The 144,179-nt window shown below is 42.1% G+C and overlaps 2 protein-coding genes across 4 annotated transcripts in view; both read right to left on the bottom strand.

Annotated features, from left to right (window-relative positions):
• NRDC (nardilysin convertase) overlaps nt 1-12,554 on the bottom strand; it is a 108,674-nt gene extending 96,120 nt beyond the window's left edge. For all 3 annotated transcript variants that reach the window (XM_080802605.1, XM_080802604.1, XM_080802603.1), the window contains exon 1: nt 12,015-12,554. In XM_080802605.1, the coding sequence (XP_080658731.1) occupies nt 12,015-12,358 (344 nt within the window). In that variant the 5' untranslated portion in view covers nt 12,359-12,554. The remainder of the gene's footprint in view (nt 1-12,014) is intronic.
• Nucleotides 12,555-64,624: 52,070 nt separating this feature from the next.
• RAB3B (RAB3B, member RAS oncogene family) lies at nt 64,625-127,566 on the bottom strand (the record flags this gene model as incomplete). The annotated part of the gene is made up of 5 exons (XM_080801366.1): nt 127,534-127,566; nt 116,626-116,853; nt 81,389-81,507; nt 77,791-77,915; nt 64,625-64,812 (listed from the first exon to the last, which is right to left on the bottom strand). Exons 2-5 carry the CDS (start codon nt 116,851-116,853, stop codon nt 64,625-64,627), a joined length of 660 nt encoding a protein of 219 aa, XP_080657492.1. The 5' UTR covers nt 127,534-127,566.
• Nucleotides 127,567-144,179: the final 16,613 nt, after the last annotated feature.

Here is a 144,179-nt window from a genome sequence, read left to right as displayed (position 1 = left end):
TCCCTTTGCCCCTCCCACTCCACTCGTGCTCACACACCTGCTCTCTCTCTAAAAAAAAAAAAAGAAAGAAAGAAAAGAAAAATGTTTCCTACAGATCAGATTCTCAATAATTTTTAAATCTAACAATATCAAGAGTTGGTAGAAAGGTACAGGAGGAGGAACCCTAATGCTCTATTGGCATAAATGTAAAATAGTACAGCCAGTTAGAAGAGTACTTTGGCAACATCTAGTTAAAAATGAGTTGTTTCGGGGCGCCTGGGTGGCTCAGTGGGTTAAAGCCTCTGCCTTCAGCTCAGGTCATGATTTCAGGGTCCTGGGATCGAGCCCCGCATCGGGCTCTCTGCTCAGCAGGGAGCCTGCTTCCCCCCCACTCTCTGCCTGCCTCTCTGCCTACTTGTGATCTCTCTCTCTGTCAAATAAATAAATAAAATCTTTAAAAAAAATTAGTTGTTTCAATTATTAATATACACACTCTCAAATATGTACCCAAGGAGTCATGTATAAAATGTTCACTGAACACTGGGAACAAGTTAAATGTCCAACTATCAGAGAAAAGATAAATGGTGGCATAATCATTAAAAAAAAAAAAAAAACAGAAAACTGGGAATAAGCTAAACAACCAGTAATAGGAAAATAGAAAAATTATGATGTATTCATACAAGATAGTATTAAACAGCATTTAACATAGAGTATGATACTTATTAGCACTGACAAATCTCAAAAGCAATGTTATACCAAAAAAAAAAAAGCAGGTCATGAGACATTACTATGACAACTTCTTTTTATATGTCTTAAAACAATATATAGTGTTTACAGATAAATGTTTATTTGATAAAAAGTATAAAAATTTACATAGGAATGGTATATATATCTAATTTAGATAGTGATTAATACTGTGAAAAGAGGGTAGGCAGTGAAATGGGAGGAGCAATTATAAAGAATTTCAACTGTATTGCTATGGTTTTATTTCCTTAAAAAAAATTTTTTTTAGGGGTGCCTGGTGGCTTTGGCTCGGGTCATGATCCCAGGGTTCTGGAATCAAGCGCTGCTTGTCCCTCTGCCTCCACCTCTGGCTTGTGCGCTCTCTCTCAGACAAATAAATAAAATGTTAAAAAAAAATTTTTTTTTATCTGAAACAAAAATGAGAAATGATAAAAAAAAAAAGACTAAAAAACGTATCTTTATATAACAATCAGGCCAGAGGAGAAAAGGATGGAGTCAGAGATGTAAGCAAGACTATGAAACAGGCACGAATTATCTAGGCACTGGGGATACAGCAGTGAATAAAACAAACTCCTTATTCTCAAAAACCAGTAAATATACAGTATATCAAATGGCAATAAGTGTTATGAAGAAACATAGCCGTAAGAAAGGGTATAGGGATTGAAAACCTGAGTAGAATTGTTACTTTATATAGGGTGCTATTTAAAGCCAATGAAACTGAATGAGATAACACAGAGAGCAAAGGAAAACAGGGAAAAGAAGAGGTCTGAGGACTGAGGCCTCAGCACTCCAAAATTTAGAGGTCAAGGAAATAAGGAGGAATCCTCATATGGAGGAATCTTTGAATGAAGCAGAAAGAGTAGAACAGTACTGATTGACCTGGGAGCCATCTGAAAAAAGCATTTCAAGAAAAGAATGATAAACCATGTTATACGATACTGAAAGGCCAAGTAAGATAAGAACTTGAGAACTAACCAACTGTAAAGGATACCGGTGATCTTGAAAACAGCTATTTTGATACAGCAATAACGGCAAAAGACCACTCTGAGTTCAAGAAATAATGTGAGTGTTGGGGCACCTGGGTGGCTCAGTGGGTTAAGCCTCTGCCTTCGGCTCAGGTCATGATCTCAGGGTCCTGGGATCAAGCCCCGCATAGGGCTCAGCAGGGAGCCTGCTTCCCCTTCTCTCTCCGCCTGCCTCTCTGCCTACTTGTGATCTCTGTCTGTCAAATAAATAAATAAAATCTTTAAAAAAAAAAAAAAAAGGAGAAGAAGAAAAGAAATAATGTGAGTGTCAACTATACATCAATAAAAAAAATTTTTTTTTTAATAAAAAAATTTTTAATGATGCTGTGGACATTCTCAAAAAAAGATATAATGGAAATAAATAAACTGCAAATTTCAAGTATAGACCATTCTTTTTTTTTTTTTTAAGATTTATTTATGAGAGAGATAGAGCATACAGATGTACATGCATGAATAGGGGAAGGGCAGAGGAAGAAAATCTTCAAGCAGACTCCCTGCTGAGCATGAAGCTCCACTCGATCCCACAATCCATGAGATCATGACCTGAGCAGAAACCATGAGCTGGAGGCTCAATTGACTGAGCCACCCAGATGCCCCAAATACAGACAATTCTTATAACAAGCTTTAAAGCTATAAAGCTATAAAGAAAACCAAGAAACTTGAGTAGCTGGAAGGGTGTAACTCAGAGGGGATATGGAATAGTATCTCTTCTCTGAAGACAGGAACAATAAAACATATTTGTGTACTCAAAGAAATGATCCAGTGAAAGGGGAAAACAGATGATGCAAAACGAAAGGGGAAAAATTGTTAGAATAATTGATGGATAGTATCGATAAAGGGGATGGGTAGTGCAAAAATGGAGCAATGGGTCTTAAAGAGGTATAGACATGTGACTTACGAGTAACAGAAGAAAAGTCATGTAAGATTCCAAGAGACAAAAATTTCGGAATAAGGGGGAAAGATAAATTTAACTTATAAAAATATAAAACAGCTTGAAAAAAATTGCTACAGGGGTACATAAAGAAGTAAATAGCTCAAATGTGGGATGGTAGGACTGAAGAAAGAGTCAGAAAGGATTCACAAGGGGCATCTGGCTGGCTCAGTCAGGACAGCATGCAACTCTTGGTCACAGAGATTACATACATACATACATAAAAGGACTCACAAAGGAGGTAATGCTTCAACTCACAAGGCAAACTTGACCAAAGAGTACAGTGTGCCAAGAGAAAGAGTACAAAACAGCACAGCAGAAGACAGAGCTAGGAAGAAACCAAAAATTGAGGGGCTTGGAGCTTATCTGCCCCAGTAAGAAGTCTGCTTAGAAGGAACCAAATGAGAGAACACAATCCATTTATACTAATCAGTGTCCGTACCTGCTCAGAATGTGTTTTCACAGAACAAATTTTAGGCTATCATGTAATAAGAGCACTATCTAATAGGGTTACTGCAAAGATTAAATGAGGTAATCTACATAAACTCCTTAGAACAGGACCTAGTACATAGTAAGCAACAAATACAGTTATTATTTAGTAATAGTAAGCAACAAATACAGTTATTTACTAATAACTCAACAAATACAGTTATTAGTATTAGGAGAAGCAATATTACTGTTGGTTTCAGTAATAAAAATACTCTATAAACACCTCTCCAAAGGACCAAGTTAACTTTTCAAACTACGGTCTACTTCCAAACCTTTTTAAAACAGTTAAATTCTGGTCCAACCATGTAACTGAGCCCTTCCAGCCACCACCTCCCCACCCTAATACTAGAAAGGGCTATGATAAAGGGCCTTTAATCTACTCAACTTCCTGTGAGTTGCACTTACTTCATTCTGGGAAACAGTATGAATATGAGGTCTATGTCAGAGTGGAAGTCCCAGAATAAACCAATCTTCTTGCCTACAAGGTCTCCCTTTTAGAGAATATCCTTGAAACAGACCAGATCACCAGAGGTTACCCTACATACCTACCAAATTCATTATGATTGGGTTCACTCCCAAAAGACTCTGTAGGGAATAAACAGGCTTCTTAGGTAAAGAAAATCTGACAATCTATCTTTTAAAATAGTAATGATTAGATTACAGTATTATCGTATACCTACACAATGGACTGCTAGGTAGACAAAGTATATTGAGAAACAATAAGAAAATGTTCATGACCATTTTTTTAAATGTATATCAAAACAGTATGGAACTGGCACAAAACAGACATATAGATCAATGGAATAGAATTGAGAGCCCAGAAATAAACCAATACACACTTTTATGATTATGACAAAAAAGGCAAAAATATACAATGAGGAAAAGACAGTCTCTTCAATAAATGGTGGTAGAAAAACTGGACAGCTACATACAAAAGAATGGAACTGAACCACTTTCTTTCACCATACACAAAAATAAACTCAGAATAGATTAAAGACCTAAATGTAAGACCTAAAACCATAAAACTCCCAAAAGAAAACACAAGCAGTAACCTCTTGCACAGCAACCTTAGCAATACTTTTCTGGATAAGTTTACCCAGGTAAGGGATAACAAAAGCAAAAATAAATGGGGACTGTATCAAACTAAAAAGCTTTTGCAGAGAATGAAGCCATCAACAAAATGAAAAGGCAACCTCCTGAATGGGAGAACGTATTTGCAAATGATATATTGAATAAGGGGTTAACAGCCAAAATACAGAACTCATACAAGTCAACACCAAAATATAATCTGATTAAAAATGGGCAGATGACCTGAATAGACATGTTTCCAAAGAAAACATACACATGACCAATAGAAACATGAAAAGATGCTTACTAATCACAAATCAAAACCCAATGAGAAACCACCTCACACCAGTCAGAATAGCTAAAGACAAGAAGTAACGAGGCAAGGATGTGGAGAAAAGGGAGTTGTTGTGCACTATTAGTGAGTGTGTAAACTGGTGCAATCACTACGGAAAACAGTATAGAGGTTCCCCAAAAACTAAAAATGCAAGTACCATAGGATCCAGCAATTCCACTTCTGGGTATTTACCCAAGAAAAATGAAAACACTAATTCAAAAAGATATACACACCCCTATATTTACTGCAACATTACTTACAACAGCCAAGATATGGAAGGAACCTAAGTACCCACTGATAGATGAATGCATAAAGATGTGGTGTACATACACATGGAATATTAACTCAGTCATGAAAAAGAATGAAATCTTGCCATTTGTGAAAACATGGGTGGAACTACAGGAGTATACTAAGTGAAATAAGTCAGAGAAAGACAAATACCATATGACCTCACTTACATAAGGAATCTGTACAACAAAACAAACAACAACAAAGAAAAATATAAAGAACAACTAGTCATCACCAGACGGGAGATTGTAGAGGGACAGGTAAAATAGGTAAAGGAAATTAAGAGGTACAAACTTCTAGTTATAAAATAAATAAGTCACAGGGAAGAAGAGTACACCATTGGGAATATAGTCAATAATACTGTTAACAATTTTGTGTGGTGATTTATCATGATGAGCATATGACAACAGATAATTTGCAAATCATTATGCTGTACACCTGAAACTTATATGTCAAGTATACTTCAATTAAATATATATATACACACACATATATATACACACACACACAAATTATAAATGCATAGGAATAAAGGTTATAAAAATATAGTTACAAATGGTTAATGCTGAATGGAATGATTACAGGGATTTTTTTAAATTTTCTTTTCACTATCTAAATTTCCTACAATGACCATATAATAACTTTTATTTACTGACTGATCTTTTGTCATTATTAAAAAGTAAATAATACAAGTCAAATTCCTCTCAGCTTTCCCTAGACAAATAAGCTTACTATCATTCCTAACTATCTCCGTACATATCTAAACATAAAAAATTGTATTTTAGGTAAACATATAATGGGAGGTGTTATTTTTTCCATTTAAAAATGGAATTATACAATGTATTTTGGGTAGCAACCAGCTGTTTTCACTCAACAATAAGACACAGGACATCTTTCCATTTTAATATATAAAACCATCTCTTTTTTAATGGCTACATATTGTAGTCATTATATAGTAACCTAATCTTTAGCCAACTAATGGACAATAAAATTGCTGATTTTTTGCTATTACAGTGCTGCAAATATAATTGGGAACATAGTAAAATGATAACTAACATCTGATTGCTAACTAGCTGCCAAGCTCCGCAAGCTTCTACATGAATTAAATACACTACAATTATTACTATACACATTACTACTTATATAATTTATATTTTCTTCTGTAACGTACCCATTCATACTGTTTTCCTTGAATATCAGTTTTGTTTTAATCTAAAAATTTAATCTAAAAAATTTCTGGAGGGCACCTGGGTGGTTCAGTCGGCTAAGCATCTACCTTCAGCTCAGGTCATGATCCCAGGGTCCTGGGGCCAAGCCCCACGTTGGGGTCCCTGCTCAGCAATAAGCCTGCCTCTCCCTCTGCCTGCTGCTCCCCCTGCTTGTGCTCTCTGTCATATGAATAAATACAATCTTTAAATAAATAAATAAATTCTGGGGTGCCTGGGTGGCTCATTCAGTTGGGCATCTGCCTTTGGCTCAGATCATGATCCTGGGGTCCTGGTAACCAGCCCCAAGGCCAGCTCAGCTCCCTGCTCAGCAGGGAGTCGGCTTCTCCCTCTCCCTCTGCTTCTCCCCCCAACTAGCGTGCTCTCACTTTCTCTCTCAAATAAATCAATAAAATCTTAAAAATAAATAAATAAATAAATAATAAAAATAAAAAATTTCTGGCAGAATATCTCCAAGAGTTCCATGAAAACACCTAGCATACGACCACTCATGCAATTATACATTCTACAAATATTATTTGAGAACCTACTATGTGCTGGACACTAAGTGAACAAGAGGGCATGGTCTCATGGGTTGTTAGCCTAGCTAAAAACTGAGTTAATATGGGGAAAGAAAAAAAGTAAAAAAGGAATATGTCAATTAGAGAAAAAGTAGTATATATCAGTGTACACCATTCAATACACAATTGTAATTACCTTAAGATCTTAAGTTATTTATTTAACAGAGAGCACAAGCAAGGGGAGTGGCAGGCAAAGGCAGAGAGAGAAGCAGGCTCCCCACTAAGCAGAGAGCCCGATGTGGGACTTAATCCCAAGACCCTGGGATCGTGACCTGAGCCAAAGGCAGACGCTTAACCAACTGAGCCACCCAAGCAACCCTATAACTACCTCTTACACCAGTCTTGCCTCATCCTATGGATCTTAATTATCTTTAGATTAATCTAAAAACACCGGTTTACTTATGTCATTTTCATTATCAAGAACCCACAGTTTCTCTTAGTTATTTCCCAAATATACTTCACCTATTCTCTACATTAGCTATTTCAATCTTTATCACTGAAGGCTTCCTCTGTTTCCTACCACTTCCCCCACAACTTCTTAAAAAACCACTTAAGTAAACTCCAGTGCCTACTTTGCAGAGGGAAAAAAGTCTATAAAGCAATGCTTTCAACACCGAACTGCCTGCATCCATACTCTTCATTACACCTTTCTCCATTTTCAACAGAGATTTTCTATTTCTCTAAAACAAATCCCCTCATAAATACTCTTGACCCTGCCACTTCACAATCATCTTAAGGATCTTGTTCCCTCTATTGTCTTCTGTATCTTCAACCTCTTTCTCTACTGATTCCTTTTTTCCTCAGGCAATAAACGTGCTCATGTCTCTTCTGTCTTGAAAAAATTCTCCCTTGACCCCATATAATAATACTTCATCCTAAAACCTCCTCAGCCCCTCCCCTTTAAAACCAAACTTCTTGCAGAAATATCTATCTAAAATTTCTCATTTTGTAACTCACTGCAATCTAGCTTCTGCCTCCCTACCATTCCTTTGAAACTGTTTTCATAGGGGCCAAATAATTTCTTGGGTCTCCACAAGACTGTTCTCAGTTCTTACATTACCTGACTTGTCAGAATAATCTAATAATGTAATACTTAAAGCATTCTTCTTCCAATGGCTCCTCACTTTTGAAAAAAGGTTAGGGAAAGGACATTAGCATTTTCTCCTGCTCCCTGACTGCTCCTTTTCAACTTCAATGATTTATGAGTTGCTCCTCTTCTGTGTCCTTAAAGGTCCTCAGCCTTAGAGAGATTAATGTGCTCAAGGTCACATAACTAATGATGGAAAACTAGATACACAAAGGACTGACAATGCCATACTTTACACATTCTAGCACCTATTACATTTAATGCATTTGTGCTTCAGTATCTGTTCCCTAACTCTACTAGGAGTCTAAATGAACTAGAATTCTTTTTAATGGGCTAGAGATCTCTTTAATGCTAAATATTATTTCCAAAAGAAACATTTTAGTTAAAAATGTTCTTCCTCTTCTTACCAGCCCATCAGTCCACATTGAAGAAATCAGTCTAAGGAATTGTAACAAAGATACATTTATTAAAGTCATATTAGTATTCAGAAGATTTAATGTGTTTCAACCATAGACGCACTGACTTTGTTAATGGAGCTCGAATCTCACAAGGAATTTGTCTCTACAAAACTAAGAAGGTACAATCGACATCAAGTTTTAAGTTCAGGTATCAGAACAAGGGGTTGGACGGTGTCAAGTTTCTAGAATTTATATAAATGTAAGTACATGATTTCTTTTGTAGCTCTCAGATTCTATAATCTTACCAATAAGATGTATTGTAATTGCTGTCTCATATACGAAAAAAAAAGCAAAAAGCATCACTATTCCAGGCGGTTTTAGTTGAAAAGATCAAGAAATAAACCCACGTTCTTCCCATCCAATACAAAAGAAAATGTTATCTGATGTATATTCTGATTTCTGAGATTTGCCTAAAGCTTCTGCTCAGAAGTGTGTCACCCCACTCTTAACTTTGCGAAGCCAGCATATGTTCACTTGGATTGTGAACATCCTTCTATTCATCAGCATATAATAGTAAACAACATTCAGAAATAACCTGTACCTTATTCAGTACACATTCATTATTTTCTTTGGTATATTGAGAATTTATTAAGATAACCAACCTCTCACTTGTAACAGTCTGAACAAAATTTAAAAGAGCTTGCCCTTCAGAAACTTATAAGACTTTTCATATTGTTCTTCTCCCCTTCCCCACAGAAAAACACAGGACTTTTTACAAACTGGTTAAACATGGAAAATGTTTTATTTTATTTTATTTCATTTTGGGGAAGCTGGGTGGCTCAGTCAGTTAAGCGTCTGCCTTCGGCTCAGGTCAGGATCCCAGGGATCTGGGATCAGGTTTCTCTTGTCAGGCTCCTTGCTCAGTGGGGAGCCTGCTACTCCCCCTGTGCTCCCCTCTCTCTCTGACAAATAAATAAAAGCTTAAAAAAAATAAGATTTTTATTTTTAAACAATCTCTATACCCAACATGGGGTGCGAACTCACAATCCCAAGATCAAGAGTCACATGCTTCACAGACTGAGCCAGCCAGGTGCCCCAGTGTTTTATACTCATTTAAGTCAATCCAAACTTCCTAACTGCTCTTCCTTATTAAAATAATTTACTATTTAGACTGAAGTAAATAATTCTGTCCTTCTAGTTTCCACTTTATACCAATAAAGATTTGAACAGTAGTTTCCAACCTGAAGTCCCTTAACTCCTGCAGATGAGAAGGAAATCAACATTTACCACTTATACAGATCCCTAAAAAAACAGAATGGATGTCTTGCAGGTACGTTTAACATTTCAAAAAAGCTGAATACAAATTACACATATACGTAAGTAAAATTCCACAGGCTATTACTTAATAAATGCAGACTGGTATGCAAATCTTTCCAGTCTTTATTTCCCCCATAATATTCCTTTACTCAGGTCTGCCTCTGGGGCTTATTCACACACTCAAAACACACATAATCACAATATGATGGATATGTACTGTAATAGACCATGTACAAAATCCTACTGAAATACAGTGAAAGGAGGAATTGGTTCTACATGTAAAAACTTAACAGAGATAACATCTGAGAGGGTGCTGGAAGAATAATTCAGCTCTCTGGGCTATAAATGCCTCACGTCTGTTTCTGACTACAAAACTCACAGAATTTCTCTTTAGGTTAGGTAAGTCTTTAAAGATCGTCTAGTATGGAGGTTTTCCAACTTTATTCTACAGTCACAGAATCTTGGGGTGGCTCAGTTGGTTAAGGGTCCAATTCATGATCTCAACTCAGGTCTTGATCTCACAGTCATGAGTTCAAGCCCTGCATTGGGCTCCATGCTGGGCGTGAAGCCTACTTTAAAAAAAAAAAAAAAAAAAGAAACAAAACTTTTCTTTTTAAGTCTAATTGAAACTTGCAGTATGTAAGATAGATAGAAATGGACCTGCTATTTGAAAGGAGAAAGTTGCTGGAAAACACTGTTGTTCTAACCAACCCCATTCACTTTAAAATAAGAACTGACACTAAGAAGAACAATGATTTGATAAAAGACCACATCAAAATAGAAATGCAACAATATATTCAAAGAATACCCCTGAAGTATTACCTCTTCTTTTAAGTCTTTCTTAATTTTCCCCCTAGAGGTAGTCTGTAACTCCTTATATTACTCCCCAATATATCTAGTATGTACTTCCATTATGGTTTCTATAAAACGTTAGTGTCCTAATTTTACCTTTTTTTTTTTTAAAACGTGCGTGCCACTCTTCGAGATTGGAAGCTCCCTGAAGGCAGGGACTGTCTTACTCATTTTTGTATGCCCAGCACTGAGGGTAAGTTACAGTCAGTCAAGTTTTAGAAAAGATTTAAGATTGTGCAACACCTGACACACAGGAGAACTTAAGCATTTGTCAAATAAATTTACCAAAATGAGGTCATTAAATGAAATATCTAAAGCAGTTAGAACAGTATTTGACACAGAGTGTATATTCTATAAACATGAGCTATTATATATAATTTTATATAGGCAGAAAAAACTGAAGCTGTTACTCAACATTTCATCTGGAAAGTAAGCACCTTTCATCAAGGTTTCAATTTGCTCATTCACATATTACTAATGTAACCATCCTCATTTTTGACAAGAAAAAGAAAAAATTGATCCCACCACAAATATCTCTTGACCCTACAGCCTGCAAAAAATAGTACAAAGAGCTGTATACTGTTAATCTCTAGGCTCGGGCATGAAAGGAGAAATTAGGCCAGTCTTAAACTTGGGGCTAAATCACTTCTTTCTAGACCTCAGTTTCAGGCATTTGTCAAGTGGGAGTAATGCGGAGTGGAAAAGATTACCTCCAAGGTTCTTTCCCCCTCTAATACTATAGAGGCTTATAAGAAATTGGGATCTAGAATCCTTCACCTTCCAACCCAAATGAATAAGAACATTATAAAAATCAGTAAATGGTGCACTGGGTTTGGTGCCAAATCGACAGTTTTAATATCAGCTGCTACTCAGCTGTGTAATTCTAAGAAGCCAACTCTCTGGATCTCATTTCTTCAACCTGGAAAATGAAGCCATTGGACAATATGATCTCTCTTTACATCACAGTCACAACATTCTATGAAATAAGCTACCTCTGAAAGACATAATCAGGCGGGGAATTGAGCCACCAATTTAATTAAAGATGTTCAGAGGATTCCAGCATAAAAGTAGACAATTTCAGGATTAGAAGAAACCTCACAAGTCTTCTATGACTCACCCAACTGAGAGCCAAGTCCTCTCTAACAAGACCTTGGAAGAGATCCCCCATTCTAGTAAATGAAGAACAACCCATGGAAACAAGCCACTTCATCTTGGGCCAACTACGATGCCTAGGTTCTTTTACTGAGGCCATACCATCCTCTAGCAACTTCCACCCATTAGTTTTACCCCATTTTCAGCCATGGGCACCTAAAATATTTCTGGATAGTGATAATATGCCCCTTAAATATCCTCTCCAGAATTAAAATTGCCAACTCCTTCAACCTTTCCTCATAACATAATACCAAGACTCCCTCACCATCCAGCTTGCCTTCCTCAAAGAACCATCCATTCTTGCTTTGGTGAATGCCAAAATTACTCGAACAGCCCTTTCCATTCTGACATCCTGATTCCTCGTAGAACCCAAGATTTTGCACTTGTCCAGCTGAAACCACATGGAAGCCCCTAATTGCCCTTGCCACCTCCACCCAAGAAGCACTTGGGATGGGAAGTGTGCCCCTGTTGCTCCTTCGGGAAACAGAGACAAGAAGTGACGGCGTCAGCAACAGAGAGGCCCGCACCCCGGCTCTCCTCCCCGGTCCAAGCCTCCTCCCTCACCGGTATTGCTTGGGGTCGCTGGGAGACTTGACGATCTCAGGGTCTCCGGCATTATTAATAGGCCCCCTCCGTCCCTCCTCCTCAGATTCATCAGCTCCTAGACGGGCAACCCGGCCGCTCTCGCCCAAATCCTGTCCGTTGGGCTGCAGGTCAGGACAGCTGCAGCTAGACTTCGCCTTGTTCCTTCCAGGCATGATCGGAATAGCAAAGGGTCCGGCAGCAGCCGAGTCTTCACACTGACCCCGCGCTTGGATTCTCCACAGCGCCGCGAGCTCCCGCCCGGCCTCACACCACAACTTCCTCCCGGTGGCACAGACTGCAGCAACCGTGACTCTCCTCAGCATTCACCACCAAGCCGGAGCCATGAGCATCCCGCTCGCCAGGGACAACCTCTTCCTCCTCCTCCTCCAGCCGCTCCTCCTCCTCCGCGTTCCAGAGGCGGCGGCGGCCGGCGCTGGTGCTGCCGCAGCCGCTGGGGAGGACAGGCCCGAACCCCTCCCCCAACCCGGTGTGCCTCACGCCAGCTTCCCTCATACCCCCGCCCTCCCGGCCGCCGATGACGCTACTAGCCAATCAGGTGGCAAGAAGAGAGGTCACGCTCATGCAAACCACCAATGGGAACAGGGAATAAAAGGAACCAAAGCGACCGGGCCGGATTCTCGGAGCACCTGGAAACCTTGGGTGGGCGGGGCGAGGAAGAAGAGGCGGAGACAGTGGCGCGGAGGACGACGGGAAGAAAAGCGCTTGCGCCGCGTTTATGACGTACGAGTGGTGTTGGTGTGAGACAGGCGCTGAATAATGCTCCGCGGCTCTTAAAAAAAATATTCCCCTTGTGAGAAAACTGGGAAGCGAGTGGAGAAAATCAAATTCTAAGTTTCCCCCCCAATTGTATATTTTTTGTATTCTGCCTTCACACCTGGGGCGTAGCCTTCAGCCATGACTCAGCACGTAAAAAGCGGAACGCCGGAAGTATTTTTCGCGGCCGGATGGAAGCTGCGAGGCAGTGAAGCTGAGCTGTATGCCGGAGATAGTGGTTGTGCTTTTCCGTCTTATCGCCTGGAAAACGTTGGTGCTATTCCCGCTCAGAGCCTAAGAAAGTGCTTGAAAGACTAGTATAGATGTGCTCATTCTTCCATTCGAGAACATTAGCTGCTCCACAGCCTAGAGTTCACAGCGTGTCTGCTGCCCTCAAGTACCTTTTTCTCAAGTTTTTCCTGCTTCTAATGGTCTTTGGTGGGCCATCATTTACAATGTAACTGAGACAGACATACTTGAAAAATATAAGCAACTGACATGGTAATAAGATAGAATATACTAACACCGTGAAGCAAAAGATCCTCACACATAAAGGGAAAGAATATATATAAATGAATGGAGGAAGTCAAGCAGAAAGAGGTATTGATGGCTGTTAAAGGTGTTTAATTTTTTCTAGGCTTCCGGAGCTCCAGACACAGGAAATGCAATCATGATCAAACAAAAATCCTTGACTTTATGGGACTTGGATTTTTTTTTTCCTATTTCCAGTGTGGGGCTCCAACTCAGACTCTTGAGATCAAGATGGGCATGCACTGCATTAGAATGCAAGCCAGGCACCCCTGGGGCTTGCGTTCTAATGAGGATAAACAGACAATAAAATCGATATATTTTTTAAAACAATGAATGCTATGACGACAAATAATACATTATAAATGAATAAGGAGTTGGGAAGGCTAAGTGTATTGATTCAGACAGTTGATGAAAAACTGAACTAGGGCAGCACATGAAATAAATTAATTGAAAAATATTGTCCAAATAGCCCAGTTTATTATCATACATCTTTTCAGGAATTTGTCAGTTTTTAAGGTAAAAACTCGGGACTGCCCTCCTTCAAGGAAATGTTTTTTTCTTTGTATATCCAGTTCCTAGCGTAGTTTCCAAGTCAGTACAATGTAAAGCACTCAGTAATGTTAGTTGTTGAATAAATACCTGAAGTGACATGTCTATTTTGAGAGTGTTTTGTTTGTTTTTACTTATCAAAGCAATAATACTCTAAGGAAGGAATCTGTGGGTTCAGCCAGTCATTAGAATTTTATAAGGACAAACAAAGAGAGGCTGCATCTAAAGTGTGACCTGTTAGTTTTTCCCTTTAAGAAGAGGCCTCTGAATCTTACAATTCACCTGACTGTAGAGATATGGTAACACTCTACATAGCAGGACATGCATTTATTCCTTTAACCAACAAGTTGAGCTCCTAATATGTGCCAGGTACTTAGAATACAAGATACTGGGAATTACAAGAGAATCAATAAGAGAGACATTAAACAAGGCACAAACTTAAATTTATCATTGTGAAAAGGTCTAAGAGGAAAAATACAGAGGGACCTATTCTAGTCAGAAAGTTTCTTTAAACAATAGACGTTTAAACTTAAATTTGGTGACACCTGGGTGGCTCAGTCAGTTAAGCATCTGCCTTCGGCTCAGGTCATGGATTCCAGGGTTCCAGGACCCATGATTCCAGGGTCCTGGAATCAAGTCCTGCATTGGGCTCCTTTCTCAGCTCCTTCCTCTGCTTGCCTCTCCCCCTTCAAAAACTTAAATTTGAAAAGTGTATTGGAATTCGTGTATAATTTATAGGAATAAACTTGTTCAAAAGCTCTGAGAAAGCAAGTCAGTATGGCTAAACTGTAGTAATCTGGGAGTAAAGAAGAAGTGAGTCAGTGGCCAAGATCATACATAACCTTCATAAGAGTAAAAAGAAGTAATTGCCTTGTCTATTTTGTGTATCACTGGATTTCTAGCTTCTAGAATAGTGTCTGGCACATTAAAGATACTCACTGGGGTGCCTGACTGGCTCAGTCAGTAGAGCATGTGACTCTTGATCTCGGGGGTCAGGAGTCTGATCCCCACATTGGATGTAGAAATTACTTTTAAAAACAACTAAAGATACACACTAAATAATGGTTGAACAAATGAAACAGGAAGACAGGATCACAAGTGTTTTCCAAGCAGATCACTCTGGTTGATGTGTGAAAAGGATTTTAGTTGGTGGAGGTGAGGGCGGGACTAAAAGTAAGAAGAGAGAAATCAGGAGAGTATTAAATATAGGTAATGAAGGATAGTCAGAAGAAAAGCAGGCAGCAACAAGGGGCCCCTGCCCCAAGAGGAAACCACCCTTAAAAGGATTTTACACCACGCTGGAAGGGGCCCTCCACCCTTTCCCTGGTGATTGATAGATGATAAAAGCCTGATTGGGTGACAGGCACATGGAGGGTTAATCAGATTAAAACAGCCAGCAACAAGCCCATTAAACCCCTAGACTTAGAAACTACAGTAGCAACCCTCTTGGATCCCCTCATTTTGGGGATGTACTACCACTCAATAAACTGCTTTGCTGCCCACCACTCCTCCTCTGGTCTACCTCTTCATTCTTTGAAGCAGTGTGACCAAGAACCGTGAGCACTTAAAGAAAAGAAATCCTGTAACATTGGCACTAGAAAATGATAATTTGGATTTGAGGAGTGATAGTGGAGATGGAGAGATGTATACAGAAATGTCACATATTTAGGAGGTGGAATTGACTGGTTGGGTATAGTAATTGATTTAATGTGGAAGATGAAGAGAGAAGTGTCAAATATAACTCCATGGTGTCTTATTTTCTGGATGAGTATGAGACAGAGCAGGGAGTGGACTCAGGTCCTCCCCACCTTGACTGCAAAATCCAATGTTCTTTGGCTTCCTTCATAAGGAGGGAGGGAGGGGCTAAATCTCTATGCCTCTTCAGTAGCATATCTTGCAGGAATGCAGAGGGAAGATGCTTACCAAGATGAGGACGCTTACTACAAAAACTGGTGAAGACTGGACTAAACCAGTCTGTGCAAAGATGGCCCCCAGTGCTGAAATTTCACCAACTTTTTCCCTCATTATTACACTAGAAATCCTTCCGGGGGTGGAGATTTAATATGCCAGTTAGACATGGAACACATGAAAAAGCATGACCTTAAATGTACAGGTGCTAATAAATCCCAGCCTCTACATGCTTAGACATCACTCTTTTCCCACCTAAATTTCTTTAAAATAACTCTCCCTGACCTCTCCTCCTGGAGTCAAACTGAGAATTCTTCCCTTTGTGTTATCTACCTTATGTTCAAGCAAAAGCCCTAGTAATGCCTTGCCTAAAACTCCTAAAAACTCCTAAAACAATTTCTGTTGTTTAGAGAACCCAAGGTAGATCATGGTGACCTATCTCAGTAAACAAATTCTGAAATGGGGACAGGTTTTAGAGGAGAAAAGCATAAGCTCGGTTTTGGAATGTTTAGTTTGAGTCATTTGTGTGCCATGCAAAAGAAAGCTTAGGGTGGAGATCAGAAGAGAGACTTTAATTGGAGATGCCAATTTGGAATTTATCAGTTTATAGGTGGTAACAAAAGCATATTGAGATCACTTACATTGAGGCTGTAAAACAAAAAGGGAAAAGGGCTGAATGACCAAGCTTTGAGGAGCTTTTAGAAAATGAGCTCCCAAAAGACACTGAGAAGGAGCTACCAGAATGGTAAGAGGAAAACCGGAAGAATGTAATATTCCAGGAAAAATACCTCTTTGATGGTTAGCCTAATACAATTCTGACCCTACAGCAAATGTCAGAGTGTCAGATTAAATGTATAAAATATGAGAACTAGCAAAGGATCACAGAAACACTTTAATCTGGTCTCTTCAGATAGAGAAAATACCTACCCAGAGAGGTGAAGATCATAAGCAATCTGTGGCACAGCCAGGACTTCCAAATCGGAAGTATTGTTTTCCCATTTAAAATACAGTTAACCTGGGGCGCCTGGGTGGCTCATTTGGTTAAGTGTCTGACTCTTGATTTTGGCTCAGGTCATAATCTCAGGGTTGTAGGATCAAGTCCTGTGGTGGGCTCTGCACTGGGCATCAAGCCTGCTTAAGATTCTCTCTCTCCCTCTGCCCTTCCCCCTGTTCTCTCTGTCTCAAAAAAATAAAATAAAGTAAAATACAATTAAAAATACATTTAATAAATAATAATAAAATACAGTTGAACAATGCGAAGCTTAGGGACACTGACCTCCCATGCAAACAAAAATTTGCGTACAACTGATAGCCTACTGTTATTGACTAGAAGGCTCACCAATAACAAAAGCAGTCAATTAACACATATTTCGTATGCTACATGTGTTATAAACTATATTCTTACAATAAAGCTAGAGAAAATAGTTATTAGGAAAATCATAAGAAAATACATTTACAGTATAGAAAATACATTTATAGTGTACTGTATTTATTTTAAAAATCTGCATGTAAGTTATTGTACACAGTTCAAACCATATTGTTTAAGGGACAACTGTAGTTTGGAACTTTGTCAGTCTTCTTTTGAATATTCATAGTTATTGTTATGAATATTCCTCAGAGAAAACAAATAAATTAAGCTATTGCCATTTTATAGGAAATTGAGACATTAGAAAGTTAAAAATCTTGAGATCCATAGGAGCACCCAGGTGGCTCAGTTGGTGGAGCATGTGACTCTTGATCTCAGGCTTGTGAGTTCAAGCCCCACGTTGGGTACAGCGATACTTAAAAATAAGCCTTAAAAAGGAAAGAAAGAAAGAAAAAAAAGTTGAAGATCACATATTATGATTTTTAGCCTCATTTACCCAGGTCCTCTCAGAGTGTTTAAATGCTTTCTTCTATCTTCAGCCACCCTTTCCTTCCTATTTTTACCTCAAGGATTCCATCCCCCCCCCCACACCGTTAGGTTTGGTGACCCTTCTCTCCTATTTTTCTGAAGACAGGTCAGAAATCATAAAAATTAAATACATATAATTTCTATGTTTGATGCTTCCCTTTGAATGTTATTTTAGTCAATGCAATGGCTGTCTACATCCCAGAGGGACAAATCAAGCTCTAATCCTAAAAATTCAAAGGTGAATTATTTTATTAACCCCATTACCACCTTTATATTTGAGAGTCATGATAAGTCAGAAATATGAAATGTTGATTTTAGGTTGAAAAGATTGGGAGTGCTGTGAGCCCATTAAAAAGTCTCAAGCCCCCAAAGAACAAACAAACAAACAAACAAAAAAACAAAAACAAAAGTGTCAAGCCCAAAATTATCTTTTTTACTTTATGTCTGAACTTCCCCCATTAGTGAATCATTGTCCTCTTTAGAACTCTTTTTCAATGCCAATGATAACCCTGAAAGGAATGAAAAACTACCACCATTTTATGAGCAGATTTATTTTATTCTTCCATTTTTGAAACATACTGTGGGCATCTTGAGATCACCACGAACCTGGGATGATTGAATAGGTTGCTAAATGTGGGAAGAAAAGCACAAAAAGAGGAGGTAGGTAACAAGAGATGTATTATTTACTTTATTTACAATGTTATCCTGGGCCCACACTCTAAGCAATTATATCTTTAAGCTCTAGTTATTAAGTGTCCTACCCAATGATTGCTCTCCATATTTGGTAGCTTTGTATCTAGGTCAAGAAGTAAGTATGTTCTTATACAGTCTTCTCTTGGGAGACCAAATATGTGTACAACATTCCAAGGAATTTGTGTGATCAGAAAAATTGTTTTTTTCTGGGGCACCTGGGTGGCTCAGTGGGTTAAAGCCTCTGCCTCCGGCTCAGGTCATGATCTCAGGGTCCTGGGATCGAGCCCCGCATTGGGCTCTCTGCTCAGCGGGGAGCCTGCTTCCCTCCTCTCTCTCTCTGCCTAGTTGTGATCTCTGTCTGTCAAATAAATAAACAAAATCTTTGAAAAAAAAATGTTTTTTTCTGTACTATTAATATAGTGTTAGAGAGAATTTGGTATTCAAACTTCAAAAGAAATTAGGAGCAACTCTAAAAAAATCTTTATGTCAAATGAAAAGTTATTCTATCACAATCCAGCTAAGTGCTTTACTCTCTGATCTAAAGGTACATATTTTGAGAATCTGCCTGGAAAGGAGATGGTGAAGGCATAAAATGATATTTAAAATAAATAAATCATGGGGCTATTGGGTGGCTCGGTCATTAAGTATTGCCTTCAGCTCAGGTCATGATCCCAGGGTCCTGGGATCAAGCCCCACATTGGGCTCCCTTCTCAGTGGGGAGCCTGCTTCTCTCTCTCCTACTTCCCCCTGCTTGTGTTCCCTCTCTCTCTGTCGAATAAATAAATAAAATCTTTAAAAATAATAATAATAAAATAAAATAAATAAATCAGGTGCACCTGGGTGGTTAGGCTAAGATTTGACCCTTGATTTCAGCTCAGGTCATGAGATTGACCCAAGGGCTCTGCACTGGGCCTGGAGCCTGCTTAGGCTCCAGGATTCTCTCTCTCTCTCTCTCTCTCAGAGAGGAGTCAGTCCCATTTACTGACTCATTTACCCATTTACAATTGCACCCAAAATCACAAGATACCTAGGAATAAATCTAACCAAAGAGGCAAAGAATTCATACTCAGAAAACTATAAAGTACTCATGAAAGAAATTGAGGAAGACACAAAGAAATGGAAAAATATTCCATGCTCATGGATTGGAAGAACAAATATTGTGAAAATGTCTATTCCACCTAAAGCAATCTACACATTTAATGCAATCCCTATCAAAATCCTATCCATTTTTTTAAAGAAATAGAACAAATAATCCTAAAATTTATATGGAACCAGAAAAGACCTCGAATAGCCAAAGGAATATTGAAAAAGAAAGCCAAAGTCGGTGGCATCACAATTCCAGACTTCAAGCTCTATTACAAAGCTGTCATCATCAAGACAGTATGGTACTGGCACAAAAACAGACATATAGATCAATGGAACAGAATAGAGAGCCCAGAAATAGACCCTCAACTCTATGGTCAACTAATCTTCGACAAAGCAGGAAGGAATGTCCAATGGAAAAAAGACAGCCTCTTCAACAAATGGTGCTGGGAAAATTGGACAGCCACATGCAGAAAAATGAAATTGGACCATTTCCTTACACCACACACGAGAATAGGCTCAAAATGGATGAAGGACCTCAATGTAAGAAAGGAATCCATCAAAATCCTTGAGGAGAACACAAGCAGCAACCTCTTTGACCTCAGCCGCAGCAAATTATTCCTAGGAACATCGCTAAAGGCAACAGAAGCAAGGGCAAAAATGAACTATTGGGATTTCATCAAGATCAAAAGCTTTTGCACAGCAAAGGAAACAGTTAACAAAACCAAAAGACAACTGACAGAATGGGAGAAGATATTTGCAAATGACATATCAGATAAAGGGCTAGTATCCAAAATCTATAAAGAGCTTAGCAAACTCAACACCCAAAGAACAAATAATCCAATCAAGAAATGGGCAGAGGACATGAACAGACATTTCTGCAAAGAAGACATCCAGATGGCCAACAGACACATGAAAAAATGCTCCACATCACTCGGCATCAGGGAAATACAAATCAAAACCACAATGAGATACCACCTCACACCAGTCATAATGGCTAAAATTAACAAGTCAAGAAATGACAGATGCTGGCGAGGATGCGGAGAGAGGGGAACCCACCTACACTGCTGGTGGGAATGCAAGCTGGCGCAACCACTCTGGAAAACAGTGTGGAGGTTCCTCAAAAAACTGAAAATAGAGCTACCCTATGACCCAGCGATTGCACCACTGGGTATATATCCTAAAGATACAAACGTGGTGCTCCAAAGGGGCACGTGCACCCGAATGTTTATAGCAGCAATGTCCACAATAGCCAAACTGTGGAAAGAGCCTAGATGTCCATCAACAGATGAATGGATAAAGAAGATGTGGTATACATACACAATGGAATACTATGCAGCCATCAAAAGACATGAAATCTTGCCATTTGCGACGACATGGATGGAACTAGAGGGTATTATCCTTAGCGAAATAAGTCAATCGGAGAAAAACAACTATCATATGATATCTTTGATATGAGGAAGTGGAGATGCAATGTGGGGGGTTTGGGAGGAGGTAGGAAAAGAAAAAATGAAAAGATGGGATTGGGAGGGAGACAAACCATAAAAGACTCAATCTCAAAAAACAGACTGAGGGTTGCTGGGGGGAGGGGAGATGGGAGAGGGTGGTGGGGAAATGGACATTGGGGAGGGTATGTGCTATGATGAGTGCTGTGAAATGTGTAAACCTGGCGATTCACAGACCTGTACCCCTGGGGATAAAAATACATTATATGTTTATTAAAATAAATTTTTAAAAAATTCTCTCTCTCTCTGCCTCAACCCCATCTAAAAAAGTAATAAAAATAAAATTAAAAATAAAATAAATGGGCACCTGGGTGGCTCAGTTTGTTGAATATCTGACTCCTTGTTTCAGCTCAGGTCATGATCTTGGGGTCGTGGGCACAGAGTCTGCCTGAGATTCTCTCTCTCCTGCTCCCTCTGCCCCTCCCCCTGCTTGCACTCTCACTCTCTCAAATAAATAAATCATGAATAAATAAATAAAATATGTAAGTCAGAACATATTATTTCCCTTTTTAAAAACCTACTCATGGCTTCTCTTTGCACTTTGAATAAAATCTAGTTGCTTGCCATAGCCAATAAGGCTCACTTATGATTTCTAACCTTCCTCTATGTTTACAATCTCATCTACCTGTATGCCTTTGCTCCATTCACACTGTTTTGTTTTGTTTTTTTCGGGTTTGGTTTTTTTGTTTTTGTTTTTGTTTTTGTTTTTGTTTTTGTTTTGCAACAGAAGGAGAGAGCACATGCTTGCTTGCAGGGGTGGAGGAGGAGGCAGGCAAAGAGAGAGAGAATCCCAAACAGGCTCTGTGCCCAGCCTGGAGCCCAGGCATGGCTTGATCTCACCATCCAGAGAACACAACCCTGATACCACCACTGAGCCAAAATCAAGAGTTGGACGCTTAACTGACTGAGCCACCCAGGCGCCCCACACTGGTTTTCTTATTGTCTTTCAACACACTGGGGTAGTTCTTACCTTAGGGCCATTACATCTGTTCCTATGCCTGGACTGTTCTTCCTTTAGATTTTGCATCATGGCTTCTCTTCACCAGTCATATGTCATTTCAAATGTCACCTCTTAAAAGAGGCCTTCTCTTATCATTCTATCTAAAATAGCACATTAACTGAAAGTATGCTATTTTTGTCTATATATCCCCTCTATTTTATAAGGTCCATTGGAGAGTTGGTACTTTGTCTATCTTGTCCCCCACCATGTCCCCAGCATCAAAACTAGTGCCAGGCATATAGTGAGTACTCAATAAATATTTGTTGAATTAATGAATGATGATACAAGAAAAAGAGGGGACCATTGAAGTTACAAGGTCCCAAGGGAGGAAGAAAAGAAGGATTAGCCTTGAATTAGAAACAGACACCTTTATCATTGGGCATGGAGGGAAAGAGGCACAGATAGGTACAAAAGCAAGAAAGATTTTAAATGTTGTTAGGAGGAATGAAGGGGTAGAAATTTGAAAGCCTCCACCTTCCAGGGCACTTGAATGGCTCAGACAGTTTAGCATCGGTCTCTTAATTTGGGCTCTGGTCACGATCTCAGCATCCTGAGATCAAGCTCTGTGTGGGGCTCTGTGCTAAGCAAAGAGTCTTCTTTTCCCTCTCCCTCCTCCTTGGCTCCTCCCTGCACGCATGTGCATTCTCTCTCTCTTTCTCTCTCCCTCAAGTAAATAAATAAAAATCTTTAAAAAGTCCACCTTCTTTTTGAAATGTAATACAAAGTGAATGCTGGAATGGAGGGATAGAGAGTGATGGGTCCTGCTTCTGTGGGAATCAGTAAATAAGATATTTGCTTTTTTAGTTTGTTTAAATTTCATACATCTTGAAGCCAAGCCCATTTGGTAGTTTTCATTTCCTGATTAGCAATAGTTTGGGCCAAACATTTTATTTACATTAACCTTACATAACTCCTCATAACAACCTAAGTCTGCTATTCACCAGTTTATAGATGAAGAAACTGAGGTTCAGAGAGGTTAAATAACTTGCACAAAATCACACAACAGGAAAGTAGTAGTATCAAAATTCCAAAAATTTTATTTTTTTTATGTCTTACATGATGCCTTCTCATTCATTAATTTGATCGTTGATATTCCTTGTTGTGGTTAACACCCAGTCCAGTTTTTAAATGCAATATGCAAAATAACAAAATAATAAATGTCATAACTTACATATCCCAAAAGGACGGTTCATAAGTATCGTTAAGAAAAGCATCTGGCTCTTCATCAGCCTACCTTCCTTCCTTTCTGAGTCATTATATCTAAAAGTCATTTTCATAGGTGGGGCTAAGCAAACTAGGTCCTGTGCCCAGGGTGTGGAAGAGCAGCCTGATGAGAGGTGTTGGAGCATGAGCAATATGAGAAGGGTGAATATGTGGGTGGATGGTGCAGGATATCAGAGTCCAAGCAGAGTGAAGAGGGTGAGGGATGATGGCAGCAGTGGCAATGGCAATTGGTTACATACAGGGGTGATTTATCAAATAAATAAATATGTTGAGGATAATGGGAGTCAGGCTTCTTACTGAAGGGAGATGGGAGTAGGGAGTTATAAATATGGCAAAGCAGAAATTAGAGTGAACTCACTGGGTATTTACCCCCAAAGATACAAATGTAGTGACCTGAAGGGGCACCTCCTCCCCAATGTTTATAGCAACAATGTCCACAGTAGCCAAACTATGGAAAGAGCCCAGATGTCCATTGACAGATGAATGGATAAAGAAGATGTGGTTGGGACGCCTGGGTGGCTCGGTCGGTTAAGCCGCTGCCTTTGGGTCAGGTCATGATCCCGGGGTCCTGGGTTGGAGGCCCGCATCGGGCTCCTTGCTCACCAGGGAGACTGCTTCTCTCTCCACCTCTGCCTGCCTCTCTGCCTGCTTGGGCTCTCTCTTTCTCTCTCTCTCTGACAAATAAATAAATAAATAAATAAATATTTTTTTAAAAAAGAAGATGTGGTATATAGATACAATGGAATACTACTCAGCCATCAAAAAAAATGAAATCTTACCATTTGCAATGATGTGGGTGGAACTAGAGGGTGTCATGCTAAGCGAAATAAGCCAATCAGAGAAAGATAATGATCATATAATCTCATTGATATGTGGAATTTAAGAAACAAAACAGAGGATCATAGGGGAAGAGAGGAAAAAAATAAAACAAGATGAAATCAGAGAGGGAGACAAACCATAAGAGACTCTTAATCATAGGAAACAAACTGAGGGGTGCTAGAGGGGAGAGAGGTGGGGGGATGGGGCAACTGAATGAAGGACATTGAGGAGGGCATGTGATGTAAGGAGCACTGGGTATTATACAAGACTATGAATCACTGACCTCTACCTCTGAAACCAATAGTACATTATATGTTAACTGAGTTTAAATAAAAATGAAAACAAACAACAAACAAACAAAAACAAAAACAAAAAAGAAATTAGAGTGAACTTTGTGGTGTTGGATTAGAATTGTAGGTATCAGTATGAACTCAAAATTTTCAATACATAGACATAGAAATAAATCCAGATAAGTGTATATGCATATGCGAACATGTATATACATACATATATTCTCAAGCATTGCTCAATTGACAGGGCCTGGGAGCAGTAACACCCTAACAACAATAAGCATACCTAATATCTCCATCTTGGTTTCCAAATTCTGTTCTTCACTGAAAGGCCATTTTCCTCTAAAAGGAACTGCTTCTTAGAGAAATAGCTGATTCCAAGGCTAGGGCAGGGAAGGTACAAGATGAGTATCTTATATGCCAGAAAGTAAGGAAGTATTCAAAGAATGATGAGACCATGTCAAAAGGACACAGAGGAGAGCCTGAAGAGACCCCCATATGACCAGAATGGGACAATTTGGGAATCAAAATAAATAACAACAGCAACAGGTTATAACCCATTGTATTAAATTGGAATCCATGCATCTAAACTGATATAAATAAAGAAAGCTTTTTGTTGAAGTGTAATGTCAACATGAATGTAGAAGGAATTATGGAATTAGAAGTTTACCATTTGGCAACCATTGTAGTAATTAATTAAGCCAAGAAACATCCGTGTATGCCAAGCCACTTGGTGAAAATTTGATGAGGAATGGGTATTTATATAGCCTCAAAATACTTCCCTACAAAATACTTATAAATTAAGAAGGGTAAAAGAACAACTTTACTATGGAAAAAAAACAGGCAAATACCACTTAATCCGTGAACAGTTAATATCAGTAATAGGAAAATTGAAATTGTTACCACCTGATGGCATGCAATGAGGAAAAAGCAGCATCACTTCTGTACTATTCTTGTTAAAAATGCATAATCTGAATCCAATGAAGAGGAAACATGAGACTAACCCAAACTGAGAAACATTCTATAAAATATTCACCTATAAATCTTTAAAAGTAGCAAGGTCATGAAAATAAAAGAAAGGCTATGGAAGTGTTTTGATTAAAGACTCACAAAAGGGGACGCCTGGGTGGCTCAGTTGGTTAGGCAGCTGCCTTCGGCTCAGGTCATGATCCCGGCGTCCTTGGATCGAGTCCTGCATCGGGCTCCTTGCTCAGCGGGGAGCCTGCTTCGCCCTCTGCCTCTGCCTGCCTCTGCCTGCCTCTGCCTGCCTGTGCTTGCTTTCTCGTTCTCTCTCTTAAAAAAATAAAAAATAAAAAAAAATAAAGACTCACAAAAGGTGATAATTAAATGCATCACTATAAAGGCCATTGTTGGGATCAGTTGGCTAAACTTGAGTGGAGTCTGTGGACTAGATGAGAGTAATGCATCAATGCTAATGGCCTGATTTTTACAATTTGTGAATGATGAAAAATCATACAGGCAACCTACTCTCAAAGGTTTAGAAATTAAAATATCCTTTTTGTACTGTTCTTGTAAACTTCCTGTAAGTTTGAAATCTTTCAAAATAAATAGGAATAAAAAATAAATTAAAATAAAATAAATAGGAATAAATAAATATCTTTTAAAATAAGTAGGAATCTTTTAAAATAAATAGGAAAAAGGTATTAGCAAAGGGAGGTCCAATGTTCCAAACATTGGAACTGACTGACAATGTCTTAAATGGAAAATGTGATTCCTTGAATTGTGGGTAGAAAACCATTACTTTATGGGCTTAATAATAGCAATTATTCTCCATCTAACCACACCCTCCAAGATCCCGATAGAAATCTACCTCCTCCTGGAAGCCTTCTTTGACTCTTCCAGCCCACACTCATCATTCATTCCATACCAGCACTCAGGGTACATATTTTTTGCATCACCTCCTCAGCATTTAATCATATATAACCTTGTGACCTCTCTTGTCCTATTATCATACATAATTTGGGGGTTCTTGTTAAATCCTCTCATGAGTATATCGTCTCCATAATTATGTCACAATCAGCTTAGGAGCAGTCACCATATATGATCTTTTTCTTCCCAGGGGACCCAGCGTATCTTTGTTTGTTGTTGTTTTTTATTCAAGTATAGTTCATACACAACATCACATTATTGTCAGGTGTACAGCACAGTGATTTGACGACTCTGTGGTTATGGTACCCAGCAGGTTTTGTCATCACATTTCCACATTCCAAGGACTGTCAAAGGATAATTGATCTCAATTGACAATTGATACTACTTGCATTCCCACTGTGTATCAGGTACTGTAAATAATAATTCCTCACATGTATAGAATGCTTTACAGTTTATGCAGCACCTACAAATCCATTGTCTTGTTCTACATAACGAATGAGGTGGGTGCCACCACAAGATAAACACGCTCAGAGAACTGTGATTTACCAGAAGTCACACAGCCATTTAATAGCAGAATTGGGATGCCAAGCTTGGTCTTCAGATTCCAAGTCCAGCGCTTTTTCAACATCATCATAGGAAACAGGTAACAAGTCTGGACACAGCGATGGTCATAGATATTGTATTAATTTTCTACTGCTGCTGTAACCAGTTATCACAAATATAGTGGCTTACACAGCACAAATATCTTAGCTTGCAATTCTGTAAAATAGAAGTCTAACAAAGGTCTCAGTGGGGTAAAATTAAGGGGTCCACAGGGTTACATTCCTTTCTACAGACTTTACAAGAGAATCCATTTCCTTGACCTGCCTAGTTTATAGATGCTGATCATGTTCTTTGTCTCATGTCCTCCTTTCTCCATCTTCAAAGCAAGCAACAGTGCATCTCTTCATGCCTCTGTCTATAATCACATCTTCCTCTTTCTCTTCCATTTGTAAAAACTCTTGTGATTAAAGTTATCCAGATAATCCAAGATAATCACACTATATTAGGGTCAGTTGATTAGCAACCTTAATACCTTCTGCAACCTTAATTCCCTTTTGCTATGTATTCTAACGTATTAACAGATTCCAGAGATTAACACATGGACAACTTTGGGGGCTGCTATTCTATCATCTGTATGCTCTTCAAAGTTTCACTTCCCCAAAATTCCCTGAGCACTTTTATTTTATTTTTTTTAAGATTTTATTTATTTATTTGACAGACAGAGATCACAAGTAGGCAGAGAGGCAGGCAGAGAGAGAGAGAGAGGAGGAAGCAGGCTCTCCACCGAGCAGAGAGCCCGATGCGGGGCTCGATCCCAAGACCCTGAGATCATGACCTGAGCCGAAGGCAGAGGCTTTAACCCACTGAGCCACCCAGGCACCCCTCCCTGAGTGCTTTTAACATCTTAAATCATGACATGAACGGTTCTTCCATCTACTGAAAGTCAATCATCAGATTCTAATAGAACACTTTGTTTACTAATACATTTTTAATTTCTAGAAATTCGTTTTAATGAAAAATGAGCCAGAGTCTGATTTACAAAAATTAGTATTCTCTGAGTCCAGTGGTTCTTACTTAAACAAATAAGGGAGTTGAGGCCAGTGACATTAGGTAACTTCGTCAAGGACACACAGCTAGTAAGTGACAGAGTAGGCATTCAAATATAGGATGCTTTATACAGTTTATGCAGCACCTACAAATCCTATCGCAAGGATCAGGGCTTTTCCATTTATACCATTTCTTCATCAGGAGTAGCTCCTCCCAGGGCCTAATGCCCTAATTTAATGCCTGTGACTTAAATGCCAATCTGTTCCTTTGGATCATCCACTTTTTATGGACTGCCCTGCAAATGTAAATCCTTGCAGAAGATTAATACAAATCCTTCCAGTAGCAGATTAAATAAGATAAAGGCTGTACACATGTGTTGTAAAAAGGAGAGAAAAGCATATGTGATAGATGTCTGCCTTAGTATATAAGCAGACAGTTGCGAAAGAAAGGAAGGCTTAGAAGAGGCTTGATCCAATCCTGAGTCTGCCTCTTTTATGATCATGGACAAATCCCAAACTCTGGTAAACTCTCTTAACCTTAATTTTCTGATCAATATAACACATCATTCATAGGGTTGCTGTGAGAATTACATGTCATAATTCTTTTTTTTTTAAGATTTTATTTATTTACTTGACAGAGATCACAAGTAGGCAGAGAGGCAGGCAGAGAAAGAGGAAGGGAAGCAGGCTCGCTGTTTCGCAGAGAGCTGGATGCGGGGCTCGATCCCAGGACCCGGGGATCATGACCTGAGCCAACGGCAGAGGCTTTAACCCACTGAGCCACCCAGGCGCCCCACATGTCATAATTCTTAACGAGCACTTATGACAGAGCCTGGCTCAACATTTGTGTCTAAGAACTGTTGGCAAGTGTTAATAAAGATTCTGATGGCTACTTTACCTAATTCACGGAGAGATTCTGGAATGGGTGATTTGTTGATTAACCACAAGGTGGCGGTAGAGACACAGTAATGTATATCTTGACGCAGGAATTTTGAATTTAAGGGGTAAAAGTAGGCTTTCTATCTGGGTCTTGCCAGAATAGATCCTATCTGCCTTTAAGACACCCACACCCATTCCTCCATTATGAGAGCCTTTGTTTTTTGTCTTGTTTTTGTTTTTGTTTTTCAGAGACAGTCGAATAGGAGCTTTTAACAGCCATTCTTTAATAATGTGAATTTTACTTCCATTTGGAGAAAATATGGTATCTGCTACAGAAGAAATGACTGTACAACTGTTATGAGAGAAAATCTTTAATACACTTATTTTCTTCTGTTTCCTCAGTCCAGAGACAAGAGACAAGGTGGGTTTGTTGTTGTTTTTTGTTTTGTTTTGCTTTTTAAGATTTTTTGAAAATTTATTTCTTTTAAAACGTTTTTTTTTCTTTAAGATTACTTATTTATTTATTTGTCAGAGAGAGCAGAAGCACAGAGAGCAGCAGGCAGAACAGGCAGAGCAGGCAGAGGGAGAAACAAGCTCCCTGCTGAGCAAGGAGCCCAATGCGGGACTCGATCCCAGAAGTCTGGGATCGTGACCTGGGCTGAAGGCAGACACAACTGTCTGAGCCACCCAGGTGTCCCGAAAATTAATTTATTTTAGAGAGCGAGAGTGCATGTGGGGGGAGAGATAGAGGGAGAGGGAGAGAGAGCATCCCAATGTGCTGAATGTGGAACTCGACATAGTGCTCGATCTCATGACTCTGAGATCCTGACCTGAGCTGAAACAAGAGTCAGACGCTCGACCGACTGAGCCACCCCGGAGCCCCAAGACAGTTTTTGACTGCACTCTTTGGTCTAAAAGGCACTTACTTGCCCTTTCTCCCAAGAAGCCCATTCAATCCTCATGAGAAGAGGACTCCTAGAAGTCTATTTTAACATCTCAGGATTCTCAGGATACAGATTTGGCTTCAGTTCTCAGAGGATCGCTTTGTAGGTATATTTGGATAAGTTCATTAAAAGCTGAACTCTCATTACCTTCAAGCACGATCTTACAGGCTATGACCTATTATAATTATAATCTCAAAAATTTATATACATACTATATATATAATTAGATTAGAATCTCAATAAAATCATAAAGTCCACTTAGAAGATGAATGTACTATCAAATATCAACTTCAAAGGGCCACTACTTTTAGGGCTCAAGAAAATATGACCTGTAGAAGCAGAGCTTAGATTTCCCCCAAAATCTAATTAGATAAAAGAAACCCCTTCATCTCTATGTATAACTAAAGGATGAATAAGCATTAGCCCAGTGAAGAACGAAAGAGGAAAGATCATTTGAAGTTGAGTTCCAAGACTTGTAAAGAGTCAAAGAAGAAAAAGCAGTGTTCTTGTGGGTTTGAAAGTAATTACATATGGCTTAACAGTAAAGACTGAGAGGGGAATGGCAATAGTTAAAATTGGAGGGGTAAGCTGGAAATAAATCATTAGGCCCTATGTTTCATGTTGAGTATGGACTTCATCGGAGGACAATGCAGAGCCACCAAAGGACATCAAGTTTGGACAAGACAAGATCAGATTCATGCTTTAGAAGGATCATTCTGCCTGCAAGATAGAGACTAGAGGAAGGCAAGATTAGCTGGAAGGTGTACTCAATATTTTATCTGTCTCTCCAGATGGTCGTTCCACCCCACTTCACTTGTTTTGTGCCACAGAAGCCTGACCTATATGGGCTCCCTACAGGCTCCCTTGCCCTCTGGCTTCTGGTTGGGCCAGCACTGGGAAATAGCCTAGGAGATCAGAGGTCAGAAGGAAAGAAAGGTCTGAGTACTTATCCCCCAGCTCCCTCCCTGTTGAGTTACTTTGTAAGGATACTTCCCTCCACCAAAGTTCTTAGCTCATATCAAACAGCACCCTCCATTCAGCGGCCCTCTTCAGATTCTGGTGATCATTCTCTCTCTTATTTTTTCATGACTTTGGCTAGTAATGATGCCCACTGTTGCTAGCCCAGAGGGAGTTTGTATCCCTTGTTGTTTCCCCAAACCCTCACACATTTTGTAAATAGTTCCTTTTTTAAACACACTGGAAATTATCTAGTCTGAGTGTGCTCTCTATTTCCTGCCAGGACTCTAACTGACATAGAAAGAAGCAAGAAATTGTTTGACAGCAACGTTAGTATGTTCCAGGCATTCTCCTAAACGGTACATACATTAACTCATTTAATGCCCACAGCAACTCTATGAAGTAGCCCTCCATTACAGATATGGAATCTGAGGTATAGAGAGATTAAGTAATTTTCCCAAAGTCAGTAGTAAGCAGCTAAACCATAATTCAAGTCCATAGTCTATTTCCAGAGTCTGTGTTCTTAACCACTATACTCCTCTGATGAGGTAAGAGCTGATGTTGTAAGTTGAAGCAATGGCGGTGGAAAGGAGAAGAATTGAAGGGTTTAAGAGATATTATTGCTAATCTCAGCATAATGTGGAATCTTAGTTGGGATCAAAAGACAATATAAGTGCTTTGGTTTAAGAATGAAAGGAACCCTTGTTTATAATTTGTATCTTACTACCTGGGTGATCTTGAATAAGTCACTTTATCTTTCCAGGTTTCAGTTTCTTCACCTGTAAAATGGGACCAATAATACTCCATGGGGTGGCTTTAAGAATTAAACAAAGTATTGGAAGTCCCAGCCAGAACAGTTAGGCAAGAAAAAGAAACAAAAGGCATCTAAATCAAAAAGGGAAAAGTAGGGCGCTTGAGTGGCTCAGTGGGTTAAGTGTCTGCTTTTGGCTTTGGTCGTGATCTCGGGGTCCTGAAGCTGAGTCCCGCATAGGGCTCCCTGCTCGGCAGAAAGCCTGCTTCTCCCTCTGCCTCTGCCCGTCCCCCTGTTTGTGTGCATGCCCTCGCTCTGTTAAATAAATAAATAAAAGTACTTTTCTAAAAAAAAACCAAACAAACAAAAAGGAAAACTGTCTTCATTTGCAGAGAGAGAGGGACACTCCACCAAGAAACTGTGAGACTAATAAAACAAATTCAGTAAAGCTACAGGACACAAAATCAATTTGCATTTCTAAACACTAATAATGAGCTATGGGAAAGAGAAATCAAGAAAACAATCCCATTTATCATTGCAACAAAAAGAATAAGATACCAAGGAATAAATTTAACCAAGGAAGTGAAAGACCTGTACACTGAAAAAAAAGTATCGTATGTTGATAAAAGAAACTGAAGAAGACACAAATAAATGGAAAGATATTTCGTGCTCTTAGATTAGAAGAATTAATGTTGTTAAAATGTCCCTATGACCCAAAGTAGTTTATAGATGCAAGGCAATTCCTATCAAAATTCCAAAGGCATTTTTCACAGAAATAGTAACAAACTATAGAAATGATCCCTGAGAGTATAGTCTTCATTTTTCATAGAAATAGAACAAGTAATCCTAAAATTTGTTTGGCACCAGAGAAGACCCTAAATAGCCAAAGCAATCTTGGGAAAGAAGAGCAAATCTGAAGACATAACACCTTCTGACTTCAAACTATATTACATAGCCATAGTAATTAAAATAGTATTATACTGACATTAAAAAAAGACTCATAGATCAATAGAACAGAATAAAGAGTTCAGAAATAAACCAACGCATACATGGTCAGTTAATTTATAAAAGAGCAAGAATATACAATGGGGAAAGGATAGTCTCTTCAATAAATGATGCTGGAAAAACTAAACAACCACATGCAAAAGAATGAAACTGGACCTTATATTACACCATAAAAAAAAACCCTGAAAATATTTTTATTTTTTTTAAAGATTTTATTTATTTATTTATTTATTTATTTATTTATTTATTTGATAGAGAGAGAGAATAAAAGAGATCACAAGTAGGCAGAGCAGCTGCCAGAGAGAGAGGGGAAGCAGGCTCCTTGCTGAGCAGAGAGCCTGATCCCGGGACTCGATCCCAGGACCCTGAGACCATGATCCAAGCTGAAGGCAGAGGCTGAACCCACTGAGCCACCCAGGTGCCCCAAGAACCTGAAAATAAATTAAAGGCTTGAATGTAAGGCCTGAAACTAAAACTCCTAGAAGAAAATATAGGGGGTAATTTCCTTGACATTGGTCTTGGCAATGATGTTTTGGATTTGACACCAAAAGCCAAGTCAACAAAATAAGAAATAAACAAGTGGGTCCACATCAAACTAAAAAGCTTTTGCTCAGCAAAGGAAACCATCAACCAAATGAAAAGGCAACCCATGGAATGAGAGAAAATATTTGCAAATCATATATCTGATAATGGGTTAATATCTAAAACATCAAGAATTCAACAGCAGCAAATAAACAAGCAAATAATTCAATTTAAAATTTGGTAGAGGAGGGGCACGTGGGTGGCTCAGTCTGTTGGGCATCTGCCTTCAGATCAGGTCATGATCCCAGGGTCCTGGGATCAAGCCCTGCATCAGGCTCCTTGCTCTGCTTCTCCCTCTTCCTCTGCCCCTCCCCCCACTTGTGCACCTGCATGTACATGCTCTCTCTCTCTCTCTAATATCTCTAATAAAATCTCTAAAAAAGAAAGAAAGAAAGAAAGAAATGGGTACATGTTTTGAAGGTCTGAATAGACATTTTTCCAAAGAAACCATGCACATAACCAACAGGTATTTGGAAAGATGCTCAAATCACTAATCATCCAGGAAATACAAATCAAAACTACAATGAGATATCCCCTCACACCTATTAGAATGGCTATTATAAGCAAAAAATATGAAATAAGAAGCGTTGGTGAGGATGTGGGGAAAAGGGAACCCTTGTGCACTGTTGGTGGGAATGTAAATTGGTGTAGCCACTGTGGAAAACAACAGAAGAGATGATCCAGCAACTCCCCTTCTGGATATTGATCTGAAGGAAACAAACACTAACTTGAAAAGATATTTGCACCCCACATTCACTGCAACAGTATTTACAATAGCTAAGACATGGAAACATTAAAATGCCCACTGATGGAGGAAGGAATAAAGAAAATGTGGCACACACACACACACACACACACACACACACACACACAGTTGGACAGTATTCAACCATAAAAAATAAGGAAATCCTGCTATTTGCAACATAAAAGTTGGGCATTTCTTTCCTTTGGATGTCCACAGTACTTTGGTCATCAATGACATCTTTATAGCACGTCTTTAACTCTGTCTGCTGTTAGATTTAGTGGTTTATATGTCTCTCCCCTGTGAAGCTCCATTAGTTAAGGTCAGAGTCCTAGAATCCTGATTGATATCCTTAGCTTTAAACTACCATAATTTTTAGCACAAAATAAGTGCTTGGTAATACTTACTGAATGGACAAATAACTCAACACTCCTAGGAAATTATTTCCTGAGTTTTATCTCAATTTGCCTTTCCTGCTGTCATGAAGATGAGAAAACAATTCTGCTACTTTATTGATTACTTTTCTTATTTATTCATAAAGGCTGGGACATACTAGGTGCTTAGTAAATATTTGTTAAATGAAGAAACTAACATCTAGCAGTTACAGGTAACTGGCAGCTTAGCACAGTGGAGATGGTGGAGTCAGATTAGCTGGATTCAAATCCAGGCTCTAAGGCTGTGAGATTTTTTTTTTTAATTTTTATTTATTTATTTATTTGTTAGAGAGAGAGAGTGAGCACAGGCAGACAGAGTGGTAGGCACAGGCAGAGGGAGAAGCAGCCTCCCTGCAGAGCAAGAAGTCCGATGTGGGACTTGATCCCAGGACGCTGGGATCATGCCCTGAGCCGAAGGCAGCCGCTTAACCAACTGAGCCACCCAGGCATCCCAAGGCTGTGAGATATTGAGCAAGTTACATAGTCTCAATGTGCCTCAATTTCCCCATGTGTCATGAGGATGATAGAACGTATCTCACAGACACTAAAGAATTGTGAGAGCTGAAAATGCTGGCTGGCTCATAGTAAGGGCTTAACAAATGTTATCCACATCGTGCTGAGGGTAGAGAGATGCTTTGGAGCCACACCCTTTCTTTTTTAACTCAGTATGTGAAGCCTAGTACCCAGGGCATTACTCTGAGTCTGGCCTTCTCAACACTAGGCAAATGTGTAAGTCCCAAACTTTAGAGAACTTAAAAAAATAACTAGGGAGATAGTTTAAATGTCAGAAATCCAGATTCCTAGGCCCACATTTTGAGGAACACTGCACTGGGCCCTTCACAGATCAACTTGGTCACTGAAATTGGCTTGATACTGCTACCGTGTCCTTGGCCCAGGGGCTGAAGTTTTCCTGCTTCTGAAGAATTGATCCCTGTTAGCCCTAAATTTCAGTCTCTCATGATCTGCTGCACAGCCAATGTATAAACTTGTCTGTGCTTGCCAGATGTTTCCTCAATGCTCACTCCCCCAACAACATGCTAATTTCCACCCCCTTACTTTGGCTAGTTCTTCAGCCTGAAATACTTTTGAGAGAGACAGAGAGAGTGTGAGGGAGTAAGGTGGGGAAGGGGCAGAGAGAATCTTAAGCAGGCTCCACTGCCATCATGGATCTCACCACCCTGGGATCATGACCTGAGCTGCAATCAAGAATCAGACACTTAACCCACTGAGCCACCCAGGTGCCCCTGAAATGCTTTCTTTTCAGCCTTTTCTATTCTAATGTTTCCCATTCACCAGGATTTGGCTCAAACTACTCCTGATTCTGGCCACATTACATGCACCTTCTCAGAAGCCCTCTTTGGCTAGCTTACCTGTACCTCTCCATTCTCCCCATTCTGAGAAAAATAACCTCCTTTATTCCTTGCTTGTCCATCTGTGCTTCCTTCAAGTGTTGCTTTAAGATTAAATGGAATGATTCCTGTGAAAAATAAGGTCTTTCCAAGTTTATTTTCCATCTTATAATAGTAAACCAAGAAGGTTGAGCTCACAAAACTCATAACTTATTCCAAAGCTGTATCATGTTGTTAGCATCTAGTCTCCATGAAACTAAGGAGCCTATGTGATATTTAGACGAAAAACTAATACAATAATCTAACTTTTTTGACTCAGAGTTTCTGTTAAAGAATAGGGAAAGTATGGTGGTAGACAGAATAATCTATTTTAGGGATAGTCTTGATGAAGGTCCTAGTTTCTGAAAGTCAGATCTGGCCTTTATCACCAGCATCTTTGTATCCCCCTGCCATACCTAGCAAAGTACTTTGCACCACATAGGTCAATATGTATATAATTAAATCATGGCTTGCTAATTCAAGTTCTTGATTTTGTTGCTTCACGGGATAAACATGAGGGCTCAGGGAGTATGATTTACTTGTGTGATGAATTGTTTAAATGCGGGATGAAAGAGAAGGCATAAAGGTACGGCCCTATTAGGTACCAAATTGTGTCAACCCAAAATTCACACGTTAAAGCCAAAAATTGCTGTCTTTAGAGATAGGACATTTAAGGAAGCAGTTAAGGTTAAATGGGGTCATAAGGTGGAGTCCTAATGACTAGTCTTTGTAAGGAAAGATAGACATCAAGGGACACACCTAAGAGAGAAAAGGCGGTGTGGGGACACAATGAGAAGTTGGCCTTCTGCAAGCCACAGAGAGAGGCCTTAGGGAAAACTAAATGTGCTCACACTTGATCTTGAACCTACAGTCTCCAGAAAATAAGAAAATAAATTTCTGTATAAGCCACCCAGTGTGCCATAGTTTGTTATAACAGCCCTAGTGGACTAAAGGAGACCTTGTTCTACTTTCTTTTTTTTTTTCCTGCATTTTTTTCATTTTATTTTATTTCTTTTCAGTGTTCCAGAATTCATTGTTTATGCACTACACCCAGTGCTCCATGCAATACGTGCCCTCCATAATACCTACCACCAGGATCACCCAACCCCCCACTCTCTTCCCCTCAGAGTCTTATTTCTCCGAGTCCACAGTCTCTCATGGTTCGTCTCCCCCTCCAATTTTCCCCAACTCACTTCTCCTCTCCATCTCCCAGTGTCCTCCGTGTTATTCCTTATGCTCCACAAGTAAGTGAAACCTTATGATAATTGACTCTCTCTGCTTGACTTATTTCACTCAGCACAATCTCTTCCAGTCCCGTCCATGTTGATACAAAAGTTGGGTATTCAGCCTTTCTGATGGAGGCATAATACTCCATTGTATATTTGGACCATATCTTCTTTATCCATTCGTCCGTTGAAGGGCATCTTGGTTCTTTCCACAGTTTGGCAACTGTGGCCATTACTGCTATGAACATTGGGGTACAGATGGCCCTTCTTTTCACTACATCTGTATCTTTGGGTAAATCCCAGTAGTGCAATTGCAGGGTCATAGGGAAGCTCTATTTTTAATTTCTTAGGGAATCTCCACAGTTTTCCAAAGTGGCTGCACCAACTTGCATTCTCACCATCTTATTCTACTTTCTAATGAGAGCAGATCTTCCCCAAAGTGTGTTCAACAGAACTTCAGCAGAATATTGATAGACATCCAGAAAAGTGGTTCTGTGGTCAACAAACTTGAGAAACATGGGTTGAAGAAATTAGAGCTGATTCTCGGGGTCTTTAATTTGCTAACATATATTCTGATTCTCCAAGAGGACAAAATAGTGTGTAGCATTTCCCAAAATGGCCTGACCATGGAAACATCCTCTTTTTTTGGAGGATAGGGGCAATGCATAGTCTTACAAGACCAGTATTTTGTGGGAAACAGTTTGGAAAATACTTCTCATTCTGGGATGCCTGGCTGGCTTGGTCAGTAAAGCATGCAACTCTTGTTATCAGGGTTGTGAGTTTAAGCCCCGCTTTGGGTGTACAGATTACTTAAAAACAAAATCATTTTAAAAAGGAAAATACTTATTGTTTTGTTTTTCTTATCCTGATCAGCCTGTTCTTAACTATCCCACTATTCACCATCACTATCTTGACAGATGTTGAAGAACCTTGTACCAATGAAAATTATTCCTGGAATGGGCAATGACCCTCCCTGGAGGTCTGCCAAGCTTTTTTCTTCAATGACCAACCCAGAGTAAGAAGTGGTAATGACCAAACCCAAAAGAAGAATAGTTAAAAGGAAAGGACTAAAATCTAACCTGATTTCCTACAGGGAAGTCAAACTACACTAGCAACCAAGACCTTTGCAAATACTTCTTTCTTTTTTTTTTATTCCTTTTGTATTTCCCTAAAATTGTTGGTAATAGAATGCTTTTTTAAAAATGACTCTTTGAGTTTGTGGAATAAGGAAGAAGAAAGATGAAGAGAGAGTGTATCTAATTCTGTAGCTGGATTGAAAGAGGGATGAGGTGGAGAGTGTGTGTGGTGGTAACCATGAGGAAGAGGGAAAAGGAGACAGAGTCTGTGGTGCTTGTAGCAAGGAAGACAATAAAAGAAGCTCTTCCTGGCTTGTACAATGGGATTTTGAGTTTTAAAAAAACATGTTAGGGGTGCCTGGGTGGCTCAGTGGGTTAAAGCCTCTGCCTTCAGCTCGGGTCATGGTCCCGGGGTCCTGGGATCGAGCCCCACGTCGGGCTCTCTGCTCGGTGGGGAGCCTGCTTCCTCCTCTCTCTCTGCCTGCCTCTCTGCCTATCTCTATCTGTCAAATAAATTTTAAAAATAAATAAATAAATAAATAAATAAAATAAAAAATAAAAAATAAAAAAACATGTTAGGGGTGCCTGGGTGGCTCAGTTGGTTAAGCGTCTGGCTCTTGACTTTGGCTCAGGTCATGATCTCAGGGTGATGAGTTTGAGCCCCACGTCGGGCTCCCCTCTCAGCGGGGAGTCTACATAAGATTCTCTCTCTTCCTCAGTTGTATAAGTGCATTGTTGTAGAGATGAGAGAGATCATAGTTCAGAAACAGCCTTCTAGAGGTTCTAACAGTGCAGAGAGCTGATATTAGCCAGGTGCAAGGAACAGGGAGAGTAAGGGAAATCCAAGCTCTGAGAAAAACATGTGTCGCGTGGCCCATCTTTATCTTTTTTTTTTCTAGACATTGATGTTATTCATTGTCTGAGCTATTCATTTTGGGATCAAATTATAATGCATCTTTTATAGCCTTATTTTGTTTAGAATGACTATGTTAATTTTGTCTTCCTAGTGAAAATGTAATGAGACATGATGTCACATGGTTTTCTCCAGCACAATAGTAAGCAGCATTGGATAGGAAATAAATTATTTACTGCATTTAAAAAAAAAAAGATTCTCTCTCTTCCTCTCCCTCTGCCCACCCACCCTCCACGTGCACATGAGTGCATGCTCTCTCTCTCTCTCTCTTAAATAAATAAGTAATTATTTTTTTAAAAAAAAGTCTGAGAGAAGATTTCTTGACTCTGTATCACGGATAAGGAGGTCCTCTGCCAAAGTTAGATATCCATTAGGTCAATATTCAACACATATTTATTTAATACTTAATGTATCCATACCATTCTAGCAAAGTGAACAAGACAAAAATCTACCCTTCCAACCTTTCATTCTTGTGGGAGCTTATTATATTTTATCTTTGTTGGAAGTTGTACATACAAAAGGTTATCCACAACCTATGGGACCATATTAAAGAATAATCATCATAAAGCAAATACATCTACAAACAGCCCAGCTTAAGAAATAGAATACTTCCAGTGCATAATGAGTCCCCCATCTGGCTTTTTTACATCATGTTTACACACATACAAGTAATTACCATCCTGAATTTTGTGTTACTAATTTCTTTTCTTTACTCTTTTTTTTTTTTTTAAGAATTTATTTATTTATTTGAGAGAGAGCAAGGGGTGCCTGGGTAGCCCAGTTGGTTAAGCGACTGCCTTCGGCTTAGGTCATGATCCCAACGTCCTGGGATCGAGGAGCGCCTGGGTGGCTCAGTTGTTAGGTGCCTGCCTTCTGCTCAGTCATGATCTCAGGGTCCTGAGATGGAGCCCTGGGTTGGGCTCCCTGCTTGGCAGGAGGCCTCCTTCTCTCTCTCTCTCTCCCACTCCCCCTGCTTGTGTTCCCTCTCTTGCTGTCTCTCTCTGTGAAATAAATAAATAAAATCTTAAAAAAAAAAAAAAGGAGAGAGAGAGAGAATGAGAACAAGAGCACAAAGCAGGGGGAGTGGCAGAGGGACAGGAAGAAGCAAGTTTCCCACTGAGCAAAGAGCAGGATACAGGACGCATGACCTGAGCTGAACGCTTAACCGACTGAGCCACCCAGGTGCCCCTTCACTTTTCTTTATAAGGTTTTCCATATTGTCTGCATATCCCTAAACATTACTGTATCAGTCAGGGTCCTGGCAGAAAACTGGTAGCACACTGAGACTATAAAGAGGCAGGGTATTGTAAGAATGCTAAAGGATAATGGTGTGCCTGGGTGGCCCAGTCATTAGGCATTCACCTTTGGCTCAGGTCATGAGACCAGGGTGCTGGGATTGAGCCCTGCATCAGGCTCTCTGCTTAGTGGGAGGCCTGCTTCTCCGTCTCCAACTCTCCCTGCTTGTGTTCCCTCTCTTGCTGTCTCTCTCTCTCTCTCTCTGTCAAATAAATGAATAAAATCTTAGGGGGAAAAAAAGGAATACTATAGGATACTATTTTGAAGCTTGTAACAGTGCTCTTTTCCACCATAGGATTGAAGTGGGGGAGGAGAGAGTAGTTACCAAAAGTAAGAAATCGTGGGCTGTGTAGAGAGAGAAATGGTGGGCTGTGTGTGAGACCTTGAGTGGAAGGAATCCAACCAGCTCATAGCAACCCACAGTGAGAGTACTAGAGAATAAATACCTGACCCCACTCTCCCCTAGTTCTCCAATCTTCTGCCAGTGCCTACCACCAACCAAACCTAACCAGAAGCTAGAAGTTAAAAGAGCCCTTCAAGTGAGTCCATGCAACTTAGTCTCCTGGCAGTAGAAATGTGGAGAGTGAATCTAGAGGGGTAAATTGAAGATATTCGGCCTAAATACATTGCTTATTTTGTCTTTTTACATTTATATAATTGGAGTCATATATTATGTATTCTTCTGTGACTTGCCATTTTTGTTTATTCATTAGAGAGTTCAAGTGTGTAGAGGTAGTTCATTCATATTCAGTTCTGTGTAAATCCCATTGCATGACTCTACTACAACACATTCATCCATTCTACAGTTGATGGGCATTGGATTGTTTCTGGCTTTTTGTTAATAGATAATACCAAACCATTTTCCAAAGTCATATGAATTGATACTAGCATTAAATGAAGCTTCCTGCCATTCCATCATCTCACCAATACCTGTTATTATCAGACTTCCTAATTTTTGTCAATTTGATAGGTGGGAAATAGTATTTTGTTGTGGTTCTAATGTTCATTTCCTTGTTTCTAACAAAGTTAGATGCCTATTGGCCATCTATATGATTATTTTTTTCTTTTGCTCATTTGTCAGTTATATGTGTTATAAATACCATCTCCCCCTTAATGCCTTGTTTTTTCATTCATAATATTGTATCTTTTGGGGCACAGAAGTTGTTAATTTTAACATAATCTAATTTATACTTTTTTCCCTTCATGGTTTGCATTTTTGATTCTCCTTTAAAATATCCTTCGCTATGCTGTCATAAAGTTTTTTTTAATTAATTTATTTTTTTTAATTTTTTAATTTTTTAATAAACATATAAAGTATTTTTATCCCCAAGGGTACAGGTCTGTGAATTGCCAGGTTTACACCCTTCATAGCACTCACCATAGCACATACCCTCCCCAATGTCCATAACCCACCCCCCCCTCCCGACCCCCTCCCCCCAGCAACCCTCTGTTTCTTTTGTGAGATTAAGAGTCACTTATGGTTTGTCTCCCTCCCAATCCCATCTTGTTTCACTTATTCTTTTCCTGTCCCCCAAACCCCCCATGTTGCTTCTCTACTTCCTCATATCAGGGAGATCATATGATAGCTGTCTTTCTCCAATTGACTTATTTTGCTAAGCATAATACCCTCTAGTTCCATCCACGTTGTTGCAAATGGCAAGATTTCATTTCTTTTGATGGCTGCATGGTATTCCATTGTATATATATACCACATCTTTATCCATTCATCTGTTGATGGACATCTAGGTTCTTTCCATAGTTTGGCTATTGTGGACATTGCTGCTATAAACATTCGGGTGCATGTGCCCCTTTGGATCATTACGTTTGTATCTTTAGGATAAATACCCAGTAGTGCAATTGTTGGGTCATAGGGTAGCTCTATTTTCAACTTTTTGAGGAACCTCCACACTGTTTTCCAGAGTGGCTGCGCCAGCTTGCATTCCCACCAACAGTGTAGGAGGGTTCCCCTTTCTCTGCATCCTCGCCAGCATCTGTCATTTCCTGACTTGTTAATTTTAGCCATTCTGACTGGTGTGAGGTGGTATCTCATTGTGGTTTTGATTTGTATTTCCCTGATGCCAGAGTGATGTGGAGCACTTTTTCATGTGTCTGTTGGCCATCTGGATGTCTTCTTTGCAGAAATGTCTGTTCATGTCTTCTGCCCATTTCTTGATTGGATTATTTGTTCTTTCGGTGTTGAGTTGTTAAGCTCTTTATAGATTTTGGATACTAGCCCTTTATCTGATATGCGGTTTGCAAATATCTTCTCCCATTCTGTCAGTTGTCTTTGGTTTTGTTAACTGTTTCCTTCGCTGTGCAAAAGCTTTTGATCTTGATGAAATCTCAATAGTTCATTTTTGCCCTTGCTTCCCTTGCCTTTGGTGATGTTCCCAGGAAGAAGTTGCTGCGGCTGAGGTCAAAAAGGTTGCTGCCTGGGACGCCTGGGTGGCTCAGTTGGTTAAGCGGCTGCCTTCGGCTCAGGTCATGATCCCAGCGGCCTGGGATCGAGTCCCACATCGGGCTCCTTGCTAGGCGGGGAGCCTGCTTCTCCCTCTGCCTCTGCCTGCCACTCTGTCTGCCTGTGCTTGCTCGCTCTCTCTCCCTCTCTCTCTTTTAAAAAAAAAAAAAAAGGTTGCTGCCTGTGTTCTCCTCAAGGATTTTGATGGATTCCTTTCTCACATTGAGGTCCTTCATCCATTTTGAGTCTATTTTCGTGTGTGGTGTAAGGAAATGGTCCAATTTCATTTTTCTGCATGTGGCTGTCCAATTTTCCCAACACCATTTGTTGAACAGACTTTTTTCCATTGGACATTCTTTCCTGCTTTGTCAAATATTAGTTGACCATAGAGTTGAGGGTCCATTTCTGGGCTCTCTGTTCTGTTCCATTGATCTATGTGTCTGTTTTTGTGCCAGTACCATACTGTCTTTGTAATAGAGCTTAAAGTCCAGAACTGTGATGCCACCAACCTTGGCTTTCTTTTTCAATATTCCTTTGGCTATTCGAGGTCTTTTCTGGTTCCATATAAATTTTAGGATTGTTTGTTCCAATTCTTTGAAAAAAATGGATGGGATTTTGATAGGGATTGCATTAAATGTGTAGATTGCTTTAGGTAGCATAGACATTTTCACAATATTTATTCTTCCAATTCAGGAGCATGGAAAACTTTTCCATTTCCTTGTGTCTTCCTCAGTTTCTTTCATGAGTACTTTATAGTTTTATGAGTATAGATTCTTTGCCTCTTTGGTTGGGTTTATTCCTAGGTATCTTATGGTTTTGGGTGCAACTGTAAATGGGATTGACTCCTTAATTTCTCTTTCTTCTGTCTTGTTGTTGGTGTAGAGAAATGCAACTGATTTATGTGCATTGATTTTATATCCTGACACTTTACTGAATTCCTGTACAAGTTCTAGCAGTTTTGGAGTGGAGCCTTTTGGGTTTTCCACATATAGTATCATATCATCTGCAAAAAGTGATAGTTTGACTTCTTCTTTGTCAATTTGGATGCCTTTAATTTCTTTTTGTTGTCTGATTGCTGAGGCTAGGACTTCTAGTACTATGTTGAACAGCAGTGGTTCATCCTTGCCGTGTTCCTGACCTTAGCGGAAAAGCTTTCAGTTTTTCTCCATTGAGAATGATATTTGCAGTGGGTTTTTCATAGATGGATTTGATAATATTGAGGTATGTGCCCTCTATCCCTACACTTTGAAGAGTTTTAATCAGGAAGGGATGCTGTACTTTGTCAAATGCTTTTTCAGCATCTATTGAGAGTATCATATGGTTCTTGTTCTTTCTTTTATTAATGTATTGTATCACATTGATGGATTTGCGGATGTTGAACCAACCTTGCAGCCCTGGAATGAATCCCACTTGGTCGTGGTGAATAATCCTTTTAATGTACTGTTGGATCCTATTGGCCAGTATTTTGGTGAGAATTTTCGCATCTGTGTTCATCAAGGATATTGGTCTGTAATTCTCTTTTTTGATGGGATCCTTGTCTGGTTTTGGGATCAGGGTGATGCTGGCCTCATAAAATGAGTTTGGAAGTTTTCCTTCCATTTCTATTTTTTGGAACAGTTTCAGGAGAATAGGTATTATTTCTTCTTTAAATGTTTGGTAGCGGGGCGCCTGGGTGGCTCAGTGGGTTGGGCCTCTGCCTTCAGCTCAGGTCATGATCCCGAGGTTCTGGGATCGAGCCCCGCATCGGGTCTCTGCTCAACAGGGAGCCTGCTTCCCTTCCTCTCTCTCTGCCTGCCTCTCTGCCTACCTGTGATCTCTGTCTGTCAAATAAATAAATAAACTCTTTAAAAAATAAAAATAAAAATAAATAAAAAATAAATAAATGTTTGGTAGAATTCCCCTGGGAAGCAGTCTGGCCCTGGGCTCTTGTTTGTTGGGAGATTTTTGATGACTGTTTCAATCTCCTTACTGGTTATAGGTATGTTCAGGTTTTCTATTTCTTCCTGGTTCAGTTGTGGTAGTTTATATGTCTCTAGGAATGCATCCATTTCTTCCAGATTGTCAAATTTGTTGGCATAGAGTTGTTCATAATATGTTCTTATAATTGTTTGTATTTCTTGGTGTTGGTTGTGATCTCTCCTCTTTCATTCATAATTTTATTTATTTGGGTTCTTTCTCTTTTCTTTTTGATAAGTCTGGCCAGGGGTTTATCAATCTTATTAATTCTTTCAAAGAACCAGCTCCTAGTTTTGTTGATTTGTTCTATTGTTTTCTTGGTTTCTGTTTCATTGATTTATGCTCTGATCTTTATTATTTCTCTTCTCCTGCTGGGTTTAGGCTTTCTTTGTTGTTCTTTCTCTAGCTCCTTTAGGTGTAGGGTTAGGTTGTGTATTTGAGACCTTTCTTGTTTCTTGAGAAAGGCTTGTACTGCTATATATTTTCCTCTCAGGACTGCCTTTGCTGTGTCCCACAGATTTTGAACCGTTGTGTTTTCATTATCATTTGTTTCCATGAATTTTTTCAATTCTTCTTTAATTTCCTGGTTGACCCATCATTTTTTAGAAGGATGCTGTTTAGTCTCCATGTATTTGCCTTCTTTCCAAATTTCCTCTTGCAATTGAGTTCTAGCTTCAGAGCATTGTGGTCTGAAAATATGCAGGGAATGATCCCAATCTTTTGATACCAGTTGAGCCCTCAGTTATGACCCAGGATGTGATCTATTCTGGAGAATGTTCCATGTGCACTAGAGAAGAATGTGTATTCTGTTGCTTTGGGATGGAATGTTCTGAATATATCTGTGATGTCCACCTGGTCCAGTGTGTCATTTAAGGCCTTTATTTCCTTGTTGATCTTTTGCTTGGATGATCTGTCCATTTCAGTGAGGGGAGTGTTAAAGTCCCCTACTAATATTGTATTATTGTTGATGTGTTTCTTTGATTTTGTTATTAATTGGTTTATATAGTTGGCTGCTCCCATGTTAGAGGCATAGATATTTAAAATTGTTAGATCTTCTTGTTGGACAGACCCTTTGAGTATGATATAGTGTCCTTCCTCCTCTCTTATTATAGTCTTTGGCTTAAAGTCTAATTGATCTGATATAAGGATTGCCACCCAATGTCCATTAGCATGGTAAATTGTTTTCCACTCCCTCACTTTAAATCTGGAGGTGCCTTCGGGTCTAAAATGAGTTTCTTGTAGGCAGCATATTGATGAGTTTTGTTTTTTTATCCATTCTGATATCCTGTGTCTTTTGATTGGGGCATTTAGGCCATTAACATTCAGGGTAACTATTGAGAGATTTGAGTTTAGTGCTATTGTATTGCCTATAAGGTGACTGTTACTGTATATTGTCTGCTCCTTTCTGATCTACTACTTTTAGGGTCTCTCTTTGCTAAGAGGACCCCTTTCAATATTTCCTATAGAGCTGGTTTGGTGTTTGCAAATTCTTTCAGTTTTTGTTTGTCCTGGAAGCTTTTTATCTCTCCTTCTATTTTCAATGATAGCCTAGCTGGATATAGTATTCTTGGCTGCATGTTTTTCTCATTTAGTGCTCTGAATATATCCTGCCAGTTCATTCTGGCCTGCCAGGTCTCTGTGGATAAGTCCACTGCCAATCTAATATTTTTACCACTGTACGTTACAGACTTCTTTTCCCGGGCTGCTTTCAGGATCTTCTCTTTGTTGCTAAGACTTGTAAATTTTACAAGTCTTCCGGGTTGTGGACCTATTCTTATTGATTTTGAGGGGGGTTCTCTGCACCTCTTGGATTTTGATGCTTGTTCCCTTTGCCATATTAGGGAAATTCTCTACAATAATTCTCTCCAATATACCTTCTGCTCCCCTCTCTCTTTCTTCTTCTTCTGGAATCCCAATTATTCTAATGTTGTTTCATCTTATGGTGTCACTTATCTCTCGAATTCTCCCCTCATGGTCCAGTATTTGTTTGTCTCTCTTTTGCTCAGCTTCTTTATTCTCTGTCATTTGGTCTTCTATATCACTAATTCTTTCTTCTGCCTCATTTATCCTAGCAGTAAGAACCTCCATTTTTTATTGCACCTCATTAATAGTTTTTTTTTATTTCAACTTGGTTAGATTTTAGTTATTTTATTTCTCCAGAAAGGGCTTTTATCTCTCCAGAGAGGGTTTCTCTAATATCTTCCATGCCTTTTTCGAGCCCAGCTAGAACATTGAGAATCGTCATTCTGAACTCTAGATCTGACATATTACCAATATCTGTATTGATTAGGTCTGTAGCCTTCAGTATTGCCTCTTGTTCTTTTTTTTGTGGTGAGTTTTTCCGCCTTGTCATTTTGTCCAGATAAGAATATATGAAGGAGCAAATAAAATACTAAAAGGGTGGCAAAGACTCCAGGAAAATGCGCTTTAACCAAATCAGAAGAGACCCCAAATCATGGGGGGGGGGGGGAAGGGGTAAAAAGAAGTTCAGGGAAAAAAAAATTTTAAAAAAGAAAACAAATTTTAAAAATATAAAAAAGAAAAAAACATATATATTAGACTGGTGACTAGAACAGGGTCACCCACTTAATTTTGGGAGTATTTTGGTCTCTTAGAAGAAACTACCTCCCAAAATCTTAAAGAATGAAAAACATATATTAGGGTAAACACAATGAAGGGATAGAATATGCCTATAAAGATGAAAAAAAAATTTTTTTTAATTTCTATAAAAGGAGTTGATAAAGTAAGTTGGTTGGGAGAATAAAGAAAAAGAAAGTGGAGAGATTTTGCTCAGACTGAAGACTAGAACAAGCCTGGAGCTAGATTTAGGGTATATTTTGATCTATTAGAAGTTGTACCCCAAATTTTTTAGAAGAAAAAACCCTATGTGTATACAAAAAAAAGTTAGATAAAATGAAGGATAAAATATGGCTATAATAATGAAGGTTCAAAAAAGATTATTTTTTTATGAAATGTATTGTTAAGATAAACTAGTTAAAAAATGTTAAAAGAGGAGAGGGTAAAAGTTAAAAAAATTTAGAAGAAGAAAAAAAATAAAATTAAAAAAATTAAATTACCTGCAAGAATAAATAATCATGGAGAGAAAGCCATGAATTCCATGCTTTGCTTTCTCCTCCTCTGGAATTCCACTGTTCTCTTTGGTAAGTGAACTTGGTCCAGGCTGGATTTCTTGCTGATCTTCTGGGGGAGGGGCCTGTTGTAGTGATTCTCAAGTGTCTTTGCCCCAGGCAGAATTGCACCGCCCTTACCAGGGGCCGGGCTAAGTAATACGCTCGGGTTCGCTTTCGGGAGCTTTTGTTCCCTGAATGCTTTCCGTAGAGTTCTGGAGGACGGGAATGAAAATGGCGGCCTCCCAGTCTCCGGCCTGGAGGAGCCGAGAGCTTGGGGCTCCACCCCTCAGTGCGCACTCAGAGAAAAGCGCTCAATCACCCCCGTCTCCCTGGCCTCTGGCTGCGCTCCGAGCTCACCCAGCCTGTGTCCAGTTCAAGGTAACCCCAAGATGAGAGCTCACTCCTTGGCTCTGTCTCTGTAGCCGGCTTCCCTGCTCTAATACCTGCAAGCTCTGTGACACTCAGACACCCCCAATCCTTCTGTGACCCTGTGGGACCTGGGGGCCACACTAACCCCGCGTGGGCTTCACCCCAGTTTAGCCTCTGGAGCAATGTCCCTCAGTGGAGCAGGCTTAAAAGTCCTGATTTTGTGCTCCGTTGATCCGCCACTTGCCTGGAGCCAGCCCCTCCCCCCGCAGTCTATCTTCCCGTCACTTTGGATTCACTTCTCCGCTGTATTACCTTTCAGAAAGTGGTCGATTTTCTGTTTCTAGAATTGCTGCTCTTCTTCTCTTTGATCTGCTGTTGGATTTGTAGGTGTTTGCAATGGATTGATAAGCTATCTAGCTGATCTCCTGCTACCTGATGTAGTCTCAGCCTGCTACTTCTCTGCCATCTTGACTCCTCCCCTTGTCCTAAAGATTTTTATTTTGTCTTCTAAAAGGTTCATTACTTTGCATTATACTATAAGCTTTCAGTCTTTCACAGTTAAGTCTTAAATCTACCTGGAGCTGATATTTGTGTATGGTGTAAGGTAGGGGTCAGATTTAATTTTTTCCACATAGATAACCAATTATTGAATAGTCCACTTTTCTCCCAACTGGCTTCAAATGCTTTCTGTGACAAAAAACTTGTTTCAATGCATGTATTAGTTTTTTCCTGGATTCTCTGTATATTTTGCTAACCTGTCATAGTGCCTGAGAGTCTACTCCTAGGGTCTTGAGTTCCTGAAGGCTTATTTGATGTTAGTTCCTCTGGAGAGATTATATATTAAGCCAGAACCTTTCAGATCATCTCAATGGGAGAATAATTTATTAGTGTCTGTCAGGATCTGGAGTGTGGTCACTTTAATATCAGAGTAAGACAGAACAGGATCTAAGACAACATGGAGATTGTGGTTACCTGAAAGGTGGCACCCCTTGCAAAGGGGAACAGATGAAAGTAGAGAGGGGTGATCCTGATCCTAGTAGCTAAGGAATATTTATGCAGATCTAATCTGCCACGATGAGCAAGTATGTGGAGCAGAAGTATTTCTAGAATCATATTTTCAATATATGTAAAGAAATCTGCTTATGTAAAGATATATATATAATGTCATATATAATGTTATATATAATGTTTTATATATATTTACATATATATGTTGAAAAATAGCTATTCTTATTTTTAGAGCTGTTCTTTTAAAGTCAGTTAATTGAGTCATGCATAGACAACCCATATATTTAATTTAGACAATTACCAGTTGATTCACAGGTATCCTATACACCATGACAGGTAGGAGGACATCATTAAGATAGGCATAGAAGCTTCCCTTTCAATAAGCACAACTGTGATCCAGGCAGCTCTTGCAAAAGTCTGGAAAGACAGCTCCCCACAGGTGCCTGATAGTGGACTCTGGGTATCATAGCCAACTCTTCTTTGAAGAAAAACGGAAAAAAAGGGGGTTTTCCAACTTAAGCAGACCATAGAAGCATTACAAAAGGATTTAAATAAGGCCTTTGGCCATGAAGGGCTTTAAACTGGTGACCACCCAAACAAACCATTTCCTTCATGGCCCCCTCCAGAACTAGCTTAACTGTGATTCCTGCATGCTCTCAACACTCTTCCAAAATACCATCACCACCATCACCCTTCAGCTAAAAATTTAAGGTATCAGCAACTGCCTTGTCCAGAAATCATCCCATCTGTTCAGAACGAGCATTCAATTCCCTTCTTTCAACAAATGGCCATTGGACACCCATAATATGTTGGCATCTGTGGAAATCAGGAGATTGAGACAGAAATAAAACCCTCTTCCCTGGGGCACCTGGGTGGCTCAGTGGGTTAAGCCACTGCCTTCGGCTCAGGTCATGATCCCGGGATCCTGCCCCGCATCGGGCTCTCTGCTCCGCTTGGAGCCTGCTTCCGCCTCTCTCTCTGCCGGCCTCTCTGCTTACTTGTGATCTCTGTCAGATAAATAAATAAAATCTAAAAAACAAAACAAAACAAAACAAAACAAAACCAACCCTCTTCCCTGACCTCCAGCTCACTCTTTAGTGGTGGCAAAGAGAAAGTGGCTGGGCCCCAGAACACATTTATCTCATAGAGAATGCCCCAGCAGCGTTCCATAAAGTACTGAGGCAGGTACCAAAGCCAGAGGTATCTGAAACAGGGCCAGTTGAGACGATCCTTTCCTCTGCTTCTGTTACACCCTAGAGGGGGTTGCTTCAGGTGTAGCCCATGTGGGATACTTGGTCTGATAAGGGACCTGGGTCTCCAGCATCAGTCCCTGTGCTTGCTACTAGAGTGAATACCTGACCAAGCTTCAGAACCTCTTCAGGATGTGAAGGAAGGTGACACCCCATCCCAGGGCTACCCTCAACCACGAATTACCTTGCTCCTTACTTTATTAACTGACCCTCACAGCCCTTTCCCCAGGCACAAGCCTGCCCACAGGAGGACAAATTAGATACAAATTTCTTGCCTCACAGACCCCAACTACTATTCTCCTTCAATACTATTTTGATTTTTGAATCAGTTCCCTGCCTCTATCTCTTTCCATTCTCTTGGTGATTTTATTCATTCAAAAAGGATTTGTATTAGGAGACAACTAGTGTCATGGTTAAGGGGAGGGACTCTGGGGTTTCAATCCCTGCTCTGCATTTACTAATTATGTGGCCTTAGGAAAGTTAAATATCCTCTCTGTTTCCTCATCACTATGGGGATAAGAATAGTATCTATCACATAAGGATACTAATGAAACCTATCTAAGAAAGTTGTGAGGATTAAATTAATATGTAGGTAAAGGGCTTAGAATGGTGCCCTGGAACAATATAAATGCCAGCCAGTATTGACTATCACTTATGTCCCAGGTGTACCAATCTAAGCTCTTACATTAAAACCTCTAATCCTCATAATAACCCTATGAGGTTGGTACATTATACAAATGAGAGGTTTGTAACAAAGGTTTTATTTTTTTAAAAGATTTTATTTATTTATTTGACAGACAGAGATCACAATAGGCAGAGAGGCAGGCAGAGGGGGGTGGGAAGCAGGCTCCCGCTGAGCAGAGATCCTGATGTGGGGCTCGATCCCAGGACCCTGGGATCATGACCTGAGCCGAAGGCAGAGGCTTTAACCCACAGAGCCACCCAGGTCCCCCTATAACAAAGATTTTAAGTAAGATAGAAGTGAAGTAACTTGCCAAAGACTCTGAGGGTACAGCAGTGAACAAAACAGGCACGGTCCCAGCCATCACGCAAATTTCATTAAACAAATAAAATAATTTCATCATGATCCATGCCATGAAAAGATAACAGGTAAAACAAAATGAGGAAGGGGTATGAGGAAGTTGGGGTATACTTCTCTGACGAATGACTTCCAGAGATGCCCTTCCCTGTCACGGGCCTGTGTTCACAGCCACCCTGGTTTACCTCAACACATTTCAACAGCTCTGAATTTTGTGAGTGAAACTACTAGAGTCTCATTTCCTTGTTGAAGTAGGTCTCCAGACTTCCTATGCCCATTTGCCTACTGCTTGCCTTGTTTATTTCACAGAAAAAAAAAATGTTTATTTCACAGAAACATGCGACCATCTACTCCCACAAATGAAAATCACAGTATAGCACAGTCGGTTCTATGGCAAAGGAAAACAGAGGGGGATATGGTTCCCAGAGGAGGTACCTAACTCAACTTGGGAACCAGGAGTAGAGAGAACAGCATACGCAGAAGCTCAACTCTACCATGGGCCCCAGTCCTCTTCTCAAACTAAGGAGAGGTTGCCCCTCATTTTATTAGCAGCCCTCACTTGATGAACTACTACCATTTGAAAATAGTGTTTATTCTCTGTGTGACGGTGAAGGTAATAGGCACCTCCAGGAGACTCTTAGGCAGAAGGACCCACGAGCAGGCCCAGATTTTCTGTTGGGATCTCCTAAGTACCTGGGTTGTCTATCTCTTCCACCAGGACACGGGGATAGAGGAGAGACTTAGTCTCAGGATTGCTGCTAGCTCATGTAGCACCTGTATTGGTTTCCAAAGGATGCTGTGCCACAGTACCACAAACTGGGGGGCTTAAAACAATAGAAATTTATTCTCCTACAGATCTGGAAGCTGCGAGTCCAAAATCAAGGTGTTGGGAGAGTTGGTTTCTTCTGAAGGCTTTGGGACAGAACCTTTCTCGTGCCTGTCTCTTAGCTTCTGGTGGTGGCCAGCAATCTTTTGCCTTCCTTGGTATGTAGCTGCATCCCTCTAATCTCTACCTATATCATCAGATAGCTTTCCTCCTTATGTCTCCTCTGTGCCTCCGTGTCCATTTTCCATCTCCTTTCTCTTATAAAGCCACCATTGTTGGTTTTAGTGCCTACCCCAATTCAAAATAGCCCCATTTTAACTGGATTACAACTTCAAAAACTCTATTTCCAAATAAAGTCACATTCAGAAGTACCAGGGATAAGAACTTACATATAACTTTTGGAGGACATGATTCAACCCATGGCAGCACCTTTAGCAAACTGGAGACAGGTGGCCCCTCTGGTTGGATGCTGGCCCTCTACTCATGGCTTTGGTGAGCAGATGGCCCTTTTGTGTGAATTATACAAGGGAATCCTTCCTCCTTGTGGAGGTAACTTCACACTAGGATACAACGTTCTATACTCAGAGCCAAGGCTGTATTTCACTTTTTTTTTTTTTAAGATTGTATTTATATATTTGTCAGAGAGAGAGAGAGAGAGAGCGAGCATGCAAGAGCACAAGCAGGGGGAACAGCAGCAGAGGGAGAAGTAGGCTCCCTGCTGGGCAAGGAGCCGTATGCCAAACTTGATCCCAGGATCATGACCTGAGTCGAAGGCAGATGCTTAACCAACTGAGCCACCCACCCCGAGGATATTATTTCAATCCGTAGTTAAATCCTGCTGTCCCCCTTGGCAAGACACACCCTATCAAGTCAAATCAGACCCTGACTGCTCTGAGCTCAGCTGACCACCTGAGCTCTATGCCTCCATCCCTGCCCACTTTATTCCTTCCATTCCCACACCCTAAGGGAAGAACCCACTTTTGTTCTCTTCTGTCCAGTTTTAAAATGTCCTTTATGCAATGATCTGATTCTCTATCTCCTGTGAATAGCTGATATTTTTGCCTAGCCAGCATCCATTCTTTTCTCTTTGGGAAAAAGTGCCCTAATTTTCTTTTCAAGCAACCATCCCTCTCCCACTTTCAGTTCATCTGGTTTGAGTAGTACTGACCCCAGCCTCCAACTCCAGAGACAGAGCTGGATAAGACCTAGGCTTAGCCAACCAGAACACCTCACCTCCTTGCATCATAATCCTAGAATGGGTACATGACCCAGGACTTTTGCCAATACTATTAAAGCAAAGACTCTCTGTCCAGAGGGCTATATTGGTAGGGTAAGCCTGAAGTGGACTGAGAATGAAGCCAACCCACAGAATCCTGATAATATAAGTTGATCACCTAGTTCCAGATGGGCCTGAAGGGAGATATACCACAGGATTTTACAGTAACAGGAGCTAACAAATTCCCCTCCCACCATGACCTCTTTCTTTTCTTGTGATTATTTAAGGTGGGGATATGTCACTTATAATCAAAAGAATCTTGACTGGATGCCGAATCTGACTCTTCTGTCACCCCTGCTCTGCATTTCCCCAGCTCTTCATCCACTGTGGCCCTTCAGGATCTCCACGCCTGAGTCCTGACAGATGAGGAGGAGTTAACCAGGCTAAAGAAAGGGAAACGGTTCCCTACCATAGTGCAGTGGGAACGGGTGAAGAACTGGACTGAATATGCTGTCTTCTTAGACTTGCTGTAGTTTGGGGGCGTTGGCAGGTGGGGAGTGGGTTGGGCTGCTTTCCAGAGCTGTCAATTCTGTCTGCATTTTATTTCATTTTCTGGTGGGCTCACCAATTTCTCTCCAGCTTGGCAGCCTTGCTTCTTGCGCTGTCCAGCAGAAGAACTTAACCCTTTGTTGGGGTACACACTGCTCCTTGGGATTCTCTGCATTCTGTACAACAGCCCGTGTACAGCCAGGAGCCACAGGGTCCCCAGAAGTGCAAACTGACTGGCTGTCCCTGATCTCTTGCAGTGCTAGTCTTTCCCTGAAGCCTTCCCAACAGTTATACCCACCCTGATTTTTCCCTATCCTGAGTCCATCATGAACTCGCCTTGTCCATAATGAACTTGAATACTGCCTTGTACCATGGCTTCCATTGCATTGGTGCTGGACCCGTTTTTCCAGTTTCTTTCTAAGATCTCAGAAGGCTACCCTCAAAGTTCGTAGCACGAGCCCAGGGAAGAGTCATTCCATAAATGATGTATAGTTCAGATGAACTTTAATGCACATACCATCATTGCCATTACAATAAGGATAGGAGATACATTAATATAAGCCAGTTTGTATCAATAAAACATGTCAACACAGAACAGGGAGACACTGCAGATATTTGCAAATGGGATCTTCCCTTTTGTTACTGTGTATACATATGTGTGTATGTGTGTGTGTGTGTGTGTGTGTATCTTTGCATTTGTAGAAACTCACAATACCACTTAACATTTCATATATCACTGAGAATAGCTGTCAGTATACAGAACACAGGAATAATAAATTTTAAAAAGCCTGAAAACATCTGCTTAGCTAGAATCTTATGGGGAGAGATGTGAGCGTTATTATTCCTTTTTCTGCGTAGTCCCATAGAGGGAGAACTCCAATTTATGCTAATTGCTCCTCCTGAGGAACTTTGCTCTCCTATTATGGCACATCTCCTAGGCTGGCATGAGACCAGCCCAGTCCCTGGTTGAATAAATTAGAAAGAGCAACTGGGGGAGTTGAAGGTGGTGTGCAGATTGAGTAAGGTGACATTTCTCTGTGTAACTGCCGAGACCATCAGCCTCTGGCCCCATGGTATGAGGAAAGCCTCTGTTCTAAGTTTAATTGCATTAAGGGTGTGGGGGTGGTGAGGAAGTGTGTGTTCCTCTCCTTCCTTCTTCCCCACAAGCAGAGAGGAAGCCAGATGTACGCATAACTGATGCCTAGGTTTTCTCTTTGGCTACCATCAATCCCCCCAAATAGCCCGGGTTCAGGATCAGGACTGCTCACTCCTTGGGGGCAGATCCTACCCTGTTCTGAGACCAACCAAGCCATTTACTGCCTTTGTTATGCAGTCTCCAGCAGGTTGCTTCACTGATGCAGGCCTCAGTTTTCCTTATCTGAGTACTGGAAATAATAAAACCCACATCACAGGGTTGTGTCAAAGACCACTGAAGCTTCACTGAGAAAGTACTTTGGGAACTGTAAAGTGCCGAACACACAATTGATGACTTTTCTTATAATATACTAATCATAGTACAAATGGTCTCTACTGTCTGCCCCTCCTGGGCCCCAACCCCAACCACAGCTCACTGCTCTGTTCAGCATGCACGGCTGATTCTCTTTGGCAGATCTTAGCCTCTGGAAGTTTCTCTTTAGCCAACCAGATTTCTGGGTATAAGGCATGCTGGCATGAGGTTAGTTTCCTAGGGCCAAAATGTGGTGGTGGGGGGAGTTGGTAGAGGTGGACGGGACCCTTGGAAATGGCTCCAGGAGAGGTATGCCCAGTTTCATTCTGGGATGAATGCTGCCTACTCCCAGCCCCTCACATTGGCTCCATCTTATATGTCCACAGTACTTCACAGTTTCTAAAATGCACTTTTGACTCTCACAACTATTTTGCAAAGTAGGCAAGATGATTAATCTCATTTTAGAGATGAAAATATGTTTGTCCAAGGTTACACAGTATATCACAGGACTCAAACCCAGGTTTTTTGGAATCCTGGTTTTCTCAGCACTGGGGGGCATTTTTTAAAAAGTAAACTCTACCCTCAATGTGGAGCTCAAACTCATGCCCCAAGCTCGAGAGTCACATGCATTACTGACTGAGCCAGCCAGGTACCCATCAGTGGGGCATCTTTTGACAAAGGCTTCAAGACACTCTGCTTAACTAGAATGACCTTGTGTAGTACAATCATCAACACTACGTTCAGCACCTACCATGGGTGTCAGGTACTGCACTAAGGGTTTTACATTCATTCCCAAATTTAATCCTCTCAACAACCTCTTGAGGCAGATTATTATACCATTTATATACGAAGTAATTGAGGCTCCAAGAGTAATGATCTCAATGTCACACAACTATTTAGTAATGAAGATCCAAGGATTGAACCTGGATCTCTTGGACTACAAACCTTATGCTCTTAACCACTCCACCATGCTACTGTCTCAGTCCTCATCCTGTAACTTGATGTTTGGAGGGACTGGAAGACAGCTCAGCACAAATCTCTCAGTCTTTAGTTTCCAGGCTTCCAGCTGTATGACAGCCACTGTCCTCAGAAAGATCTTACCCCTGGGCGCCTGGGTGGCTCAGTCATTAAGCATCTGCCTTTGGCTCAGGTCATGATCCCAGGATCCTGGGATTGAGCCCCATATCGGGTTCCCTGCTCAGCGGGAAGCCTGCTTCTCCCTCTCCCACTTCCCCTGCTTCTGTTCCCTCTCTGTCTCTCTCTCTGTGTCAAATACATACATACATACATACATACATACATACATACAAAAAAGAAAGATCTTACCCAGCTCAGCCTGGAACATGTTTAGTGCTTGGTAAATTAATTCCCCCTTGAATTGGAATACATTTCTGGCTCTTAAACATGGATGCCTGGTGTCGCTTCTCAAATCCATATGTCTGTCTGTACTCTGTTCTCAACAAGCATCATCAGAGATTCTTGTTCCTCTCCCCTCTTATTTACCTTTAGGAACCTCTGGCCTAGTACAAGCAGGTGTGGACCATCAGATGCACTTAATTACTAAGATGCTTTCTGGAAGCCTGGGAAATCAAGGCCACAAGCCTTGCTGGGTGATGAGGGCAGGGGTCCACACAGCCTACCCAAGAAGAAAGAAGGCTTTCATAATGAAAGGATTCCTGCCAAAATCCTGTTTGCCACTTGCAGCTCTGACAGAAAATGGGCCTAAAATCACAGCGCATTAGCTCCAAGAGGGCCTGCAGAAATTAACTGGTCTAAACTCCTGAAGCCCAGAAATAGGGAGTGACTTAATCAGGGTTGCCTATCCCAGCCCATTGGTAAAACTTGGAAAGAGAAGCATCAGAATCTGAAGGGAGCTGGGAATCCTAATCACACCCCTCAGGGACTTGCTGATTTACTTTGCCAGACATTAGCCTTTCTATGACATGATTTTGTACCAACAAAGAGAACTCTTATTCAAGTTTCCCGGAGACTTCCTATTTGGGTAATTTGCTGTTTGGCCACTTCAAAATGATAGAAGAGAAGCAGGCAAAACAGACGTCACACAACTCAGTGCAGTCCATGGTATTCTGTCAATATGGTGGGTGTCACTGAGTTGGTAGACATAGGAAGAGATGTGGAGAAAAAGCAGCAGAGGTGTGAGCTGTTTTGTCTAGCTTCTGGGTCCCTCAGAGGCTAGTCTGCATGTGGACTAGTAACCTAACCACAGGAACCTTTCTCTGTGTTATCATCAGTGTTTGTGGAGAACTAGTTTTCACCTTGAGAAATCCCTCTTCCTCCTCTATTCAGGCTCATGAAGAGAAAATGGTGAAGAAAGGTTTTGTTCCAGATTATACAAAAATCTTCATCAGAAAGTCCACAGAAATGGAATATTTCTGAAAGACTCAGTGTTTAAAAATTAGACTTACTGTACTCTGGAGCTAAATGGATGTATAAAGGAGAAAACTGAGGAGCAAAGGGGAACAATATATTTTTGGTTATTAAGTGTTAAGAACCTAACTCCAATGAGCAAAACTAAATGGGGACTTTGTTACAAACACTGAGGTATCTAAGAGAATCAAAGGAAGAGGTGATCTGCCAAGCCTCAAGAAGCCAGAATCAGGGCTGAGAAAGCCACAGGACACACTTTCCCATCTTATACCTATGCCTCTGTCTGCATGATGGCCTTGTTTTTTCCTATTCTATACATAGGTTGAGGATAGGTCATCACAATTTTAGAGAACGCATCTTCATAATATTTCCCACTCAAAAGGGAAGAAAATATCTCCAATTTCTTCTTTTCAAATCCTAGGGAAGAATTCTGATTGGCCTTGCTTGATCACATGCCCACTTTACTGACAGTCTTCACTAGAATCACCTGGTTTGGATGAAGGAGTAGTAGTGCTACAGAAGAAGAGATTACTATTTCCAGAAGAAATTCTGGGGAGAAGTCATAGCTAGCTATTACAAGAAATTATTTACCAGGGGTCCTGTAGTAAGTTAGGGGCAGATTCAGGGCTAGAAAGAGAATTGATAAAATAACCATTATTAATAATAATTGAATAATTAATAATTAATAATAATTGAAGTCTCTGGATTCTTTTCATGTGTGGTATTGAAGTAAACCCCAGCATTTATATTCTTAAAAGATCTGTGCTGTGTAGAGGATGGACTGTGGGAGAACAAGTGTGGGCTAGGGAAACTGGTTATGAACTCTATGGTAGCTCTCTAGGGGAGAAACAAGTGGCATGGATCAAGATCATGGCAATGGAAATGGAGAAAAGTAGGCAGATTTGAAATATATTTTAAAAGTAGACTCACAGGACTTGTGCTAGATGAAGAAGGAAGGAAGGAAGGAAGAAAAAGAAAGAAAGAGAGAGAGGAAGGAAGGAAATGAAAGGAAAGAAAGAGAAGGAATTAAGAGTTCAATGTGGACATGTTAAATTAGAGACATGGAGATGTCTACTGGACCCTGTGTATACATATCATTACCAAAGACTTGGCGTCTAAAGCCACAGGACCAGATGAGGTCTCCAAGGAAGACAATATAGCTAGAGCAGAGGGACCAACTGTTCTCTTTTTTAAAAGACTTTATTTTTAAGTAATCTCTACATCCAACGTGGGGTTCAAACTTACAACCCTGAGATCAAGAGTCTCATGTTCTACCGACTGAACCAGCCAGATGCCCCTCAACTATCCTTTGAGCCATCTTTTCTGCATACACTGAATCCTTCTGCTGGGCCTCCAGCCAGGAATCTCAGGTGGGAATCACAATCATTATTACAGTTAATTCCACAGAATGAGAAGCCAGATTCATCCCTCAGGGAGTAGCTAAGAAGTAACCAAATGAATGGTGAAATATGCATCAAAACACCATACAGATGTGTCTTCATTCCTCCAAAGCAGACCCTTTGGAGAATTAAACAAATGGTGATATTGCCCTGCTGCAAACTATTCTGACGTTTCTCTTTGAGGATACCAGGTTTTAAGACCCAGGGAAATTTGTCAGACTTGGTTTCAGACGACTTAGTGTTGCTTCCTTCAGTGGGCTGAAAAAATGGCCACAACATTTTATAGCTCCTCGCATCAAGAGATGGCACCTGTTTCTCCACCCCTTGTATGTGACTTACATTAGTCAGTGGGACATTACCAAACACAATACAAACAGAGGCTCGAGAAGTACTTCTACACTGGAGCTTGCCCTCTCTTGCTGCTGGAAAAATTTCTACCACCAAGTGAGCAAGCCTGGGCAGCCTTCTGGAAGATGAAAACACATGGAGAGGCACCTCAACCACCCTAGTCATTTCATTTGGGACTCCAGGCATGTGAATGACATCATTCTAGACCAGAAGAAGAATCAGCCAGCCAACCCCCAGAATCATGAGAAATAACAAATGTCTGTTGTTTCAAATCACTATGTTTTGTTATGTCCCTCAGAAGACAATAATTAACTCTGAACCAGGCAGTCTAAACATATTTCACAGGTACAAATACTGTTTCTCTCACCCTTACTCTTCCTGGAGGATTTGTATTTGACTAGTCATCAAAGGTTTGAACTAAAGGATGAAAGCTTGAAGAATATAAAGCAATGGTCAGTGAATAGTGGAGGTACTTGGGGGCAGTGGAGACTTCCCAGGCCTCCTGAAACAACTCCACAAATGATTCAGTTTTCCCAGTTGTATTCTCATAGAATGATGTACCTTTTCTTCAGAGCACTTTTTAATTATATTTGGGTAAGTATTTTACAATGTCTAGACTAAACCACAAGCTACTAGACTATAAGCTTCATGAAGGCAAGGTTTGTATTTAGTTTGTCATTGATTATATCCTGACACATACATTTATTTATTGAATAAATCTGAATGCATAAATTTGAGTTTTGCCTACTTTATATAAGGGATGAAGGCCTTCAAAAACATCACTTAACAGTATTTGTATCTCACAGGCCTGTCTTCTCTTGCATGCAATCCCAGGCATGGGCTGATCCTCCAACTGTGGCGGGTCATCAGGAATAACTTAGTAGAGATGCAGAATCTGAAATCAATGAAATCCCAGGACACTGGTTACTGTAGTTCCTTCTCCTTAGCCCAAACTCTCAGCAAACAAACTCAAACAAACATTCCTCAAGACACTCTAGGAACCTTGACACCCAAGCAAAGAGCTTTGGAGCAGGAGCAGGTAATGTGAACGGGAAAGTCAAGTCTGGCAGATGTTCCTATCATTCTCTGGACATACAAGGCTGTAGTCACAAAGTAATTGTGAGACCAAGGACTCTCAGAATTAATTAACCAATATCAGCTGGGACACTGGAGCCTGTCACTACCACCACTCCATATACCCTTCATCTGAGAGAAATCCGAATAAAGAAATGGAAGGAGCATGAGTCAGAAGTGAATTTAAATGATATTACTGAGTGACTTGAATATGTTGGCTTTTCCAAGGCTATGTTTCCTTGACTGCCAAATTGGGATAATATTTTAGAAATAGCACCTCCATTAGACTATAGGTACCCTGAAGGCAGGGATCACTTGTTTTCAAATATATTTATCTAGTGTTTAACAGCATCAGGCCCACAGTAGATACATTTCTGTAGACATGATAAATTTCTACATAGAGGCAATCCAAGACCAAGTCTTGACTCCATCACTAATACACTTTCAGAGTGGCCCTAGGAAATTTCCTTTTCCTCCCTGGACCTCAACCTTCCTCTTTGTAAAATAAGGAGCCTGGACAAGATTTTCTCTAAGCTCCCTTCTTGATCTAATATTTGACAAGTCTGTAGCCATTTTACCCCGCTGATGCTCCTAGAAGCTAATTAATGCTACAGACTGAGGAGACAAGAGTAAGTCACAAATCACTTTGTATTTTCCGATACATATGCACTTAAAATAGGTTCTGTAAAAAGCTACAATACCGTATTGCACATTTGGCCTACTTTTGCCTCTTTTGAGGTCAAGAGTTTTTGTTTTTATTTTTAATTCTTTATTTGGATTGTTAAGCAAAAGGAAAACCAGGACAAGTTGCTACTAACATACTCTGCAGCTTGAACCTTGGTGGCTAATTGCACTATTACCGTGATTGACAAACATTGCACCGTAATCAGCTGGAAGCTCCTGCCTTCCACGCAGCAGAAACAAGGTCACAGAGCAGGGCTGGGGAACTGCCATCTAGCAAGCAGCTCTGCTTGTCTGCTGCCCAGCAGAAGAGTTTGCCACAATTACATTTGACTCTCGATTCTATCCGTTGTGAAGAAAATTGCTCTCTTACACTGGCTCCTGAGTTGTAAAGAATTTAACAATTTTTAAGTAAAAATTTCAGTCTTTGCCTGGATATCCAATATGAAACAAAAGATTATTGGATATATTTCCTAAAATATCCAAGGGTCACTAGGAGCTCAGTCTGAAATCCAAGGACTAGAGTGGATGGGTGTTACTGCCCAGGAAAACTGTAATTAGGCCTGACCTGTATAGGCTTGACAGTGTAAAAAGCACATCTAGAACCACTGCCTGTAAAGGGATCGCATCCTTCCGTGGTCAAAGAAGTTAACCAAGTCATTCCTGCAAAATGCCCCCTTGCTGGAGCAGGTGGCTGCTTAAAGCACTGCTTGAGGGCTAGGTAAGAACTGCCTGACAAAGGCTGATACAGGGACTTGAACTTGAGAAACGCTGGGCAATTTTTGCTCCGTCTCTTAGGACCTGATTGCCTCAGAGGCTGACTACTTTCCAGAAGCATTAGACATCCATCACCTCGGATTCGTCTGAATAGTTGAGCGATTTTCTCAAGTGGACTTAGAATCTGATGGCCTTGGGATCGAATCCTAACACGGCTCTAATACTTGCCAGCTGTACCATCTTGGCCATGTTCTTAACCTTTTTGGGTCACAGTTTATTCATGAAAAATATAGTACAGAATGTGGTAAGAGCATCAACCTTGGAGCCTACTGCCTGGATTGGAACCCCTGTTCTACTGTTTACTCATTATGTGACCTTAGGCAAGCTAGAGAATCTTTTTATACCTTAGTTTCTTCATCTTTAAATGAGGTTGATTATAGTGCCCCCTTCACAAAGATGTTGAGATGATAAGTAAGTTAATACATGTAAAGTGCTTGGAACAATGCCTAGTACACAGTAAGCATGACATCAGTGTTAACTACAATGACACTGGGGGGATAATCCTCATCTCTTAGGTTTATTCTGCATATCAACTGAAATAATGAAGGTGAAAGAGAAAGTCAGAGAGTTATTAGCATTAGAAGGGACCTTAAAGATTACCCAAATAGCCCCCTCATTTTGTAGGTGGGAAATCAAGACTCAGAGATGGAGTGACTGATCCAGAGTCACACTTGATTTAAGGGCAGAGTCCAGGATTCCTGATTCCAACGTCCAAAGCTCTATCCTGTGCATTGCATCAGAAAGCAACATCTCCATAGGGCTGACTCTGGAGGGTCCTTTTAGGTAGTCACTGGAACTATGTGAGTCAATACACTTTCCTAGGATAATGAGAGGCATTTGAAATGGAGAGAAAACTTGGAAGAGACGCTCCCCCTTCCCCCACCAACTTCTGAGGTGGCGTGTCAGTGCAGGGGGAAGATGGGGATTTGGGTCAGGCTTGGAAGGAGAGATTTTCGGGAATCACTGCTAGTTCCATTTCATTATTTCAGCTAAAAACCAAACATCTGCCATGTCTAGACAAACTGGAATCCATTTGGTTTGTTTCTGGTGTCAGAGGATTTTTGTGGTTTTGATTTTGGTTTAGTTTTTCCCTTCAGGTGTTTAGTTAAGCCGTTTCCACTAGGAGTGGTTTCATATCCACTCTTCAGTAGAAACTAAGATTTCACTCCCAGGAGAATGATTGGGACCTCTGAGTTCAGCTTTCCCAATTTTGTTAGGGTCATGTCCCCTCAGATTTATCCTGCTTAGAATCACATTTCCCAGTCAAACTACTCAGGAGCTACTGAAAGATGGGTTGGAAGAAAGGGCAGGATGGTAGGAAGACATTATGAAGAATGGCAGAACTACTTGATTCAGAGAAGGCAGAGGTCATGGTTTCTTTCTCAAATCATCTGAGGGTGACAGGGGCTGAAGGAGCATGGACTGTGAGGTCTCTGACAGCAGAGCTGGGATAAATGGGGTGAGGAGAGGAAGAAGAATTTCCAGGGGACAGATTTCAGCTTAAAGCAAAGAAAACTTCCTGATTATGAGAGCTGCCCAAGGGTGGTATAGACAATGAGCTCCCAGCCCTGCCTAGAAGGTGTGTTTTAGAAGAAAGAGATTTGGCGGGGTGCCTGAGGTGGCTCCGTCAGTTAAGAACTGTCTCTTGATTCTGACTCAGGTCATGATCTCAGGGTTGTGGGACACAATCCCAAGTTGGGCCCTGGGCTCAGCAGGGAGTCTGCTGGAGGGTCTCTCTCTCCATCTGCTCCTCCCACTTGTTCTTTCTCTCTAAATAAATAAATAAATAACATTCTTCAAAAAAAAAAAAAAAAGAAGAAGAAGAAGAAGAAAGAGATTTGGTTGTGAGGCCTGGCAGCCACTTTACCAGAGATGTGAAGATTGAAACTGACTAGTCAGACTAGGTAACTCTAAATATTTCAAATTCTGGGAGTCTAAAAAACAAAGACCGATTTCATGGAGTTCCCACAGTTAATAACTAGCTGGAAAGCAGAAAAATCAGAAAGTCATGACCTGTTCCTTCATCTTGCCTGTGTTTCTCTTTTCTTTCTGTCTTTCTTGAGCTCACCCTCCTGCTCTTTTATATAGCAGGAACCTTTGACATTTTGCAGGGAATAATCTTTTCTTTTAAGTATATTTCTGACTCAGCCTTTGCTCCTTCAGCATCATTAGAGAGTCTGAGCTCTCTGGAGATTAGCTCTGGCCTGTCACCACAGCAACTGCCCGGGGCCCTGTGGGCATCCGTGGTAACAGGCATAGGGCTTTGAGAGTCAAAGCTTGGCTTGCTGTGAGAGGAAGCCCCACAGGGAGCCTGATAGGAAACAAGCATGTTGTGTATGAGGACATTTTCTTTAATAGGATTAGCTGTGCAGGTGGGCCCTGCAAAGTATGCTGTGTCAAATTCTGGTAAATGGAGGAAATCTTATTTTAAAGGCAGAAAAGAGACTCGATTCCCAAGTCCCTGAAGTGAATCCCCTTTGCAAGATGGAGTCTTCCTTTGTAAAATGAATCTCTACCCATGCTGTGACCTGGCTCTTAGTCTAGGACTGGGTGTCTATTAGTGGGACTATCTACAGAGAATTCAGGGGGCACATTTCCACCTCTGCTGCAGGCAAAGGACAGCTGCTGCTGTCCTCAGCCTGCATGGGGCTGGAGGTGGATCGAGTGTAATAGGGGAAGCAGAGTGGGTATGGAGTCACAAGAAGGGGAGATCAGGAGGGTGGGCCTTGCCTAACACGAGCAGTTCTGCTGCAGCAGCGGTGGGGTGTCTGAGAGACGGGTGTTCTTGGAGGTGCCCAACACGGAGGGGTCTGTGTCCAGCGAATCAGACATCTTGTCACAAATGGCATCTACCAGGCGCTCGAAGGCCTGCCTCACACTGATGTTCTCCTTGGCACTGGCTTCAAAGAAGTCAAACCCTAAGGAGAGAAGAGAGGTAAGAGTAAGGATTTTTCCCTTCCTTTTTATGCCCCCCTGGCCAGAAAACTCCGGATTAATATAGCCGGTGCAAAGCAGTGAAGCAAGGAGGCCTAATTCCATGGCAGAGGATACTGCTTTAAATAGATGGTACAGGGGTGCCCAGGGTGGCTCAGTCACGGAAGCATCTGCCTTCAACTCAGGTCATGGTCCTGGGGTCCTGGAATTGAGCTCCCTGCTCAGTGGGGAGTCTGCTTCTCCCTCTCCTTCTGCCCCTCCCCCGCTCATGCTCTCTGCCTCTCACTCACTCTTTCTCTCAAATACATAAATAAAACCTTTAACAAAATTAAAATAAAATTTAAAAGTAAAAAATAAATAAAGAGGTGGTACAGGGCAAGGATTACCTGCACTGGCTGTAGAGTCAGCTAGATCCTGGTTCTACCATTGGCCAGCTGTGTTATCCCAAGCAAGTCACCTAATTCTCTTTATGAATCAACTCCCTGGTTTATAAATGGGGATAATTTTACCTACCTCATTAAACAAGATAATGCAGGTAAAGTGTATAGCGCTGTGCCTGACACAGAGTGGGTGTCATTAGGTGTTTTCTGAAAGAGTGAATATTTCAATATGTGTACATAGCACTTCACATTCTCCCAATGCGTTTCTCACATCCATTACTTTATCAGATCCTCATGTCTCCTCTGCAGACCCTCTCCATTTCACTAATGCAGACACTGTGGCTTAGAGAAACAAGCCAACTTGCCCAAGATAAACAGAGGAACCAGTGTTTGACAAAGTCCAGGCTTTGACCTTTTTGACCAGGGCTTTTCCTCCTCTTTCCCCTGCCTTCCACTCATCTCAGCCTGGCAAGCTCTAGTCTAGGATCTGGAAGGCACCCCAAGATCCACACTGAACAAGCAAAGTTTCATTTGCCCTTTCCATCCCAAACTCACTGGTGTATCTCCACTCCATGAGGTTCCTCCTCCACAGATCCCCCCTGGAATTCCCCTGTATCTCTTCCTCTCCACACAAATCCAACATAAGGCACCTGAGGACTGCACTTGAAGTGTGAGATATTCTCGTCTGTTTTGTACCTTATGATCCTGAATGACACTTTCTGGAACAATAAGCAGAACTTGGCTGTCCTGGGAGAAATAAGAAAGACCCTCTTGATTCAGACAACATAGCTGCTTCCCAGCTGTGGAATTCTGGCCAGGTTGGTGGCAGCTCTTCTCTACATGTTCCTACCCCAGTCTCCTTCCTCCCTCCCTCCTCTTTTGTCCATCTGCCTTCTTCTTTCTTCTCCTTCCAGGCCCATCTTTTTTTCTCCTCAAAACCTTCTCTCTTCCCTCTCATGTCACTCCTTCTTTTCCCTTATGTTCCTCATACTTTCTCCTTGGGATTCTTTATATTTGTTGAGCACCTACTAAATGTCAGACACTATGCCAGGAGCTTGGGAAATACTATCTTACTTCATCCTCACAACAGCCTGTGGGTAAATCTAATCATCTTCAAATTATAAATGAGAAAATGAAGCCTCCAAGAGATTACATAACTCACACAAGGTCACATAGTTATATTAGCAGAAATTGGGTTTAGATCTGGATTTGGCTGCCTCCACGTCCATACATAGCCCTGTCTCCCACTTCTCTTGCTCCCTTCCTTTTTTTTCTTTCTCCCGTTCAATTTCCTTGACCATATCTTCCCCTTCTTTATAAGTCCCTTTGGCCCCCTCTTGCCTTTTTTTTTTTTTAAGATTTTATTTATTTATTAGAGAGAGACAGACAGCACATGCAGAAACAGGGGGAGGGGCAGAGGAAGAGGGAGAAGCAGACTCCCCACTGAGCCGGGAGTCCAAGGTGGGGGGCCCAATCCCAAGACCCTGGGACCATGATCTGGGACCTGAGCCAAAGGCAGACGCTTAACTGATTGAGCCACCCAGGCGCCCTGGCCCCCTTTGCTTTAATTTGACTACCACAGTGTCTGAATCTGGGCAAGTCACTTTATTTCTCTGAATCACTTAGCCTCTCAGTCTCGGGCTCCTTGGCTGTCAAGTGGGAATAGCCACAGTACCTTTCTACTGAGAGCAATTGGGAGAATTGAGCGAGACGATGGATTAACTGCTGCCCAGAGTTGCCTGTTGGAATGACAGTTGCTTTCTCTCTACTTTCACCTTGCTCTTCTCATGTCCTCTTCATCCCATTTCTCTTCTTTTATCATATTTCCCCACAAAGGAGGGGCCTTCTTTCCTCCTCCATCCTTCTCCCTATTAGTGCACTGTCCACAGAGAGGGCTGAAGCCCCCAGGTACAGACAGGGTTCTTCTTCCCCTGCCATCTCAGCTTGAAGGCACTCCCAGCTCCTCCCAGGCCTCCTCTGGTTGACAGCCTCTCTGTGGCCCATTTCATAACCTGAGAAAGGCCAGCAGCAGAAGTGCACCCTAGCTGTGGCCACGTGATAAAGAAGGAGGTGGCTACTGGTTCGTTATCTGGGCCACAGAAACCCCGTCAGCTTCAGAGCACTGCCCCCCCAGCATGTCTTCATTAATGAATATCATAAAAATTGACTTCCTGGTAAATGACAATGTTTGGGGAGGTGGAGGAAGTGTGTTGCTTGCCTCGGAAAGGGGAAAACAGGTAAAGAAGGAAATGGGCTCTAACTATCAGTATGGATGAAGATGAGGACACAGGTCAAGGCCAGGGGCACAAATCCCTTCTGAGGAATTAGCATCAAGGAAAGGACATGCCATGTTGTATAGGTGGGCTGTGGGAAGAGGCCCAGGAGTCATACAGTCTGGATTTGAATATAGTCCCTGTCAGCTACTAGCTGTGTGACCTCGGGCAAGTTGTTCAATCTCTCTCACCCTCTATTTCTTCATCTGTGGAATGGGGAGAGCCTATAACAGTTCAAAAATATAATTTTAAAACCTTGTGAGCAGGGTAGGGCAAGGCAGAAGTTATTTGTAATGTACAAGTAGGAAAACCTAGACTCGGAGATGGGCATAAGCCAGGGCTCTATCCCTTATGACCCCTTGTCTCGCTCAGTTGGAACAGTAACCAAACACACTGTAACACTTACTAACCAGGTACAGCAAACCAGAGGCTGTGCTGGAATACAGGGGAGAGAGAGTGCGGCAGGGGAGGAGGCTGCAGGAGGAGGCTTCCAGAAGTTGGTGGACAGGGGAGACTTTAAGGCTAGCAATGAGCAGAACTCTTCACCTAACTTACTTCTCATTCTTCAAGACTCGGCTTAAATACAGCCCCTTCGTTTCCCTCTGTGCTTCCCTCTGCTATAGCACATGTTACCCAGCATGGTAGAAGTCCACTTGACAAGGAGCTCCTGGAGCAGGGACTATGTCATTCATCTGAGCCCCAGCACTAGCCAGAGGAATAGGTGCTTGGTGAGTGTTGGTTGATGAACAGATTAATGAAGGAGTTGGGAATGAGCATGGAGGGCGTGCTTGAGAGAATGTGGACAGTGAGGGTCATGAGAGCTCAGCTCAACATGCATGAGGACACTGAGGTGAATCAGGAGTTCTTGCCCTCAAGGAGATCCTAGTCTCCTTGGGAAACAGACACACTGATGACAGCACAGTGATAAATGCTGGAATGGTGAAAAGTGAGGGAATTAGCAGGGCACGAGAGGAGGTACCTAACTGTCCTGGGAGCCAGGGAAGGCTTCTTGGAGAAGGTGATTCTTAAGCAGATATCAGCTAAAGACAGGTGATTTTGAGTGTATGTGTGAGCACATGCATGTGTAGCCTACTAGGCAGGGGAAACAGCATGAGCACAGATAACGGGGCAAAGAACAGCAGTTTGCTATCATTAGAGCAGAAAGCCCAAAGTGATGAGCAATGAAGCACTAAGTCTCGTGGAGACTCATGGAGAGCTCATATGTCATGCCAAGGAGATGTCGTCACTGTCATCTCAAAAGTACCCAAGGTATCAGAGCTCTGATTCAAATAAGCAGCTCATGGCCCTAGCCAGCTCATGGGTCTCTTTTCCTAGCAGAACCACCCCAAATGCATACCCAACCAATTACTGTCAGACTTCTGGAAGGCCCTTCATTGGCAGGCCCAGATGGTAACCTTTTCCTCAGGTTCATTAATAAGGATTCTCAGGAGCTAAGAGCCTAGTGAGGTCAGGAAGATGACAACCAATTAATCAGACTAGCCCTCCATCCTTTCCTCCCTCTAATTGCCTTCAGAACAATATTTCTGCTGTCTTTAATAGGGCCCAATCTTAGCTGAATCTGAAATAATCCTTACCACCCCCCAAGATCATGTTTACCTGTCCCATCCAAAGACAGCTGCCACAGACCCACAGAGTTTGTCCACACTGCCTACTTCTGAATTTGACCTCCGAATTCTACTCAAAACCCATGACCAACTGAACTCATCGCTCCTCATCCTGATGCTGCCCCAGAACATCTCTCCTCCACTTTCATTTTCAAATTCCTTTTCTGTCTCACTCTGATACCTCCCATCTCTGTCATGTATCAATCTTCAACTCATGCCCCTCTAGTCACTGATGATTTGGCAAGGGACTCACTGTGTTCCTTTCTGTCCAGAGTTGTTCTCATGTTCAGGAACTTTGAGTTTCATGTGGACCATTCATCCAACACACTGAATTTATCATCTCACTTACAGAAAACTTCTCTTCTATTCTGTTCAGCTTCTGTCTGTATAATTTGAGCTATTTTGACTTGGATTTATATAGCTGGGACTGACAGAGGTCTAATTAATGCAAAACCCAGCCTCACTGGCTTAGCACCCAAGAAACTGCATGTCTTGACCTCTATCTACTTCCCCAACTTCATCTTCCTGGCTCATACCATGCTCCAGAGACATTGACACTTTTTCTTTTAAGATTATCTGTTTGTTTGGGGCACCTGGGTGGCTCAGTTGGTTAAGTGACTGCCTTCAGTTCAGGTCATGATCCTGGAGTCCTGGGATCGAGTGGGATCGAGTCCCACGTCAGGCTCCCTGCTAAGCCTTCCCCCTTTCCCTCTGCCTGCCTCCCTGCCTACTTGTGATCTCTTTTTCTCACTCTGTCAAATAAATAAATAAAATCTTAAAAAAAAAAAAAAGATTATCTGTTTGTTTTAGTGAGAGAGAGAGCAGGGGGAGGGGCAGAGGGAGAGAGAGAATCCTGAAGCAGACTCACCACTGAGCAGGGAGCCCAATATGGGGTTTGATCCCTGGACCCTGAGATTATGACCTGAGCCAAAAACGTGTCAGTCACTTAACCAACTGAGCCACCCAGTCACCTCTTGACACTTTCTTCTTTTTTTTTTATTTTTAATTTTTTAAATTTCTTTTCAGTGGACCAGAATTCATTGTTTATGCACCATACCCAGTGCTCCATGCAATATGTGCCCTCCATAATACCCACCACGAGGCTCACCCATCTTCCCACCCCTGCCCCGACACTTTCTTATTTGGTGCCATTTCTCATGCTATTACTCTCCAGCTCCTATTCCCGATCACCTTCATTATTCACCTGTGGAATCACTGATTGCAAAGAGCCTTCCCTATCTCTTCCTACCCCACCTCCACCACTCAGAACATACGATGTACCTCTCCACTGTACTCTCATGGCACCTTACACAGTTGTTTCAGTCAGATTCCAACAGGAAAATGGGAATTATTCTTAACATTTAAACCAGAGGGAATTGGTTATACAGGTGATAGAAGAACAAAGAGGCAGACAGAATAGTGAGGAAACCAAAGCTCATCAACTGCAAACTAACTAATAAATCCATTACTACAGCCAAAAGAAGCTGGAACCATGGCCAGAGAAGAGCAGCCGCCTCTACTTGAGGAATGAGAAGTGGGAATACACAGGTGCCCCTTTGGCCTTGCCAGTGTCTCTCCTTGGCTTAATCCAGACAGAAGCCACTGTCACAGGAGCCTGGGAAACACAGCCCGCAAATGTCAAACCCTGGGCAAGGGACGGGCATGTTTGCAGGAGAGAGAGAAGAGTGAAGAATGACAGCACACAGGCTAAGGACTGGCAAAGCCATCTACCCAGAGAATGTTGAAATTATCTCTCTATTATTTTGTTCCCCTAGTCAATGAACATCTTATTTTAAAATATTTTATTTATTTATTTATTTATTTATTTATTTATTTTTAAGATTTTATTTATTTGACAGAGAGAGGGGGAACACAAGCAGGGGGAGGAGGAGGGAGAAAAGGAGGCTTCCTGTGGAGTAGGGAACCCAACATGGGGCCCTATCCCATGTCGGGAATCATGACCTGAGTCGAAGGCAGACGCTTAACTACTGAGCCGCCCAGGCATCCCTATTTATTTATTTTAAAGATTTAATTTATTTATCTAGAGCAAGGGGGAGGGGGAGAGGAAGAGAATCTCAAGCAGACTCAGCACCGAGCACAGAGCCCAATATAGAGCTGGATCTCATGACCCTGAGATCATGACCTGAGCCAAAACCAAGAGTCAGACACTTAACTGACTGTACCACCCAGGTGTCCCATCAATGAGCATCTTAAGGGCAGGGAACCCACTCACCTCTGTGTCCCCAGGGTCCATCATGTGTTAGGTGATTGTGGCAGATCATTCCCTTGCCTTCCTCTAGAGGATCTGGCTCCCCTTCCAACTGGCAAGTGGCTTGCAGAGCCTTCTTGTGGGAGGAATATATCCCTGTTCCACTGACATTAGATTTGGTCATCTGACTTGCTTTGGCCAATGGATGTGGGCATTCCAAGTCCCAATAGAAGATTTAAGAGCCTTTGTCTCGTTTAGCCACCTCAGATTGGATCCCAGAGTAAGAAGACACATGGAACAGAGTCACAGCTGACTTGTAGCTAGCATCTGTGAGAAACAAACCTTTATTATCTAAGTTCCTAACTTGAGTTATATGTTATCACTAAAGAAATCTCACTAACACTGTGACTGAGGGTAGAAATTTGATGAGAAACCATGGCAAGCTTTTTGGGAAAACACCACTGGATGATGATATAATGGGGACATTAAGATTTTTAGTCCGAAGCCTGAGTTTGAGTACTGGACCTAATACCTGTTACCTGAATCATTTAGAAAAGTTACATAATCTTTAAATGAAAAAATAAAGACACAGAAGTGTGGCACAGCTCATTGTGTGCAAGAAAACACGAGTGTGGACTCAGCTTCTTCATCGGTATAATGGAGCTGATGATAATGGCATCTTCCAGGCTAGAAGTAAGAGTGAGGATCACAGAAAATTGTTGTGAAAACACCTTGTAAACTATAGTCACTGCACCAAAGTTAGTTACTATCAGTGTCAATTGGGTCTTTGATTCTCTGTAACCAGGCTCAGTGATGCAGGTTTCAATTGTTCATTCCAATCCAAAAAATAAAAAAACCCAAAAACACCAAATGAAAAAACACCACAACATCTAACAGGCACCTAAAATAAGCAAGGCAGTGTATAAGGGTCTATGGAGTCTGGGTGATAAATAGGAATTATGGGAACTGAAATCATGGACTCAAAGAGGAATAGAGCCAAATGTACCTTCCCATTCAATGAATCCAAATCCTGTTTTTCAGATGGCCAAACTAAGACCCAGGGACAGGAAACACGATGCTCAAGGTCACATAGTAAACTAGCGGCAGAAACAGGATAAAACCCTCAGCCTCCTAACTCCTAACCCTCAGCCTCCTAACTCCACTATACTTTGTGGGAATGAGTGTATGTGTGTGTTACAAAACCACATTGTAAATGGATCTCTCCTTCCCTTGTAGGCAGAAGTGCATTTCTCTTTTACTATCCTTTGAGTTTTGGCCAGACCCATTTGCATTCAGATTTAGGGGAGGGACAAGAAGTCCCTTTCTGAGGATCACAGGAAGGCAGAGGCCCTAAAATGCCATGTTTCTTAAAACAGGAGTCCCTGGGGCACCTGGGTGGCTCAGTCATTAGGCATCTACCTTTGGCTCAGGTCATGATCCCAGGATCCTGGGATCGAGCCCCGCATCGGCTCCCTACTAGACAGGAAGCCTGCTTCTCCCTCTCCCACCCCCCCTGCTTGTGTTCCCTCTCTCACTGTGTCTCTCTCTGTCAAATAAATAAATAAAATCTTAAAAAAAAGAACAGGAGTCCCTGAAACTCCTGCACTCTCCCAAAGATCCACTTGCCTCAGTGACTCCATGGTCTCACCCATGTCCCAGGAACTTTGAGGATATTGACAACCTGCTGCTACTCACAGCTTTAATAAAAGCTAGTTGCTGGCCGTATCACTAGTCTTGGCCTAGTGAGCTGAGAAAAGCTAAAGGAAAGGGAATCCTGAAGAGGAATCCCATAAAGCAGAAGAGAAGCACTACTATGGTGGCCAGCACACCACTGAAACTTACTTAATTGTTGGAACAGAAGAGGGATAGGATGGATGTGGGGATGAGGAAGGCTGAGCACCCTCCCTCACTGTTCCCGGATCTGATCACATCCTTGCAAAAGTCTTAACATGGTCCACAAGACCCTTCATGACCTGGCCCCTGCCTGCCTCTCTACTCTCCCCTCATACTACTCTCCCCTTGATTGTCTAGTCCCTGTGGCATGGGCTTCTTTCAGTATCATGAGTGCTTCAAGCTCTACCCCACATTAGGACTATTCTTGATCTGGAATATGGCCCTCTGCTTCCCCCCACATACCCACCCACACACACACTCACACCCACTCTGCCTGGCTAACTTCTCATCTTTTAGTTCTCAGCTTCAGTGTTACTTTCTCAGAAGATCTTGAGTCTCCAGTCTAAAATTAGCTTTCTCTTTTCTCACTTTCTTCATAGCACTTGTAACTTATGTTACTTTTATCTGCCCACCATTCCTTCCTTTAGGGAATCACTATTTTAAAGAGTTGTGGTGGCACTATAGGTTATCATACCCGCCTCCTCCCGCCACTGGGACAGGCATGTGACTCAGGGGTGGCCAATCACAGTCTTCCCTGACATTGATATATGGCAGCTGGGACACAGAAGGCCTTTTTTTGCAGGAGTTGGGAAGATAATCTGGAGCTGCCATCATCCATCTTACTCCTTATAGAGTTTGGAGAAGGAAGGAGGCTGAAGGGATTAGCAAAGTTGAGAAATGGAACATGCAATTGAATCCTAGGTCTAGTGGACTTTCCAGCTATAAGAGCTAATAAATTCTATTTAAAAAAATTTTTTTTTAATTTTTAAAAACTTAAAGCTAGTTTGATTTGGGATTCTATCACTTGCCATAACAAGAGTCCTACCTCATGCAGAACTTATCACAATTTCTAACAGTTTTATTGAGATAATTCACACACTATTCAGTTTGTCTATTTAAAACATGTTAAATTATATATTTGTATAATTATTTATTGTCCCTTTTCCATTGTTCCATGATAATAAATACAATAGCTGTTCTGTTCACTATTATAACCCAAATACCAGGACAGAGCCCAGCTTAGACTAAGTGCTCAATGAATAAGTGAATAAATGTATGAATGAATGAATATCTAACCTATTCTGGGTCCTTAGGATAATGAACCAAATGAGACATAACCTTGTTGCTCTTGAGGTCTAGCAAGAGAGACAGGTGTCTAAATAGTCAAATACTAGTAAGCAACAGAGGAAAGCTCAGGAAATTGTGTAGGACAGACATGGTTTACTATGACCTGCCCAAATCTGACCTATAGATTAAGGCCTTCTTTAAGTGCCTCCCTAAACTCAAGAATTAATCTGACTTCATCTATGTTCCTACATAAATTTGATAGATCTAAACTGACTCCACTACTTCTTAACTGCATAAACTTGAGAAAATTATTTAACCCCTCTGAACTTCATTTTTCAGAGTATTGGACATACGCTAGAGTACCTACTTAGAAGGGTTATAGTGAGAATTAAATGAAATAATTAATACACAGCATCTCATAGAATGTCTGGATCAATGTCACCTACTATCATAGTTACTATACAGTGAGGTTAAGTAGTTAGAAGCACAGGCTATAGAGCCAGACTTCTGCTTGGGTTCAAATTCTGACTCTACCTGTTAGTAGCTGTATGACCTTAAGCAAGTTACTCAATTTCTCTGTGCCTCAGTTTTTTCATCTGTTTAAAAAAAAAAAAAACAATTTAGAGATAAGAGAAGTATGTATGTCAGAGGGCTCTAGTGGAATTAAATTAAATGAGTAATACTTTAAAACACTTAGAATAATGCCTGGCACAAGGTAAGCACCTAATAAATATTTAACCAACTCACTTGTTAAAAATCTTAGTCATGAGGGCTTGGCATGCCAATTATATTTTTTTCCAAATATAAAACTAACTCACCTTTTAGAACTAGTCTTGTTTAGTTCTAAGGATTGATTGACATTACTTATCTTATTACTTATTGATTACTTATTACTTATTGATTACATATCCTTGTTTCTAATACATCAAAGCATATACATAAAATCAGCTTGCACCCTTCCAATGGCATAAGTCTCTTTGGGAAAGGCTACTTTTGACTCACACTGTCAATGATTTATAGTTCCCTGAACACACAGTGCGGGTCCTTGTCTTTACCAGTTTATTTCCCTGAAATATCCTTGCTTCTTCTCCTCCTTACTTGGCTGCTCCTTTTGTCTTCAAGATTCAGCTTGGGCATCACGTTCTCTGGTCCCCCTGAGTCAGGTGTCTCCTCTGTGCTCCCCCACAACCCCCAGCACATCCCTCTATCACAACACCGATCACATGGGGTATCACTGTTTCTGTCCTTCAGACAGGGGAGTGTGTGTCCTATTCCACTACACAGTACCTGGCATACAGTAGGCACTCAGGAAGTCTTAATTGGATTGAAATAAAATGAAGTAGCCAAACACTTAACATAATAAAGTTTCATCAAAACATATTTTTGCAGTGTCTACTCAGTGCCAGGTCATCGAAGTAGGCACTGTTGGTACAAAAATAAACTAGACTAATTTCCTGTCTTCATGGAACTTTAGGGGAGATGGACAAGTAAACAAGTGCACCCAAGTGTGATAGGGACTGTGTCTGCTGTGTGGGAGGCGGGGACATGAAGGAAAGAGCTCTGGGGGCCAGGAGAGGCTTCACAGAAATGTGAAGCTTGAGCTGTTTTGAAAAGTGAGTGGAGGTTTACCGGCTAGATGAGGGTACAGGGTGGGGAGTGGAAGAGAGAACTCTAAACAGATGGGGTATAGCCACTCCAGGGAAAAGTGCTGGGAGTCTCCCTGGGGACAGCAGATCGAAGGCATAAGTAATAGCCTAAGGTCACCCAAATGTTTGGTTCACTGTTCTTTGAACCAGGGGGACGGGCACAGGCACTTTCTGGATGCTGTGAACTTCTGTGATGGGGTAAGAACAGCAAGATCCCAGATAACCCAACCTCCCTCTTTATTAAACACCTACAGTTTGCTGATTTCTATTCCAGGCTACCCTGGGGAGCTGGGGAGGGAAGAAAGAAGTATAAGACACTCTCCCACGCATGTACTCATAATACGCGTGATACAAATACATACCGCACACAACTCACATTTGTATATTATACAGTTTGCTCTCCTACAAGCCCAAGTATCTATACGTCAGAGACCATCAGAGAAAACAACTTTAAACTCCCTACTCCTCAACATTTACAACACCTAAGTTATAAGACATATTTAGGGAGACTGGCTAAAAGTTAAGCAATAGAGCCTTACTTTCAGGGAAAGTTTTCTCCGAGGTGACCCTACACTGAACCCCAATATAGAAAAAAAAAAAAGAAAACAAAACAAAATGAAATGAAACAAAACAGGGAAGCCTGGGTGGCTCCGTCGGCTAAACGTTTGCCTTCAGCTCAGGTCATGATCCCACGGACCTGGGATCGAGTTCCGCATCGGGCTCCTTCCTAAGTGGGGAGCCTGCTTCTCCCTCTGCGGGCTGCTCCCCCTGCTTGTGCGGTCTCTTTCTCTCTCTGGCAAGGCAAGGCAAGGCGCTGCTCTTTGAAGCAAGTATTGGTAGGAGTTCTGCTGTCAGGCCACCAAGACACATCTGAGACACCTGGGTCTCAGGGAAGCACAGAGATAAAGGTGCTTGAACCTTGGAAAATGCCAGAGCGTCACTGAGCTCCGCACTTAAACCACATTGCTTTATCCCTTCAGATAATTATTTTTGTTGTGAATTATGTTTTGGTAAAGAAACCTCAGTTTACATTGAGAGGAATTCTAAGACGTAATGTGGTTGTTAAAGGACGTTTGATATTAAGGACATGGTCACGTCCAGCATATAGAGCCTGCTCTACAGCTGCCAATGAAAAGAAGAGCTTCTTGGAAAAATGGGTTTGTTTTTATTTTAAAGACCATCTCAAGACTGTGTACTTGATTATGTTTCTTGCCTTGCATGGCTGGTAGGAAGCTCAAAGCCAATATTTTGGCCCAACTCTCATGCATGTCAGGGAACTTAAAACATACACATTTATCTCACCCCTGGCTTCCTCTTATTTTCTCCTACCTTTGTTTTCCCTTTACTCCAATTTTCTTATTTCTTTATTGATGTACTATGATGATTTTTGTAAGACACCTCAAAGCCTTTGTGGAAAGAACTGGTGAATAAAAGAACTCATAAGTTTGAATTTTGGGGTGCCTGGGTGGCTCAGTGGGTTAAACCTCTGCCTTTGGCTTAGGTCATGATCCCCGGGTCCTGGGATCGAGCCCCGCATTGGGCTCTCTGCTCAGCGGGGAGCCTGCTTCCTCCTCTCTCTCTGCCTACTGCTCTGCTACTTGTGATCTGTCTGTCTGTCAAATAAATAAATAAAATCTTTTAAAAAAATTTAACTTTTACTTAGTAATTCAGTGTAATAAAATATACACATCATAAATAACAAATTACCTAAAACTCACTAGCACAAAGCTTACATGCACATTGCACAGACATAAAACAATATACACAGAGCATACATGCACATAATTCACAATCACAACACACCCTTCATGTTACATTCCCATGTAAACATGCACACATACACACATACACACATGTTGTGCTCGTACCAAGCTGTTCGGCAAGGAGCCGGCCCTTCTCAGTGGGAACAACCCTCTCTTCCTCCATGTCACACTTGTTCCCAACCAGGATAACCTGTGCATTGTCCCAGGAGTAGGTCTTGATCTGAGTAGCCCTAAAAAGAGACAGAGAGAGGACAGTGACATTCTGCTATGCTAGCAAGGACCCTGCAAAACTCGAAGACATGGTTTCCCTTCTGGGGCTAGCTACACCCAAGTTACATCAATGAACTCAGCTGAGGACAGATGGACACCTGCCCCAGCTCTGCCTGCAAACCTCAACCCAGATCCTAGAAGCCTTCCCTTAATACATCTGTCCATCCCTCTCCTCACTGGACAGAGAGCTCTTTTTGAAACACCTATCTTTTTTTTTTTTTAAGATTTTATTTATTTACTTGTCAGAGATAGAAAGAGAGAGAGCATAAGCAGGGGGAGTGGCAGAGGGAGAAGCAGGCTTCCCACTGAGCAAGGAGCCCAATGTGGGACTTGATCCCAAGACCCTGGGTGGGATCATAACCTAAGTCGAAGGCAAACGCTTAACCAACTGAGCCCCCTAGGCATCCCTAAAACATCTGTCCACAAGTCCTTTCTGAAAAGGACTCCCCTATGGCCCCCTGACTAGCTGTGTGATGAAGTCTAGATCCCTCAGGCATTGAAGACCATCCACATCCTGTCTCTCTAGCTTCATCCCACTTCCTCCCATCTCTCACTATCCCGAAATGCTCTTCCATGGCTTGTGCCTTTGCCTATACTGGGAGTCCCTTCCCAACACTAACTCTTCCCCCAGGGCCCAGGGCTAGTCTCATAATTCCTTGGAGGAAGCCTTCCCAGGCTTTCTCAGGCCCAGCTAGCCTCTCCCTGCTCCTCTGTGACTTACAAACATTCACTGAGGCCTCAGATAGTGATTCTTTGTAGAAACCAAAACGTGAGCAGTGGTTTCCTTCACACAGGATGGTTATGAAACTTTTAAAAAATACTTTTCTGGGGGCTCCTGGGTGTCTCAGTCATTAAGCATCTGCCTTCAGCTCAGGTCATGATCCCAGGGTCCTAGGATCAAGCCCCAAGTTGGGCTCCCTGCTCAGCGGGAAGCCTACTTCTCCCTCTCCCACTCCCCCTGCTTGTGTTCCCTCTCTCACTGTGTCTCTCTCTGTCAAATAAATAAAGTGTTTAAAACAACAACAACAAACTTTTCTGTAGTGGCACCTGGGTGGCTCAGTTGGTTAGGCAACCAACTCTAGATTTTGGCTCAGGTCATGATCTCGGGTCATGGGATTGAGCCCAGAGTCAGACTCCAGCTCAGGGAAGAGTCTTCTTGTCTCTCTCCCTCTGCTCCCTGCCTCCCTGTTTGCTTGCTCTCTCTCTCTCTTAAATAAATAAAATCTTTACAAAACATTTTTCTGTATTTTTCAAATTTTTGAAAATGAGCATATGCTACTTATATAATGAGAAACAAAATTTTAATATAATGAATAAAATAGGCCCCTTATATTGTGGATACATCTATTTGTGGGGATAGGACTCTGTCTCTAATTACCCTATCATATAGAAATGATTACTTCTCCTTTTGGGCCCCTGCACCTTTACCACGGCACCAGTTACATTTGGCTGGATTTATAAGTCCCTCCTTGAAGGCGAGGATAGTCTCATTCATCTCTGGGGTGCCAGCCCTCAGCACAGAGCAGAGAAGGTGTCAGCAAGTGTCTGATGAATGAATAAGCCAGCTAATAGTTAATCCTGAAGCAGATCTTAAATGTGGCCCTATCCTGACACTGACACTCACTCTAACTCAACCCTAACTGCAACATGGACCTATTAATGACTCTGCTCCTAAAGCTGATCCCTCACTAACCCTCTCTTTAGGCGTGAGAAGCCATTCCTTCAAGGTACAGAATTCACTCAGCCACATTTGTTGTGGGCTGACAAAGCACCAGATTCTGTGCTGAGCACTGGGGCTTAGATGGCTAGTCTAGTGCCACGTTACTAGGAGCAAAACTGAAAGGCCAGAGCTTGGGAGAAAGAGACACTCAATCTTCAGCCTCAAGGCAGATAACTGGAGCCAAGTCTCCATGTTTCCCCAAACTACTCTTCCTGTCCTCTTTCTCCCTCCTCCCACCCCCATTCACTCCCAGCTCCCAGATTAGCAACTCAGGTTATTCTTGGAGGAATCGTCACCAGGTGTTAAAATCACTGTGTTCCTGACACAGAAGGAACAGGGACTGACGGTGAACGGGAAGAAGGTCAAGGCCAACAGGGAATGAGCAGCATGGAGACACTTAAAGAGAGAGCTAATCCATGATAGGAGATGGGGGGAAAGATGGAGAAGGAGGGAAAGAGGAGGAGGGGAGACAGGTCATGACTGAAGAGAGGAGAGGGAATAAAAAGGGGAGAAAGGAAAGGGGAAGAGAAAACACGAGTAAAGAGAAAAGAGAGGAAGGAAAGGAGAAAAAGAAGATGGGGGTACTTGTTAGAAGGGAAGAGAGAGAAAGGAGGAAGGGGAAGATGACCACTAGGCAGAGAAGGAGAATGCAGGTCACTGTGAATGACAGACATGTGGACTGCACCCTGGACAGTCGTCAAAGCCACTCTCAGCTCAAGGCTGCAGCGCACCAACAGTACTTCACAGATCATGGCAACTTCCCTTCTCTGTTTTGTCAGAGAAGGGAAGTCCTCAAAGGGCAGCTATTATGCTAAGGGGAGCAGGAGATAAGCATGGCCCTGGCCAGCACTGCTGCTGTATGCCTGGCCTGTTCAGCCTCTTTGATTCTGAAGAAGACCCATGGCACAGATGTTCCACCTCCTCCCATCCTCATCCTTTCCACTGGGCAAGGCTCCTGGCCCTCCCTCTTACCTATCCTTTCCCTCAGCTCCCTTCTCCCTGTGAGTTATGCTCCAGGAAGGAAGATGTAAATTACTCAGAGGTTGTACCTCTGGAGCTGCTAATTTCCATGGTATACTGAACCTTTATAAACTTGGACTGGATGTACTCTTGACCCCCAGCCTAGGGATAAATTTTATGGGGAAGTCATATGTGGCTTCATTCACTACTGTGACCAGAATGATTTTCCCAAAACATTAATCTGAACCTGCTGGTTCCCTGTTCAAACGTCATCAGCTAGGAGATAAACTCCAAACTCCTTACCCCAGCACTCAAAATTCTTCAGGACCTCTGGTCTTCCTATACTCCTCACTTACCTCTGGTCTTTGCACATCTGCATTCTTTTCCTGAAATGTTCCTATCTACTCATCCCCTGGCTAAGTCCTGCTCATCTTACAAAATGTAGCATCTGAGTCAACAACTCTAGGATGTCTTCCCTGCTCCCCAAGCTGGGTCAGAGCCCTCTGTTGGGTTCCCACAGCCCTGGTGCGTGTCTCCATTACTGCACGTCATGATATTCTCACTGCTTGCTTGCTGCTCTGTCCTCTCCTCTCATCTACATGCTCCTTGAGGCCAGGAGCCATGTCTGATTCTTCTAGATTTCCCTAGCATATAGCACAAGGCCTAGCACACATTAGATTTTTCTAGACAGTTTGATGAATAATGAATGAGTGAGGTGAATGAATGAATGAGGTGAATGAATGAATCTCATACCAATCTTGGACAGCATTGAAGGATTCCTCATTGGTGATGTCATACATCAGGATGAAGCCCATGGCCCCACGGTAATAGGCTGTGGTGATGGTCCGGTATCGCTCTTGTCCAGCTGTGTCCTGTGTAGGAAAAACAGTTAGCCTCCTAGAAAGTCTACTTTTATTCCTAAAAAGTCCTCAGAATAATTAACAAATAACCCAAGGTATATTTAAGGAGCACACCTTGCTCATGGAAACTTGGTTCAGTTTTTCTGAAAATCAATTTGGAAGTCTCAAGATCATTAAAAATATTTGCAACTTTTTTTAAAAAAGATTTTATTCATTTATGTCAGAAAGAGAAAGTGAGAGAGGGAACACAAGCAGGGGGAGCTGGAGAGGGAGAAGCATGCTCCCCGCTGAGCAAGGAGCCTGACGTGGAATTCGATCCTAGGACGCTGGGATCATGACCTGAGACAAAGGCAGATGCCTAATGACTGAGCCATCAAGGCACCCCAATATTTGCACTCTTGACCCAGAAATTTTCCTCCTCAAAACTTTTGTTACAAAATGAGAAAATCAGACCTATGCACAAAAATATTTGTTGGGACATGCAACAATGCTTGTACATATGATATAGTATCAGTTTTCTAACTATATATGTAGAAAAGAAAACTGGAAAAAAGCACATCAAAACATTAATAGTGATTATCTCTGTAGGAGAGTCAAGAATTACAGGGACTTTAATTTTTTTCATGCACTTTTATTTTATCTACAATAATATTTTGCTTAAAAAATAACCAACACAATTCTTTATCTCAAGCAGATCACAGCCCAGTTGGCAAGACAGACGTGTAAGCAAGCAAGCAAAAACAAGACCAACAGCAAAGTGTCACTGGAGCACATTCGGATGCTTCACAAACGTCCAAACAGCCCTTATGTGAGGGACCAGCCAATCTTCTCTGTTTCATTACAATTTCAGAATGCATGATCCTCGAGCTTGTATAAAACATTTCCTCATATATTAGCTTATTTAAATTTTATAAAATCCCTGTGAGGTAGGTATTATTAGCATTTATATTTTATAGCTGAGAATACAAAAATGCAGCCAGGGTATGTGACTTTCCCAAGGTCACAAAGCTGGTGACACAAACTATGCCTTAAATCTAGGACTTCTGATTCCAGGTCCAAAGCACATACCACTAAACCTTAATCAAAGAAGGATGTATGCACAAATATTTCCTGAACACAATCTACAATGATAATAAAAACAAATAAGGGAACAATAATAACTATACCATGTCATTATTTGTACATATGTTGCACCTGTTATCCACATACTCAGAAAAACTCTGTAGGTTACTCCATTTTATTCCAGATGAGGAAACTGAGGCTTAGACAGATCACCACTGTCAGAATTGCAATTTAAAATAAGTCTATTTGGCTTCCCTATGACCCTGCAATTGCACTACTGGGTATTTACCCCAAAGATACAGATGTAGTGAAAAGAAGGGTCACCTGTACCCCAGTGTTCATAGCAGCAATGGCCACAGTTGCCAAACTGTGGAAAGAAACAAGATGCCCTTCAACTGACGAATGGCTAAAGAAGATACGGTCCATATATACAATGGAGTATTATGCCTCTATCAGAAAGGATGAAGACCCAACTTTTGTACCAACATGGACGGGACTGGAAGAGATTATGCTGAGTGAAATAAGTCAAGCAGAGAGAGTCAATTGCCATATGGTTTTGCTTATTTGTGGAGCATAAGGAATAACATGGAGGACATTGGGAGATGGAGAGGAGAAGTGAGTTGGGGGAAACTGGAGGGGGAGACGAACCATGAGAGACTGTGGACTCTGAGAAACAAACTGAGGGTTTTAGAGGGGAGAGGGGTAGGGGGATGGATGAGCCTGGTGGTGGGTATTAAGGAGGGCACGTATTGCATGGAGCACTGGGTGTGGCGTATAAACAATGAATTCTGGAACACTAAAAAGAAATAAATAAAAAATTTTTAAAAAAGAAACAAAAAAACCCACAAAAGAAGTCTATATGACTCCTACACTCATTACAATTATATTATGAATTTATACTATGAATATGTAATTCATAGCCATGAACCATACTTTGTGTGATCTAAAAATGGAACAAGCACTATACCTGCCCTCAAGGAGCCTCAGTAAAAGTGCAGAGGTAGCTAAGACATACACTGATAGACTGATAATAAGCAGTATGTGGCAATATGTCTTGAGTTCCAGATAATCAGTATAAAGAAAACGTGTCACAAAAATCAGGTAAGGTAGAAACATGGTGGTTTTGAGTAATTATAGAAGATGTCAAAGCAGAGATAGTGTATCTGTTAGGATATACTGAGTTATTCAGTAACAAAGCAATCCCTAAATCTCAGCAGCTTAAACAAGGTTTTACTTTTTACTATTACTACGTATCCATTAAAAGCTGGGTGCTCTGCTTTTTGTCTTCCTATTCCAAGATAAAGACCAACAGAGCAGCTACCAGAGGGAAAAAGTGTGAGTCATGTGCTGGCTCTTAAAACTTCCACTTCTCCCATTTCACTAGCCAAAGCAAGTCACACGCCCACATCCAAGAAAATGCAATCTTTTAATATGCCCAGGAGGAGAATCATAAATGTGTCAGACAGCGTAGCTCCCACTAATGGAATCTGTACCAAGTCCAGAAGCACTGGCCTGAAGATGTGCTTATCTGACAATAGTAGGAGGACAACAAGGACTTCTTTCTAAAGAAGAATTTTCCAAGCAGAGAAGTGAAGGAAAGTATTACGGCAGAAGGAAGAGTTTTTGCCATTGAGTTACTCCAAAAGAACTAACGGAATGGTAGGAAATGGGAAACAGGTAGGTGCTAAAACTAGAAAGAGCTTTAAAGGTTGTGCTATGGGGTTTGGACTTTATCTTTTTTTTTTTTTTTTTGGCTCTATGCCCAGCACAGAGCCCAACATGGGGCTCCAACTCATGACCCTAAGATCCAGACCTGAGCTGAGATCAAGAGTCAGACACTCAACCAACTGAGCCACTCAGGCACCTCTGGACTTTATCTTTTAAAATGAAAGATTTTGAGGCAGGGAATTAACATAACTAGATCTGAACTTTATTTAGAAAGATCACTCTAGCTGTGATGCAGAGAATGGACTGGAAAAAGAGATGGCAAGCAGGAATGCTAGTTAGAAGATCTTTGCAGTGGTTCCAATGAGTCCCAGTAAGCATTTGAAATAGAGTGGTAGCAGTGAGAATGAAGTAGAAACAGATCCAAGAGGTATTTAAGAGGTGAACTGTAGAGCATGGTGATGGATTAGAGGTGAAGAGATGAGAAATTAAAGATTACAGTTATGTTTCTGGCAGGGCTTATTTTCTCCATGTTCTCAGCAATTCAGCTCTGGCCCAGACTTGCACAACCTTACTCAGAAAAACTGAATCTGTACTTACCACACCCACCATTCTTGGGGAGCATATAAATCTCCATCTCCTTTTGTTGAGCATGGTCCTTGGGTATCTTACTCTTCATCTCAAGGGGCTTATCAGAGTATTCCTTCTAACCACATACAGTACTTCTCCCTAAAAGTTCTGCCAAATATAATTTTCTCCATTTCATAAATGAGTATGCAGATGAATGAATTAATGAATGAGTAAAGAGATGGATGAGTGAGTGAACATGTAACACTGGAAATTTTAGGCACCACTGAGAGAAATCATCAGTTTGCCATATCTATGCAGAAGTTGTGTGTGTACCTCTGGAATCTGCCAGCAATATTTGATCCACTCCACCCCCACACACCCTTGCCTCAGCTTCCTGAACTCCTCAGAGTAAACACCACAGATGAGACTCTTTCTACCCATCAGCAGGGCAGGCCTCAAATCTTGTCCTGTAGGGTCTAGAGTTTAGCCAACCATCCCAAGCAGTGACATAGAGGCCCAGGCAGGATTTCTGAGCAGCTGCATGGCTAGCAGGTCTCAAGTCTTCTCACTCCATCTGTGTTGTAGCATTTCACTGTGAGAGTTTCTAGTCCCCCACCTCTTGACTAGAGCCTGGCCCTGTGTACCAGCTCTTTGACAGGAGAGTCCTGTCACCCAACTGATGTCCAATTAAGCCCCACATTGGGTGTAGAGATTGAAGAAGAGAAGAGAAGAGAAAAGGAAAGAACAAAGAAAAGAAGCCAAGCCCTGGTATGGAGTAATAAATGAGCTTGGGGGCACCTGGGTGGCTCAGTTGGTTGGGCGACTGCCTTCGGCTCAGGTCATGATCCTGGAGTCCCGGGATCGAGTCCCACATCAGGCTCTCTGCTCGCCAGGGAGTCTGCTTCTCCCCCTGATCTCTTTCCTCTCATGCTCTCTCTCTCTCTCTCACTCAAATAAATGAATAAAATCTTTAAAAAATAAAAATAAAAAATAAATAAATGAGCTTGGACACAGAACCAGTTTCATCTCCATGCTCCTAGTGCCTAGCATAGGGCTGTGCATACAGTAGGGATTCAATCACCACTCGCTAAACACAAAGGCCACATAGTTTTGAGACTGAGTGTGGTCTCTGAAGTTAGACTCCTGGGTGTGAATCCCTATTCTACCACTTACTATGCGGCTATGGTAGGCAGCCTCTAAAATGCCTCCCAAATCACTGTCCCCTGGTATTTATGCTCTAATGTAATCCTCTTCTTGGGCAATTTTCCTTTCTGAGATGTATTCTCTCCATCTATAAAGTGGGAATAATAGTGCTATCTACTTATTGTGAAGATTAAGAAAGTTATTATATCTAAAATGCTGGGAATGTTTCCTAGTACATAGTAAGTGCCATAAAAGAATCAGAATTGTTATTTCTGCACTTCCAGAGTTAGCCCCAGGAATAGGGCCAACTTCCCAGGGTCTGCCCAGCTGGAGTAGATGAGCTTCATGAAATGTGTCACTTCCCACTCATTCAAACCTGCCCAGGGCTGCCTCCAGCCAGAGTCTTAATATGATGCTTCCCTCAGGGAGTAGCAAATGGTCTGATAGAAAGGGATCGGATGAGCATAAAAGTTGAGCAGGGCTTGGTCTGACTCCCAGCTCTGCATTCATCAGTTGTGTGATTTAGGAAAGCTTGTTTTTGTTTTTGTTTTTTTAATCTCTCTGAGACTCAGCTTCCTCACACCTAGACTAGAAATAATGATGCCTCCATTGTAGGCTGTTTGCAATTACAGAAGATTTTTTTAAATGTCTAGCTCATAACCGCTACTCAAATATGGGAGTACATATCATTTTCATTATTACTTAACTCTTCTAAGCCTTAGTTTTCTCATTTGTAAAGTGGTGATAATAATACCACCCTTGAAGTACTTGTGTGAGGAATACAGATAATGTATTTGTAGTGCCTGGCAGAAGTCCAGGCACACAGTAGGTGCTTAGTAAAGCCCACAGTAGTTCCTGCTACTACTGTTGATATTGTTGTTATGGTTATCTCACTTGAAGAAACACAAGGTTGTAACAACAACAATCCAGCTCTCACAATCCTGTGCTCAATGGAAAGTAGCCCAGAGAATTGCTCCTGAACCTCCCTCTCTCTTTTATTTTTAAAAATCACTTTGACAAACATTGATTCCCCTCCTACTGATGAGAGTCAGAAATAGAACCAAAGAGGAGACAGGAAGGAGGAGAAAGAAAGAGGCATGACTCACTGGCTACTTGAGGAAGGAGACCATGTCATCAAAAGCAATCAATTCACCTCTATGAAACAGGCATTCATTGAGCTCTTTCTGTGGGCAAAGCATTACACCAGAGAGTGGACACCAGGGTGAGCAAGCCACTGCCCAGCCTCCAGCAGCTGCACATGGCAGACAGACACACAGGCAAGGGGGAAAGAAGCTAACATCAACTGAACACCTACTATGTGCCAGACATTTTGATAAATGCTTTATATACGGGATCTCATTATTTACAGTAATAAAATAAAACTGCTAGTTGAGCATTGTTATATGCCAGGCACCATGCTAAGCACCTTTCCTATTTTATTTAATAATCAAACAGCCTTGACAGACTGTTATCTCTATTTACAGATGAGAAAAAGTTAAATGACTTGCCTAAGATCCTGCAACAAGTTCATAGCAGAGTCAAGCCTGGGGTCTGTCTGATTCCAAAGCCCAGCCTCTTCCCAGGATGCCCTTTATTTCCCATCATTTCTCTTAACTGTTACAGCAGCCTAAAGTAGGATAAGTTTGAGTCTGCATTTTATATAAAATTAGCTGAGGATCACAGAGGTTAAGTAAACTGCTAGAGTCATAAGCTATAAGGAGAGAGAGTCAGGATTCAAATTCTGTCTTTTGACCACAGCCTGTGCATTTTCAATACAACCTACAACCCAACCAGAATATTCTTGATCCCTTTATGCCCCCTAAGACAGGACCCAACCCACTCTGCAGCACCCCATCCCCCCAGATAAGAGGTCCTCTAAGGCTTCCTGGGGCAAACGATCTCCCCTCCACCAGAGGGTAAGGCTGTACCCACAGAGCTTAAATGGAATCACATGTGTCTGGCACTCAGGTGCTCAATCAATATTAGTTATCTTCTTTATCTTCCACTGAATCATCAACCCAACACAGACCCTTCATTTCTCTCTAGAGTTTCTGCATGGTCGCCCACACATGCCACACTCATTTCTGCTCCATATTTCTGTTCATGCTACTCTCCGCCACATCTTCCCTCTCTCAGCTCCTCCACTTGTCTTGACTACCAGATTGTTGAATTCTAAAGTTAAAAGAAAACCTTAAGAGTTTTCAATTTACCCTCTTGCTCAAAATCGGAATTCATTCTACAGCATACTTGTATTGAGTGTTTCTAATGTTGGATGCCCACCACCTTAAAAGGCAGCCATTCCGCTGATGGACAGTTCTGTTTATTAGAACATTTCTTCCTTCTGTTGAGCTGAACTCTGTATGTGGTAATTTTTATCCATTGATTTAATTCTGTTCTCTGGAGACACAAAGAATAAATCTAATTTTTCTCTCCTGTGGCAGCCTTCCAAATATTTAAATCCTATGTTTGCTTAGCTCTTAGAGGTTATAAAGTTTGTTCTTATTATCTCAGTTAATTTCCAAAGAAATCCTATGAGAGGAAGAACCAAATCCCCTTCCCACAACAGAGGCAACTGAAGCAAAAGACAGTGAATGATGGAAAGGGGCTTAAGTAAAACCAGGTCTTCTGGCTCCAAGGGACCACGGCTCTTTTTTTTTTTTTTAAGATTTTATTTATTTATTTGACAGACAGAGATCACAAGTAGGCAGAGAGGCAGGCAGAGAGAGAGGAGGAAGCAGGCTCCCTGCTGAGCAGAGAGCCCGATGCAGGGCTCGATCCCAGAACCCTGGGATCATGACCTGAGCCGAAGGCAGAGGCTTTAACCCACTGAGCCACCCAGGTGCCCCAAGGGACCACGGCTCTTTACACAAGGCTACAGCTCAGTTTTAAACTACCTGTCACAGGGACTTGGACAATTAGCTGAAGGACCAGAACAGCGACGGGAACTTGAAACTGTATCATGGGAGGACAACCACAGGAAGGAAGATGTTTAGTACTCTGGGGACAAGCACTGCTATTTTCAAGTAGCTAAAGTGCCTAACAGGTTTCCCTCCTTTGCCCTTCTTTTCTTTCAAATTTTCACTGGCTGTGGCAGTGTTGGCCAGGTCCTGAAGATCAAAGGATACGACAACACATACTGGCTTCAAATCTGCTGCAGAAGGTAAACACACATTGGATGGGATTCTGAGTCCTGAGGGGCTGATCCCATAGAGCCTTCCTGTGCCTTTTCTTGAGGCAATACTCTCCCTTTGAAGCACAGCTCAGCTCAGCAGAGTAGCTCCCCTGACCATCCTGGCAAAGTCAAATGCTCCAATTACATGCTGTCCTGGCACTGTGTACTTCTCCTTTGTGGCACTCATCCCCACTGTAATTTTGTATTTATTTGTGTAATTATTGGATTAAAGTCTGTTTCTTTTGCCAAACTGCAAGTGCCACAAGAACAGGATGTCTGGTTTTGCTTACTATTGTGTCTCGGTGCCCGGCACAGCACTAGCACATAAGGTGGGGGAGGTTTCCAATAAATACTTGTGGGAAGGATAAATTTATTGGGTGTCTGCAACATTTTCAATAGGGCATACTGAATGTCAGATGGGTCTTCTCTAAAATCCAAATCTCATTATTTCCCTCTTGACCTAAATCCCTTCTCTGTCCTCCCAGAGCCCACACCACAGGGTCCAAATTTCCCAGTAGAACACACAGACCCTTCAAGGATCTAGCTCAGGCTTCCCTTCCAGTTCCTTCCCTCTCTTACCTCCATCGGACCCATGAGTTCCAGTTTTGCCTAACTACGCGTGGGCCTTTTGAAGATTTGCAGATGTTTGCCTGGAATCCCCTTCTCTTTTATAATTTACAAACTCATGCAAAGGTCACATCCTCTCTCAAGCTCTCCCTGACCCCCTCTCCCCTGACAAAATAACTTCCCTCTCCACTCTTTTTTATGCTTTGGTATTACATCCCTGGACACATCACATTTAATATAGTTACTGGTTTATTTATCTGTCTCCTCTTTCAGATTATGAACATCTTAAGACCGAATTTTATAGTTAGCTAAATCCCAGACCCTTGACTATAGCACCTGACACACAGTAGGCTCTTAATAAGAATGCTGAATGAAACTCAAGGGGTGACCATGAGCTGGATAGGGAAAACTCACTTAGTAACTTCAAGACTGATTAGAAAAGGGTCTGTGGGATCGTAAAAACCACCTCCTCTTACTGGTCCCTTCCCATGTTATAGACAAAGGGAGAGGCCCAGGGCAGTGACAGAACTTGGAAGGTCACACAACTAGTAAGAGGTTATTTCTGGGGCCTCCATCTCCCCGAATACCACCCTGCTGCATACCTTCTTCCCCGACTAGACTCTTCCCTCCTCCCTCTTCATACCTCTGAGCCATGTAGGGAGTTAGAAATAATGAACACCAAGAAGGCAGGTAAGGAGAGCTTCTGGGACTGGTTCTCCCCACACCCCACCCTCTTACCCATAGCTGCCATGCCCCAAGTTCTCTGTATTTTGCAGCAGCAGGGAGCTGAGGCATTATATCCCATGGGAATGGTAGGAAATCAGAGGTAGAGGGCTTTTCAGGGAGGTTCGGTGGTGCCTGGGAGAATCAGAGGACTGAGGAATGGAGAAAGTGATCTCTTGGAGCTAACTTGGTGTTATACCCATCTGTCCTCAGCAGTATAAACCACACTGCAGAGCACCTACAGTTTATAAACATTTTGTTGCATCATCTCACTGGATACTAATAACCCTGGATGCAGACTTTTTAGAGCCAAAAGAAATCAATCTTAGCTCATCCTGTCTGACTCCTTTATTTTGCAGGTAGGGAAACTGAGACCTAGAGGTCTTCCCGAGGTCATACAGCTACTTGGCTGGTTTGGGATTCAAATCTACTTGGACTCCACAGGATGTTCTTTCCAGCATACCATATATTATTATCACTACTGGTTTACAGGTGAGAAAATTAAAGTCTAAGGGCATATAAGTCGTAAGTGATGGAGCCTTGAGGGTGAAGGGCAGGAAAGAGGTCACTAGAATCCAGGACTGGGAATTATACAGCACTTTCCTGCCTGCTATAATCCTATCTAACCTTTGAGGTCCAGGTCAAAGGGCATCTACTCCAGAAAGTTCTTTAGGATCCAGCATCAAAGTTTGTCATCATTCCTTCTGAGCTTCCACAGAACATACATGGGACTTTAATTTAGTGACAGCAGAGCACAGAATATTAGAGCAGAAGCTTCCCTTCCGAGAATAATCAATTCCACAAGTATTTATTGAGCCCACACTGTGCCAGTGAAAAAGTTCCATGTAATCCCTGCTCTGGGAATTCTCAGTCTAATGGGAAAGGTACCTCACCTGTGACAAATCCCATGATAGATACATATAGGGTCAACTCCCTCATTTTACAGAAGCCAAGGCCCAGAGAAACAAGTGTGCTGGGTTCTTTTTTTTGGCATTGGTCTCTTACACAAAACCCTCAAAAATTCAAAACTCAAAATCTCTCAAGGATATAACTGTTGCTTTCCATTAAGATATAGGCATGACATTTTACTTCAAGTAGGTAAACTAAGGGTCATAGGACTTCCTTTCATTGTCCCTCAATATATCTGACATGTATTGGGTATTCAATAAATATTTTCTGAATGAATACATCACAGCACTTGTATCAAGATTTGTTTCCACTCCCATCTGTATCTCCTCATTTAGACTGTGGGTTAGGGGCTACATCTTTCATTTCTGTACCTTCAGCAACATCTAAAGCAGTGCCTGGCACCTGGCAGGTATTCAAAAATACTAAATGAACAAAGAAATGAATGAAGGAGAGAAGAGCAGATAATGTGATCTCTCTGTTGCCCTAAATAACAAAGATGACATCTCCAGACACACACTCCTCTTCTTGAAACCCCTCCTTTCCTCTGCATCTATAAAACCTTGCTTCACCAGTATGTTCCCTTTTTCTCCCCCTACTCCTGCTCTATCTTCTACACTGGCTCTTTATCCTCCCCTGGGCCCCTCACTTCCAAGATTCAGATAGAAATTTCCAATTATCTGCTGAACCTCTCCACTTAGTCTGAATGCCTTTGAAATGTACATAGTTGACTATTAATTATGACCTATTTCATTTGTGTCTTCTCTAACTAATAAGCCCTTATCAGTACCCAGCACAGGCCTGGGCACGTAGCAGGTATTTTAAAGATGAATGAACACTGAATGAACCATCATCCATAAAACCAGAGTGCTTTGGCATGGACAAATTTAGCATCAGACTTGCCAACCCATTTCCTCCTCACCCTTTTTGCCTCCAAATTGACATCAGCACCATTAAGAGCATTCTGAGAAGTCTCTCTGGGGAATTCACTTAATTTTTCACTTCCTGTATCTTTTAGGTGACTCACCCAACTCCCCTTCAAGACAAGAAGAGGTGGGGGAAGAAGTGAGGTAGGAAGAGGTCCAGGAGGAAAAAAAAGAAGCTTGGAACAAGATTATACTTAATACATTCCCAGGTCACAGCAAGTAAAAGGATATGAGAGTCAGACCTATACTGAGAAACTGTCAGAGATAAAAATAGGAATCTTGTCAAACAATTTGAGGAAAACAAATGGTTAATAAATATATAGATGATTACTCAATAAGTAATCAGAGAAATGCAATTTGAAATGATGAGATAACATTTTTAAACCTATTGCATTAGCTAAAATTAAATAACATAATATTCCATGCTGGCAAAGATAGAGTGAAATAGGAATTTCACTATTGAAAATCTATTTAAAGGAAATAATCTGAAACCCAGGAAAAGTTTTACACACAGGATGATCACTGATCACTGTAACATGAGTCATAACAGCTCCAAACTGAAAAGTAGTTAAACATTCAAATAGCAGAGAACAGCTAAGCTTAGCTTAGAGGCCAGAGACTGTGGCTTATTCTTTTACCATGATTTAGAGTACCCAACACATGTAAGTGCAACAAATACAGTTGAGCGCATGAATTAATGAACGAATTTGGTGCATCCTCCCTATAATGTACAATGAAGTCATTAAGAACGTATTCATAAAGGTTTTCTTTTTTTTTTTTTTATTTTCAGCCTAACAGTATTCATTGTTTTTTCACCACACCCAGTGCTCCATGCAATCTGTGCCCTCCCTAACACCCACCACCTGGTTCCCCCAACCTCCAACCCCCCGCCCCTTCAAAACCCTCAGGTTGTTTTTCATAAAGGTTTTCTAATGTTAGCTATACTTCTGCTATAATGTTACTTTTTTTAAAAGATTGATTTTATTTACTTATTTATTTATTTGTTTGTTTATTTGACAGAGAGAGAGAGCGTGACAGAGGGAACACAAGCAGGGGGAGTGGGAGGGGGAAGAAGCAGGCCTACCACCAAGCAGGGAGCCCGATGCGATGTGGGGCTCCATCCCAGGGTCACAAGATCATGACCAGAGTTGAAGGCAGACACTTAATGACTGAGCCACCCAGGCGCCCCTATAATGTTACACTTTTTAAAAAGCAGGATATAAAATTGAATGTACAGTATGACTGCAATTATGTTAAAAACTCATAGAAAAGAAACTGGAAAGAAACCAACCAAAACATCAATAATGTTCTCTTCTTAAAAAAAAAAAAAGTTCTCTTCTTTACACTTGTTTGTAATCTTAAAAGCATTTTTTTAATGAGCATATACAATTAAGAAAAATTAAGCCCATAGTAAGTATTGGCAGTTGATATTCATACTAACAGTCCCAGGAGAACAAAATATGGGGAAAACATGGAGGATAAACTCTAAGTCGATAATTGTTGCAGCTGTATTATGGAGTTTATGTTATATTTAGTATCCCTACTTGAGTGTGTGTTTGAAATTTTCCATAAGAAACAGTTAAAAAGGAAAAAAAAATAATAAAGCCTGAAAGCACGGTGTCTGGGGAAAATACAGGCAGTTCTATTTTCACTGAAGTATAAAATACTCAGAAGGATTCTAAGATGTCCATTTTTCCCCCAAATTTTAGCATCTCTGAAATAAGAATATAAATTATAATTGATAGCATTTTAGATTCTCTGAAAAATAGTACTTAAAATACTGATGGGGGGGTGAAGTCGAACGTGAGGCTAGAGCTAGCTAGATCATCAAGGTCTTGAATGCCAGGCCAGGGGCTTGGACATGGTCCTGGAGAGAACAGGGAACTCCTAGGGGTTTATGGTGTCCAACATAGGGCCTATCACCTGCAAGACTTCAGAAAGTGCTAAACGGTGAGGGCCATGGGGATGAGGACACTGCTGCTTATGCCAAGGGCCAGGGAAATTGCCCTTTATCAGAGAAGTGTTTGAGGCCTTGCTCTGACCCCTCATCACCTCCTGAGAACCAATTCTCTTTGAATTGGGTAGAACCATTGGGTTGTCATAAAGTTGTCTTTCTCCCTCCAATCCCCTATAGCACTTCCACTTTCCTGAAAGGAAGGATCATTTCTCCAGAACCCGAGCCAGCACCACAGCTGAAAACCTGATGCGAACACCCACAGGCCTGGGTTCCACAGCACCTTCTGACACGACATTCAAATCCCAAAAACTCAGCTTGGAGCCTGGCCAGAGACCTACTCATGAACTCATTTCCAAACAGAGACACAAAGAGTTAAAACAGAGATGGCAGCTGAGAGATGAGGATAAACTAACTCCCCAGGACTTCTAGGACTTCACTAGAAACACAGTTCGGGACCTCCACCCTGCCCCGGGCTGTGCTTTCTCTTTGGTTTCATAGCTGTTTTCTTTGGGGAGTTGGCCTAAGACACCATAGCAGACAAGGCCCCTGAGGATCATTTGCATACAGGTGCCAGAGTATTCTAAAAATAGGATAAACACAAAGCAAATGCCTTGAAATGTATTTACAAGGGAGGGGAGACAATCATCTGAAGAGGGAGGGAGAACCTGTCAGAGGCAACCTGATGACAGTAAGGGAGTCACATGATGCAGGCTGGGAGTCAGGAGGCCTGGGCATGATTTAATTCTACCACTAACTTGCTTTGTGGGGTTATAAATATGCCCCACGCTGGGCCTTGGGTTTTCCATCTTTTTTAAAAAATTTTATTTAAATCAATTTAGTTAACATATGCTGTACTATTGTTTTAGGGATAGAATTTAGTGGTTTATCAGTTGCATACAACACCCAGTTCTCCTTCCCTCAAGCGCCCTCCTGAATGCCCATCACCTAGTTACCCCATCCCCCACCCACCTCCTCTCCAGCAACCCTCAGTTTGTTTCCTAGAGTCAAGAGTCTCTTATGGCTTGCCTCCCTCTCTCTTTTTATCTTATTTTATTTTTCCCTCCCTTCCTCTGTGTTCATATGTTTTGTTTCTTTTTTTTTTTTTAAGATTTTATTTATTTATTTGACAGATCACAAGCAGGCAGAGAGGCAGGCAGAGAGAGGAGGAAGCAGGCTCCCTGGTGAGCAGAGAGCCCGAAGCGGGGCTCGATTCCAGGACCCTGGGATCATGACCTGAGCCGAAGGCAGAGGCCTTAACCCACTGAGCCACCCAGGCGCCCCCATATGTTTTGTTTCTTAAATTCCACATATGAGTGAAATCATATGGTCTTTGTCTTTCTCTGACTGATTTATTTCACTTAACATAATACACTCTAGTTCCACCCACACTGTCACAAATGGTAAGATTTCATTCTTTTTGATGGTGGAATAATATTCCATTGTGTGTGGAATCTTTATCCGTTCATCTGACAATGGGGGTTTTCTATCTTTAAAATAGGGATATCAGACTAGGTAATTTTTAGGGCCTCTTCTAGTTCTAAGGAGTCATGATAAATAGTAATAATGATAATTATTAAGATAAATCGAGCATTACCAACTGTCAGGCACTGTGACAAGTGTTTTTCATGCATTATACTTCACAATCTTCACAACCAGCTCTATGAGATGGGTAGGACAAAGAAAACAAGGCACAGAGAGGTTAACTACTTGTCCAAGTTAGTAAATGCTGAAGCTAGTTTAACCCCTGTGCCTTCCAGAATGCTAGGGTGCTAAATTTATCCCTGGTTTTCTAACTTAATAGTTTGACTGCCTTAAGCTCATGCCACTCCTCCCATTCTTTCTACCCAGCTTCTAACCACCCTGAACTACTCTCCAGGTCCCAAATATTGTGTTCTTCAAAGTCTGTTTTTTTCATGCTGTTCCCTCTGCTTAGAACAACCTGATCCCCTACCCTGTTGACCCAGTCTCTACTTACCATTCAGAATTCAGTTCAAATGTTTCCTCTTCTCTGATTCACATTTTCCCCCCAATACCCACAGGCAGAAGTAATGACTGGCTGAGGCTTAGAGTGTGCTAGGCAGTGTGCTACTTCGTTATTACCTCTTTCTGAGAGAGGTTCCATTATCAAACCCCTTCAACAGATGAAATATTGGAGACTCAGAGGTTAAAAACTTGCCTAAGGTCATGCAGCCGATAAAGTTCTGAAACACGTAGTCTGACCCCACAGCCTTCCTAACCTCCATTCTACCCTCCCTCTAATGAATACTGTGTGAATTACCAAGTTGTCTTATCCATGAGACCACAAGCTCTCCCAGTTTTGTTTTTCATTTGGCCTGGTTTTTACTTTTTAGGATTGACTGAATTGCTGGGAGGTTATTTGGAGTAGCACACCTGAGGGGGAAAAATCAGTCTAGAGTCAGAACCAACCTGGAAAAGAAAGATGAAGTTCTTCATTCTGTCTAACCTTTCTTTACCACTATAAATCCCTTTGGAGGGGCGCCTGGGTGCCTCAGTCCTTGGGCGCCTGCCTTCAGCTTGGGTCCTGATCCCAGGGTCCTGGGATCGAGCCCTGCGTCGGGCTCCCTGCTCAGTGGGAAGCCTGCTTCTCCCTCTCCCACTCCCCTTGCTTGTGTTCCCTCTCTGGCTGTGTCACTCTCTGTCAAACAAATAAATAAAATCTTTTTTAAAAAAATAAATAAATCCCTTTGGAAACAAGACAAAAAAAAAAAAAAAAAAAACCTTCTTAAAATTCCATGTATTGGTATTCAATTCTATTCCCATCTCAGAGGTGGGATCACCTCCTCCAAGAAGCCTCTTAAAATCCTCATTCTCATCATCCCCCTAATTTAAGTGTACCTTCAGCACTTATTTGTCACTTAAACATCATAAGCATTTAGTGAGTGGGTACTGTGACGGGCAGCAGTAAGAGGATGGATTTGGGGGTCGAAACACACCTGAGATCAAATTCCAGCTCTGTCACTTCCTGGTGTGTAACCTTAGACCAGTTATCTGACTTTCTAAGTTGATCTGTTAGCTGCAAAATGGGGCTGATAGTAATATCCTTTTCCCTGCATTCATGGGAGGATAAAATAAGTGTTGTGACAGTGCTTGCACAGCTGTAAAGCTCTGTATAAACATTAGTCATGTTCATTCAATTTACAGTTTGCCCTCAATTCTCTGCTGTTCCTCCCCTGGTGCCACATTCAGAGCACGCAGATTCCCGGAGAGCTGGAGGTGTGGGAAAGTGGGAAGAGGGAGGAGCCCAAGAAAACAGGGCTGGTAACTACCTGCGCAAACTTCCGCTGGAAGGAAATTAAAAGGCTAATTATGCCTCCACTGGTGGTAAATTTCCAGGCCAGCCTTCGGGCTCAATCAGTTGACACAGCAACACAGCGGTGGGGGAGGACAGTGTCCTGAGATACTGTCTCACAAAATGGCACCTCCTAGGAGCCTGGACACAATGTCCAACCTTAGCATCACCTCTGATTTCCTCTATTCACTCTTTCTCTTCTTTCTTAACTCCCTTATCTCTTCCTCCCTAGGTCCTGGCTGAGGAAACTGAAGGGTTCAGCCTGGTGTCCTCTTTATTTTTTTATTTTTTATTTTTTAAGATTTTATTTATTTATTTGACAGAGAGAGAGAGAACAAGAGAGGGAACACAAGCAGGGGAGTGGGAGAGGGAGAAGCAGGCTCCCCACTGAGCAGGGAGCTCAATGTGGGGCTCGATCCCAGGATCCTGGGATCATGACCTAAGCCAAAGCAGAGGCCTAACAACTGAGCCACCCAGGCACCCCTGGAGTACTCTTTAAAACAGTGCCCATGGAGGAGCCAGGGATATCCCAGGATGGCTCCAAGACAGCACTAAATTGTTGCTTGTATGTAGAAACACTGTGATCCAGTGAGAAGAGCCCAGGTTTAAAGGTGGGTCATGAACACCTAGGTTCCTGTCTCACTGAAGCCATTTACCAGCTGTGTGACCTCTGGAAAAGTACAAACACTCCACCTCTCCGGGCCTCAGTGTCCTCATGCATCCAATGATGACAAGACCTCCTCTCAGGATCAAATGAGATCACCGATGTATCCAATGATCTAACTGGACTGGTGTCCACATGTCTCTGAGAAGAAAGCCCGTGAGAAAGCAGTGTGGCTGTTCTACAGAGGGGCCAACAGAAGAGGAGCTTCTGATCTCCCAGCCACAGAGGGGCAGAACTGACCAGAGGAGGTTGCTGGCGGAAGCAAAACTTAATACAGGGCCAAAAGAAGGGTCAGACATGCCAGGTACAGGAAGAATGGCGGGCCTTGACTTGGAGAAGTATAGAGCCACGCACGGCCTGAGCACTGACTTCCATTTTGCCAAGCTCTCTTGAACGCTTACTCTTTGCGAGCCCCTGCTGGGCAATAGAATTGTAGACATGAATCAGACCTGACCCTACCCTCATGGAACTTGTGGTCTGGGAGGAAAACCAAGTACCAAACCCTTGCAGTACAGCTGGTAAGTGTAGGAAGTAAAGGCTGGGTCCTTAACCCAGGCTAGAGGTGAGGTGGGTCAGGGAAGGTTTTCAAGAGGAGGTTCTATTTGAACTGAGACTTTAAGGTCAAATGGAAGTTTGCTGGTGGAAAAGGGGGGGGGGGTCAAGGGATGAGAGGGAGTGAGAGGGGAGGGTAATCCCTAGGGAAAGGGAAAGCAAGACGCATAAGGTATATCCTAATGCTCACAGTTGAGCCTAATGCCTAATGCTTGTGATGCCTAAAGCAGGCATTACAATTAAATGAAGTCTGGTATCTTGGATGGGATCCTGGAACAGAAAAGGGGTATTAGGTAAAAACTAAGGAAATCTGAATAAACTCTGGACTTTGGTTAATAACAAGGTATCAATATTGGTTATAATTAGAACAAAGGTACCATATCAATGTAAGATAGTAATAGTAGGGGAAACTGGGTGTGGGGTAAATGAGAACTCTTTGTGCTATCTTTGTAATTTTTCTGTTAATCTAAAACTATTCTTTTTTTTTTTTTCAGGATTTTATTTATTTATTTGAGGTGGGGGGGGAGGTAGGGAGCATGAGCAGGGGGAGGGGCAGAGGGAGAAGCAAGACTTCCCACCGAGCAGGGAGACAACCAAGAAGCTCTATCCCAGGCCCCTGAGATTATGACCTGAACCAAAGACAGATGCTTAACCAACTGAGCTACCCAAGTGCCCCTAAAACTATTCTAAAAGAATTTGTTTGGTTGGTTGGTTTGTTTTTTAAACTGCATCCTGTGTTTGGACTGAGCATTTGGAGAACACATGGGTGGAGTGTGGACTGCCTGAAGGGTGAGTGACTGAAGATAGATCTGGGAAGGCAAAAAAGGGCCCGGAGTGCCAGGAAAAGGAATTTATTGGGTATCAGTAGATAGTCCTTTCTGGGTTTTAAGCAATGGAGTGACCGGAATCAGACAGCATATGGAGCAAGCAAGACTGGGGCAGAGGGAGCCACTCAGGTTGCTGCTACAGTCTAAGGGGGAAGTAAAAGGAACCTGAGGTAGGAAAGTGGCACAAGGGAGGCTCGCAGTTAACCCTAGATAAATGTTTATGGAGCAGAACCAAGGAGGGAAATTTGGGAAAACTCACAGTTCGCATGAACACCTAGATGACTAGGACAAGAGCTGAGAGGAAAAAGAAGGACCCTCAGTGTTGAGGTCGAGGCTCAAAAAGAGAGGGAGTATAGATATTACCTTGGCCTTCACCGCCCCTCCTTTTGCCCTCTTGTCCACCTCCACCCTGAGGCCTGAGCTCAGAGCCTCTGCATCATTAGCACACAGTTGACAGACTTCACAGAGGAAGGGCAGAAGCACGGGAGTACAGACAGGATAAGAGTTTCCAGTTGTCCCCTGGAAACCCAAGGTGTGGGGCAACAGTGTGGGGAAAAGGGGAGGCCGTAGAAGGAAGGAATTATAAAGCCTCAATAGCATGGCCTCCCCTCCTCCCACCCCTGCCCTCAGCAACCCATCAGGCAGGACCCAAGCAAGCTGGGAGAAGCTTCGAAGGCTTCGAAGGCAACTGGGCATCTTTAGAAGCAGAGCCCTGCTGCTCTATCGCTCACTGAAACTGGGAGTAAGAGTTCCACCACGACTTATATCTAATTTCTCTGCTGATGGACTCCACCCTGCAAACCCCACGCCTCACAGTCTTTGAAACGGCAGTAACCAAGATCAGTCAAAATAATGTGGCGCATCAGAACACTCATGAACTTATCCCAGCTCTACACTCACCGTGTGGCTTTGGGCAAGTTTATTGAGCACCAAATATGTTACAGGCACCATGTTAGGTCCTTTCCTTATATTGTCTCATTTAATCTTTACTGCACTACTCAGAAGTAGCCACTAATATTATTCCTGTTTTACAGCTGAGGAAACGGGTTCAGAGACATCATTATTTTTCACATTGCTGGTGCCGTGTTTTCATTCTGCTTCTACCACAGCCAAACTAAGCCAGTCCCACCCTTCCTTTCACTCCGCCAGGTCATGCAGCAGCTCCTTACACACTACTGTGCTAAGTGCCAAGTCACGTACTTACATACCTATATATCTGTGGCACAACTTTGAATGCCCATCAGAATCACCTGTGGAGTTGCAGGAGGGTGGAGAGAGCGAGCAGAAGGAGGGCATCTGGAAAGCTAGGAGGAGATAGTTTACAATACATAACCCATCCTTTCTGGGTGTTTGTTTCAAGGCTCCAAATTTCAGCAATGATACTGTCTCCCTACCACCCGTGAACTCCTTGTGGTATCACAGGGCAGTGGGAAGACGGAGGGGAGCTGGCTGTGAAAATGATACAGGTGATCTGGTGGCACCTGGGTGGCGCAGTCAGTTAAGCATCTGAGCCTTGGTTTCAGCACAGGTCATGATCTCATGGGATCTCAGGGGTCGTGAGATCAAGCCCAGATGGAGCCCTGAGTCGGGCTCCATGCTCAGCAGGGAGTCTACTTAGAGATTCTCTCCCTCTGTCCCTCCCCCAACTCGCTCGTGCGCATGCTCTCTCTCTCTCAAATAAATAAAACTTTAAAAAAAAAAAGAATAGAGGCTCTGGCAGCAGATGGCCCTAATTTTGAATCCCAGCTGTGCCATTTACCAATCTTAGTAAGATTTGGTCAAGTTCCTTAACTTTTGAGTCTTAGTTTTCTCATTTGTTCTGTGCATTATGGTTGTAATAATTTTTTGAAAAATGCATAGAGAGCATTTGTACAATATATAGTTGCTCTTAGCAACATTGTCACCATCTATTGAGTATTTTCTAAGCACCCAAGCCCTTATCCATGTGAAGATATAACAAGGAGGGGAGGGGAACAGGGCACAGGACATAAAGGGGTTTTGAAGACAGACCTCAATTCAAATCTGGACTCTGCCACTTGCTACCTATGTGAACTGAAGTAAGCGACCTAACTTCCTCTGCACTTCAGTTTACTCATCTGTAAAATAGGGACAATAACAGTACCTAGCTCACAGGGTTTTGTAAGGATGAAATGGGTTCATAAAATAACTGAGTACAGGGGTGCCTCACTGGCTCAGTTGATGGAGCATGTGACTCTTGATCTCCGGGTCATGAATTTGACCCCCACACCGGGGGCAGAGATTACTTAAAACATATACATATATATTTTTTTTAAAAAGGCACTGAGTACAGATGGCCATCAGCCAGTGCCACTGGGAGCTCACACCAGCCCTGTGAGAGCTATTAATAGCCCCATGTCACAGGTGAGGATATTTTACATAAGTGGTAGTTGGGGCTTTACTGCCACAATAATTATTGATGTGTGAAATTGAGGGGGAGGCGTTCCACGTAAGAATGGCACCTCCACCAGCCTCTTTTTTATTTAAGATTTATATATATACTTGGGGTAAGGGAAGCATGTGCATGGGGGGAGGAGCGGAGGGAGGGAGAGCAAGAATCCCAAGCAGACTCCCCACTGAGTATGGAGCCAGATGTGGGACTCCATCCCACAACCCTGAGATCATGACCCAGCTGAAATCAAGACTCGGATGCCTCGGGAGCCTGGGTGGCTCAGTCAACCAAGCATCTGCCTTTGGCTCAGGCCCTGATCCTGGGGTCCTGGGATGGAGCTCCACACTGGGCTCCTTGCTCAGTTCAGAGCCTGCTTCTCCCTCTCCCTCTGCTGCTCCTCTGCTTGTGCTCACTCTCTCTCTCTCTCTCAAATTAATTAATTAATTAATTAAAGTCTTAAAAAAGAGTCAGATGCTTAATGGACTGAACCACCCAAGGGCCCCTGCACCAGCCTTCTGAGCTCTAAAAGCAGGGATCAAGAGAAAGCAAGGCCTTATTCTCCCTTGCTCCACAACTACTGTCTGTCTTGGTGTCACCTGTCTGCATTTTAACTTTTTATGTTGTACCTGTTATTCCTCTATTCATGTCAGTCATGACAAGCAGCCCAAGGTTTCTCAAGCTGTCCTTGATTTCTCTGTACTCTGAATCCCATACAGTTCTGCACTTTATCTTTTCCAGCCCTAACCCCTGGGCCTTCTGAAACCCATGGTCAGTCATCAGAGAAATCTCTTCTCCCTCTTCTCTGAATGGTGACCGAAACCTGGCTTCTCCTGAGGATACACCTTCCTCTAAAGCCTCCAAACTGATGGTTGCTTCCTCCCTCCCCACCTTTAAATCTCTAGGCCAGAAGGTGGAATAGATATAGTTGCTTTTCACCCCTGCTTCCAGATCATTTTCTTTTCCTCCTTCAAAAATCAAAACACCTCCAGCTTTGAATCTCACGTCATAACACTATGCCACCGTTATGTCTACTGTCCAGTCAACAACTCCTGGTTCATTTGTTATTCTGGAGAATTTAATGTCCGGAGAGATGAGCCTTCCAACATCTTGGGACTCTTTACTCCTTGAACTTCTTTCCTTCAGTGATGTTCATGTCTAACCTCTCCCAGCTCAGCCACTCACCCTCATCATTGTACCCTGTACCTTTTCATTTAGGTACATGACACATAGTCATTTCCAGCCTCCCATTTTCAGATCTCTGTGATCTTTCTAGCTCATTGCTTCAATGGTCATCAACCCCTATGATCTTTTCACTGTCTTCTACCCCCCTTACATCATCACCTCCTTCTCTGCCCAGCTTGAATCCTTTGGCCAATCATATAATGACTTCCTGTACACACTTCTGACTCCCCTGGCATTCTATTGCTTTGTCCATAATCAGCAAAGCAACACTTGCATTAAATCCAACTCTCTGCCTATTCTATGACTGTATCCACAGAGCAAAACACAGTTGGAAAGAAACACACAACTATGCTTCAAATTCATGAATTCATGAATTTAAATTTATGATCACTAATTTCAACTGGAGCCTTAATGTTAATGAGCAATCAATTTACATTTCCCCAGTCTGTTCACTATTCTGCTTTCCTAGACGATACTCTCCTCTCTCCTCAAATCTCCGCACTTCCTGTCCCCCATCATCACTCTCAGCTGATGATCTTGCTTCCCACTTTATCAGAAAATTATATCAGGAGAACTCCCACCAGCACATGTCACCCTGGCCACACCTGCGCCCATAATCTCTGTTCTCTCCCGTGTTGATGTGGCTGCACAGTCTGTGCTCCTAGCAAGGGCTCACCCTCTGCTTGTGATGCCATGCTCATCAATTCAAGGATATTATCCCAGCAATGCTTCCCTCTCTCCTGTAGCATCAGTTTTGTGTTTTTGTTTCTTTAGTGGTTGCTTAGTTGGTTGATCTCTGTTGGATTGCTCCACCATCACACAAACATACCAGTACTTCAACCATCTTAGAAAAAACAAAACCCTTTTCTGACTCACCTCCCCCCCTTCACCTTCAGCTACCACCCATTTGATTCCTTTTCCTAAGAGCAAAAGCCTTGAAGGTGCCGTGCATACTTGGTCTATCTGTTTTCTCTTCTCCCACTCTGATTAGGCTATCATCCCCATTACTCCAGCAGACAGCTCGTATGAAGGTGACCACCGAACTCCATGTTGCTAAATCCCCGAAGTCAATTCCCAGGCCTCACACTCATGACTAGCAGTAGCATTTGATACAGTTTGTCTCTCCTTCCTCCAAAAAGCTCTATCTCTACTTTGGCTGCCAAGACACCAAACTTTCCCTTTTCAGTTGCTCTTTTTCAGCCCCCTTTGCTGCTTCTTTTATTCATCTTCCAAACATTCTAGTGTTGGAATGCCTCTGCGCTCAGTCCTCAGAACTTTTCTTCTTTCTAAGTTCTTGCTATCCGTTGATTTTATTTGGCTTCATGGTTTTAAAACACCACCACTATGCTGATGACTTGCCAGGGCCTCTGCTCTGAACTGCAGATTCATTCATCCAACAGCCTATTCTGTTATCTCCACTCAGTTTTCCAACAGGCATCTCAAACTTAACTACAACTCAGCTCCAACTGTCTCCTCGAATCCTGCCCTCCCTGAAGTCTTCCTTTCTACATCAGAGGGATCTTCGACCTTCTGGTCACTCAGCCCAAACCCTCAGCATCATCTCTGACTCCTCCTCTTCCTTCTGTCCCCACATTCAATTCATCAACAAATCCTATCAGCAATATATTCAACATATACACAGAATCTGACTAATTTCACGACCATGACAATTACCACTCTACTTCCAGCCACAACATTCCTGGCCTGGATTATTACAAATCCTAACTGATCCTCCCTGCTTCTGCCCTTTGTCTGTTATGATTTATCCTTGAAACAGTCATAATCCTTCCTCAGAGCCATCCTATTAAATATTGAGGCATGAGTCACTAGAATATTCTGGAGTTAGTAGTGATGCTTGCACAATTTTGGGAATACTAAAAATCACTAACTGTATACTTTAAGAGGGTGAATTTTATGATCTATGGATTATAGCTCAACTTCTACAATATGTTATTAAATATAACATGAATCGGACCCTGGAACAGTAAAAGGACATTATTTGAAAACTAGTGAAATCCAGATAAGGTCTACAGTTTAGTTAATAATATTGTACTAATTTTAATTTCTTAGTTTTGACAAATGCACCATGGTTATGTAAGATGTTGATATTAGGGAAACTTGGTGACGGAAATATGAGAACTTGCTGTACTCCCCTTGCAAACTTCCTATAAATCTAAAATTACCCAAAAGTAAAGTTGGTTTTTAAAATGTTAGTTTAAAAAAATAAATAAATAAAATAAAATAAAATGTTAGTTAGAGGGGCGCCTGGGTGGCTCAGTGGGTTGGGCCTCTGCCTTCGGCTCAGGTCATGATCTCAGGGTCCTGGGATCGAGCCCCGCATCAGGCTCTCTGCTCCGCGGGGAGCCTGCTTCCCTCTCTCTCTGCCTGCCTCTCTGCCTGCTTGTGATTTCTGTCTGTCAAATTAAAAAAAAAAAATGTTAGTTAGATCATGTAATTCCTCTGCTCAAAGCCCTCCCAACTCATTCTGAGTAAAACCTAAAGACTTCCCTTAATTTTCTGAGGAACCTCCAGACAGTTTTCTATAGTGGCCGCACCTACATTCCCATCAACAGTGCACAAAGTTAGAAAAGTGTACACGTGGAACAATGGTTCCAATTTCTCCACATCTTCACCAACACTTGTTTTTTTTTTTTTTATAATAGCCACCCCAACATATGTGAGGTAATACGTTATGGTTTTGATTTGCATTTCCTTGATGATTAGTAACGCTGTCTTTCTCATATACCTGTTGGCCATTCGCATGTCCTCTCTGGAGAAATGTCTTTGCAAGTCCTTTGATAGAACTGCCATATGATCCAGCAATCCCATTTCTGGGTATGTACCCGAAGGAACTGAAATCAGGATCTGAAAGAGGTATCTGCAATCCCATGTTCACTGCAGCATTATTCACAAAAACTAAGATATGGAAACAGCCCAAATGTCCATTGCTAGATGAATGGGTAAATAAAATGTAGTATACACATACAATGGAATATTATTCAGCCTTTGAAAAAAGGAAATTCTGCCATTTGCTACATATGAATGAACCTGGAAGACATTATTCCAAGTGAAATAAGCCAATCACAGCAAGGCAAGTACTGCATGGTTCTATTTATATGATATAACTAAAGTAGTAAAACTCAAAGAAGCAGAGAATAGAATACTGGTTGGTTTCTAGAAGCTGGGAGGAGGGGGAAATGGGGAGATGTTTTTGCTGTGCCTATAGTGCCTAAATTAATAATACTGTACTGTGCACTCAAAATTTTATAAAAAGGGTTAAATCTCATGTTAAAACCACCACACACACACACACACACACACACACACACACACACAAATATGTGGGGAAGGGGACACAAGGAAACTTTTAGATGTGATGAATATGTCTGTTATCTTGATTGTAGTGATGGTTTCACAAGTTTGCCTAAGTCCAAATTTATCAATGGCATCCATTAAATATGTACCTTTTTTGGTGTATCAACTATACATTAATAAAGCTGTTTTTCAAACACCCAAAGTCCAGTTATGGAATAAGCCAGTCATGAGAATAAAGGACGCAGCATAGGGAATAAGGTCGGTGATGTTATGACAGCATTCTAGGGTGACAGATGGGAGCTACACTTGTGGGGAACACAGCATAATGTATAGAGAAGTTGAATCACTATGTTGTACACCTAAAACTAACGTAACATTCTGTGTCAGCTATACTAAAATTAAAAAAAAAAATTTAAACACCCAAGTTTTTACAAAGACCTCTAAGGGCCTCTAATATCTGTCCCTCCCACCAACTCTCTGGCCTCATCTCTGACTGCCGTCTCCCTGCTCAAGCCATACTCCCTTACTAAGCCTGGAATGTAGGGATACCCCTGCCTCGGGGCCTCAGGGGCCTTCTGAATTTACCATTCCTTCTGTTTCTTGTGGAGGGAATGGCTACACCACATGGTGTAGGAAGCAGAGGCAGGAGCTGTGACTAGTAGGTTTCGGAGAAGTCCAATCACCTCACAGGAAAAACACTGCCCAAAGTACAGTACAACTCGTGCCCTCCCTTAATGTCAACCTCCTTGCTCAGGGTGTCTCCATGACACCACTCCCTCTTTCCCTGTCCTGTAATGTACCCCCCCATCCCATCTTCCTCCAAGAAGCCTTTTTTACCCACTCTTCCCAATGCTGAACTCTTTCCTTTACATTTCCATTGCATTCACTCTGCACCACACATTTTAGTTCTTTACAGTTTTCTAAATTGTTTTAACTCCTCAACTAAACAGTTCTTGCCATGACGGCACAGCTCTGCCAAAAGGGTTAGCCACCAACCATCACGGACTTAATCAGGACTCAGAGGAAGAATTCAGGTGGATGTTCATCGATTCTTAAAAGAGATGCTGCTGAGATCACATCCAGACTTCTGGTGCCACAAATCAATGCCTGTGGGTACCAGAGTTAATAAAAACAAAAACTACCAACTAATGATCATTTACTATCTGCCAGGGACTATGTTAAGCATTATCTTATTTCCTTCTCTCAACACTATGTAGGTGTTACTAAAATTCTCCTTATTTCAGAAAGAAGAAAGCAAAGCACAGGGAGGTAACAACACTTGAACAAGGTAACAATGGCAGACATGGGTTTGGAGCAGGGGTGTGGCTCACCCCACACCTCTGCTCCTAAGGACATGCTGCACGGCTTCCTGAACATGCAAATCATTCCAGGCAATGTCAGAACACTAAAACTGAGTCAAAAACAGCGGTCAGCCTGGACCGCAGAACTAGATGAACAAGACAGATAGTCCTGCCTTAGAGGATGTTATTATCTGCTAGACCTGACTCTCATTACAATAAGGCCACCTCCTCCATGAAACCCTCCCTGATGCTCTCAAGCTGAGGACCACTCCCTCTCTGAAGTCCCTTAAAACGTTCTGTACCTCTCGAGGCATCATTCATGTCCATAGCATTGCTGGTATTTGTATACATGTTATATCTGTCTTCTTACTCCACTGTGTGCCCCTTAGAGGTATGGATGTTATCTCACCGGTCCCTACCACAGCCAGGCATATGATGGGTCCTTAAAAGCAATCATGCTTTTGCAAATGTCTTTTCTTTTCCTTGTAAAGATCTTCCCCGGCATTAACCTGAAAAACTCTGACTCATTTGCCAAGACCCAGCTCAAGTGTCCCCTCCTTTGCAAAGCCGAAAATAACTTCCCTAGGCAGGGGTAACAGCTCCTTTCCCTTTCCCACAGCACCTTCTTTATCCCTTTATTATATCGTTCATATTGTATCGTAGCTGTTTATTTGTCCTCTTATGACAGTGCCTGGAACATAATAGGTATAGGTTTATTGAATGAATGAGTACACAAATGGTTAGCAGGTATCTACTTTTCTCCCACACCGACTTAGGTAGAGGTAAGGGGATAGTGGCCCTGAAGAATGGAGGCCTGTCACATAGCCAATAACGCCTTTTGGTTAATTCATTTGCAAATTGCAAAGGCAGACTATGCCTGTGATTCTGATTTGACTTCCCATAGTCTTTGTTGTGATTTTAAAAATCAGATTAAACCTCTCCAGCAGCTGGTTCCTACAGGCTTGGGGAGATGAAAGTGTCAACATGTCCCTGCAGCCACACCAGGAAACTTGCTGCCTACAAAAATCAATTCTAATTATTGTAAGAGCTAAGTATGAGATGCTGTACCCAGGAACTGTCTCCATATTCCTAGAGCCACAGGGACCTGCCAGAGCCCCAGCATCCCTATTCAGCCTCCAGCCTCCTCCGTGCTGCCCACCCGTCCTTTGTGGATCCCCAGTCTATGTTCAGGTGGCCAGATTTTACCTTCCTGAACTGGTAGGAAGAGCACTGAAATGTGTTAAGAAACCTCATTGTGAGCCCTTAGTAAAGTCTGCATCTCTCTCTGGACCTCAGCCTCCTCATGTCTAAAATGGGAAACTGAGATGTAATGAGCTCTGACCTCATAGGCTTGTTGGCACCTTACAAGGGGACAGGCACTCTCCATGGGCAATGTGAGCCTAAGATGCAAACAGTTCCTGTTGCAGGCAGTTAGCAGAGGGGACTATCATCGGAGGCTAGGGAACCCGAGTTACAGCCTTAAAGGATGGGGAGCATTGATAGTAGATCTTTTTCTGTGTTATTGTTATTATTTTTTTTTGCTTCTATCACTTCTAGTTGGTTATTATTTGTTTGTTTTTTAAAAGATTTTATCTATTTATTTTTCAGAGAGAGAGCACAAGTAGGGGGAGCAGCAGGCAGAGGGAGAAACAGGCTCCCCGCTGAGCAAGGAGCCTGATGTGGGACTCGATCCCAGGACTCTGGGATCATGACCTAAGCCAAAGGCAGATGCTTAACTGACTGATCCACCCAGGTGTCCTTTTTGGTTTTTTGTTTGTTTCTTTTTTAGTTTTTATCTAAATTCCAGTTGGTTAATGGGGTTCCTGGGAGGCTCAGTGAGCTGGGCATCCAACTCTTGACTTCAGCTCAGGTCATGATCTCAGGGTGGTGAGATAGAGCCACATGTCTGGCTCTGCATTGGGTGTGGAGCGTGCTTATGATTTTCTCTCTCCCTCTGTCCCTCCCTGCCCCTTGTGCATGCACAAGCTCTCTCACTTTCAAAAAATAAAGAAGGAGATAGATAGATAGATAGATAGATGATGAATTCCAGCTAATGTACTGTGTAATATTAATTTCATGTGTACAGTAGATCTTTTCCATGTTATCAACAGATGCTGTGGTAGTCAGAACAATAGTACCCCAAAAGATACTCACATCTTAATCCCAGAACCTATGAATATGTTACCTTGCATGGCAAAAGGGACTTCACAAATAGCATTAAATTAAGGTTTGGAGATGGGAGATTCTCCTGATTATTCAGGTGAGTCCAAGATAATCATAGGGTCCTTGTAAGAGAAAAGCAGGAAGGTCAGAGAGCAAGCCAGAGAATCAAAAGATATTGCATCTCTGGCTTTGAAGGTAGAGGAAGGGGCCACAAGCAAAGGAACGCAAGTGGCCTCTACAAGCTGAAAAAGGCAAGTTAACAAGTAGCTTCTAGAAACTGAAACAGGCAAGTTAATGGATTCCCCGCTAGAGCCACCAGAAGGAACACATACCCACCAACACTTCAATTTTTAACCGAGTGACACCAATCTTGAATATCTGACCTCGAGGACTGTAAGATAATAAATCTGTGTTTTTTAAGCCACCAGGTTTGTGGTTAATTTGTTAGAGCAGCAATAGGAAACTAATACAGACATCCATGAGACAGCTGCCCAATCTCATATAATAACCCATTATTATAGATACTTAAATTCTTGAAAAAAATCTCTCTCTTGATGTCCTAGTTTATTTCCCTTAACAAGAACAAGAGAACTGTGCTACTCATATTCTTTCACTTTTGGAGCTCAGAGGTAAATCCAGTCTCACTAGTTCTAGAGAGCAGAGAGTGTGTCGCTCTATTAATTTCTCTATCCCCAATGTAAGCCATAGTAAATATTTGTTAAAAGACTGCTTAAGAGCCACAATCCTGGGGCACCTTGGTGTCTCAGTCCTTAAGCCTCTGCCTTCAGCTCAAATCATGATCCCAGTGTCTTGAGATCAAGCCCCTATCAGGCTTCCTGCTCAGTGGGGAGGCTGCTTCTCCCTCTCCAACTCCCCCTGCTTGTGTTCCCTCTCCCGCTCTGTCATAAACAAATAAAACCTTAAAAAAAAAAAAAAAAGGAGCCATAATCCTTCTTCTTAATGTAGGTTTCCAGTATGGTTATATTTCCCCACATTCCTAAGCTCCATTACATTAATTGCACTTTTTTTTTTTTTTTTAATAAGAGCAAGAGCAAGAGAGCAGGGCAGAGAGGAGTAAGGGGAAAGGAAGAGAAGAGAGAATTTTTTTGTTTTAAAGATTTTATTTATTTATTTATTTGACAGACAGAGATCACAAGGAGGCAGAAAGGCAGGCAGGGCGGGATGGGGGTGGGGCAGGCTCCCCGCCCAGCAGGGAGCCCGACGCAGGGCTTGATCCCAGGACCCCAAGATCATGACCTGAGCCAAAGGCAGAGGCTTTAACCCACTGAGCCACCCAGGTGCCCCAAGAAGAGAGAAAATCTTAAGCAGGCTCCACACCCAGCATGGAGCCCTATGCACGGCTCAACCTCATGTTCTGAGGTCATGACCTAAGCCAAAATCAAGAGTTTGACCCTCAACTGACTGAGCCACCCAGGTACTCCATATTTATTGCATTCTTATATTACTGGTTCTAAGATATAATTCTTTGACATTCCCCAATCTAATTCACTACTTTTCTTATTTGTAAGTGACTCGAAAGCCATGTGATAATCTAAATTTCAACAAGGTAGCTAAGGGAATAAGGGAGTTGGCTACTAAGTGAACCTAGCTGACTTCCCAACAGCCCTATCTCATCTGGTCTTACTATTCTCAACTCCTGGTGACATATGAAGTCACTTGTTATTACTGTAGAATTCAGGATTCTCAGGAAATCTCTTCGGACTCCTCCTATTTTTCCCAACTTTCATTATTCTGCCGAACTTCCCTTTGGAGTGAATGCTTACCTCTATCTACCTCTTCAATTATAAAAAGAGCTATTGGAGGAGGGACCCTCCCTCCCTCCCTCCATGAGGAAGACTGAACGTGGAGGCAGAGGCATCTAACACAGACCTGGGTGGAATGCTTTAGGCCTGAAGCATTTTAAAGCTGGGCCACATGGACTTTAACCTTGGATGCATCCCGCGTAAGCTAATTGCAGCTGGGCATGTTGGCCTATGATTGGTTTCTACATCTACCTGACTCCAGAGTGAAGTATTAGCAAGCTCCACTTCCCTGAAGACTTGGACCAGGTTCTTCATCCCACTTTTTATCAGTAATAAGGCTGTCACGTTACTCCCCATCTCTCTGACTCCCGCATCTATCTCTCACTTGGTTCCAAACTTAAGGAGGGAAGAAAAGGAGTATCATTTCTTGATCTCCCTGGAACCTTAAAAAAAACTACTGTTTGTTGAGTGTTTACTCCAAGCCAGTCATTATGTTAGTGCTTTACACATTTTATCCTTCCAATATCATCGCCAACACAAATAGAATAATGGTGGTGCACACAAGTGCTGTAGTAACTGAGGGCTTCAGAGGAATGAGTTGCAGAGAAGGAAAGATGATGGAAAACTGTGATACCAGCATAGGCCCAGGAGTAAGGACAGTGGCCTATAAATCCTTCACAAAACAGAGTTCTTAAACAATCGAAGAAGAATGTTGGAGAGGCCAGCCAGTCCTTTCCCAATTTATATACAAATAACTCCAGACACATGAAGCACTCCTATCTTTAAAGTCTTCCGGATATGCAGGGCACCAAAAAGCTTCACTGGTGGGAACAGGCAGGAGGAGATACTATCTTTGCCAACAGAGACCCCTGCCATCATGTCTCCTGACAGAGATAGGCCTGAGGTGAACTGGTGTGGTGAAGGTCATCTGCAAACTAGCCTTTTAAATCGTTAATAGAATTGACCCTGAACTCCAGCTGCAAGCCTAGGGATGAGATTAAAATCATATTTCAGTGATTTCAGAGTTCTGGGTCCCAGTGCCTGAGTTTGAAACAAGTCTATTCTTCTCCTTACCACAGATAAAATTAGTTTTTTTAAAGATTTTATTCACTGGGGGGCACCTGGGTGGCTCAGTGGGTTAAAGCCTCTACCTTTGGCTCAGGTCATGATCTCAGGGTCCTGGGATTGAGCCCCGCGTCGGGCTCTCTGCTCCTCGGGGAGCCTGCTTCCTCCTCTCTCTCTGCCTGCCTCTCTGCCTACTTGTGATCACTGTCCTCAAATAAATAAATAAATAAATCTTTTAAAAAAAGATTTTATTCACTGGGACACTTGGGTGGCTCAGTCCATCAAGTGTCTGCCTTCAGCTCAGGTCATGATCCCAGGGTGCTGGGATCGAGTCCTCCAATGGGCTCCTTGCTCAGTGGGGAGCCTGCTTCTCCCTCTGCGCGCTCTGTTTTGCCTGCAGCTCTCCCTGCTTCTGCTCTCTCTCTCTCTCTGACAAAAAAATAAATAAAATCTTAAAAAAAAATTTTTATTTATTTATTTGAGAGAGAGAGAGAGTACACATGCAGGGGAGGGGCAGGGAGGGAGGAAACGGAAAGAATCCCAAGCAGATTCGTGCTGAATATGAAGCCTGATTTGGGGCTCAATCTCATGACCCCAAAATCATAACCTGAGCCAAAACCAAGAGTCCAAGGCTTAAATGACTGAGCCACTCAGGCATCCCCCAAACTAGGTATTTTTTATTCATGTACTTTGTGTCTATCTTCCCTCCTAGAGATAAACTCCATGTGAGCAGGAAGGCTGTTTCCCCACAGCTAGTACAAGGCCTGGCACAATGTCTACTGAATGAATTAAAGAATGAAATTTACAGTTTGGATCCACATAAGGAACTTCACATCTCCAATGTCAAACACCCATTCTTTTTTTTTTTTTTTTAAGATTTTATTTATTTCTTTATTTGACAGAGAGAGACACAGCAAGAGAAGGAACACAAGCAGAGGGAGCAGGAGAGGGAGAAGCAGGCTTCCCGCTGAGCAGGGAGCCCAATGTGGGGCTCAATCCCAGTACCTTGGGATCATGATCTGAGCTGAAGGCAGATGCTTAAGGATTGAGCCAGCCAGGCCCTCAAACACCCATTCTTTTTTTTTTTTTTTTTAAGATTCTTATTTACTTATTTGACAGGCAGAGATCACAAGCAGGCAGAGAGGCAGGCAGAGAGAGAGGGAGAAACAGGCTCCCTGCTGAGCAGAGAGCCCAATGCGGGGCTCGATCCCAGGATCTGGGATCACAACCTGAGCCAAAAGCAGAGGCTTTAACCCACTGAGCCACCCAGGCGCCCCTCAAATACCCATTCTTTACAGAGATAACTACCTCCCTGGGTCAGAGGGAAGCTGGGAAAGATACAAAGAATGATTGAAATCACATGCAAGAAGAATTCACATGGGGAAAAACATCCATGATCCCCTGATCTCCTCAAGGTTTCAGAGTTCTCTTTAGGCTCTCCTTTGCATTTTCTCACTTCATCTTCCTAACAACTCGTGAGGCAAGAAGAGCAAGGATTATTTTCTCCCTCTAATAGTTAGGGAAACAGGCCCATGGAGGAGAAAGTTCCCTCCAGATCACATGACAAGAGGGCAGAGAGCCAGGACTAAAACCCAGGACTCCAGAGTCCTAGGTCAGCTCAGTTCTACAGACCCTGATTCTTCCATTGACCAGCACCAGACCCAAGAGTCCCTGCAGTGGGCCCCAAATGGAACTAGTGGAAGGTCCTCTCCCACTCATCTCTTCCTACAGGCCTCCAGTGGTTGCTTGGCAACCAGAACCCAGCAGTAAATGGCCTCCAGTCAGGTCTGTTGCTGTGGAGTTACCAAGTCTCTCTCCCTTCACACCTGTGCATGCTCTCACTCTCTCGTAATGAGACTTCTCCCCACTTCCCCAGTAAGATTCTCTTCTTGATGCACAGTAATTAACCTCTCATGAAACAGAGGGGGCTCTCAGGGACCTATGCAGACAAGGACCCCCGGGAACAAAGCACTACCAATGCCTTCATCATCCAATATCCTCCAGAGATGAGAGAACTCCTTTTGTGAATGGTCCTGCTCAGCAGTGCTCAGAAACTCCTCTTGTTCTCTTTCTACCTTCCACCCTGACAAAGGCTTTCTGAAATCCTGAGAGATCAAATTGGCTGGAGAAATTTAATTGAACACTTCAGACAGCGCCTGTCCTGTTCCAGCACTCCTGGAACCACAGGAAAACCTGCGAAGGGACCCAGTCAGCCTCTGTATATGAACTAGGAGCAGAGGAAAAAAAAAAGAACCTAACATTTATTGTGTTCCTAATACATGCCAAGGCCCAATACTATGTTATCACATGTAGCCCCCCATTGACAAATCTGTGAGCCTTTTACAGTTGAGGATATTATCTATTCACAGAAATAAGGTAACTTACCAAAGCTCACACGGCTTTAAAAAAAAAATCACAGAACTTTTGTTTACAGAAGTTTATATATGTAAGTTGGTATATATAAATAGCTACGGGTTCCTCCTCCTTCCTAAACAATTAATGGATCATCCAATTCTGTAAATTCTAATCCTAAATCTCTCTCAAATCTCTCTCATTTCCATCCCTTAGGTCATTTTGTCAGTCTTACTGTTATGTTCCAAGTGCTGTATTCTCCCAAAATTCATACACTAAAGCCCTAACCCCCAACATGGCCATCTTTGGAGATGGGGATTCTAAGTTAGTGATTAAGGTTACCTGAGGCCATAGGAGTCTGGTCCTGATCTGATAGGATTAGTGTCCTTATAAGACAAGACACCAGAGAGCCTGGGCCCTCTCCATACATAAGCCCCAAGAAGGGCCATGTGAACACAGCCACCTGCAACCCTAGGGGAGAGCTCTCACCACACATCAACCTAGCTGGTACCCTGACCTTGGACTTGCAGTCTCTAGAACTGTGAGAAAATAAACTTCCATTGTTTAAGCTACCAAATCTGTGGCATTTTGTTACCACAGCCGGACCAGGCTAATACACTTAATTCAGGCCATGTATAACTTACTGAAACCACTGGCTTCTTTGCCTTGCTTCCACCTATCCTCAAAACTGAAGCAAGGGATTTTTCTAAAATGCAAATCTGTCCTTGTTAAAACCATTCTGTGGCTCCCCACTGTCTTGGCTCTCTTCCCCTGGGGGATGCCATGAAGATGCTTAAGCAACTACATGAAGAGAACCACATGGGAAAGAAATAAGGCCTCCTGCTAACAGCCAATACCTGATACATATGATTAAGTAGCTTTGGAATGGGACCCTCCAGCCCCACTCAAGCCTTCAGATGACTGCAACCCGAGCCAGTATCCGGCTGCAACCTCCTAAGAGGTCACAAGACAGACACCAAGCCACTCCCAAATGTTTGATCCACAAAAACTGTGTAATAATGAATTATTGTTGTGTTAAGCCATCAAGTTTTGAAGTGATTTGTTATACAGTGACAGATTATGGACAAAAGAGCTAACATTTACTGTGCATTTACTATATTCCAGGAACTATGCTAAGAAACAAGAGCCTTATGATGTAGATGTTATTATGATTCTCAAAAAGGAAAAGGTAGCCTAAAGAGGTTAAGTAATTTAGTCACGATTCCATGATTAATAAGTGGCAGAAGTGGAAACTGAATCCAAATTTCTAACTCCAAAGCCCAGATTCTTGGTCACTCATTTGTATGGGCAGGATAAAACCTCTTAGACAGTTAAGCAGCAGAAGCAACTGAGTCCCCAAGAGGAGAAAAACTTCTATAAAATCAGCAAGGGGCAGTCCAGAAGCCAGGCCTTCAACAGCACTAGTGCTTGATTCCATAAGACCCAGAAGTTCCAAATTGGTCCCCACCTCCCAGCCCTTATACTAGCAGACTAGTCACCCCCTGATAATCCCATGCAGGATGCCCAGGACTCACCCAGATCTGCAGCTTCACTCGCTTTTCATGGCGGTAGACTGTCTTCACCTTGAAGTCAATGCCCACAGTGCTGACGAAGGCTGGGGTAAAGGTGTCATCGGCATAGCGGAAGAGGAAGGAGGTTTTACCAACGCTGCTATTGCCGATGATGAGCAGTTTGAACATGTAGTCAAAATTCTGGTCAGAAGCATCTTTGACTCCAGCTTTAGTATCAGTCACTGAAGCCATCTGTAGGAGAGACCTGTGGTCACTCAGGAACACACCTCCAGTGTCACCAATCTTTAATGGTCACTTTAATGGTCACTCCACCATTCACACACATACACTCCACCCAAGCATCACTGAAGAAACACACACACCACAGAATCACCCCAGTACTGCACCTGCTCCAAATGTTGTCTCAGGATCAGGGTGGAACCCAGTTCCTCCCATTCATTCCTTCTGCAAATATTTACTGAGCACATTGCTCTGGGTCAAGTCCTGTGCTGGGTATAGGGACTACAAATATGAATCAGACAAGGGGTATGACCTTTGAGTGGCCACAGATTAGAGTAAAAAAGCATGTAAACACAGGTAACAAGGCAGTAGATAAGTCATAAGATGGAGGGAAGCCTTGGCCCAGGAAGCCCACAAGAAACATCTAACATCCAACCCAATTAGAAGGCATGATGGTCAGGGTGCCTGGGTGGCTCAGTGGGTTGGGTCTCTGCCTTTGGTTCAGGTCATGATCTCAGGGCCCTGGGATTGAGCCTCGCATCGGGCTCTCTGCTCAGCAGGGAGCCTGCTTCCCCTCCACTCTCTCTCTGCCTGCCTCTCTGCCTACTTGTAATCTTTCTCTCTCTCTCTCTCTTAAATAAAAAAATAAAAAGAAGGCATAATGGTCAAGGAGAGTCTCCCACAGGCGGCAGCTCCTGAGCTGAATTTTGAAAAGAAAAAACGAAAACAGTAAACACATGAATATTCCAGGAAAGGCTCAGCATAGGGTTATCATTCCCCTCCTTCAAAAACGTTCATGGCTCCCCATGGCTCTAAAGATATGAAGATCTTTAACCTGTTTAGGTTAAACAGGTTAACCTGACAAAGAACCAACTAACCAAAGAATAAACTCTCTAAAATTTATCTTCCCCTCAGCCTTCTTCCTACCAACCTGTGCCACTTTTATACCAAATGACACACCTGAAATACATGTTATTTCTTGCTTTGTTCCTTTAGACATATATTCTTTCTGTTTACAACACCCTTCTAATAAACTCATCTTCATCCTTATAGATCTAAATGAAGTTTCACCTTCCCTGTGCAAGGCAGAGGCTTGCACTCCTGCCTCCATGCCCCCAGTGTACACTATCAACCTTGGTATCATTTCAAAACTGTTTACCACTCCAGCTACTCCTTCAGACCAAGTATCTTGGACTTAATGTACTTCATTTCTGCATCTTTCGCCTCTAGCACAAGTCCTAGTATATAATCAGCACTCAGTAAATGTGTTCTGGATTAATAAAAGTTATGTCATCCCTCTGGGACTCAATCTCATCATCTGGAAAATGGAAAGGACAATTTCTGTCCTGCTTTTCTTACAGGGCTATTACAGGACTCAAATGAGATAACAATAAGTAAGACTTTAATAAACTGGTAAATCCCACACAGCTGCGAACATAAGTCATTATTGTTCCAAATCCTTTAAAGCCTCAATCCTTTGTTTATTTATTTTCTTATTTGCTCACTCATCCATTCAGCAAGTATTTATTTATGTGCCAGGCCTTCCCTGAGATCCCAGCTCTCTCAAACCTGCCACCTTTCCTAGATCACTTTGGATCTGAACCCCATAATCCAGCACTCGGCCCCACAGTCCTATTGGAGTAGCAGGTGCCCTACTTCTCCACCTGCAATCTCTCCTTATGCTCAGCACTGGGTTCTTGGACAGGCTGTGCAAGTGATCAGAGGAGGGTGGGAGGACAGCCCTCACATGAGATAATGTCCAAGGTGTCACTCTCTTTAGAAATTTGTTTTTGAAGGAAACAGTCAACAAAACCAAAAGACAACCAACAGAATGGGAGCAGATATTTGCAAATGTCATATCAGGTGAAGAGCTAGTACCCCAAATCTATAAACAACTTATCAAACTCAACACCCAAAGGATAAATAATCCAATCAAGAAATGGGCAGAAGTTATGAACAGACATTTTTCCAAAGAAGACATCCAGATGACTAACAGACAATGAAAAAAATGCTCAACATCACTCATCACAAAGAGGTACCACCTCACACCAGTCAGAATGGCTAAAATTAATAAGTCAGGAAATGACAGATGCTGGCAAGGATGTGGAGAAAGGGGAACCCTCCTACACTGTTGGTGGGAATGCAAACTGGTGCAGACACTCTGGAAAATAGTATGGAGGCTCCTCAAAAAGTTGAAAATAGAAGTACCCTACAACCCAGCAATTGCACTACTGGGTATTTACCCCAAAGATACAAATGTAGTGATCCAAAAGGGCACGTGCACCCCAATGTTTATAGCAGCAATGTCCACAATAGTCAAATTATGAAAAGAGCCCAAATGTCCATCAACAGATGAATGGATAAAGATGTGGTATACAGATACAATGGAATACTACTCAGCCATCAAAAAAAGAAATCTTTCCAAGGGCAATGATGTTGATGGAACCAGTGTTATGCCAAGTGAAATAAGCCAATCAGAGAAAGATAATTGTCATATGATCTCATTGATATGTGAAATTTAAGAAACAAAACAGAGGATCATAGGGGAAGAGAGGAAAAAAATAAGACAAAATCAGAGAGAGAGATAAACCTCTTATGAGACTCTTAATCACAGGAAACAAACTGAGGGCTGCTGGAGCAGACAGAGGTGGGAGTATGGGGTCACCGAATGAAGACATCAAGGAGGTCACGGGATGTAAGGAGCACTGGGTATTATATGCAACTGAGGAATCACTGGCATCTACCTCTGAAACTGAGAATACATTATATGCTAATTAATTGAATTTAAACTAAAAAAAATTTTTAATAAAAAAAAAAGAAATTCCTGTTTTTGTTCCTCAAAAGAAAAGAAAGAGATTTTGACTGGAGGAATTAGCTTTATAAGCTTTATAAGCTTTATAAGCCTCTGAGGTGACAAGGACAAGAAACTGACAAATGTGGAAAATTGAAAGCTCTCTTCAAGAAAGGTCACTCAGATATGTAGGATTATTAACAGGCTTTAATGATGTAAGAAAGATGTCAGGGTTCAAAGCCAACAGCCAAGAAAGAATACTTGAGACATCTTTGGTGCAAAAAGGTGACTTTATTAAAGCACACCAACAGGACCGGTGCGCAGAAAGAGTTGCTGCATGGGGTTGTGAGGGGTGGCTAATGATAAGCTATGGGGTTGGGGAGGTTAGGAAAAGGGATGTTTCAAAAGAACTTTTATATGCAAAAGAGGACCTACAAGATAATGGATGCCTTGCCATTGTCAAGTTAAGGTTGTTTCCCCTCTAGCGAGGTCTTAACGTTAAGGTTGTTGGGAGATGCCTGGAGGAGCTTTGCACAAGTCCCAGCCAGGGGTGGTAGGTTGCCGGGTGTCAGCTCATGCTTTGTCTTCAGCCTGGCTTCTGCGGCCTCATCAAGATAGTACTGGGGAGGGACTGGGCTAAGTAGGACTTTTGCCTTTAGCAGGGTGTCGACACTGACTTAGAGACTGTTGAGTCCCTAGAAATATGTCACTCTGTCCGTTTCAAAGACTTGTCAATGATCTGGGAAATGTAATGATTTTTCTTCTGCCTTTGTTTCCCACATCATTTGATATGCCACCAGTAGCCTCGGGTGGCCTCTGTTCTTCCTTCTCTTTTCTCCCAGCTCTCAAGCCTTTATCTGAGACCTTCTGTCCCATTCCTGTATCAATCTGCCTCATGACAATGCTCACCAGTGGGTGTGGAAAATGCCCAGGACACTTGGACACGTGGAGCATGTATATGGAAGAAGAAAGTGAGACCAGAGAGGAGGTGCCATTGCTTGCTTAAACTGTCTTACAGCCCTAACTTTGCAGCTTTTCATGGTACAAGATGCAGAGCCTGTTTCAAGAATTGGCAATTCAAAGGAATTATGCTTTTTTCCTACTTAAAACAAGGGAAGCAACCACAACAGCCTCACACCATTCTCTACTTTGCTTACAGTCATTTCTGCTTACAAGACAGAATTTCTGCTTTGAAAGTGTATATTCATCATAAAAAATTAGAAAAGAATACAAGACACCCCATCCATTCAGAAACTGTCATTGTTAACCTTTAAATGTATTCCCTCCCTTATTTTCTTATGCAACAAAATACCATCTGTTTTTAAATTATATTTTATTATTTGTTGATTTAAAAAGTAATACATACATTGAAAATAATTCAAACTTTTACTGTTTGCAAGCATTATCTTATCACCATTTGTAGCTGGCATTATTTCCTAATTTTTACGATAAAAAATAAGTAATATATAACCTAAAGATTTATAGTGAAAAGTTAGTCCTGCTTTCACCCCTGATTCCCAGCCTCTCTGTTCCTCTCCCCAGAGGCAAATATGATACCAATGTATGTATTCTTCAGGGTTAGTCTTTGCATTTACAAATATAGAGGTCTGTTTATATTTTTTATCTATATACAAATGATAGCACACTATATATCCTTGTCTATTATCTTCTATGTGTATTTTAATAGCTGAAACCATACTTTCCATTCATTTTTTTAAATTTTTTCTTAAGATTTTATTTACTTATTTGACAGAGATCACAAGTAGGCACAGAGACAGGCAGAGAGAGATGGGGGAGAAGCAGGCCCCCTGCTGAGCAGAGAGCCTGATGCGGGACTCAGTCCCAGGACCCTGAGATCATAACCTGAGCTGAAGGCAGAGGCTTAACCCACTGAGGCACCCAGACACCTTTCCATTCATTTTTTATCTTGCTTCTTTTCACTTAACATTATACCATAACTATTTTTTCTGAGACTTTTAAAACTCTTCATAAATGTCATTTCAATTGACTACATCATATTCCATCCTATGGATGTGTCCTAGGACAATTTCTTTAATACCATACCTTTATTTTTCTATTCTTAATTATTATATCTTTACATAAATATTTGCTCAGTTTCCTATTTTTTCCTTAAGAAAGATCCCTAGAAATGGAACTGCTGGTTAAATAATAGCAGTTATAAATAAGTAAACTTTCAGTAACTTTATGAAAACACAGATTTTATCCTTACCTCATTTCACGACCTCTATCTCATTTTATCCTCTAAACCTGGGAGGTAAAATTAGGAGGACAGATATTATTATTTCCATTTAATCAAGAAAGAAACTGAGAACCAGAAATTAAGGATTTGCTCAAGCCTCACAGCCAACATTTGAGACTAGACTTAGTACCGTGCATTGTTATAGGAAAGTTCAAAATCCCTGCTCTATTTCTCAGCCGAATTTTTGGGCAAGTCATACCACCTCTCTAAGTCACAGCATTTTTACTTTACAATAGAGAAAATACTACCTCCTTCACAGATTTGGGGTATAAACAGAATGAGCAGTTGCCATATGTAATTAATCTAGCATGGTTTCTTGGCCCATGAGAGGTACTCAATAAATATTATTTCACTGGCCCCTTTAATTCACTTCTGCAGTCAAATCTTGTTCAACTGCTCTCTTCCTAATCTGGACTACATCACTGGAGCTTGTTTTACAATTAGCTGTCTGCCTCCTCTTCTGGATTCCTCTGAGTTTTATCCATCCTTACACCCTGTCAACACTGGACCTATGGCAAGTCTTTAGGGCACGTTACACCTCTCAATAAACATTTACTGAGCATTGCCATGTGCCAGACTATTGATGTAAATGTCATATTATTAGTCTTCATTTTCTCTGACACAGCTGTTCACACTCTTAGATTTTTGGAAGAAGGGAAGTGGGAGTGGCAGCTTTACCATAACAAAAAGGCTGGCTCCTGGTCCCAGCTTTCCCAAAATTCAACGTATGAACTTGGGCAAGTTATTTAAACTCTGAACTTCAATATTCTCATCTATGATATGATAATATTACCTCCCTCCGAAAGCTGCGGTGGATTTTAAGTAAGAGAATCCATATAAATGTGTCTCTTAAACGGTGTTGAGAAAAACACATGTGGCCTTGTTGGAGAATCGATGGTGCCTGCCTTTATGAGCTACGTCTGCCACAGGGAGTGAGGCAAGAGTAAAAACTAGTTTCAGTTCCTAATTTGATCCACTTCCCTTCATTTCACAGGTTAAAAAAAAAAAAAAAAAAAAAAGGAGGCTTCCTAAAGAGAAGTGATTTGTCCAAGGTCATACAGCAAGTCAGTTGCAGTATCATGACTAGACCTTCTGTTATTTAATGACTCCCAGACTGGATTAGGCTTAGGAAAATTTCAAACTTCAACATGTTTAGGGTGAGTAAAGAAGCATCTCCAGCACCCTGCGCAGCTCTTTTCTACCACCTGCCATACTGTACTGTCAACATCTGTTTATGTGCACACAGCGTAGCTTTCCCAGTAGGTGGTGTGAGAATAGGGAGAGGTGGAGGGCAGAGAGGTTCTGCTGTAAGGCATATTCAGATGGAGGCCTCCAAGGGAATCTTTTCAGCAAGGTGGCAGGGGCTACACGGACATCTGGAAGAGAGGCAAAAAGCATCCCAGCAGGCAGCCGCCTGAGGCAGATATGAGCAGACAGGTCACTGCACAGTGGTGAGTGCAGAACGCATTTGTAAGATAATCATCAATCCGATCTTCCCTGTCTTTTGTGCCAGTCACATAAATGATACAGCTGGGTAGCTCACTGTCTCCGTGACAAGCAATAAAGATGAAGGCCCAGGGACCATCTGAGAAGTCATCTCTGGTCCCAAGCTGCGGGAAAGAAGGAAACGACCCCTCTGAGGACTGGTATGAAAAACAAGGCTTTCAGTCTGATAGGCAGCAGAAAGAAGCACTAAGAAGCTAACTCCAGCTAGGAAAGAGGGGAGAGAGTAGGAGAGAGCCCGAAAATATAGTAAGAGATCAACTCCTTACATGCAGTAAACAAGTGAATGAATGAGCCTCTCTCTTTCTCTCTCTCTTTTTTAAGATTTTGTTTATTTATTTCAGAGAAAGAGAGAGGGAGCACAGAGAGGGAGGGAGGGACAGCAGGAGAAGCAGACTCCCCGCTGAGCAGGGAGCTCAACACTAGACTTGATCCAGGACCCTAAGATCATCACTTGGGCTGAAGGTAGACAGACACTTAACCAACTGAACCAACCAGGCACCCTGAACTTCTCTTGTTTTTCTGTTGTTGTTTTTTTTTAAGATTTTATTTATTCATTTGACAGAGAAAGGGAGAGAACAAGCAGGGGGAGCAGCAGAGGGAGAGGGAGAAGCAGGCTCCCCACTGAGCAGAAAGCCTGACACAGGGCTTGATCCCAAGACCCAGGGATCATGACCCGAACTGAAGGTGGACACTTAACCAACTGAGTCATCCAGTCACCCCTGAACTTCTCTTTTGATAGAGCACAAAATTGAGTCCGAGAGACCTGGATTGAGCCCTGGCTCTTTCAGCAGTTGTAAACCTTAGGCAGATCAGTTTTCTCATCTATAAAATGAGTTAATCAAAGACTTCCTGGTAAACTGTTGCAAGAATTAAAACCAATATATGGGAGAGTGCTTTATAAACCCCTTAATTTTTTTTTTTTTTTTTGGTCTGTCTGCTTCATGTTTTCTTCTACCAAGTCACCCTAGGTAGTAGAACTAGCTTAGGGTTCCAAATCAAACAAACTAGATTCAGTTTCCAGGTCTGTCATTTATTAGCTGTGAGACTTTGGCAAGAAATTTTACAGGACTAAGACACAGTTTCCTCATTTGTAACACAAGCATTGTTGGGAAAATTACAGTCAATGTTGGTAAAGCATCTAGATAATATATGACATATAGCAGGTGCTCAATAAACGTACTCCATCTTCTCATTGGGAACATTTATTTAGTGAGGATAGGAAAGGAGTTGGGCAAATGTGGACCTCACCCTATTATATGCAAACTCCGCCCTAAAGCCACACTACTAACTTGTTTAATTCAACCTTTTTTCCCCAAAGATTTTATTTCTTTCTTTGACAGAGACACAGTGAGAGAGGGAACACAAGCAGGGAGAGTGGGAGAGGGAGAAGCAGGCAACCCGCTGAGCTGGGAGCCCAACGTGGGGCTGGATTCCAGGACTCTGGGATCATGACCCGAGCCGAAGGCAGATGCTTAGCAACTGAGCCACCCAGGTGCGCCTAATTCGACTTTTCTTTAGACATTCCCCAACCTAGTACAGTCAGCCTAGCCCAGCCCACCTCTTCACTATTTCTCCAAGTCTCTTCAAGCCACAGAAACCATATCATAATAGCTACCATTTATTGCACACCTACTAAATGCCAGGCACTCTACTAAGTGCTCTTGCATTTTATCTTGCACAGAATGTAGGCACACCTGCATAATATTAGTGGCCTCTCTCTTTTGTACACTGCTTTATAGCTTATGAAGCTCTTTTCACCCATGTTACCATATTTGCTTCTTACAACAATCGAGGGGGGAGAGTGATGAGTGAATTGGAGGCAGGAGCACCAGCACAGGTCAATTGTTCACTGAATCAACATTCACTGAGCATCTACTGTGCACCGCACCTCATTCTGTACTCTGGGGAGGTGGAGAGGAACTGTACGGAGTTCTGAGCTTAGGGGGGAAACCTTTTAAAACATCCTCTGTGGGTTATTGCTATCTCTCTTCACATCATATTCCTTTTTTTTTTTAAAGATTTTATTTATTTATTTGATAGAGATCACAAGTAGGCAGAGAGGCAGGCAGAGAGAGAGGAGAAAGCAGGCTCTCCATGGAGCAGAGAGCCCGATGCAGGGCTCGATCCCATGACCCTGGGATCATGACCTGAGCCTAAGGCAGAGGCTTTAACCCACTGAGCCACCCAGGCGCCCCTCACATCATATTCCTTAAGAAACTGGAGACTTATTTATTGGACTGCAGATAATTTTTGAGTTTTGCCTTTTCCCATAGTGTTTCCTCTGATAGGAACACACTGTCCTCCACTGCTGGCTAATTCCTTCATGACCAGAAAGACTTCCCTTACCTATCGTCTTATGGCAAAATGTCTTCTCTGGCTAACACAATGTGGGATTTCCCACTACTATAGCCAGGGCTTTTCATGGTATTCCATGGTCTTTCTCCCTTTATATGCACAGAACAGGTGGACAGCCACCTGTAAACACACACTCCTTTTACTGTCCCCAACCCCTTTCCATCTGAATTTCAGGAAGTTGGGGTGGAGGGCCCTGTCTTTCTCCCACTCACCTCCACACCTGTATTAGTTTCCAGAGGCTGCTACCCTGCCCTCCCTAAAGTCCTTCCTACATCTGGATTCAGGAACAGAGGCAGCCAGTGGATGAATTTTTCTGTCCAAAATTCTCTTGTCTGTGATCCCAGGTGGTGGTGTAACAGAGTTCAGCGCCTGCGCCCCCTCCTAGGCCTTCTGAGCAGCTAAGACAGATTTAGCACCTGGGTGTCTATGGACTCCGCATGGGTCCGATTATCTTTCCACCCTCACACAACCCACACCTGCCTTCCTCCCCAACCTAACTCAACACACCCACTATCCTAATCTCTCCAAGCTCCCAGACAGTTTCTCCAGCCCCAGCCGTCAGTGCCCCTCCACTCCCCACCCCTAGCCAGAACTCAGGCGCCCACTGCCCATACCCAAGGCCACTGCCTTCTCCCTCCACCAGCTCCCCGCCCCCTTCCTCTGCAGTCTGGGTAGACCCAGCCTTGCCTCCCACCTTCCCATTCTTGCAGGCTTCCCTCTTCCGAGCCCCACCCCCCCAGTCCCCACTCACGGTTATCCCCTGTGCCCGCGACAAATTGGCCTCAGGCTCCGCATCCCTTTCGCTCCCAGCTCTCGATTCACATGCCCTCGCCCTCTTCCCCTCTCCCCGACCAACACCCATCTCTGCCCAGCGCCCCTTTCCCTCACCACCTCACTCCTCTCCAGCTCACCACGACCCCTGCGGACCCGGTCTACTGCCCTCCACGCCGCCCCCTTGCCCTCGCTGTCCTCAGTGCCCTCGCTCAGCGCCGGCTTCACGCCTCTCGGCGGCCTGGCACCCCCTTCCCGCACTGCCCCTCTCGGTCCCTCCTTACATCTCCCCGCCCCCAACGCCTCATGTTTCCCCCCAGCAAGCCCCTACTGCGCTCCAGTGGCCACCCCTTTCCCACCTGCCGCCGCCCCCTGCCCCCGGAGCACCCCTCGCCGTCCTCGCAGTCTGGTAGACCCCCCTCAGCGCCCCTTCCCAGGCTACGCGCCTCTCTCCCGGCCATGGTGCCCCCTCCTCAGCGGCCACCCCCAGCCCCTTATCCTCGGTGTCCCCTCCGCTGTCCGCACTCCTCAGCGCCCGCTCGCTGTCGCCAGTGCCCCGAGCCGGGGTGGGTCCCAGATTCTCTCCGGGCGGGGTGCCCGAGCCGCGCCCCTTACCTGGGACTCCGGGTGTGGGACGAGCGGCTCGCTGCAGATAAAGCAGCGGGACGGCGGACCTGGCGGCACGCGGCAGAAGGCTCAGCCGGGTTCTCGGGCAGGGCGGTGCGGGGCGGTGCGAGTCCGTGCGAGTAGCACCCACCGCGGCTACTTAAGGCTAAGGCTCCGGCTACGGCTTGGCTCCGCTACCGCCTCACCCAGGCCCCACCCACGCCCCGCCCAGGGGCGGGGTCTGTGTTCGCTCCGCCCCGGGCTCCAGCTGCCGGCAGGTGCAGGAAATTCGTTTTATCTTGGATCCCCGGCCCTCCCTCCACCCCGAGTTCGCCGATATCTGGGTGACTACCGTGATTTGTCTTAATTGTCACATCTCATTCAACAGACTGAACTTACTATGTATGGTGATCAGAGAGCTTTGATAATAATGTAGATGATGATGGGTAGCTTTGCCATTTCCAAAGCACTCCACTGTCCTATTGCTTCATACCCACAAAAGCCCAGGGAGAAAGGCAGAACCTGGACCGCTGACTACAAGAGGAAACTAAGTCAGAAACCTGGGCATTGTCCTCTAGTCTATGCACTCCTTCATTTCCCACATCCTATCAGTCTGGTAATAACAGCTCCCTAATATATCCTATCCCTGCCCTTCCTCTCCATCTCCACAGCTCTCACCCTGGTTCAGACCTCATCACTTCTTGCCTGGACTAATGTAACCACTCCTAATAGATCTCCCCACCTACACTCTTCAATTCATCCTGCATACCAGCAGCCTGAGTGATTGTTCAAGATGTCACCATGTTACCATCAACCTTATTAAAACAAAACAAAATAAAAACTTCCTTTGGCTCCCCCATTGCTAGCAGTAGCTTGGAGTGAGAAATTGTTATTGCCTTCATTAGGAAGTCCCAGTTCTGTCAGAGGAGGCAGGTACAGGAGGCAATTTGATCTCTCATCCTAACTTGGACTTCACTTTAAATCTTCCCAAGAGCATAGGGGTAGTTGCCAGTTTTAAGTTAGAATCATCATCCTTCCCCACACTCTTCCCCCATTTCAAATCTTAGAGGTCTGAGTCAAATACCAAAACCAGTTTCCCCCAAGTTCCATTATGACCCTATCTGCAATTTGTCTCTCCAACCTGGGAAACTGCCCAATTGATGGTCCCTCTGGTTGTCTAACTTCTCTCTCAGACTCATCCTTACACATTTCTGAGCTTCTCCATCCTCCTCCCCTTCACTCACCTTCCCACTGCCCACCTCCCTGGCAGACCTTTCCACTGTGCCCTCTAGAATCCTGTTCCCTTATCAATAAACTCTCCTACATCCTCTGCTTCTTCAGAGAGTTTTCAGGTTATTTTTTTGCCTTCGTTGAAACTTGACCCCCTTCCAGGACTCCTCTTGTAGCCCCTCTGCAAGAAGTTTTCTCACTTTCCCACTCTCCACATCGCCGAAAACTAGGGGGTGGAGTCAGCATTGCAACTCCTACCCTTCTGTAAGAATTCCTTCTCCTTTGCTCTTCAGCCATACTTCCTTCTACTCATCGCAAATGTCACCGGCCCCCAATTATTCCTTATGTATTGAAAATTTCAACCCTTGGCTTGCGGTTATCCTCATTAGCCCCTGCCCTGCCGTCCTGACTTCAGTAGCCATGTGGTTTCCTGATCCCTCAGTTCTTGGTCTCCTTACATCACTTTGGCCACTGGCTCCCATGGTCACACCCTGAACTTCTTACTAACCCCAAACTAGTGCCTCTGTGATCTTAAAATCAAATATCCTATACTACCTGTTCCCTCACTCTCTGTCTCCCACCAGGCCCTAGTTTACTCACTTCAAAATGGGTGTAATGATAATGACTATTCATTCCTCACAGGAATAATGAGATAACATATAAAACAACTTTTAAAGTTGTGAAACAATATGAGAACAGATGGTGTTGTGTTTATGTAGCCTCAGGTCTTTTGATTACTTTCTCTTTCTCCTTCTCATGGAAGGCCATGTAGTAAAATGGAAAGAGCATAGAATTGGGGCCAGCTAGATCTTGTTTTCAATCCTTGTTCCACCAGTTGCCTGCTGTGTGATCTTATGCAAATTGCATAATTTTTTAAGCACACAGACATACACCTCATCCTCATACAGAAATAATGAGAGCTACCTCCCAGAGTCATTGTGAAGACCAAATAAGAAAATGAGATAGCTACTGGAAAGCACTTGATACAGTGCCAGGTACATAATAAGCTGTGGTTATTATAAACAAATGCTATTTTTAGCCACAAGTGCCTTCCAAGAAGGATAGACCCTAATATACAGAAGGCCCTTTTGTCCTACTCAGGGCCTTGAAGAGTGTAGCTATGTAAGGGTGGGAAGAGAAGGAGGAATACTATATTGCTCTGGGTAGAAAAAGGAGAATTTAGAATTTACTTGGCAAAATAGGAGGAAGAGGAAATAAAGAGAACTTGAAGGGGGGAAGGAAAAAGATGAATAGAAAAATCAGTGTAAGGATAGGGGCTACATGGGTAAAAGGTCAGAAGAAACCCTCCCATAGCAAGCAGACAAAAGAGTGTTTAAGCTCTAGGATGCATAAAATAAATATGTTATCACATGTATGATGTGACCATTGTCTCTGACTCTTGAGACTTTAGTAAAGGTCATTAAACTCAGGAATGCTTTCTGAAGGGAGTACTGAAGGTGAGTGAGTAGGAAACTAGTGCAAAGGGCTTTGTTTTTCTGAGTTGAAAAAGAAAACTAGAGGCAGAGACTATGAGAGCACAGCCCTTATAGAATTTACAAAAAATTTCCAGGAAGGCTTAGAACTTATAAGGGCTGTAAATATGAAAATTGAATTTTAAGCCCATTGCATTTAGATCTTAACGGGACAGAGAGGCCACTTCTGACACTTGAGCTGTATCAGTAATGTTCCCCAACAGCTATCTCCCAATTAACTAGCAAGTTACCACCAGAGAGAAGAACATATCAAATTATATTTAACTGTCTTCACTTCCAGATCCAAATGCCCAAATAAAAACAGGAAGAAAGACTTATTCTATCCCAAAAGTCTATCTTTTGCCTTGGATCAGATTGATTAGTAACTTTAATCATTAAGGGATGCCTGGGTGGTTCAGTCAGTTAAGCATCTGACTTTGGTTCAGGTCATGGCTTGGGGTCCTGCGTCTGCTTGTCCCTCTGCCCCTTCCCCCTCCCTCACTCATGCGCTCTCTCTCAAATAAACAAGTAAAATCTTTAAAAAATATAACTATAATCATTAAGACCTTAAAATATGATGAGTTCATTCATATATTTTATTTCATTTTGTCCTCAATACAATTATGCAATGTATGACTTGTCATCCCCTTTTATAGTATAAATGAAGGAACAGATTTCAGAAAATTCGAGTGACTTGCCAAGGGTATATATCTGGTAAATGGAAGAACCAGATGCCAAGTCTGTCTGATTCCAAGGCTAGGACTCTTTCTATTAGACTTCAGAATAATGGTTGCTCAGTGAACACCACTGGGGTTAAGAGTCCTACAAACAAAATTTCCTTAAGCCTTTTCTAATTGTAAGAGTAATCAGCTTCTCCAGCTCCTGGTTTTTATATGGAATATAAAATTGATGCTTTTTATTGAATGAGAATCAGTCATTTAGAAAAGTTCGTATCATTTGGTGGATATCTTTTGGAATGTCCAAATCTTTACAAGGTTCAAATCCACAACCCTGTATGAGTCCCTCATGACCAGCCTAGGAACTTAGGTATGTTGACAGGTTAAGTGTTTTCATCTGACCCCTTCAGAGGTTGCCTCATGCAATTAGGATAGGGTACTTAAGCAGGTGCCAAAAGATCACCAGAATCTGTAAAGCAGCTCTAGAAACACAGGGTTAAATGAGAGGAGTGGTGGAAGACAGGACGGAGAAGAGGCAGGGGCCAGATGATCTTAAGGACTCACAAATCATACTAAAGATTAAGGAATTTACCTTGCAAGCAAATGGCTTTAAACAATGGAGTAACATGGTTACATCTGCATGTAACAAAGAATGTTCTCACTGTGGTAGGTGTGACAAAGTGGATGGGAAAAGTAGGAAGCAGGGAGACGGCGCTCAGTAAACACGGAGCACAATCAGAAGTTGCTGTGATAGTACAGGTGACAGATGAAGAGGATCAGAACTCATGTCCTAGCAATAGGGGAAAGTGAAAAGTAGAGAGATTTGATACATATTTAGGAAGGATTAAATGAGATATGAGGGAGAGGGAACTGGCATAAACAACCAGGTAGACAGGGAAGCTATTTACTGACAGCAGAAGCACAGAAGATGTTTTGGTTACCTACTGCTGCATAACAAACCATTCCCAAAAATGCATGGTTTAAAACAGCAATAATGTATTGTTTCTCACAATTCTGCGGATGGCTGAATGGATTAGTCTGCTGGTTTTAGGTGAGATCAGCTGGAAGTTCACCTGCACCGGGAGGTCCAAAACAGCCTCCCTCATGGGTCTGACAGTTGGTTCTGGCTGAGGGCTGGCTGCCATGGCTCTTCTCCAATTCTAATCCACCAGTAGGCTAGCTCAGCTTCCCTGGTGGTATCACCATTCTAAGAGGGTAAACGCAGAAGATGCAATCTCTTCAGGCCTAGCCTCAGAATCGGGTACCAGTGTGGCTCAGTTGTTAAGCATCTGCGTTCAGCTCAGGTCATGATCCCAGGTCTTGGGATTGAGCCCCACATGGAGCCCTTCATGGGGCTCCTTGCTCGGCAGGAAGCCTGGTCTCCCTTTTCAATTCCCCTGCTTGTGTTCCCTTTCTTGCTGTCTCTCTCTGTCAAATAAATAAATAAAATCTTAAAAAAAAAAAAAAAGGCCTAGCCTCAGAAATTGCATAACATCCTGTGTACTTTATTCTATTGGCCAAATCAAGTCGCCAGCACAGCCCAGATTCCAAGGAGAGAAATAAACTTCACCTCTAATTGGGAAGAATAGCAAAGTCACATCACAAAGGGGCATGGAGAGGATACAGGGAAGAGACAAATCTATTGCCTTTCAACAATCTACCACAGGAGTGGGAACAGATTTAGATAATGAGTATCTCAAATGTCACTTCATGCACTAATCATTCCTTCCTTCTCTGTGCTTCAGTTTCTTGATTTGTAAAATAAATGAATGTGCATGGCCGTTCTCCCCACTAGCAAAAATTTATAAGTGAAATTGGTTAAAATGTACATTGAGGACACCGCCCCATCATCAGGGTATACCATGGCCAGCAGGAGTGCAATCTGAGACAAACAGGAAAACATTCAAGATGTGAATAGTCAGAACCCAGGTGCTACCCAAGACCCCCTCCCACTTCCTTCACCCACCTTGCCAGTCCTTCACAGAAGCTGATCCATTCTACCTCCTGAGAACTCTCCACTCCATTCCTTCCAGGGCCACAGCCTCCTCACTCTCCAACTACTACTCCAATTTCCCTCATAATACAAACTCTACATTGCAGAGGAAGAGAGCTCTCCTGAAATCCAGTTTAAAATCCCCTACCACAAGGAGACCTGGCTGCATGTGACCTTTGATCCTGGGGTCGTGAGTTCAAGCCCCTTGTCAGATGTAAAGGTTACTTAAATAAATAAGACAAAATATTTAAATCAACAAATAGAACCCTGCTTATTGGGAGGTTATGAATCCTAGGAGGTGAGACAAACAAACAAGTAAACAAAATTCATAAGATAATTTCAGTTGGGGCGCCTGGGTGGCTCAGTGGGATAAAGCCTCTGCCTTCGGCTCAAGTCATGATCTCAGGGTCCTGGGCTCGAGTCCCGAGTCAGGCTCTCTGCTCAGCAGGGAGCCTGCTTCCCTTTCTCTCTCTCTGCCTGCTTCTCTGCCTACTTGTGATCTTTCTCTGTGTGTCAAATAAATAAATAAAATCTTTTTTTAAAAAAGATAATTTCAGTTAGTGATGAGCGCATTTGAGGAAATATTCCAAGAGGATGGAATAAAAGTAACTAGGAGAGGGGATTATTTTAGAATTATTAAACAGGGAAAGCCTCTCTGAGGAAGTGACAGTTGAATTGAGAACAGTTGGAGGAGAAGGAGTCAGCTCATTTCAGAGATGAGGAACTTAAGGGCCGAAGAGGACAGGTATCTCTAGACTATGGCTAATTGACCAAACTGGAAACCTCCCCCTCTTGTAGGATGTTTATACAGCAGCGGCACGGGCATAGCCATGGTCTGTGGTCAGGGTCTTCATGTCCACAAGCCCACCTTGGGCACACAGTCCCCCTTGGTCTCATCAGTTATCACTCACCACTGATCTGTTCTCTCTTTAGACCATCTCTGTTAAATAAGGGAATTGAATTAAAATAAACCCCAAGTCTTTCTAAGGGAAAGCAGGGTAGGGTCATCAAAAGCACATAAACTTTGGAGTCAGAGAGGTCTAGGTTCAAATCCCATTTTCACCATTTGTAGTTATGTGATTAAATTTCTCTTGATCACACAGGTTGCTCATCTGTACAGAGAGGATGAGAATTATTTCACCAGCTCTTTGAGAGAGCTAAATTAAAAGTGATAATGTATGGAAAACAGGTTAGTGTATAATAACATGTTCAAAAATACCAGCTACTTTAAGGGACCTCATAGCTCTTGTTAACTAAATCCATTATGCTTGCTGATGGCTTCCCCCCTTCAAATACATGTCCAGGAACCTGAAGAACAGTTACCACTTACTTAGAATCTTTAAAATAAGTCAGGTTACTTTTCTAGTTTTGGAAGAATGTCTCCTGCATTTGTCTTTTCTTCTGGGGCTTGCTAAGGGAGGCGAAGTCAGACCTGTGATCCCCTGCAAAGGTTCAGTCTCATGCTCCCTCTTGTGCTCTATATGGGAACTGCATTCTCTCAGGACTGACCAAAAGCCATGGTGCTGAAATCGACCTGACTACGGCTGTGAAAAAAAAAAGGGAACTAACATTTTTTTTTTTTTTTAAGTAAAAACAATTACATAGGGCTTACCCAACATGGGACTCCAACTCATGTCCAGGAGATCCAGAGTCACATGCTCTACTGACTGAGCCAGCCAGGCACCCCCAAAGAGAACTAACATCTGATAAGCATCTGTGTTATTTCTGGAACGTCTGAAGTTATGCACTATCTCATGTTTCTCATCAGCCATTCAACAGAAAAGACAACTGAAGCTCAGCAAGGTTGAATGACTTTTCCAAATATCCGTGGATAAGAGACAAAGCAGACCTAAATAAAGGAAAGAACTGGAAAAATCAGTGATGTTTGTTGCACTATAGAATAAAATTTAACCTCTTTAGCCAACTTGATCAGATCCTTTTTCCTGTCTTTATCTATCACCACTAATGGTTTTGGTCTCTGCTCTCTGGACACACAGAGTGACCTTAAACCTCAGTGTTTTTGCACACGCCTTTTCTACCTTGCGTGTCTTCAATACCCCTCCTTCATCTAGAAAACTGCTTATTCATCCTGCCATCCATTCCACCCTTCTTACTTGGAGATAATTTAATCACCCCCTCCTTTGTATTATTTCTAGACCTTATGCTTGCTGTTGGTACTGAGAGGTGAAGTAGAACCTTCTGCCCTAGGAAATTAACACTGCCCCTGCTTTCATTCAACAACTATTCATTTATGGTATACAGATATGGTTGCAGTCTGAGCACTAGAAAAACAATAATGAACAAAACAGAGTCTATTCTCACAGAGCTTACATTTTAATGAGTAAATCAGATATTAAATAATCACATCAATAATTAACATCGTGATAATTGTTTTGAAGAAAAAGCAAAGGGGATATAAAAGGTCATTGTGGTGGCATGATCAGGAAACGTTTTGCAAAGTAACATTTAGGTGCAACTTCTGAAGAATGACGTGGGTGAAAATATGGGGAAGGATACTCCAGTGAGGAAGGAGCATGTGTAAAGGTCCCGAGGAACTTTGAGAAATGGAAAGAACACAGTTGTGGCTGGAATGCTCACGACAGAATGAGAGAATTACATGCATCAAAGATGGAGACAGACATGTGGGCCAAATAATACCACCCACTTACACAATATTATTGATTTTGGATTTCATCCTTAGAATAATGGAAGAGAGACAATAAAGAGTTTCAAGCAGGGAAATGATATAACCAGAATTTTAACATAAAGAAAATAGTCTCTGTGGAGAACAGCTGGAGAGAGGGGAAGGATGGACATAAGGACACCACCTAATATAGCTAAAATAAATTCATTTATTTAGCTGTTTCATTAATATTTATTTTTTTAAGATTTTATTTATTCATGAGAGATGGGGGCGGTTAGGGGGAGAAGCAGGCTCCCCACTGAACGAGGAGCATAGAACAAGGGGTTCTATCCCAGGACCCTGGGATCATGACCTGAGCCAAAGTCTGAACCACCCAGGTGCCCTGTTTCTTTAATATTTATTAAATTCCCACTATGTGCCAGACTCCCTCCTAGACTTTGAGGATACAGCAGCAAATAAGATAGATAAAAGCCCTGATGGATCTTACACTACAAAAATCTGGGCAACAAATGCTGCTGTTGGTGGTGATAGAGATGATGAAGAATGTATTGGCTTGGCTTGTGATAACCAAGTACCACAGACCCAGTGACTTAAATAACAAAAATTAGCTTCCTCTGGATAAGGTCAAAGTGTAATAGAAGATGTTGATCAGTTAAGTCAGAAGGACAAATAGGTGGTTGTAGTCAAAGAATAGAATTTCTGAGTTCAAGATTTCAAAGGTAGAATGGCTTTGAATGATAACAAGTGAGACTGTTGGAGGGGGAGGCTGAGATAGACTGGAGGTCATTGGTGATGAGGAAGTGGAATAAATGAGCAGCGAAGATGTTAGGTGATGTTTTTCATGGCTTTTCATGGCAAGTAATGGGAAGCTGAGATTCAGCTGTACTAAATATAGGGCATGTTACTTCATATATCTCAAAGTCCAAAACCAAAGTGCAATTCAAAGTTGACTTAATCCACTGGCTCCAGCCGTGTTTCACTGGCAGTTTTCTCAGTGTGTCCCCTCCCTCCATGTGTCAGCTTCACACTCAGTCTGCTAACAAGCACAAATCTCTTTCTTGGGAGACCTCTCAGAATTTCTAAAGTATTCCTTTGAATTATGAATCACTCCAAGAGAAATCTGGCCATCCTAACTTAGTGAGCCTTGGACTCTTTTTTGAGGGGACTTAGTGTTCCATGAAATATACTTTTGAAGATGCTGCTATAACCTTTTATTTATTTTTAAAGATCTTATTTATTTATATGACACAGAGAGAGAGACAGCAGCAGAGAGAGAGGGAGAAGCAGACTCCCCGCTGAGCAGGGAGCCCAATGCAGGGCTCAATCCCTGGACCCCAGAATTATGACCCAAACCTAAGGCAGACGCCCAAACGACTGAGTCACCCAGGTGCCCCGGGCTATAACATTTTAAACAATGGTTACTGATAACCAAATCAGTCACGGTTAGTGGCTAACTACAGAAACTTACTCTGGCTTATTTATGGAAGGGAAGAATATTATATACATTGAATAGATCATAAAATATCCAGGGAGGCTGGAGAACCAGGTTTGGGGATATGCATTGCAGACATGCTGGGGAAGGCACCACTGCTGTCGCCATTAAACACTAAGCTTGTGTAGCCAACACTAGTAGCTTCTGACCCTGCACACCACCATGGGCACTACAATCAGCATTCTCTCAAGAACTCAGTCAAATTTCTGCTACAGAAAGCTGCAGAAGGTGGGTCTGATTGGCTGAGCCTAGGTCATGTGCCAAAAGTCTAGCTGCGGAGGCTAGGAAAGCAATTATCTGATACTTCCAACTTCTAAAATGGAAAAGGGGCTTTGCCCGTCTTCAAAATTTAAAAGTTGAAGGATTTTTTAAACCTAAGTACGGGATTTTAATGCAATGGCCAAAAAGAATCAAAATATCCATACAATCCACTAATTTATTTGCCCTACATGAACTCTGTCCTTCTCCTGCCCCATATTTACACTTCAGAAAAATCCCAATTAATATAATGCAACTCAAAGTGCAATTACCCGCTCACTAAAGGTGGTGTAACCCCAAGTCTCTTCATTTACTACATCCAGTTACAAATCTAGAACCTCGAAGTGATGACCTTGGAGTCACACCTGTATATGTGATATCTTTTTTTTTAACATTTTATTTATTTATTTGACAAACAGAGATCACAAGCAGGCAGAGAGGCAGGCAGATAGAGAGGAGGAAGCAGGCTCCCCGCGGAGCAGAGAGCCTGATGCGGGGCTTGATCCCAGAACCCTGGGATCATGACCTGAGCCAAAGGCAGAGGCTTTAACCCACTGAGCCACCCAGGTGCCCCTGTATATGTGATATCTTAATTAAAAAGTCTACCACTATAACCAGTAAGGTTCTGTTGTGGTTAATAGGAGCCATTCTAACTATTTTAGTCAGAAAATCCTTTAATACAGAGAATTAGGTACTAAAAAAATCAACGGGAGGTCTATAGGAAAAGATAGTGGGCTGGGCCTCAAGGATTGACTCCCACAACATCATAGTCTGTCCTGAAAAAGGACATGAAAATTTTACATCAATAGGGAAGGTGGAGAATCAGGAATCTAGCCTCCTAGGTTCTGGTTCCAGGGTCATACCATTTTGGCTGTAATCTGGGGATAAGGACGCCACTGTCCTCCTGGAATACACGACCATTGCTACAAGCTGGGATCAGGAAGCTGCTGCCGGAACTCTTAGTTCCAGAGCCATGTCTCACCTGCAAGGTCCTGCCTGCAAAATGGAGGACTTATGCTCTGCCAGCTCTTCCCCCAACAGTTTCCAGTTCAGGTCCCTCATGCAAGCATTGCTGGAAAGTGAGTTCACTGCTCAAAGGCTATATTGAGCAAGGTAGCATGACGGTAAACAAAGCAGTCTATAAATCCACCAAGGGTGATGCTATAGTAGAAAGAAGCTTAGTGGGAGAGAAATTCAGATCAAGACTCTCTTTCAGGGACCCCTGGGTGGCTCAGTCAGTTAAGCGTCTGCCTTCGGCTCAAGTCATGATCCCAGGGTTCTGGAATCAAGTCCCACATTGGGCTCCCTGACCAGCGGAGAGTCTGCTTCTCCCTCTGCCTCTCTCTCCCCCTGCTTGTGCTCTCTCTGTCTCTTTCTCTGACAAATAAATAAGTAAAATCTTAGGAGAAAAAAAAAAAGACCCTCCTCCAATAAAGTCAAATCACTCTTTTCGTCCATGATAGGAGGCAACCAGTGTAATTGAATGGATTTTGATTCAGTGCCTGGCTGGAGGCTCTGGATTGTGGCACCAAGTCCGGAGGCTCAGCATTGGTTGCTTCTGCTGGCAAAGTAGACACTCAACAGCACTAGTCCTGGAAAAGATGCATTACCAGGAGCCACATCCCTGATGCTGTCCTGCTCCTCAGGGCCTTGAGTGGCCCAGGAGGGAGGTCACATTTTCCTGCCCGCAGAAGGGAATGGAAGTGGTACTGAGGAGCTGATACAGCCAGAGGGGTCTTGCTGACAAGATAAAGGAAGAGAGTGAGTGGACCGGCCACTGGAGGCTGTTGGAAAGTAGACATCTCAACAGATGCTTTCATGGAAGGATGTGCCAGGACCAGGTAGGATACCCTACATCTCAGAAGATGTGAGCACAGGCAATGTTTCCTATCTGATGTCATGACACTGCATAATTCTCTGATATTTAGATGTCACTCAAGGGAGAAGAGAATAAAAATGTGGGTGGCTGGTGGCTCAGTCGCCTCAGGGTCCAGCTCTTGATTTCGGCTCAGGTCATGATCTCACAGTTGTGGAATAGAGCCCTCTACTGTGCTCTACGCTCAGCAGGGAATCTGCTCAAGAGTCTCTCTCTCCCTCCACACTTCCCCACTAAAATAAATAAATAAATCTTTTAAAAATTTTATTTATGTTTTAAGATTTTATATATTTATTTATTTGTCAGAGAGAGAGAGAGAGCACGCACAAGCAGGGGGAGTGGCAGGCAGAGAGAGAAGCAGGCTCCCTGCTGAGAAAGGAGCCCCATGCAGGACTTGATTCCAGGACTCTGGGATCAATGACCCGATCCAAAGGCAGCCGCTTAACTGACTGAGCCACCCAGGTATCCCAATAAATAAATCTTTAAAAAAAAAAAAAAAAGAAAGAAAAGAAAAATGTAAAAAGCAAGCAGTTTAAATCTCAAATACCTGAAAAATCTCAGATCTGACTATAAAAAATTCCTCTGTTTTCATGAAGAGTGGGGTTTGAGAAAAAATTTTTGGAATCTACAATTATGTTCCCTTTTTTTCTAACTGTATTAGTTATCCTGAAAATGTAGACCCACTATACAGCATAGGTATTGATCCATTCCTTGAGTTGCTTGACTAGAAATTGCATCGGATGATATAGTGGTTAAAAACATGGATTTCGGGCACCTGGGGGGCTCAGTGGGTTAAACCTCTGCCTTTGGCTCAAGTCATATCCTGGGGTCCTGGGATCGAGCCCCGAGCTCAGCAGGGAGCCTGCTTCCCCCTCTCTTTCTGCCCGCTGCTCTGCCTACTTGTGATCACTCTGTGTCAAATAAATAAATAAAATCTTTAAAAAACAAAAAACAGGGGCGCCTCGGTGGCTCATTGGGTTAAAGCCTCTGCCTTCACCTCAGGTCATGACCCCGGGGTCCTGGGATGGAGCTCCGCATTGGCTCTCTGCTCAGCGGGGAGCCTGCTTCCCTTCCTTTCTGTCTGCCTGCCTCTCTGCCTACTTGTGATCTCTGTCAAATAAATAAATAAAAATCTTTTTTAAAAAATTAAAAAATAAAATAAGAATATTTAAAAAACCCAAAACCCAAACCAAAACCAAAAACATGGATTCACCAAACTGCCCACATTCAAATCCCAGTTCTGATACCTACTAGCTTGGGTAAGTTACTTACCCACTGTGTGCCTCAGCTCCCCTAACAATAAAGCAGAGATGATAATGATGGTAACAGAACCAAATCCATCAGGTTGTTATTAGGATCAAATGAGTAAATATCACAGGAAGGTTAAGAACAGTTTCTGGCACATAGTGCTATATAAATATTTGCATTATCAGATGAAGAATGTTTGGAATCAGTAGTCTTGAAAGAAATTTAGGTTGAACAATCCTTGAAAGAATTTTGGAAAACTATGTACTTTAAAGCTGACACCTTTAACTTGATATTTAAATTTTCATTATTTAAATAACTGTAAAGGATATCATTTCTGGCATACTGTAAATATTAATATTTTAAAATAAAATTTGTGTCACTTTTCAGAATGTATCCACTAGAATCTAAGTGCCACGGAAATTTTATACCCACTTTATCCACTTAAAACTAATACATACAGAAGATTTTCTTAACAGCTGTAAATTTGATATCATAGTTTCTCCTTAAAGTTGTTTTTTCCTCACTCTACTCACAGAATTTTAACCTAATGAAATGTTTTATATACTTTAAAATATTTTATTGATCACCATGCCATACTTCTCTATAGTAAAACTATGCCCTTAATTGGAATTAAAATGCTAAAATTTCCTGTGACTGTAAGAAGCTATGTTAAATAACTTTCATGCCTTGTTTTACAATCCTTTACCCTCTTTCTCTCCCCTTTAGCTGTTGCTGCGGCAACCTGTTATATTAGGAGATTGAGGATGAGGACACGTAGCTATAACTGCATTTCCTTATCTCTTTTTTTTTTTTCAGTTTTTTATTTAAATTCTAGTTGGTTAACATATGGTGCAATACTGGTTTCAGAAGTAGAAGTCAGCGGTTCATCACTTACACACAACACCCAGTGCTCATCACAAACACCCTCCTTAAACTCCATCACCCATCCAGCCCATCCCCCACCTACCTCCCTCCATCAACCCTCAGTTTGTTCTCTATCGTTAAGAGTCTCTATGATTAAAAAAAAAAAAAAAGAGTCTCTGTGATTTGTTTCCTTCTTTTCTTTCCCCCTCCTATATGTTCACCTGTTTTGCTTCTTAAATTCCACATGAGTGAAATCATATGGAATTTGCCTTTCTCTGACTGACTTACTTCCCTTAGCATAATATCCTCTAGCTCCATCCACATCATTGAAAATGGCAAGATTTCATCCTTTTTGATGACTGAGTTATATTTCATTGGATATCTACCACATCTTCTTTATCTATTCATTAGTCGATGGACATTTGGGCTATTTCCATAATTTGGCTATTTTTGATAACGCTGCTATAAACATCAGGTGCATATACCCCTTTGAATCTGTATTTTTGTATCCTTTGGGTGTTGGGTGACTACCTAGTAGTGCAAATACTGGATTGTAGGGTAGTAAAAAAAAAAAAAAAAGTGCAGCATTTGTGGGGCTCCTGGGTGGCTCAGTGGGTTAAGGCCTCTGCCTTCAGCTCAGGTCATGATCCCAGGGCCCTGGGATCGAGCCCCACATCTGGTTCTCTGCTCAGTGGGGACCTGCTTTCTCTCTCTGCCTGCCTTTCTGCCTACTGTGATCTCTGTCAAATAAATAAATAAAATCTTTTTTTAAAAGAAAGTGCAACATTTGCTTATCTCTTGCTTTCTCTCAAGGCTGTCACTTCTGTATGTATATTCCCTCAGGAAATTAACTCCTCTGAGGCAATCCTTGACCAATAAAGATAACCAGCTCAATGATAAACCCTATTTTAACTATCCCTCCTACGCTTCACTCTCCCCAGCTTCCCACTCCTGTTCTCTAGAATCTCTTACTGAAATATACGACCTGTATAGAAGGCCTTATCTCAGGTCTGGCTTTTAGGGGAACCTAAGCTAAAAACATAAGAGTTAACAATTTTTTAAAAAATATTTTATTTATTTATTTATTAGAGAGGGAATGAGAGAGAGAGAGAGAGGGCATGAAAAGGGGCACGGTCAGAGGGAGAAGCAGAATCCTTGCCAAGCAGGGAACCTGATGCAGGACTCGATCCTGGGACTCCAGGATCATGACCTGAGCCAAAGGCAGTCACTTAACCAACTGGGCCACCCAGGCACCAAACAATTTTTTTTTAATTTAAAAAATTTTTAAACATTTTTCCAGATCCAGCTATCACTATAAGAATCAATCAAAACAATAAGCATTGGGGTGCCTGGGTGGCTCAGTGGGTTAAAGCCTCTGCCTTCAGCTCAGGTCATGATCCCAGAGTCCTGGGATTGAGCCCCACATTGGGCTCTCTGCTCCAAGGAGAGCCTGCTTCCTCCTCTCTCTCTCTGCCTGCCTCCCTGACTACTTGTGATCTCTCTCTCTCTGTCAAATAAATAAATAAAATCTTTAAAAAAAAAAACAACAAGCATTAATTATTAAATATAAAAGTAAAACTTTATTGGAAGTCCATCTATTAGTGACAAAACTTTTTAAAAATATGGTTCATGTATCTGAGGGAAGAATGTTCCTTATGGCTAGCAGGATTCATCATTAACTTTTATATCAAAAGCAATTCTCAAAATGTTAAAAACCTCATTCTCAGTTTCTGAGCACCTGCAAATTTTTTATTAACTCATTAATGAGGACCAGCAAAATGACACAACCCATTCAAAGGAGGATATAAGAAATGTCCATCTTTATTGTCAGTAACAAAAAGGAATCCTGAAAGAAGGCTGCTAATAAAATCAAATACAAAACTGGTTAGTGACCTAAAGGCAATAGAGCCATCACATTTAAGGTTATCTTCTCCCTGGGAAAGAAATCATTTTCATCTTATTAGTTTTCTTATAAGTTAACATCTAACTCCATTGAGTTGTAAAATGTCTGTACCCTTTTTAATGGTAAATGGTAAATCAAATTAAGTTATAGTCTCTTGGAAAATCAGAAAACCTTTTATGCTAGCTTGTTACAACAATGCTCTACAAAAACATTAAAAGTTTCAAACAATTTTTCTTAACACTAGTTATTATTTTTAGAAATATAAATGCTGAAAAATGTTCACATAAATAAATACATGGGAATGGAAGGAGTTTTGTAATTGCGATGGCATTAAATTCTTTCAACTCTTAACTGAGTGATATGCCCAAAAATCACAGTGCTCTAACATCAAAAATGTCAAATGATATATCAGTTGATAATTCAATCAGGTCATCTTTCAATCACGTTGTAAGCAAAGAAGTAGAAAACATCTACTTTGTGAAAGAATTTGTTGCTCATTCATTAGTCATTTTCTTTCTCAGTTTCTGGGAAGTATGCCACAAAGACTTACAAAATACTTGTTAACTGCATCTCAGATTTTTTCCTTGCCTTTGAGGTATACTGTATAACACAATTCCTCAGAAATGGCTAAGAAAATCTTTGCCAATCCGATATACTTTGAGGGGAGGTGGGTGGGGGATGGGTAAAATAAGTGATGGGGATTAAGGTGGGTGCTTGTGATAAGCACCAGGTATTGTATGGAAGTGCTGAATCACTATATTGTACACTTGAAACTAACATGACACTGTATGTTAACTGAAATTTAAATAAAAACTTTAAAAAATATACTTCAACAAAATCTATTTATCTTACATGATTTAAGTATGTTTTAATCAAACACTTGGTTTTCATTCAATTTATGGGAAAAGTTTTATGTATTACCTAGTTGGCCAAGTCAGTCTTCACTGTTAAATCAATTAGCTGCATCAGACTTTCTTCAGAGACTTCAGTTTGGAGATTTGGAATAGGTGTTTTAAAATTGAATATATTGGCATATAAATTACATACAATAAAATGTGTGTTTACAGTACAATGAGTTTTGTCAAATGTATACGCCTATGTAACCAACACTTCCATCACCACAGAAAGTCCCCTCCCATGCCATTACAAGTTAATTCCCTCCTGTGACCACCGCCCCATCCCCACTGCCCCCTCTGCCTGCCTCCCAGGTAACCACTATTTGATTTCTTAGACTATAAGTAAGTTTTGCCTGTCCTGAAACTTCATACAAATGTATTCTTCTTTTTTATGGTCTATTTTTTCACACAGCATGTTTTTAAGAATGCACCAATGTTGTTCCATGTATCAGTAGTTTTTGTTCTTTTTTATTCTGAGAAGCATCCTTGGTATGAA

Source organism: Martes martes, assembly GCF_963455335.1.
Source record: "Martes martes genome assembly, chromosome: 4".
Classification (NCBI taxonomy): Eukaryota; Metazoa; Chordata; class Mammalia; order Carnivora; family Mustelidae; genus Martes; species Martes martes.
The sequence above is the reverse complement of the archived record's forward strand: the minus strand, read 5'-3'. Positions and strand labels throughout refer to the sequence as shown.